Source organism: Somniosus microcephalus, chromosome 11, assembly GCF_052327205.1.
Source record: "Somniosus microcephalus isolate GS21.2 chromosome 11, FLI_Smic_1.0, whole genome shotgun sequence".
Lineage (NCBI taxonomy): Eukaryota > Metazoa > Chordata > Chondrichthyes > Squaliformes > Somniosidae > Somniosus > Somniosus microcephalus.
The window spans coordinates 52,425,374-52,569,552 of NC_140997.1; positions in this window are offsets into that span (position 1 = coordinate 52,425,374).

Below are 144,179 nucleotides of genomic sequence, written 5' to 3' on the forward strand. Positions count from 1 at the left end.
CAATTGATCTCATGCGATCTGTCACCACATTGGACGTGGCTTTTGATAGTGTCTTGTAAAAGGCTCTTTCATTCTATACAGAGATAAGATGAAAGGTTATTGAATTGTTCAAGGTATTTTCTCTCATTTTGTTTCTTGAGTCCCCCTGCCCCATGTGTATTCTCAGGCAAGAGGGTAGATGGGAACCCAGCTTCTGACCACTAGAGCTCCCAAACCTCCATCACATAGAAGAACAAGGGCAGCAGGTGCTTGGGAACACCATCGCCATCACCTCCAAGTTCTCCAAGTCATACACCATCCTGACTTGGACAATAGCAAAATACTGCTGGAAATCTGAAATAACAACAGAAAATGCTGGAAACACTCAGCATCAAGGAGAGAAACAGAGTTAACGTTTCGAGTCGGGGACCCTTCGTCAGAACTGGAAAAGGTTAGAGAAGAGAGATTTTTAAGCAGGGGCAGGGAGGAGGGGGGGAAAGAACAAAGGGAAGGTCTGTGATAGGATGGAAGGCAGGAGAGATTGACTGACAAAAGGGATGATGGTGCAAGGCAAAAGGAGAGTTAATGGGACAAGTTAAGAAACAAAAGATGACTCTAGATGAGGTGTGAATGATGACAGCAGAATCATCAACAGCTACATGTGAGAAAACAAGAGACTTTTTTTTAAAGAAATACAGGGGCTGAGGTTATAGTCTGAAATTGTTGAACTCGATGTTAAGTACAGAAGGCTGTAAAGTGACTAATAGAAAGATTGAGGTGCTGTTCCTCGAGCTTATGTTGAGCTTCGTTGGAACAGTGTAAGAGGCCGAGGATGGAGAGATCAGAGTGGGAGTGGAGAGGAGAATTAAAGTGACAGGCAACTGAAAGCTTGGGGTCACTCTTGCGGACTTAACGGAGGTGTTCCGCAAAGCGGTCACCCAATCTGCGTTTGGTCTCCCCAATGTAGAGGAGATTGCATTGTGAGCAGCGAATACAGTATACTAGATTGCAAGAAGTACAAGTAAATCGCTGTTTTACCTGGAAAGTGTTTGGGACCCTGGATGGTGGGAAGGGAGGAGGTAAAAGGGCATGTGTTGCATCTCCTGACGTAGACATTGTTGCTGGATCAAAATCCTGGAATTCCTTACCTAACAGCATTGTAGGAGCACCTTTGCTACATGGACTGCAACGGTTCAAGAAGAAGGCCCACCACCACCTTCTCAAGAGCAACTAGAGTTGGGCAATAAATGCCAGCCTTGCCACATTCCGAGAATTATTTTCTTTTAAAAAGCTGCTTGGATTGACTCTTTTTTATTTCCCTTACTCTGGAGACGTGCCTGCCTTGCACTCAGTGCCTGCTCTTTGTTTGGTGCTATTTTAAGAGTTAAAGGATATCATTAGAATATATAGCACTTGTTTGGAAACTCACTGGTCCGGATTTTGCAATCCAGATGACAGCAAACTGGCAGCGTTCACCGTCATTTTGCCTTTGAAACTGACCGCAACGCCAGGATTTAGTGCACGTGCAGCCTAACGTGGAAATCCTGAAGTTGCGGTCTGTCATTCACTGCTCTGACACTGGCTGCACTGTTGTCCCCCACACCCCGCCAAACAGAGCCAGCAATCAGTGTAATCTGTCAAATCATGGAAACTGATGAAATCTTCGGCTCTTCCATGGTAATATCGCTGTTAAATACCCCATTAAAAGTTAGACCCTTTTAGATTAGGTATAACTGGGGTTTTAACAGCGTATTGACTGCTAAACAAAGGCTATGGCCCTGAAAAACTAATTTTAATTTTGTGGTGTGCCAAATTTATCCATTTTAATAAAAATTTTAATTTTTTAAGAAACTTGCAGAAAATGCAGTGTCAGAATGTCCAGATTATCTTTCTATGAATTGCACACTTCTGATATCCGATGTCCTTTATGTATGATGAATATTCATGTATTATTGATGCATTGTGCCATGTCATGAGCCGATACTAATTAGCGCCGGAATCAGTGCCAGTCTAGGCTATGTTTCATGAGTGGTTGAGGCGAACAGCATTGATGCATTTAAGGGGAAGCTAGATAAGTACATGAGGGAGAAAGAATGGGAGGTTATGTTGATGGGGTTAGATGAAGTAAAGTGGGAGCAGGCTCGGGTGAAGCATAAACACCGACACAGACCAGTTGAGCTTGTTTCTGTGCTGTAAAATTCTATGTAATTTTTGTAACACTTCCTGCCACTCAAAAGCTTTATCTTTGAATTACAATATTTAATTGAATAATGAATACACCCTGACATCACACAGTTACATGAGCCTCACTAATGGCCTTCTTGCCTTTGGGGCCAGCTCACCCTAAAATTCCACTGGCTATTTTCTACCACAGAAACTGGCAGAATACACGCCTTGTGCATAATTCGCAGAATAGCAGATGGTCTAGTTACAATTGTAGCCCTGTGTGTGGGCCCTTCATTGATGTCGTCCTTGTGTGCGTCGACTCAAAGCCAACTCTGGACTGCACGCCTGTACGCCACGTGACCATCTGTTCTATATTATATATATATATATTTTTCCTAAGTATGCTTTTGTTGAGGCCCAGGTTTGGAAATCAGTTTGTGTTGTATTCCGCTGGCTGTTTTCTACCACAGAAACTGTCAGAATTCTGTGAATTATGCACAAAATTGATTTTAGAATGCGTTTGAAAACAGAGGTCACCATGCAGCGCCCTACATTGCACATAAATGTGCTTCTCACAGCACAGTAAAATCCTTATTTAGGTACAGTACAGGGAATCTGTGATTATTCGGGTGGTGTTCAGAATGCCCCTGGTGCTATGAAAAGCTGAATTTGTTGCTGAGCTTTTTGCAATTTATCTCCTCCAGGTCCCGTTATTAGTGGGAAGGAAGCATCAGCTGTTCAACCAAACTTGGGAGCCCTTTGAAGGTCATGTGGGGGACTTGATTCATGGAATTACAACATGGAAACAGACAGTCTGGCCCAACTAGTCTGCGTGGTGTTTATTCTCCACGCGGTCAGTATCCCAGTGCAGCAGTAAACTTCTAAACAAAGTGGCCCAAAAATGAATATATGGCTGTGGTAGTGTAGTGGTTATGTCGGAGGCCTGGACAAATAATCCAGGCACTGTGAGTGTCAAATCCCACTGCGACAGTTTGAGAATTTGAATTCAGTTTTAAAAATCTGAAAATAAAAAGGTGGTATCAGTAAAAGTCGTAAAAAAAAACAACTGGTTCACTAATGTCTTTTAGGGAATGAAACTTGCCATCCTATATGACTATCTATGTGACTCCAGTCCCACACAAATGTTGTTGACTCTTAACTCAGTTGTATCCGGGGCAACTAGGGATGTGCAATAAATGCTGGTCTCACCAGGGATGCCTACATCCTGAGAATAAATTTAAAAAAAATAATCCTGCTCTTATTACCAGTCACTATAATGTAGCAGTAATTAAAGCACAGCATTAAGTTAGCAATGACTTTATATGGAGCAACCTGTGACCAGTGGAAATGGAGATCTTGTCACAGGCCTGACATCACTTGACCGGTTATAATCTCATTTACATTGCATTGAGATGTAAGGGAGTGCCCCCCCCCCCCCCCGTAAGCAAATTGCGACCAGAAGTATGTGGGCAGCACAATCCCAGCAGAGACTCAGCACAAAGGGTGGTTGGAATCTGGAACTCACTGCCTGAAAGGGTGGTAGAGGCTTCAGGAAAATAGAGTATGAGAGTAAGCTTGCAGGGAACATAAAAACTGAATGTAAAAGCTTTTATAGGTATGTGAAGAGAAAAAGATTGGAGAAGTCAAGCGTAGGTCCCTTGCAGTCAGAATCAGGGGAATTTATAATGGGGAACAAAGAAATGGCAGACCAATTAAATACATACTTTGGTCCTGTCTTCACAAAGGAGGACACAAATAACCTCCCAAAGATGTCGGGGAACATAGGTTCTAATGACGGAGGAACAGATAGAAATCAGTATTTGTAGGGAAATGGTGTTAGGGAAATTGATGGGATTGAGGGCCGATAAATCCCCAGGGCCTGATAATCTACATCCTAGGGTACTTAAGGAAGTGGCCCTAGAAATAGTAGATGCATTGTTGGTCATCTTCCAAAATTCGATAGATTCTGTAACAGTACCCATGGATTGGCGGGTAGCTAATGTTACCTCACTGTTCAAAAAGGGTGGTAGAGAGAAAATGGGGAATTACAGACTGGTAAGCCTGACATCGGTAGTGGGGAAAATGCTAGAGTCCATTATAAAGGATGTAACAGCAGAGCACTTGGAAAAAAGTGACCGGATCGGACAAAGTCAACATGGATTTACAAAAGGTAAATTGTGCTTGGCTAATCCACTGGAATTTTTTGAGGATGTAACTGGTAAAATAGATAAGGGAGAACCAGTGGATGTGGTATATTTGGATTTTCAAAAGGCTTTCGATAAGGTCCCGCATAAGAGATTAGCGTGTAAAATTAAGGCACATGGGATTGGGGGCAAGGTATTGACTTGGATAGAGAACTGGTTGGCAGACAGAAAGCAAAGAGTTGGAATAAACAGCTCTTTTTCCGAGTGGCAGGCAGTGACTAGTGGGGTACCGCAGGGATCGGTCCTTGGATCCCAGCTATTCACAATATATATTAATGATCTAGACAAGGGAACTAGATGTAATATCTCCAAGTTTGCAGACGACACAAAGCTGGGTGGGCGTGTGTGCTGTGAGGAGGATGCTGAGAAACTCCAGTATGATTTGGACAGGTTGGGTGATTGGGCAGAAGCATGGCAGATGCAATATAACGTGGATAAATGTGAGGTTATCCACTTTGGTGTCAAAAACAGGAAGGCAGATTATTACTTGAATGGCAATAGATTGAGAGAAGGGGAAGTGCAACGAGACCTGGGTGTCCTTGTGCACCAGTCGCTGAAGGTAAGCATGCAGGTGCAGCAGGTGGTTAAGAAGGCAAATGGTATGTTGGCCTTCGTAGCGAGAGGGTTTCAGTACAGGAACAAGGATGCCTTGCTGCAGTTGTACAGGGCCTTGGGGAGACCGCACCTGGAGTATTGTGTGCAGTTTTGGTCGCCTTATCTGAGGAAGGATGTTCTTGCCATGGAGGGCGTGCAGCGAAGATTCACCAGACTGATACCTGGGATGGCAGGAATGACGTATGAGGAGAGATTGGGTCGATTGGGCTTGTACTCACTGGAGCTTAGAAGAATGAGAGGGGAATCTCATCGAAACTTATAAAATTCTAACAGGACTGGACAGAATAGATGCAGGAAGGATGTTCCCGATGGCCGGGGAGTCCAGAACCAGGGGTCACAGTCTAAGGATAAGGGATAAGCCATTTAGGACAGAGATGAGGAGGAATTTGAAACTGATACCTGCACAGAACAGGACAGAACCAGCAAGTCCAAACTGCAGTGAAGCTGAAACTCTGCACACGATTCTAGTCACAGATGCCCAGATCTCGGTTCCTCTAACTCTAAAATTTAACTAGCAGAGAAAAGCCAGTTACATTTTCGAATTAGAGAAGAAGCAAGGATAGAGTTGGTTCTCTGCTAGAACTGTATTATTGCTCAGTAAACTAATCCAGTCTCGCTGAACCAAAGAGACCAGGAATTTCCCAGCTTTGATCTCCAGTCTGCGCTGGTCATATCCATGTGTCATTGCAGGGATGCGACAATTGGCATCAACACCCTGGATTAGGGAGAAAAAAAATCAATCAAGAATCCTCTTTCTCATCACTATCAACAACAACAACTTGTATTTATATAGCGCCTTTACCATAGTAAAACGTCCCAAGGCGTTTCACAAGAGCATTATCAAACAAAATTTGACACCGAGCCACATGAGATATTAGGACAGAGGACCAAAAGCTTGGTCAAAGAGGTAGGTTTTAAGGAGCCTCTTAAAGGAGGAAAGAGAGGTAGAGAGGCGGAGAGGTTTAGGGGAGGAATTCCAAAGCTTAGGGCCGAGGCAGCTGAAGGCACGGCCATCAATGGTGGAGCGATGAAAATCGGGGATGTTCAAGAGGCCAGAATTGGAGGAGTGCTGAGACCTTGGGCGCGGGGGGTGGGGTGGCGGGGGTTGTAGGTCTGGAGGATATTACAGAGATAGGGAGGGGTGAGGCCATGGAGGGATTTGAAAACAAGGATGAGAATTTTAAATTTGAGGCATTGCCCGACCGGGAACCAATGTAAGTCAGCGAGCACAGGGGTAATGGGTGAGCGGGACTGGTGCAAGTTTTGGATGAGCTCAAGTTTACGGAGGGTGGAATTTGGGAGGCCGGCCAGGAGAGCATTGGAATAACCGAGTCTAGAGGTTACAAAGGCATGGGTGAGGGTTTCAACAGCAGATGAGCTGAGGCAGGGGCAGAGATGGGAGATATTGCAGAGGTGGAAGTTAGGCGGTCTTGCCATTAGACAAAGATATTTAGGCTAAAACAAATAAATAGATTTATTTGCAAATAGAATACATAGAAGCAGTAAAACATAAAGTACAATCCTTAAAACAATAAAGCGAGAATCAGTCCACAATGTGAAGTTATACATGGATGATGTAAACCTTCAAACCATGGTGGAACTGAAGCTGAATAATCAGATTTATTGCCATGGGATATCTTTAAAGTTACAGCAATGCCTTTGAAGTTCACAAGTTACATGTGAGCACAACAGAACCTGTGACCAGGAAGGTGTTAATATCAGGATATTGCTATCGCTCTGTAAACATTTGCTTTTACTGGTTCAGCCATCAGAGTAATTGAATTTGTGCGTCCCACAATCCATCAGTTCTCCTACGTTAATATCCCACTTAAGTTGCTCCAGCTACCAAAATCAACATTATTTTCAACTTGACTTAAGATCTAAGATAAGGACCTGGTATTCTGACTGATTTACACATTGAGTAACTTGACTTGTGCCTTGCAGGTTCCTGGGCTCCAGTCTTTATTTTCAAATTTGGCGAGGAACAGCAGCTTCCAATTTAATTCAAAACAAAACACAGGCGCAGGAAATCTGAAGCAAAAACAGAAAATGTTGAAAATGCTCAGCGGGTCAGTAAACATCTGTGAATAATAGAGAAGCAGACAAGTTAGTGTTTCAGGGTCTAAGCCTGGGGGGTTAGATTTGCCCCCGGAGTGATATTGAGGTGGGTGGTAGTTCTAGCAGCCCGCTCACGTAGCTGGAAGGCCCGATCGATTTTCACGGCGGGGCTTCATTTGAATGGCATTGGTGGGCTGCCCAGGCGGTGGGAGCACTGAAGCCTGCCCGATTGGATGGGGGGGATTTCCACCTCAGATATCCATTATATATAGGGTGCATGCACTTCTTAAAGAAAGGTGTACAGTCATCTGCAGAAAAGTTTGCAGACGACACAAAGCTGGGTGGGCGTGTGTGCTGTGAGGAGGATGCTGAGAAACTCCAGTATGATTTGGACAGGTTAGGTGATTGGGCAGATGTATGGCAGATGCAGTATAATGTGGATAAATGCGAGGTTATCCACTTTGGTGGCAAAAACAGGAAGGCAGATTATTATCTGAATGGCAATAGATTGGGAGAAGGGGAAGAGCAATGAGACCTGGGCGTCCTTGTGCACCAGTCGCTGAAGGTAAGCATGCAGGTGCAGCAGGTGGTTAAGAAGGCAAATGGTATGTTGGCCTTTGTAGCGAGAGGATTCGAGTACAGGAACAAGGATGTCTTGCTGCGGTTGTACAGGGCCTTGGTGAGACCGCACCTTGAGTATTGTGTGCAGTTTTGGTCGCCTTATCTGAGGAAGAATGTTCTTGCCATGAAGGGAGTGCAGCGAAGATTCACCAGAATGATACCTGGGATGGCAGGAATGACGTATGGGGAGAGTTTGGGTCGATTGGGCTTATACTCGCTGGAGTTTAGAAGAATGAGAGGGGATCTCATTGAAACTTATAAAATTCTAACAGGACTAGACAGACTAGATGCAGGAAGGATGTTCCCGATGGCGGGGGAGTCCAGAACCAGTGGTCACATTCTAAGGATAAGGGGTAAGCCATTTAGGACTGAGATGAGGAGGAATTTCTTTACCCAGAGAGTGGTGAACCTGTGGAATTCTCTACCACAGAAGGCAGTTGAGGCCAATTCATTAAATTCAAGAAGGAGTTGGATATATTTCTTAAGGCTAAAGGGATCAAGGGATATGGGGAGAAGGCAGGGACAGGGTACTGAGTTTGGATGATCAGCCATGATCGCATTGAATGGCGGAGCAGGCTTGAGGGGCCGAATGGCCTACTCCTGCTCCTATCTTCTATGTTTCTATGAAAACTGCCTCACTTCAGGTCATTTGTGAGGAATTGCCATTGCTTCGCTAGTCCTGAGCTGTGTAGGTTCTGCTGTTTAATTCAGCTGTTTCTGAGTCTCGGCTGTTTATTCTGTGGCCCTCAGAAGTGTAAGTTCTGCTGTGTCTTAGCCTGCTAACGTATGGCATCTTTGCAATTGCATAGGATTACATAGGATATATGGCACAGAAACAGGCCATTCGGCCCAACCAGTCCATGCCAGCGTTTATGCTCCACTCGAGCCTCCTCCCGTCTTTCCTCATCTAATTCTATCAGCATAACCCTCTATTCCCTTTTCCCTCATATGCTTGTCTAGCCTCCCCTTAAATGCATCTATACTATTCGCTTCAACCACTCCCTGTGGTAGCGAGTTCCACATTCTCACTACTCTTTGGGTAAAGAAGTTTCTTCTGAATTCCCTATTGGATTTCTTGGTGACTATCTTATATTGATGGCCTCTAGTTATGCTCTTCCCCATAAGCGGAAACAATCTCTGTACCCACTCTATCAAAACCTTTCAAAATTTTATAGACATCTATTAGGTCACCCCTCAGCCTTCTTTTTTCAAGAGAAAAGAGACCCAGCCTGTTCATCATTTCCTGATATGTATACCCTTGCATTTCTGGTATCATCCTTGTAAATCTTCTCTGCGCCCTCTCCAGTGCCTCTATATCCTTTTTATAATATGGTGACCAGAATTGTACACAGTACTCCAAAGTGTGGTCTAACCAAGGCTTGATACAGCTTTAGCATAATTCCCTACTTTTCAATTCTATCCCTCTAGAAATAAACCCCAGTGCTTGGTTTGCATTTTTAATGGCCTCGCTAACCTCTGTCGCAGCTTTTAGTGATTTGTGTATCTGTACTCCGAGATCCCTTTGTTCCTCTACCCCACCGAGACTTGCACCCTCCAAGTGATAAGTGACCTCCTTATTCTTCCTACCAAAATGTAATACCTCACATTTGTCTGTGTTGAACTTCATTTGCCAATTATTTGCCCATTCTGCAAGTTTATTAATGTCCTCCTATAATTTGTTGCCATCCTCCTCAGTATTGACTGTCCCCCCAATTTGGTGTCATCCACAAATTTAGAAATTGTGTTTTTGATTCCAAAGTCTAAATCGTTAATGTAAATTGTGAACAGCAATGGTCCCAGCACTGATCCTTGTCGAACACCACTACCCACCTTCTGCCACTGGGAATGTCGCGGGCAAGAGCTCCCTGCCTGCGAGGTTGCCGTGGAAGTATTGGTGGAGCAGGTGTGGGAGAGGAGACACGCTGTTTTCCCCAGAGATGGCACCAGGGTGCCAAAAAGCACCCAATTGAAGGATTGGAGGGAGGTTGCAGCGGTGGTCAGCGCCTACACCAGATCCCTGAGGACTTGTGTTCAGTGCAGGAGAACAATTGCATAGAATGTGCAGCACAAAAACAGGCCATTCGGCCCAACTGGTCTGTGCTGGTGTTTATGCTCCACACGAGCCTCCTCCCACCTGACTTCATCTCACACTATCAGCATATCCTTCGATTCCTTTCTCCCTCATGTGTTTATCTAGCTTCCCCTTAAATGCATCCATGTTATAAGGGTGAGATGCTAGTGTTCCTCTCTCCATTTATATGACGCACGCCTTTCCTTCGCAGTTTTGGGCCACCCCGTCTCCCGTGCATGCCTCACTTTTATCCCCCCTGCCCCGCCCACACTCTGCATGCCTCTTCTCCAATCACAGCAGTTCATGGAAGCAGCTCTCCTCCTCCTTACAACCGGACACTCGCCTGCTGTTCCTGCCCTCCCAACAATCACACGCACCAGCCTGGTGTTTGCAGAAAATGCTACAAATGCTGGAATTGTGAAACCGAACCAGGAGATGCTGGAAAACACTCGGCGGGTCAGAGGCAGCAGCTGTAGAGAGAAGCGACAAGCCCTTCCTCAGGACCCGAGTCACTGAGACTGACATATTTGCAGCTATAGACAAGTGGTCTTCAGGTCAGCTTTGGCTGGTTTATGATAACCAAAGCTAAAGTGCAGCAAGAGGGTGGAGTTAGTTATGCTGCTGCCATGAGTGTCCCCTCAACATTGAAATGAGTGGCTGAAGAATATATTTTTAATAACATTTTGAGAAATAAATAAGGAAAAGAAATCATTACATTTATATAGCACCTTATCACTTGCACTTTGCATACAATGAATTACTTTGAATTTCATTGACTGTTGTTATGTGAGCAAATGTAGTATCCATTCTGAGCATTGCAAGATCCCACAAACAACAATGAGGAGAATGACCAATTAATCTGTATTGGTGTTGGTTGAGGAAGAAATGTTCAGGTTACCAGGAGGACACCCTGCTCTTCTTCAAATAGTGCCGTGAGATCTGTAGGGGGAGAAATTCGGTATTGCCCCGTTTGGAGCGCAATTATCAGCCAGGCGCAAAGTTTAGCGCTTGGCACTAATTATTGCCTCCGACTGCAAACTTGGCTTCTATCGCCCCTGGAGGTGATTGGAGCGCTAAATCATGTGCTACACACCTGTCTTAAGGCGCTAACGCCGAGGAGTGAGATGCTAACTCAGAGCACTGGCGAAGCTCATGTGATGTCAGTCAGTAATGGAACACAGACACACTGGCGCCGGCCAATTCTTAAAGGGGAGGGTCGATCTTGCTTTCCATCCACACCCTGCTCATTGCAGGCTTGAATCTCGGCCTGGAGAGACCTGTACATCAATTCTGCTGGAAAGAACAATGGAGAGGCCCAGATAAGAGTTCAGAGTGCAGCCCCCATAGTCTCTTCTAAATCGATGCAAGGAAGGTCAAATCAAAATCAACCTGCAAAGTGCTGCTCAGTACCCAAAACTCCTTCACACAGCGTTGAATCTCTCCAGAAGTCTCTCGCTCTCTCTCTCAGAATGCTTGGTGCAAAAATGTCACCGACAAAAAAAGGCAGGAAGTGGCTGCCTTTAAATAGTGCTCCCCCAGTCCCTTCCCGACTGCAAAACGTTCCCCTCAACCTGTCGTTGCTAGCGGCAGGCAATAAAGCAGGGGGCGCCACTCAATATCTGGTCCGGGGTGCTACCGGGGCGTTGCACGCTCGACTGGCGTCACGATCTGCGGGCGCAGGAGATCATGGCGATAGTGTTTAGCACCGCCGCAACATATCAATTTTGCAAGTGGCGCAAACATCGCCGCGCCCGGGCGCTAGTTGCTTTCTGCCCCATAGGGCGCTAACGGGAGGCGCAAAGCAACCAAATTTTTCCCCCTTAGTGTCTACCTGAAACACCAGATCAGGTCGACAGGATCATGGTTTGAAGCATCATCTAAAGGATGGCACTTACGATTTTGCAGCAATACCTCAGTGTGGCATTGGAGTGCCAGCCCAGATTATGTGCTCAGGACTGGAGTGAGCCTTTAAAACCCTCCCTAAACCCGCCAGCCTCTCTGTGGTAAACCACTTTTATCGTTCACTATCGTTACACTATGGTTATCACTGTTTATATCGTTACACTATGGTTATCACTGTTTACACTGTTGTATCACTACACAAGGTCACCTCTTGTCACGCTGTTATACCTGGGCTGACCACAGCTGACTCTGCCCATGGCTCCGCCTGCTTGCCCAGGTATAAAGGTGGTCGACTGGCTGGTATTCCTCCTTGTTGGACCCGATCACCCATGAGGGTGGGCTCTGTTATTTAGCCAATAAAAACCTATAGTTACTATCTAAACTCATCGCTTTTCATTGGATGAATTGATAGGTATATCAATTTTATTGGCTAAATTTTGAAATGAGTGGATCGGAGCAGCCAAACGACCAGCCAAAACGGCCAGCTACAACAGCCACAGCAGCCGGCCTGGCTGCGAGCCCTCCGACCGCCGTACCTGGATCTAAACCCACAGGCAGCGAACTCAGCCCTCGACTTCGAACACTGGCTGAGCTGTTTCGAATCCTACCTGGGAGAATCCGGCGTGCCTCCGGGATCCAAACTAAGAGTTCTGACCGCCCAGGTGAGCCCTAAAGTATTTGCATTCATCCGGGACCTTGCTACATACGAGGACGTCCTCAACCTGCTGAAAGAGCAGTACCGGAGCCCGGTAAATTCTATGTATGCCAGACATCTCCTAAGATCCCGCTCGCAACAGCCAGGAGAGTCTGTAGATGAATTTTTACGGGCGCTACAAACACTCGGCAGGGACTGTGACTTTAAAGCTGTAACGGCTGCAGAAAATACTGAAGGGAATATCCGCGATGCCTTCGTGAAAGGCCTTCGGTCCGACTACTCACGGCAAAGACTGCTCGAATCAAAGGACCTCGAACTGAATACAACTGCAGTCCTCGCTCGCTCTCTGGAAGTGGCCCATCGGGACCTCGAGGCGTACTCCAGGTACTGTGCTGCGCGACCCTGGGACTCGGGCCCGACCCCGGCCGCAATACCCCTCGCACCGCCGCCTCTGGGACCTACCTCAGCGTCGGCGTCCCAGAACCGATCGGGACCGCCAGCCCCGGTACCGGCTGCGACATCGGAGCCCCGCGATCGGGCCGCCGGCTGCTTCTTCTGTGGCCAGGCGAAACACCCGAGGACGCGCTGCCCTGCAAGAAACGCGACTTGCTCCGACTGCCACAAGAAAGGCCACTTCGCGAAGGCCTGCAAGGGGAGAGCCACAGACGCCAGCAGTGCCTCATGCGAGTTGTGGGGGCGGCCATCTTTCATCAAGGCCACAGATGCCAGTATCCCCTCGTGTGAGTCGTGGGGGTGGCCATCTTTGATCAAGGCCACCGACGCCAGCAGTGCCTCATGTGAGTTGTGGGGGCGGCCATCTTCTCCGCCATTTTATCCAATGTCGTGGGCGCCGCCATTTTGTCCACCACACTCGACCGCTACCTTGTCTCCAGACCCGACCACCGCCTCACCCGCAGACTACAGCAGCTCGCTCAGCCATACACTAGCCTCCGTCACACTGGACCAAGCTCGCCCGCATCACCTGTCCAAGTCCATGATGGACATCAAAGTAAACGGCCACGCCACGACCTGCCTGTTCGACAGCGGAAGCACGGAGAGTTTCATCCATCCAGACACGGTGAGCCACTACTCCCTCACTGTCCGGCCAACGCGCAACCGGATCTCGATGGCGTCGAGGTCCCATTCTACAGACATCAGCGGCTACTGTGTTGTGACCCTGTCGGTTAGGGGCACGGAGTTTAAAAATTTTAAACTCCTCGTCCTGCCCCAGCTCTGCGCTGCCGTCCTACTAGGGCTGGACTTCCAATCCCACCTTCAAAGTGTCACTTTGGCATACGGTGGACCCCTCCCCCCACTCAGTCGACAACCAGCAGCCTTTAAACCGCCCACCGCGTACCACCTGCGGCCTATCCACCCTCAAGGTCCCGCCCCCCTCCCTGTTCGCTAACCTCACCCGCGACTGTAAACCCGTCGCCACCAAGAGCAGGCGGTACAGCGCCGGGGACAGAGCTTTTATTAGCTCTGAGGTGCAGCGTCTCCTGAAGGAGGGCATCATCGAGAGGAGCAACAGCCCCTGGCGTGCCCAGGTCGTAGTCGTTAAGACCGGCAATAAAAACCGCCTGGTCATCGACTACAGCCAAACCATAAACCGGTACACCCAGCTGGACGCATACCCCCTTCCCCGCATATCTGATATGGTCAATCAGATTGCACAGTACCGGGTATTCTCCACCATCGACCTTAAGTCGGCCTATCACCAACTCCCTATCCGCCCTGAGGACCGCCAGTATACCGCCTTCGAGGCGAATGGCCGCCTCTACCACTTCCTTAGGGTTCCCTTCGGCGTCACCAACGGGGTTTCGGTCTTCCAAAGGGAGATGGACCGGATGGTTGACCAGAACGGGCTGCAGGCCACGTTCCCTTATCTAGATAACGTCACCATCTGCGGCCGCGACCAGCAGGACCACGATGTTAATCTGGAGAAATTCCTCCGTACGGCCGAACGGCTGAACCTCACTTACAATAAGAAGAAATGTGTGTTTAACACCTCGCGTCTTGCCATCCTCGGCTGCGTAGTAGAGAACGGAGTCATCGGCCCCGACCCCGAAAGAATGCGCCCCCTCATGGAGCTTCCCCTCCCCCACTGTCCAAAGGCGCTGAAGAGAACCCTGGGGCTCTTCGCCTACTATGCCCAATGGGTGCCGAATTATGCGGACAAAGCCAGACCCCTCATGAAGTCCACCTCCTTCCCCCTGACGGCAGAAGCGTGCGCAGCCTTCTCCCTCATAAAGGGAGACATTGCTAAGGCCACAATGCACGCGGTGGATGAGTCTATCCCTTTCCAAGTGGAGAGCGATGCATCCGACTTCGCCCTAGCTGCAACCCTTAACCAGGCAGGGAGACCTGTGGCCTTCTTCTCAAGGACCCTCCAGGGCCCTGAGATCCGACACTCTTCGGTCGAGAAGGAGGCCCAGGCGATCGTAGAGGCAGTACGACGCTGGAGGCATTACCTGGCAGGCAAACGATTTATCCTCCTCACCGACCAGCGTTCGGTCGCTTTTATGTTTAATAACAAGCTGAGGGGCAAAATCAAGAACGACAAGATCTTGAGGTGGAGAATCGAGCTCTCCACCTATGATTATGATATCTTGTACCGGCCTGGTAAACTGAACGAACCCCCAGATGCTCTATCACGAAGTACATGCGCCAATGTGCAAATTGATAGACTGCAGACCCTCCACAACGACCTCTGCCACCCCGGGGTCACCAGACTTTACCACTTCATTAAGGCCCGCAACCTGCCCTACTCCATCGAGGAGGTCAGGACCATGACCAGGAACTGCCAAACCTGTGCCGAATGCAAACCGCATTTCTTTAGGCCGGACAGAGCAAGCCTGATCAAGGCCACCCGCCCCTTCGAGCGCTTGAGCATCGATTTTAAGGGGCCCCTCCCATCCTCTGACCGTAATGTGTACTTCCTCAACATCATTGATGAGTACTCCCGTTTCCCCTTTGCCTTCCCCTGCCCAGACATGACCAGTACCACGGTCATCAAATGCCTGAACGACCTCTTCGCCTTGTTCGGGTTCCCGAACTATATACATAGCGACCGGGGCTCATCCTTCATGAGCGAGGAACTTCACCAGTTCCTACTAGCGAGAGGTATTGCTGCAAGCAGGACCACCAGCTACAACCCCCGAGGGAACGGCCAGGTGGAAAGATAGAACGCGACTGTCTGGAAGGCCGTTCTCTTAGCCTTAAAGTCTAAGGGCCTGCCAACCTCTCGCTGGCAGGAAGTCCTCCCGGCAGCGCTGCATTCCATCTGGTCACTGCTTTGCACGGCCATTAACGCCACCCCCCATGAACGAATGTTTGTTTTCCCCAGGAAGTCGACTACGGGAACCTCGCTACCAACATGGCTGACTTCTCCGGGGCCAGTCTTGCTGCGAAAGCACGTGAGGGCCCATAAAACGGACCCCCTGGTCGAGAGGGTGGACCTCCTGCACGCCAACCCCCAGTACGCCTATGTGGCATACCCAGACGGGCGGGAGGACACAGTCTCCTTACGAGACCTTGCACCCTCGGGCACCCCTGAGACACCACCGTTACCCCCCACCACCCCCCCAAATCCAGCCCAGGTAGACGGCATGCCGGAACCCCACGAGCCTTCGCCGACCACGCAGACACCAGCATTAACATCGGATACTGCACCACCGCCGCCGCTGCTGCGCCGATCAGAAAGACTTACGAGGCCTCCGGACAGACTGACATACCCGAACTGGTAGTACACTTCACCCCGCCGGACTCAAATCTAAACAAGGGGTGAATGTGGTAAACCACTTTTATCGTTCACTATCGTTACACTATGGTTATCACTGTTTATATCGTTACACTATGGTTATCACTGTTTACACTGTTGTATCACTACACAAGGTCACCTCTTGTCACGCTGTTATACCTGGGCTGACCACAGCTGACTCCGCCCATGGCTCCGCCTGCTTGCCCAGGTATAAAGGTGGTCGACTGGCTGGCATTCCTCCTTGTTGGACCCGATCACCCACGAGGGTGGGCTCTGTTATTTAGCCAATAAAAACCTATAGTTACTATCTTAACTCGTCGCTTTTCATTGGATGAATTGATAGGTATATCACTCTCCACCTCCCCCTCCTCCTTAAAACCCCTCTTTGACCAAACTTTTGGTCACTTATCCTAATATCTCCTTCTTTGGCCCAGTGCTCATTTTCCGATTATGCCTCTCCGAAGTACGTTAGGAAGTTTTTCTATGTTAAAGGCACTATATCAGTGTAAGTTGTACTTTCAATGCTGCTGATAGTCATCCTGTGATGTGGTGATTCTGTTTGTCATGACTCATCCGCATGGGCTAAAATATTCTCCTGTCAAGTAGCCTGTATACCCACTCTTGGGGGAAGTAAGAAGTAACTGTATTTCCAGGCAATGAGGCGCAGTATCAAACTGAGAAATTATGTACTCCTCTTTACCAGAAAACTGAAGTGGATCTTCTTCTTTTGACATGAGTCCTATTGTGGAAGTGCAATGAGCCTTAGATTTAGAATTGTTTGTGTTGCCATTTACCAGAAAGTAGCTCTGCAATTATTGTGTGTTAAGGGATTTACATGAAGTGTTATAAACTAAACAAGGGATTTAAACTAATACTGTTAACAGGAAGAGGTAGCTGCATTTTGGAAATGGGCAAGAGCACAAGGGTAGTGATTGGCTGGTTGAAAAAGTTGAAAAGTAATTATTCTGTGTAAATTTAATTGAAATCTGGGCTATCACCATGGTGATTTGCCTTTGTGATTATTCTGCTACTCACACAAGGCAGGCACAAATAGTCACATGGGAATATGATGTTGTGGTAATGACTGAGACCTGGCTCAAAAAAGGGCAGGATTGGATACTAAATATTCCTGGTTATAAAGTGTTCAGGAAAGATAGGGAAGGAAATAGTAAAAGGGTAGTAAGAGGAGGGGTGGGGCCGATTAGGGACCAAAAAGGAGACCTATGCATGGAGGCAGAGGGTATGGCTGAGGTACTAAACGAGTACTTTGCATCTGTCTTCGCCAAAGGAAGAGGATGCTGCCAAAGACATAGAGGTAGTGGAGATACTTGATAGGATAAAAATTGATAAAGAGGAGGTATTAGAAAGGCTGGCTGTACTTAAAGTAGATAAATCACCAGGAGCGGATGGGATGCATCCTAGCATGCTAAGGGAATTGAGGGTGGAAATCGTGGAGGTATTGGCCATAATATTCCAATCCTCCTGTGGATTAATTAAGGAAAGCTAGCACGGATTTGTTAAAGGCAAATTGTGTTTAACTAACTTGATTGAGTTCTTTGATGAGGTAACAGAGAGGGTTGATGAGGGTAATGCGGTTGACGTAGTGTACATGGATTTCCAAAAGGCATTCGACAAAGTGCCACATAATAGGCTTTCCAGCAAAGTTGAAGCCTATGAAATAAGATGGACAGTGGCAGCATGGATATGGAATTGACTAAGTTACAGGAAACAGAGAGTAGTGGTGAACGGTTGTTTTTCGGACTGGAGGGAGGCACACAGTGGTGTTCCCCAGGGGTCGGTTCTAGGACCACTGCTTTTCTTGATATATATTAATGACTTGGACTTGGGAGTACAGGGCACAATTTCAAAATTTGCAGATGACACAAAACTTGGAAGTATAGTGAACAGTGAGGAGGAGAGTGATGTACTTCAAGAGGACATAGACAGGCTGGTGAAATGGGCGGACACGTGGCAGATGAAATTTAACACAGAAAAGTGTGAAGTGATGCATTTTGGTAGAAAGAATGCGGAGAGGACATATAAACTAAATGGTACAATCCTGAAGAGGGTGCACGAACAGAGAGACCTGGGGGTATGTGTGCACAACTCGTTGAAGGGGGCAGGGCAAGTTGAGAAAGCAGTTAAAAAGGCTTACGGGATCCTGGGCTTCATAAATAGAGGTATAAAGTACAAAAGTGTGGAAATTATGATGAACCTGTATAAAACACTGGTTCGGCCCCAACTGGAGTATTGTGTCCAATTCTGGGCACCACACTTTAGGAAGGATGTGAAGGCTTTAGCGAAGGTGCAGAAAAGATTTACAAGAATGATTCCAGGAATGAGAGACTTTAGTTATGTTGATAGACTGGAGAAACTGGGATTGTTCTCCTTGGAGCAGAGAGGATTGAGAGGAGATTTGATAGAGGTGTTAAAAATCATGAGGGATCTAGACAGAGTAGATAGAGGGAAACTGTTCCCATTGGCAGAAGGGTCGAGAACCAGAGGACACAGATTTAAGGTAATTGGCAAAAGAACCAAAGGCGATGTAAGAAAAAACTTTTTTACACAGTGAGTGGTTAAGATCTGGAATGCACTGCCTGAAAGGGTGGTGGAGGCAAATTCAATCATGGCTTTCAAAAGGGAGTTGGCTAAGTATCTGAAGGAACGAAATTTGCAGGGCTACGGGGAAAGGGTGGGGGAGTGGGACTAGCTGAAGTGCTCTTGTAGAGAGCCGGCACGGGCTCGATGGGCCGAATGGCCTCCTTCTGTGCTGTAACCATTCTATGATTTCTAGTGTAAAACGGGCGATAGCGATCGGCAACCAGTTTTAAATTTCTCTCGATTTTTATTTCCCTTAATCTCATTACATCATTAATTCCTGCTATATAAAGTTCTTTTTGCTCCCGTTTTCTTCTCTCATGGAGGCATTGCCTTTCTCACTTGACCACAATTCCATTATTCAGGTATAATCCTTGACAATGAGTGCCAGCAGGCTATCTGACCAATTGGACATCACAGCCGAGAAGAACCCTGTCCTTACCTCCTGGATGCAGAAGTCCCCGCCTTGCTGTAACTGCCAGGTTTTACGAAGGGTGTAAAACCCGTCCAGATGCAGTTAAAAACAAAATGGAGGTTAAAAAAGAGGCTCCCAGCTTCACTGCAATATTTAAATTGACGGCCCGCCTCCTGTCCTGCTTCACGTCCCGCCTCCGTTAAAACCGGAAGTGGGCGGGTTGGAGGCGGGATCAGGTCGGGAATCCGATTTTTAACAATTTAACCACCCCCACGCTCCAAACCCACCCACTTTTTTAGGTTAAAATTCCCCCCAGAATCTTCATTGTCTCGATGGTGAAGCCTCGGGGCCGAATTTTGCTCTGGAGTAGGCTTGTGCCGCCGGAGGAGGATCGGGCAGGACTTCGACCTTCTGCCCGAACCTAGTGGAGCCTCACCCCATTTTCCTGGGACGGGGATCATTAGATTTCACTGCTCCATTTGCTGCTTTTGATTCATTCACATTTAGTCAAATGGACATTTGATTGGTAACTTAGCAGTTTATTGATTCTTGCCCTCCGAATGTGCAAACTTTATAGGTGTGATCTGTGGCATTTTGAGGTGTGACGCTTTCGGATGTAATGCCTTTGAATGGCGTGATATGGTGGACATGATGGACACCTGTTAGCTGCAAGATTACATATGTGAAATTGTAAAAATTAAAAATTGTATAACAACAACAAATGTGTGGAAACTATTATATTAACAGCAACTTCACGTTAAATAAGGAACAGGAATTTCATAACACACAGACAGACGACTGAATGAAGACAGAAAGCTCAATCAAAGCAGCCACAGATGTCCCCCACCACCAACCACACACACACACACACCATAATTAAACTTTACCAGGAAAAGCAACAAAAAAGCAATGTGAAAGGTAAGAAAGTCAAATTCTGCTGTTGAGCTATTTGAGTCGGCAACTTGGCCCAGACTTGCTCTAAGCTGTCATTAACAGCATCTGGTGTTTATCAGTGCCTCACTTTACTTTGAAAGAAGCATAATAGGAACCGAGTAACAGCCCCTGGAGCCATTCAATTAGATTACGGCTGATCTGTATCTTAACTCCATTTACCCGCCTTGGTTCCGTAACCCTTAATAACCTTGCCTAACAAAAACCTGACCAATCTCAGTTTTGAAATTTTCAATTGACCCCCCAGCCTCAACAGCTTTATGCTGGAGAGAGTTCCAGATTTCCAATACCCTTTGTGTGAAGATGTGCTTCCTGACATCACCCCTGAACGGCCTGGCTCTAATTTGAAGGTTATGCCCCCTTTGTCCTGGACTGCCCCACCAGAGGAAATAGTTTCTCTCTAGCTACCCTATCAACTCCTTTCATGATCTTAAACACCTCAATTAGATCACCCCTTAATCTTCTATAATCAACGGATTGTAAACCTATTCCATGCAACTTGTCCTCATATTTTAATCCTTTCAGCCTCATAGTAACACAGCTGTATGGTTTGTAGCAAATTTTATAAGGGTGAAAAATCAGCTGAGTATGAATGCAACATTCTCAGGCTCCTTGGTGAAGCTACTTTTGTTCTGCATTCCTGATTACTCTGTGCATTTAGGTAGATTTTTCAGTCTTCACCACCTGGCCTAGCCCTGGGCAGGAAATGCAGCCTGTGAAATGGGCAATCTGCCCTGAGCCTTTTTATATGGAGTCGTGAATGCCATATCTGTCTTGTTTTGCACACTTTGTACAAAAATAATAAATTGCAGGACAATGGAGTATTACAGTTTAAACTCTTTAATGAAGCATCAGGTCTGTGATCTTAAACATACAGCACAGTGTGGACAAGATGGAGTTAGGACCCCGGGTCTTCCAAAACAATAGCAGTCCTTACTATTGTACAATCTAAATGTACACTCTTGGGAGCCGCAAGCCTACATTTCGTTGTACTACACTTGTGCACTAACAATGACAATAAGCGTTGATTTGATTTGAGATGCCTGCAGGCCAATGACAACTCAGCATGTGATCACATGTGAATATAATAGGTATTCCTTACAGGTGCCTGCGGGCCAATGATAATTCAATATGCAAATGTTACATCCCCTTTTAAAAGAAAAATGTTATGCATTACTTTTAAACCTTTCTTCTATATGATGTTCTAGGTAGCATAAACATATAAGTAAACTCAGCATTTAACTAGCACTGAGAACATCTCAACGTTTCAATAATGATGTACAGTTTTTTTTTTAGGGCAGCGATCCGCCTACACCCTTTGGCAGTTCACAAGTCAAGGATAACTCTAGGCTTGACCTCTCGTCCCGACCTTGTGTGGTATGGAACTGAGCATGCTCCTGAATCGGTCAATAAATCAGGTTCAGGTAGGTATGATGTGTTTTGTGTATTGCTCTGTTCATCACACTCTGTTGAACTGATCCTCTCGTCGGAATGACGGTGTTGTTCCTTTGTGTTCAGGAGGTGCCTGCGATTGCGGCGGTACACCTGTCCTTCTGGGATGCGGACGTGATATGATCGCTCAGTGTCAGCTGGCTGGATGACGACTGCTGGCTTCCAGTAGTCATGCCCCTGGATTCTGACGGATTCTCCATTGTGCAGCGGCAGCAGTAGTCTAGCTGACCTGTCATAGTATCTCTTTTGGTGTTGCTGTCTCTGTACACGTTTTGCATGCACGACCTGCCAGGGCCTGTCTGGGATACGGTGAGGTATCATGGGCTCTTTGACATTTGATGGGCGGCATTCTAGACAAATGGAACACTTTCCGACAATGTCCTCAATGTGTTTGCACATTCTGGGCCAAAACATAATGTCACATGCTCTTTGTTTGCATTTTTCCATTCCCATTTGTCCAGCATGAATTTTTGTCAACATCTCTTCTCTGAGACTGGTAGGAATGATGATTTTCTCCCCTTTGAAGAAGATTCCATTGATTTGTGACAGTTCGTCTCTGTGGTTCCAGAATTCAGATATGCTCTGAGGGCATTTCCTCCTTTCCTCAGGCCATCCTTCATGTATGACTTTGCTCAGCAGTGTGAGTTGTGCATCTTTCTCTGTTCCTGCTCTGATCTCCTTCAGTTTTGAGTTACTCACAGGTAAACTGTTGTACACCATGTCCACCTGCACATCCATGCCTTCACTGAGGCTGCTGTCCTGGTAGCTAAGAGACTTTCTGGAGAGCGTGTCTGCGACAGGAATGTCTTTGCCTGGACGGTGAATGATTGTGAAGTCGTACTTCTGTAGCTGAAGGTTCATTCTCTGTAGCCTTGGTGGGGCTGCGGCTAGTGGTTTCCTCATGATTGACTCAAGGGGCTTGTGGTCGGATTCCACAATGACTTGTCGGCCATAGATGTACTGGTGGAAACGCTTACATCCAAACAGGATTGCATGTAGCTCTTTCTCGATTTGAGCATAGTTGATTTCACTGCCTGAGAGAGATCTGGAAGCGTAGCCGATGGGCTTTCCTTCTTGAAGTAATACTGCGCCTAGTCCGTACTTTGACGCGTCCACTTGTAGTCTGAGCTCTTTGTTGGGGTCGAAGTAGGCAAGAACTGGTCCTGGTTCTCTGGTGATTAGGTCTTTCATTTTCTGAAATGCTGTGTCATGTTGTTTGTCCCACAGGAACTCATTGGATTGTTTGAGCAATTGACGCATGGGTGCGTTGATTTCGGAGAGGCTCGGGGCAAACTTGGCTAAGTAGTTAACCATGCCTAGTACTGTCTCTAGCTCTGCGCGGTTCTTCGGCGGCTCCATCTTCTTGATGGCGGAAATTTTCTCTGGATTCAGCTTAATGCCATCAGTTGAGAGGCGATGCCTGAAATAACTGATCTCGGTGGATCCGATTATGCTTTTCTCAGGGTTGAGCCAGATACCTTTCTCCCGTGATCTTTGTAGCATCGCACGGAGGTTCCTGTCATGTTCCTCTCTATTCCTGCCATAGATGAGGATGTCATCTACGATGCAACTACTCCGTCGAGGCCTTCATAGGTTTCGTCGATCTTCCACTGGAATTCATCCTGAGCTGAGATAAGACCAAATGGTAAATGCAGAAATCGGTAGCGTCCAAATGGTGTGTTGAATGTTGTTAGCTTAGATGACTCTTCCGTGAGCTTGATAGTCCAGTATCCTGATCATGCATCCATTACACTGAAGTAACGTGCTCCCACTAGCTTGGGTGTGATGTCATCTAGCGTTGGTAGAGGGTAGTGAGGGCGTTTGATAGCCTTGTTCAAATCCCTGGGGTCGAGACAGACTCTGAGCTTGCCTGTACGTGGTTTCTCAACTACTACTAACGCGTTGACCCACTCTGTCGGTTCTGTTTCCTGGACGATGATTTCTGTATTCTCCATGCTCTGCAGCTCCTCCTTCAGGTGACTACGTAGAGCAAGGGGTATGCTTCTCGGTGGGCAAACCACAGGGGTTGCTGCTGGGTCAAGGTGAATAGTGCATTCACCTGGGAATAGTCCGATTCCTTTGAAAAAGTCAGCAAACTCCTCCATGACTGTCTGCTGCTCAACTGGTGCTGTCAATGATAGCACTAGCTTGACGAGGTCCATGTCTAAACATGCCTTTAGACCTAGCACTGGAGGTGCTTGAGTGTCAATAATGTAAAAGTCCAACATCATGTCGCTTTCTTTGTACTTGCATTTCATCACGCATGTGCCTTTTACAATGAGCTGCTCACCCCCATAGCCGGTCAGTCTGCGTGAGGTGGGCTGTAACTCACACTCATCCTTCAAGCTGTGATACTCATTCAGAGGAATTACATTAACCTGAGATCCAGTGTCTAGTTTAAACCTAAGCTCTTTGCCCTGCTTTCCTATCTCAGTATCGGTATAGGCTTGCTCAGTCTCTGAAATCTGTTCTTTCTGTGACACAGAATCAATAAACAGTTCCTCTGCATTTGGCTCTCTATCTGGCATTTGGCTGTCACTCACTGTGTGTACTGCTTTTCCCTGAACAGTCCTGCACACTTTAGCAAAGTGGTTCCGTTTACCACATTTAGCACATTGTCTTCCTTTGGCAGGGCAGTACTCCTTTTCTCCATGCATCTGGTTTCCACAATATCCACAGTTTTTGAAGCGTTTTATGCCTGTGTCGCCCATTTTTAGAACTCTCTCTGTTCTTTCTGTTCTGAAACACGCTCTCTGGGCAGTGTTCTTTGGTGTGTGTCTATTAACTGCATGCACTGTCTGTTCACTTGAGCTGCTCATGGCGCCGGTTATGGTTTTCAACTGTGCTTGGGCTATCTCGTGCGATCTAGCTATGTCCATAGCTTTGTCCAGCATTAGCCCAGACCCAACATTCAAAAGTTTCTCTCTCACTTTAGCTGAATGTATTCCAAACACGATGCAGTCTCTGACCATCTCATCTTTATCTTCTGCATATTCACAGTCTTTTACCAGTAGTTTTAACTCAGTCACGAACTGTTCAAACGACTCATTAGCTCCTTGTACTTTCTCCTGAAACTTGTACCTAGCGAATATCGTATTTGTCTTGGGCATCACATATGATTCAAAACGGTCAAAATAACTTTTCAGTACCTTTGCTTCATCTGCAGTGAGAGACCATGTGTTAAAAATGTCTCTCCCTTTTTCTCCGATCCACAGGAGTAGGTAGCTGCATCTTTCTTCCTCCCCTTTGCTTTTCAACGGACCCGGGAACATTAACTCCACGTGTTGCTTGAACTTGCACCATTCTCTATGTAAGTTCAAAGATTCCCAATTCATTCGAAGTAAGGGAGCTCCAACGATGTCCATTTCAAATCCCTGTTCTGACACCATGTCTTGTTTTGCACACTTTGTACAAAAATAATAAATTGCAGGACAACGGAGTATTACAGTTTAAACTCTTTAATGAAGCATCAGGCCTGTGATCTTAAACATGCAGCACAGTGTGGACAAGATGGAGTTAGGACCCCGGGTCTTCCAAAACAATAGGTATTCCTTACAGATGCCTGCGGGCCAATGATAACTCAATATGCAAATTTTACAATATCCACTAGGACAAAACTGAAATCCAGGAGTTGCATACCTTGCTGGAAATGCACCTATACTTTTCTTGCCCAGGGGTAGGGTAGGACTTCTAAACATTTCCATCTCCCTGACATTTCTGGTACGGTGAGTGCCTGCTTTAGGCAGCCGTTGCTTAGTGACAATACCTTCAGTTGGTATTGGTGCCCCTTGACTAGTGAAGTAAAAAGCAGCCAGTATTTCTCTCGCTGTCTAATGACTCCTGTTGGAAGTCCACACATGTGGATGTCAGACAGGACAGGGTTGAGCTTAGCTGTGATGTTCACTTTCATTAAGTGGCCTGTTAACAAACACCCACTGTCTAGATTCACACATGCTTGGGCAAGATACTGAAGTTGTGACAGACAACCTGCTGACAAGGGTGGTGTGCTGTTGTTGTTTGGCGCACCGACCTCTACCTAGCGGAAGCTGAACGCCAACTCTCCGACACCTCCTCCTACCTCCACCTGGACCATGACCCCACTACCGAACATCAAACCACCGTTTCCAAGACTGTCACTGACCTCATCTCCTCTGGCGATTTTCCCCTGCGCCACCAACCTCATAGTTCCCCAACCCCGCACAGCCCGCTTCTACCTCCTTCCCAAGATCCACAAACAGGACTGCCCTGGTAGACCTATTGTTTCAGCCTGTTCTTGCCCCACCGAACTTATCTCTTCCTATCGCGACTCTATCTTTTCTCCCCTTGTCCAGTCTCTTCCCACCTACATCCGCGACTCTTCAGACGCCCTCCGCCACTTTAACAGTTTCCAGTTTCCTGGCCCCAACCGCCTCCTTTTCACCATGGATGTACAATCCCTCTACACCTCCATCCCCCACCAGAATGGCCTGAAGGCGCTCCGCTTCTTCCTTGAACAGAGGTCTGACCAGTCCCCATCCACTACTACCCTCCTCCGCCTGGCTGAACTTGTTCTCACATTGAACAACTTCTCCTTTGACTCCACTCATTTCCTCCAAATCAAAGGTGTTGCTATGGGTACCTGCATGGGTACTAGCTATGCCTGCCTTTTTGTGGGATATGTTGAACACTCTTTGTTCCAGTCCTACTCGGGTCCCCTCCCTCACCTCTTCTTCCGGTACATTGATGACTGTATCTGTAGTGTATGTACCCGTCTACCTTTAAGGAAACTATTGTATGTAACCGTTCACCTTTAAGAGAACTACTTTAGGTGTGGCACTACTTGTTTGGCTTCTGTATACTGTAATACCGACAGTGACCACACCAGTATATAAGTGTTGTGGCAGGATTGCTGGGGCAGATTCGCCCTGACCTTCGAATAGTAAAGACCTGTTGTTTGTTATTCCTGAAGTCTGTGTCGTTATTAACTGTACAACCCACAGACTTTACAGTGGCGACGAGTCCGATCGTACCCTGCGGCAAGACTACCAAAGCAACTAAAGAGCGTCGAAGAGAGGCAACCGCCCTCGTCGTTCTGCTGGAAGAAAACACGAGGCTGCAGCAATAGAAAGGAGGAAGACTTTAGCAACAAAAGCTTCCATCAGCAACAGGCACTGACTACCCTTCTACCACGGTGCGGAGTGAACCAATCAGCAGGAAACAAGGCGGCCGCGGAGACTGTGAGTAGGGGAAAGTGTAACGAAATCCGGAGGATAAGGGCTGTGCACTCGACCACGGTCGAGGGGGAGCAGAGCTGGTCAGGAAGGCGGGTCCAACGGCGTCGTGAGATAGCCGGACCGCGATCGGCGGGAAAAGCCGGGCAGCGACCGAAGCCACGAAGCGCTGAGACCGGGAGCAGGCGCGGGAAGAGAGAAACTCAGCCGCAGCCGGGGAGGGAAGCACCGGACTGCGTGAGGGCTGGGAGGCGAACGGGAGCCGGGCGTGTGGGAGAGGCAGAGCCGACCAAAGGAGGCTGCGCGAGAGCCAGTCCAGCGGCTGAACTGTTCTCCACCAACGGGGTACCCAGCGCCGGTAGAGCCGAACGTGTGGGAGAGAGACGGAGCCGAGCAAGGGGAGAGAGACTGCGCGAGAGCCAGTCCAGCGGCTGAACTGTTATCCGTGAACGGGGTACCCAGCACCGGTAGAGCCGTGCGAGCGGGAGAGAGAGACAGAGCCGAGCAAGGGGAGAGAGACTGCGCGAGAGCCAGTCCAGCGGCTGAACTGTTATCCGTGAACGGGGTACCCAGCGCCGGTAGAGCCGTGCGAACGGGAGAGAAAGACAGAGCCGAGTAAGGGGAGCTGTGCGGAAGCCAGCCCAGCGGCTGAACCTGTCCGCTGTGGGGAAAGCGTACCCCTCCCACCAGGGAAGAAACGCGGGAAGCCGCCATTAGGCGGAGAAGACGACAGACGCGGGAGACCGCCATTGAAGGGGCGGGGAGAGAAGGAAAGAGCGGGAAACCGCCATTTTCGCGGGAAAAACCGCCATCTTAGAAATAAATAAATAATAAATAAGAATTTAAAGAAATACTTGTGCTGCTCCCAAGGAAAGGAAGATGCCTAAGCGAGGGAATATTAACGATTTTAATTCTGAGATAGAAGACTGGGCCACGTACGTGGAACGCATCGAGATCTATTGTGAAGCCAACAAAATAGAGGAAGACGACAAAGCAATAACATTGCTAAACTCGATGGGCGCAAAGACATACGGGCTCTTGAAGCATCTACTAGCACCAGCTAAACCGGCGGATCAGACTTTCGAAGGGATTGTGGCTGTTCTGAAGGACCACTTGAACCCCACACCGTTGATGTTGGCTGAACGATTCAAATTCTATGCAAGAACGCAACGGAAAGACGAAAGCAACGCGGAATATTTGGTCGAACTGCGTAGGCTAGCGAAATGCTGCCAGTTCGGAGGGAATCTGACAGAGGCACTGCGAGACAAGTTCATATGTGGATTGTCCAAAGAAGGGACGCAAAAGCGACTACTGGAAGAGAACGACCTCACACTAGACAGGGCTGTTCTTATAGCTGCATCGCACGAAGCCGCAGCGAAAGGAACGGCAGAAATGCAGCTGAAGGCGGCGGCACTCGGGGTGGACCAAATTACCTCGAATACAACAAAATGCTATCGTTGTGGGAAGACAACGCACGACCAGAATCAATGCTGGTTTAAGAACCAAGAATGTAGGAAATGTGGCAAACTGGGTCACATCGCAAAGGTATGCCGGTCAGGGAAGAAGACCAACAACCAAAGGAAGCCACCACAAGAAAAGTACAGCAAGGTACACAAGGTGGCTGAGAAGAGTTCAGACGAACAGAATTCAGACTCAGACCCAAACAACCAGGAGCTGGGTAGTCTGAGAATTCACAATGTGGGGAGGGAAGCTGATCTACAAACTATCTGGGTCATGCTAAGAATAGCTGGAGTCCAAGTAAGAATGGAGTTGGACACTGGATCAGCTCTATCAGTCATCAATCGAAGGGACTACCACCGGCTATTCTCTCACATACCCTTAAGGAATACCAAGTTCGTATTACAGACATACATGGGGCATAAGGTATACCCCATGGGGAAGATAAGAGTCAAGGTGAGAGATAGGGGTAAAGAACACCCAAGAATGAACTTGTACGTATTATCTGAGGGAGGACCACCACTTCTAGGACGAGAGTGGATCAAGAAAATAGACATGGAATGGCACTATCTAAAAGCCATAATGAGTGAGGACTCGGTGCAAGCTATCAGCTCAGATTCTGAAACGGATGATGATAAGACCAACTCAAATATGGAAGACAAGGCTAAAATGAACTTGCCGACTATGGTGGAGAAAATGAAGACACGCATAAAGGCTTATGCTACCGAGAAGAATAAAGCTTCAGAGCAGAACTCCAGTTTGACAGAGAATTCTGAGCCTGTTCAAGTTAAGGACTTATCCACGACGGAAGAACACCGAACACGGACTCAAACTTATTTCAAAGTACGATAACAATTAGAACAGTTGAGTTACCGTCTCGTACAAGAGATGAAAACAATGGAAAAGTTCTGGGACACCGAATGGGAGAACCTGGAAAGACAGCAGAGGCAGCTAGCTCAAGCAAAGAGCGACCATAGAGCCATCGTGACCAATTACCGATCACATCTCCCTTATGATGTTCAGGAGTTAGAATATTTGCATGATCTAGAGATACAGCATAAAGGCAAACCACGCTACACTGAGGATTTTGTTCTGCAATTGGAGACGGAGCTAGTGCAAGCAAGGTTAAGAGAAGCTGAATCGCAGTGTGCACTTAAAGATATGCAGAAAAAATCTTGGACATGGAAAAGAGAAACGCTTCTTTACCTGATGTGAATAATGTGGCCATGTTGCAAGAGGAGCTTATAGGGGCGAAACTGAAAGAAGCTAAGCAAAGGATGTTGGAACTTGAAACACAGAACCAAATCAGCAGTAACCAGCTATGTCGAGCAGAGAAGGAGTGCTATGGTCTACATGAGAAGGTGCAATATCTCTCAGCCCAGAATAAGGGACTACTCACTCAGTTAAATGAAAGTAATCGGAAAATGGCTGAGATAGACTGCAAGAATAAAGAAGATTTGATGGCAGTGAGACTTCGAGAGGCAGATAGCATAGCAGCCTTGGCTGAACTCCAACAGGAAATTGCGAAAGAAGCAAATGAAGAGGAATCTTCAGGAAGCCAGGATGTTATTCCAGTTCTTCTCTACGACTCCTTACAAGCAGAGTGTGAGAAGTTGAAAGAACAGCATGAACAGGCCCAGGCTACAATTCTGGAGGGGGTTAACTCGGCAACCTCCGAAAAGCTAGTTTCAGTAGAAGCATATGAACAACTAAAGGTTGAACATGAGCAAGAAGTCCAAAGGCTGCAGGAAATTCTTGATGAGCTCAAGGCCAAGACAGACTCATCGGTAGAAGTTCCATCCATAGATGAGAAATTAGAGGTGAAAGACATGGCAGAACATGAAAGACAAGATGTCCAAGAACTCATAAAAATATTGAAGGAAACCCAAGACAAATATGAGGCGGCAATGTCCGAGGTTCAACAACTTGAAGAACAGATTCAACTGGGAATCCTTTCAGTGGAAGAAAAGGAAACTGTAAGAAACACAGAGACTGTAAGAATGGTCCCTGAACATGAGCTAGAGAGCATCAGGGCGCAACTTTTCCGAGCGCTGAAAGCCAAAGTACAAGAGGAACAGAAGGTGGAAGCATTGGAGGAAAAGGTGGATGAAATGGAGAAGACTCTGATCCACAGTGTTCCCGTGGAAGAGTTAACGGTCAGCCAACTCCTTCATATGCTGAGGGAAAAGACTCTGCAATGGGAACAATCTGAACACGAGCTTCAATCTTCAACGGGAAGGAGTTCGGAGCTCTCAAAAGTTTGGGAAATAGCTGAGGTTGCAAAACAGACTTTACTGGGATGCCAAAAGTACCCTGAATCGCGTCTATGTGAACAACAGAATGTTGAAACAGCTGCTCCAGTAGAAGGATTGAATAGCCCGATCAATCAATCCCCGAGGGAAGGGGAAGTATTGAACTCACAAATGAGGTCATTAGTGAAGGATTTGCAGGAAACCCAGGAAGAGCGGGATGAAGGTGAATGCATGAAGAAGTCTTTTCAAGAAAGATGTCTAGGGAAGGAACCACAGTCAGCTAACGTCCAGATGGGTAAGGAGGAAGTAGAAGGCCCTCTCGCTGGCCTAACTCAGGACGAACCCGAATATTACCATGACCTGTTGAGTGACACTGAATATTACGAGGATGTGGTCTGCCCAGTTTGTGATGAAAACTCCCAAAGTGCCAAAATCAGGATGAAACACTTAAGGTCTAAGGAACATAGAGAGTTGGTGGCGCTACAGCTGGCAGCCGAGAAAGGAGCCCCGAGAGTCTCAAAAAGGCAGAAAAGAAAAAGAGGCAGAAGACAATAACTATCTAAAATATTATCACTTCTACCAGCTCAGGAGGGGACCTACGAAAGGAGCTAAATTAGTTGAAAAGTGGAAAATTATCAAGACAGCCAGTTGGTTATAAAAGTCGGCACTGCCGGTTCAACAGGACGAAAGTTCAAGCTGTTACGTCAAGGAAAAGGCTATGGAGGAGTCACACTATCCATGTGAACCGGCTACACCAAAGAGATGTTGTTCGGACCAAGTCAAGATCGGAGACTGAATCTGTGAACTGTTCCCGCAGAGACTGACTTTGTGGACTGTTTCCCACCGAGATTATATCTGTAAAGTGTTTTATATGAAGTTGAAGATATGTATGTTAATGGGACTCTGTAAGTAATAAGCTAAAAAGGGAGGATTGTAGTGTATGTACCCGTCTACCTTTAAGGAAACTATTGTATGTAACCGTTCACCTTTAAGAGAACTACTTTAGGTGTGGCACTACTTGTTTGGCTTCTGTATACTGTAATACCGACAGTGACCACACCAGTATATAAGTGTTGTGGCAGGATTGCTGGGGCAGATTCGCCCTGACCTTCGAATAGTAAAGACCTGTTGTTTGTTATTCCTGAAGTCTGTGTCGTTATTAACTGTACAACCCACAGACTTTACAGTATCAGTGCCGTTTCCTGCTCTCGCCCTGAACTAGACAATTTCATTCACTTTGTCTCCAATTTCCACCCTTCCCTCACCTTCACATGGTCCATCTCCAACTCTTCCCTTCCCTTCCTCGACTTCTCCGTCTTCATCTCTGGGGATAGGTTATTGACCAACATTCACTACAAGCCCACTGACTCCCACAGCTACCTGGACTACACTTCCTCCCACCCCGCCTCCTGTAAGGACTCTCTTCCATTCTCCCAGTTTCTCTGTCTCTGCCGCATCTGCTCTGACGATGCCACCTTCCACACCAGTGCTTCCGACATGTCTTCCTTTTTCCGCAACCGAGGATTCCCCTCCACTGTGGTTGACACAGCCCTCGACCGTGTACGTTCTATCTCCCGCACTTCTGCCCTCACCCCTGACCCTCCCTCCCGGAACCACGATAGGGTTCCCCTTGTCCTCACCTTTCACCCCACCAGCCTCCACATTCAACGGATCATCCTCCGCCATTTCCGCCACCTCCAAAGTGATCCCACCACCAAACGCATCTTCCCCTCCCCTCCCCTTTCAGCATTCCGTAGGGACCGCTCCCTCGGAGACACCCTAGTCCACACCTCTATCACACCCAGCACCCCTTCCCCTTCGCCCGGCACCTTCCCGTGCAAGCGCAGGAGATGCAACACCTGCCCTTATACCTCCCCCCTTCCCACTGTCCAGGGCCCCAAACACCCCTTCCAGGTGAAACAGCGATTTACTTGTGCTTCTTGCAATTTAGTATACTGTATTCGCTGCTCACGATGTGGTCTCCTCTACATTGGGGAGACCAAACGCAGATTGGGTGACCACTTTGAGGAACACCTCCGTTCAGTCCGTAAGGGGGACCCCGAGCTTCCGGTCGCCTGTCACTTTAATTCACCGCCCAATTCCCACTCAGACCTCACTGTACTCGGGCTCTTGCATTGTTCCACGGAAACTCAACGTAAAATCGAGGAACAGCACCTCATCTTCCGATTAGGCACTTTACAGCCTTCCTGACTCAACATCGAGTTCAACAATTTCAGATCATAACCTCGGCCCCTATTACATTTTTGCTTATATTTTGTCCACATCTTTGTTTTGGCCCTTCCCCCCCCCTTTTTTTTTTCTCTCCCACATGGCAGCTGTGTCTCATTCTGCCAGAACATTTCACACCTAGTCTCCACTAGTCCTATCACCATCTCGTCTCGTTTTGAATAACTCTTAATGTCTCTTCACTTCTTTTGTTCTCTCCCAGCCCACCTTTCGATCTATTTCATTTCCTTTCCAGTTTTGAAAAAGGGTTAGACCCGAAACGTCGACTCTATTTTCTCTCCACGGATGTTGCCTGGCCTGCTGAGTTTTTCCAGCATTTTCTGTTGTTATTTCGAAGTTGTGATAGAGTTGTGTTCAGAACTGCTGGCAGAGAGCAATGGCCCACATTTGACTTTGGAAGATAAATGGGCACAAGCGTTACAATGAAACGAATGTCTTTAAAATGGAAATCTATCTGGATAAGCATATGTATGTTGTATTGTCAGCTGTGGCTCAGTGGGTATCACTCTCGCCTCGGAGTCAGAAGGTTGTGGGTTTAAGCCCCACTCCAGGGACTTGAGCACAAAAATCTAGGCTGACACTCCAGTGAAGTACTGAGGGAGCCGTCTTTCGGATAAGTTAAACCAAGGCCCTGTCTGCTCTCTCAGGTGGATGTGAAAGATCCCATGGCACTATTTTGAAGAAGAGTAGGGGAGTTATCCCTAGTATAACAACAGAAAATGTTGGAAAAACTCAGCAGGTCAGGCAACATCCGTGGACAGAAATTTGAGTTGACGTTTCGGGTCGAACCCTTCTTCAAAACTGGAAAGAAAAGATAGATCGGAGGCAGGGCTGCGATCGGACAAAAGAATAAAAGAAACAAAAGAAGTAAAAAAGAGACAATAAAAGGTGTTAGAAGCTAGACGAGATGGTAATAGGCTGAGATTGGGTGTAAAGTGTACTGGCAGGGCAAGGGATTGCTGCCAGGTGTGAGAGCAAAACAAAAGGAAAGGTGCGGGGGGGGGGGGTGGAAAGGAGTGGAAAAATTACAAGAAAAAATGAAATAGGGGCCAAGGTTATGATCTAAAATTGTTGAACTCGATATTGAGTCCAGAAGGCTGCAGAGTGCCTAATCGGAAGATGAGGTGCTGTTCCTCGAGTTTACGTTGAGCTTCCGTGGAACAATACAAGAGGCCAAGGACGGTGAGGTCCGAGTGGGAATGGAGCGGTGAATTAAAATGACAGGTGACCGGAAGCTCGGGGTCACCCTTACGGACTGAACGGAGGTGTTCCGCAAAGCGGTCACCCAATCTGCGTTTGGTCTCCCCAATGTAGAGGAGACCGCATCGTGAGCAGCGAATACAGTATACCAGATTGCGAGAAGTACAAGTAAATCGCTGTTTCACCTGGAAGGGGTGTTTGGGGTCCTGGACAGTGGGAAGGGGGGAGGTATAGGGGCAGGTGTTACATCTCCTCCGCTTGCACGGGAAGGTGCCAGGCGAAGGGGAAGGGCTGTTTGGGGTGATAGAGGAGTGGACTAGGGTGTCGCGGAGGGAGTGGTCCCTGCGGAATGCTGAAAGGGGAGGGGAGGTAGCGGAAATGCCGGAGGATGATCCGTTGAATGTGGAGGCTGGTGGGGTGAAAGGTGAGGACAACGGGAACCCTATCGTGGTTCTGTGAGGGAGCGGCAGGGGTGAGGGCAGAAGTGCGGGAGATAGCGAGGAACAGCACCTCATCTTCCGATTAGGCACTTTGCAGCCTTCCGGACTCAATATCGAGTTCAACAATTTCAGATCATAACCTCGGCCCCTATTTCATTTTTTCTTGTAATTTTTCCACTCCTTTCCCCCCCCCCCCCCCGCACCTTTCCTTTTGTTTCGCTCTCACACCTGGCAGCTATCCCTTGCCCTGCCAGTACACTTTACACCCAATCTCAGCCTATTACCATCTCGTCTAGCTTCTAACACCTTTTATTGTCTCTTTTTTACTTCTTTTGTTTCTTTTATTCTTTTGTCCGATCGCAGCCCTGCCTCCGATCTATCTTTTCTTTCCAGTTTTGAAGAAGGGTTCGACCCGAAACGTCAACTCAAATTTCTGTCCACGGATGTTGCCTGACCTGAGTTTTTCCAGCATTTTCTGTTGTTATTTCGGATTTCCAACATCCGCAGTATTTTGCTATCGAGTTATCCCTGGTGTCCTGGCCAATACTTATCCCTCAATCAACATAACAATAACAGATTATCTGGTTATTATCACATTGCTGATTGGGGAGTTTTCTGTGTGGAAATTGGCTGCCGCGTTTCCTACATTGCAACAGTGACTCCACTTCAAAAAGTACTTCATTGGCTGTAAAGCGCTTTGAGATGTCTGGTGGTCGTGAAAGGCGCTATATAAATGCAAGTCTTTCTTTCTGTAGTCCGTTCTGTGCTGAAGTTAATCCCACTCTAGAGACTTGAGCACAAAATTTAGGCTGTCACTCCCGCATTGTTGAAGGTGCCGTCTTTCAGATGAGACGTTAAACTGAGGCCCCATCTGCCCTCGCAGGCAGACGTAAAAGATCCCACGGCATTATTTCGAAGAAGAGCAGGGGTGTTTTCCCTGGTATCCTGGCTGATAATTATCCCTCAACCAACATCACTAAAAACAGATTATCTGGTCATTATCACATTGCTGTGTGTGGGAGCTTTGATGTGCACAAATTGGCTGCTGCCTTCCTACATTACAACAGTGACAACACTTCAAAAGTATTTAATTGTCTGTAAAGCGCTTTGGGACGTCGTGAGGTCGTGGAATGTGCCACTATGCTACGGGAACCGCCCTCCCTTAGCTGATGAATCAGCACTCCTCCATGTTGAACACCACTTGGAAGAAGCACTGAGTGTAACAAGGGCACAGAATGTACTCTGGGTGGGGGATTTCAATGTCCATCACCAAGAGTGGCTCGGTAGCACCACCACCGACTGAGCTGGCCGAGTCCTGAAGGACATAACTGCCAGTCTGGGCCTGCAACAGGTGGTGAGAGAACCAACACGAGGGAAAAACCTACTTCACCTCGTCCTCACCAATTTACCTGTTGCAGATGCATCTGTCCATGACAGTATTGGTAGCAGTGACCACCGCACAGTCACTGTGGAGATGAAGTCCCATCTTCACACTGAGGACACCCTCCATCATGTTGTGTGGCACTACCACCGTGCTAAATGGGATAGATTCAGAACCGATCTAGCAGCTCAAAACTGGGCATCCATGAGGCGCTGTGGGCCATCAGCAGCAGCAGAGTTGTATTCCACCATAATCTGTAACCTCATGGCCGGTATATCCATCACTCTACCATTACCATCAAGCCAGAGGACCAACACTGGTTTAATGAGGAGTGTAGAAGAGCATGCCAGGAGCAGCACCAGGCGTACCTAAAAATGAGGTGCCAACCTGGGGAAGCTGCAACACAGGACTACATGCATGCTAAAGACAGGGCTAAGCAATCCCACAATCAATGGATCAGATCAAAGCTCTGCAGTCCTGCCACATCCAGTCGTGAATGGTGGTGGACCATTAAACAACTAACGGGAGGAGGAGGCTCCATGAATATCCCCATCCTCAATGATGGTGGAGCCCAGCACGAGTGCAAAAGACAAGGCTGAAGCGTTTGCAACCATCTTCAGCCAGAAGTGCTGAGAAAATGTTCCATTTCGGCCTACTCCCAAGGTCCCAACCATCACAGAAGCCAGTCTTCAGGCAATTTGATTCACTCCACGTGATATCAAGAAACGGCTGAGCGCACTGGATACAGCAAAGGCTATGGGTCCTGACAACATCCCAGCAATCGTGCTGAAGACTTGTGCTCCAGAACTAGCTGTGCCTCTAGCCAAGCTGTTCCAGTACAGCTACAACACTGGTATCTATCCGACAAATGTGGAAAACTGCCCAGGTATGTCCTGTCCACAAAAAGCAGGACAAATCCAACCCGGCCAATTATCGCCCCATCAATCTACTCTCAATCATCATCAAAGTGATGGAAGGTGTCATCAAAAGTGCTATCAAGCAGCACTTACTCACGAATAACCTGCTCACTGATGCCCAGTTTGGGTTCCGCCAAGACCACTCCGCTCCTGACCTCATTACAGCCATGGTCCAAACATGGACAGAGGAGTTTAATTCCAGAGGTGAGGTGACTGTCCTTGACATCAAGGAGCCCTAGTAAAACTGAAGTCAATGGGAATTGGGGGGAAAACACTCCACTGGCTGGAGTCATACCTAGCACCAAGGAAGATGATTGTGGTGGTTGAAGGTCAATCATCACAGCCCCAGGACATCGCTGCAGGAGTTCCTCGGGGCAGTGTCCTAGGCCTAAACATCTTCAGCTGCTTCATCAATGACCTTCCCTCCAACATAAGGTCAGAAATGGGGATGTTCGCTGATGACTGCACAGTGTTCAGCACCATTCACAACTCCTCAGATAATTAAGCAGCCCACATGCAACGTTCAGGCTTGGGCTGATAAGTGGCTGGTAACATTCGCACCACAGAAGTGCCAGGCAATGACTATCTCCAACAAGCAAGAGTCTAACCACCGCCTCTTGACATTCAACAGCATTACCATCGCAGAATCTCCCACCATCAACGTCCTGGGGGGGTCACCATTGTCCAGAAAATTAACTGGACCAGCCACATAAATACTGTTGCAACAAGAGCAGGTCAGAGGCTGGGTATTCTGCAGCAAGTGTCTCACCTCCTGACTCCCCAAAGCCTTTCCACAATCTACAAGGCACAAGTCAGGAGTGTGATGGAATACTCTCCACTTGCCTGGATGAGTGCAGCTCCAACAACACTCAAGAAGCTCGACACCATCCTGTGAGGACTGGAACTTGGTGAACCCAACTGCAGGAAGGCAAACTGAGGCAGAGGTTAGGTTGCAAAAACAAAGATAGACTTTACTTGAAATAAACAAAATAACAACAGCACAGATGCAGGCCGGCAAGCGATATCACAAGGCAGTGAAACTCAAGACTGAGCAATGAACATAAACTAAGCACCACTTAAATAGTAGGCATATAACCATGCACAGGTGAGTACAATTAGGAATAAAGGAGGACACAATTAAGAGTTCATGGAGCCCTCTGGTGGCGAGGCGAGGCAGAATCTGGGTCATTCTTGACAGGACCCCCCCCCTAGGAACGGCCCCTGACGTTCCCCCAGAAGGTCCATGGTGACAACGAAGAAAGTTCTGCACTAAATCGCGATCCAGGATGTTCCGGTCCAGGACCCAGGAGCGTTCCTCCGGACCATATCCCTCCCAGTCCACCAGGAACTGGAGGCCCCCGCGAACCCGGCGAGAGTCCATCAGGCGACGGACCGTGTAGGCAGGCTGGCCTTCAATGATGCGGGGAGCAGGAGGAGGCCTCGTGGCGGGCGCCAGGGAACTGATGGCCACTGACCGGAGCCGGGAGACATGGAAGGTAGGATGAATCCGCATGGAGCGGGGCAGCTGGAGACGGTAGGACACCGGGTTGACCTTCCTCAACGCCGTGAAGGGACCGATGAAACGGGGCGCCAGCTTGCGGGACTCCACTCACAGCGGGAGATCCTGCGTAGAAAGCCAGACCCTCTGACCAGGACGGAATGAAGGAGCCGGTCTGCGCCGCTTGTTGGCCTGGATCTGTCGTTGCCGAGAAGCTCGTTGTAAGGCCAGCCGCGCTCTCCTCCAGGTCCGTCGACAGCGCTGGACAAACTTCTCCGCGGAGGGAACCCCCACCTCGAGCTCCTGCAACAGTGGAGGCTGAAAACCGAACTGGCACTCGAATGGCGACATTCCTGTGGGGGAGCAGCGCAAGGTGTTGTGCGCGTACTCAGCCCAGATGATGTGACGACTCCAGGTCGCAGGGTTAGCGGACACGAGACACCTCAGGGTCGTCTCCAGGTCTTGATTGATCCGTTCCGTTTGACCGTTAGACTGAGGGTGGAAACCCGAGGAAAGGTTGACAGTAGCTCCAATGAGCTTATAGAAAGCTCTCCAAAACCGGGAGGCGAATTGTGGACCACGGGCAGAGACGATGTCAAGAGGCAAACCGAACAACCTGAAAACATGCTGGACCATGAGCTCGGCTGTCTCTTGGGCTGAGGGAAGCTTGGGCAAGGGCAGAAAGCGACAGGCTTTGGAGAAGCGATCTACGATGACCAGAATGACAGTGTTGCCTTGAGATGGTGGAAGGCCAGTGATGAAATCCACAGAGAGGTGTGACCAGGGGCGGGTGGGAATGGGGAGAGGATGCAGCAAACCCTGGGGGCGCGATCGAGGGTTCTTGTTTCGTGCACAAATGGCACAAGCTGCCATGAACGCCTTTACGTCCTTCTCCATGGTGGGCCACCAGAACCTTCTGCGAAGGAACTCCAGCGTCCTGGATGTGCCTGGATGACCGGTGAGTCGAGACGAATGCCCCCACTGCAGGACTTGTGAGCGTGCCGTGTTGGGAACAAAAAGGCGACCTGGTGGGCTGGTGCCAGGGTCTGCCTCCCTCTGTTGCGCCTTTCTGACCAGCGTCTCGATCCCCCAGCGAACCGGTGCTACAATTCGAGAAGTAGGAAGAATAGGTTCTGGTTGTCTCTCCCGCTCGGGTGGATCAAATTGCCTAGAGAAAGCATCAGGCTTGAGATTCTTGGATCCTGGACGATATGACAGGACAAAGTCAAAACGATTGAAAAACAGTGCCCAGCGAGCTTGACGAGAGTTAAGCCGTTTGGCCTCCTGGATATAGGCCAGATTCTTATGGTCTGTCAAGACAATGAATGGGTGTTTAGACCCCTCCAACCAATGTCTCCACTCCTCCAGTGCCAACTTAACTGCTAGTAGTTCCCTGTTTCCAATATCGTAGTTTCGTTCTGCAGAAGTGAGTCGGCGAGAAAAGAAGGCGCAAGGGTGCAGTTTGTTGTTGTTAGACCGCTGGGACAAAACGGCGCCCACTCCTATATCCGAGGCATCCACCTCGACAATGAAGGGGAGTGAGGGATCCAGAATCACGAGGACAGGAGCAGACGTGAAGCGCCGCTTGAGATCCTCGAAAGCCTGCGCAGCCTCAGCGGACCAACTGAACCGGGTGGAAGCGGTTTTGGTGAGGGCGTTGAGAGGGGCAGCAATGGTGCCGAAGTTCCTGATGAATCTCCGATAGAAATGAGCAAACCCCAAGAAACATTGCACCTGTTTGAGAGAGGTGGGTGGTGGCCAATCTCGGACAGCTTGGGTCTTGCCAGGGTCCAGTTGGATATTGCCGCTGGAGATGATGAAGCCCAGAAATGAAACCGTGGAAACGTGAAACTCACACTTCTCAGCCTTGACAAACAAGAGGTTATTACGCAGACGTTGCAGGACTTGCCTTACATGCTGGACATGATCATGAAGAGTTTTGGAGAAAATGAGAATGTCATCCAGGTAGACAAAGACAAAGCGATTCAGCATGTCTCGGAGGACGTCGTTGATGAGCGCCTGGAACACAGCAGGGGCGTTGGTCAATCCAAAGGGCATGACCAGGTTCTCAGTGCCCAGTAGGTGTGTTGAATGCCGTCTTCCACGCGTCCCCTTCGTGGATGAGGTTGTAGGCGTTGCGGAGATCCAATTTTGTGAAGACTGTGGCTCCCTGTAGTAGCTCGAAGGCCGTCGACATGAGCGGAAGAGGATAACGGTTTTTTATAGTAATCCTGTTAAGGCCACGGTAGTCGATGCAGGGGCAGAGACCTCCATCTTTCTTACTCACGAAGAAAAAAACGGCACCAGCAGGAGAGGTGGACGGACGGATGAAGCCAGCGGCGAGGGCGTCACGGATGTAATCCTCCATGACGGCGGTCTCTGGAGCAGAAAAGGAGAAGATCCTACCCCTAGGTGGGCATGTCCCAGGCAGGAGGTCAATGGCACAGTCATATGGCCTATGAGGGGGAAGTGATGTGGCTCGAACCTTACTGAAGACCTCTTAAATCCTCATACTCGGGAGGCACTCGGGACAATTCAGAGTGCGATGGGGACTCCTGGGGCTGGGAAGGAGACTTGGAGCGAAGACAGGTGGTATGGCAGGCGGAGCCCCATTCCATAAGCCGGCCGGCGGCCCAATCCATGCGAGGATTATGGCAGGCCAACCAAGGGTAACCCAGAACTAATGGAAACACAGGAGAGTGGATAAGGGAGAATTGGATGGTCTCGAAATGTTGTCCTTCCACGCCCAAACACAGGGGGGCAGTAAGATGGTGAATAGTTCCGGAGCCATGGGGTCTTCCATCCAGGGCGACAACAGTGAGGGGGTGATCAGGATGGGTCAGGGGAATCTTGAGCTGTTTAGCTAAACCCAGATCCATGAAGTTACCATCGGACCCAGAATCCACCAGGGCCTTAAGATCATGTTGTTGATTGCCCCAGAAAAGGGAGGATACCAGCAGGACCCTAGAAACAGTGGGGCCGGGAGAGATGGCTACGCTCATCTCAGGTCCCTCCGTCCTGGATGAGCCCTGGCTTTTCCCACCAACTTTGGGCAAGAACAGCGAAAGTGGCCCGGTTCCCCACAATAGAGGTAAGATCCCTCTCTCATTCGGCGATCACGTTCAGGCTGCGAGAGATGAGTGACTCCCAACTGCATGGGCTCCTCTTGATCAGTCAAAGATGGACTCGGGATGGCTCGGAGGTTCTCGGATGGCTTCGAAGCAGGGAAGGCTCTTGTCTCCGTAAGCAGGGTGAAAAAGGAGTGGCGTTCTCTTCGCCTCTCACGGAGGCGATTATCCACTCGAATGGAGATATCAAAAAGAGACTCCAAATCACTCACCGGATCTCTGGAAGCCAGTTCGTCCTTGATTTCATCCGTGAGACCGTGGCGAAAAGTGGCGATGAGCGCCTCCGAATTCCATTGGCTCTCTGCAGCGAGAGTGCGAAACTCAATAGCGTAGTCCGCAACGCTACGAGCCCCCTGGCGAAGCCGAAGCAGTTTGCTAGATGTCTCTCTCCCACTGACAGGATGATCAAAGACCCTTCTCATTTCCTCAGAAAAGTTGGTAGTTTGAACATGCCGGAGTTTGCTGTTCCCAGACGGCCGTAGCCCAGGTAAGTGCTTTGCCAGTGAGTAGCGAAATGATGTAGGCCACTCGGGAACGGTCACTGGGAAATAATGAACCTTGCAGTTGGAAAGCCAGGGAACACTGGGTTAGAAAACCTCGACATCCTCCTCGGTTACCGTCGTAGCGCTCGGGTGCAGGTAATCGGGGTTCTTTCAGAGGGGGAGGCGAAACCGGAGGAGTGGGTAACGGTGCTGGAGTAGCTTGTATCACCTGACCCTGGCTCTGATGGAAAGCAATGACGAGGGCCTCCAGCTGTTTCTGGCTTCAGGAGAATGACGTGGCAAGGCACCGCAGTTCGTCCAAGATCAGTTGTAGCTGTTCAAAGATTTGTCGTAGCCATTGGTCCTTCTCTGCTGGTCCATGTTTTGGCTCAGTCTTGCTGTGAGGACTGGAACTTGGTGAACCCAACTGCAGGAAGGCAAACTGAGGCAGAGGTTAGGTTGCAAAAACAAAGATAGACTTTACTTGAAATAAACAAAATAACAACAGCACAGATGCAGGCCGGCAAGAGGTATCACAAGGCAGTGAAACTCAAGACTGAGCAATGAACATAAACTAAGCACCACTTAAATAGTAGGCATATAACCATGCACAGGTGAGTACAATTAGGAATAAAGAAGGATACAATTAAGAGTTCATGGTGCCCTCTGGTGGCGAGGCGAGGCAGAATCTGGGTCATTCCTGACACATCCAGGACAATGCAGCCCACTTGATTGGCATCCCATCCATCACTTTAAACATTCACTCCCTCCACCACCGGCGTACCGTGGCTGCAGTGTGTACCATCTACAAGATGCACTGTAGCAACTCGCCAAGGCTTCTTCGACAGCACCTCCCAAACCCGCGACCTCTACCACCTAGAAGGACAAGGGCAGCAGGCGCATAGGAACACCACCACCTCCAAGTTCTCCTCCAAGTCACACATCATCCTGACTTGGAAGTATATTGCCGTTCCTTCATCGTCGCTGGATCAAAATCCTGGAACTCCCTACCTAACAGCACTGTGGGAGTACCTTCACCACACGGACTGCAGCGGTTCAAGAATGCGGCTCACCACCACCTTCTCAAGAGCAACTAGGGATGGGCAATAAATGCTGGCCTTGCCAGCGACGCCCACATCCCATAAACGAATAAAGAAAAATGCAAGTTCTTTCTTTCTTTAAAGTCTTCACCAGTCATTCAGGACTCTTGCACTTGAGATTTTCAAAGTTATTGGGTACTAATTACTGTTGAAGGCACAGGAACATGGTGAGTGATTTGATATTCGTGCCATTGGATGCCCTGTTATAACTGCCTCTTAGATTAGTGTTCCTGCTATAAGTAAAGCGTTGCTAATATGAACTGGCTCCAGATCCTAAAATAGATTTTCTCAGAATCATTACATTTGAAGTGAAGATCCCTGAAGGTAGTTACACATTAATCCGATTCATAGAATCATAGAATGATACAATACAGAAGGATGCTATTTGATCCAATATGCCTGTGCCTGTCCTGGCTCTTAAAAAAGAGCGTTCCCCTGCTCTTGGCGCATAGTCCTGGAATTTTTTTTCCTTTTGTGTATTTATCCAATCACTTTTGAAAGTTATTATGAAATCTGCTTACACCACCCTTTTAGGTAGTGCATTCCCGATCATAACAGCACGCTGTGTAAAGATTACTCCTTATCCTCAAATTCCTTTTCCTCATCTCCCCCTCTGGTTCTTTTGCCAATTACCTTAAAGCTGTGTCCTCTGCCACTGGAAACAGTTTCTCCTTATTTACTCTACCAACACCCTTCAAGATTTTGAACACCTCTATTAAATCACCCCTTAACCTTCTCTGCTTTAAAGAGAAAAACCCCAGTCTCTCTAGTCTTTCCATTTAACTGAAGTCTTTCATCCCTGCTTAACTAGTGGTTACTGTAATGTATATACCTTTAAGGGGGGAACTATCTTTTACAGCTCATGTATACTGCAGTACCGGCAGTGACCACACCTGTGTATAGCACTGAGTAGTAATCTGTACAGATCAGTTCCCGTGTGAGCCACGTTGAGTAAACACCTGTTGTACCTTTCACCTGCAGTCTGTGTCTTATTATACACGGACACAACATTGGCGACAAGGCAAGTTCGAACCTACCTGCAACTCTGCATCACCTCCCGGGGATTCGTTCCTGGAGATCAGTGGATTGGAGGTCAAGGCCAGAGACTCGGGCGTCGACCACGGGCAACCGCCCAGTCATCCAGCAGAGACTCGAGAATTGCGGGGGAGGCTATCGAGAGCCAGGCTTGGCTTTCCAGTCGAGGTGGTCCAGCGAAACAGGCTGGCAACAGGTAGAGCGCAGACCCTTCCTGGACAGTGGTGGGCTAGAGCCCGACCGAGCGGCACAGCAAAGGGCCGAGCAGCGTCGACGGGGGAGAGAGAGAGAGGGCAGAGCGCACAGGGCGCAGCTGGTGTTCAGGGGCCGAGCAGTGTCGAAGAGAGGGAGAGAGACGCACAGAAACCCGCGAGGTGCCGCCATTGCCACGAGGACCGCCGAGAGCGGCGTTGGCAGCAGCGCAGGAGAAGCGCGCGAAACCTACAGGGCACCGCCATTGCCACGAGAACCGCCGGGAGCGGCGTTGGCAGCAGCGGGGGAGGAAGGAAAGCGTGGGAGATGCCATTTTAAGCCATTGGGAGACGCCATTTTAAACCACACCCAAAATGCCGAAGAGTGGCAGTATCACTGCATTTGACAATGAAGTCAAAGATTGGACTACATATGTCGAACGAATAGAGGTATACTGCAAGGCAAATGAGGTGTCAGATGATAAGAAAGCGTCGGTATTGTTAAATTTAATGGGTGCAAAGACGTATGGTTTATTACGAAATCTAGTAACCCCAACGAAGCCAATGGAAAAGAGTTTTGAAGACATAGTAACGATACTACAGGAACATTTAAACCCCACACCGCTGCTGATAGCAAAAAGATTCAAGTTTCAAAAACGGAACCAGCATAAGGATGAAAGCAGTGCTGATTATTTAACAGAACTGCGTAAACTATCGAAACACTGCCAGTTTGGAGCGGGACTGGCAGATACCTTAAGGGACAAGTTTGTGTGTGGGCTTCAAAGTGAAGGAACCCAGAAACGGCTTTTATCTGAAAAGGACCTTACGCTGGAAAAGGCTTTCAGCATTGCGGTATCATATGAAGCAGTAGCACGGGGCGCTGCAGAGATACAACAGAGACCGCAAGAATATGGCACAAACGAAATGTCATATGGAACAGAGAAGTGCTATCGCTGCGGCAGAACAACACATGACCAGAATGATTGCTGGTTCAAAGACAAAGTGTGCAGACAGTGTGGAAAAGTAGGACACATAGCACGAGTCTGCAGGTCGGGAAAGAAAACCAGCAATAAGAAACTTACCAAAGAAAAGTACAAGAAGGTACATAAGATGACGGAGAATAGTTCAGACGAACAAAAGAGTGATAACGACTCCGAAAGCAGGGAACTGAGTTGTCTGAAACTACATAATGTGATCACAACGGAGGATCACCGAACCATTTGGGTCACACTCAAGATAGCAGGAGTCCAGGTAAAGATGGAATTGGACACAGGATCAGCCCTAACAGTCATAAACCGACGGGACTACGAGCGGCTATTCTCACACATACCCTTGAGAGACGCAAAAATAATTTTGAAGACGTACACGGGGCAAAAAGTCTACCCCAAAGGAAAAATAAGGGTGACCGTTATATATAACGGTAAGGAAACACCAAAACTAGACCTGTATGTATTACAAGATGGAGGACCACTATTACTGGGACGTGAATGGATCCGGAAAATACAACTGGATTGGCATTCCATACAGGCACTGACTGTGGCTGACAAAAAGGATGACGACGTCACACCTGGGCGACTGTCAAAGATCCTAACTGACGCGAAAGAAGTGTTCCAGCAAGGACTCGGAACACTAAAAGGCATGACAGCGACGATTAAAATTGAAGAAAACGCAAGCCCAAAATTTTTTTAAGGCCAGACCGGTACCTTATGCGATCCGCCCAGCCGTCGAAGCAGAGCTGGAGAGTCTGGAACGTTCAGGTGTACTGTCCAAGGTAGACTGGAGCGAGTGGGCTACACCCATCGTCCCTGTGATGAAAAAGTCGTTGAGCAGCACGCCTGGGGAACCAAGGAAGGTTCGCATCTGTGGGGACTTTAAGGTAACAGTGAACCCGGTCCTTCACACCGTACAATATCCACTTCCGCGGATTGAAGATATTTTCGCCTCGCTATCTGGAGGGAAACACTTCACTAAGATTGATCTGGCCCAGGCGTATCTGCAAATGGAGGTAGAAGAAGCATCAAAAAATACCTCACAATCAACACCCATAAATGTCTCTACCAATACAACCGGCTGGTATTCGGGGTAGCATCAGCTCCGGCTATTTGGCAGAGGGCAATGGAACAAGTCCTGCAAGGGATCCCAGGGACCCAGTGTTATTTGGACGACATCCGGGTCACGGGCAAAAATGACAGTGATCACCTTGCCAACGTGGAGCAGGTGCTCACTAGATTGCAGGAATATGGGCTCTGAGCTAACTGTCCCAAATGCGAGTTTTTTAGAAAACAGATCTCGTATTGTGGCCACGTTATCGATAAAGAGGGGTTACATAAGTCCCCAGAGAAGATTGAGGCAGTAGTCAAGGCTCCAGCACCGGAAAATGTGTCACAACTGAGGTCGTTCCTCGGGCTGGTAAACTACTACCATAAGTTCTTGCCAAATTTGTCTACAATACTACACCCACTGAACACCCTACTGCAAACTGGGGTGCCATGGAAGTGGAGTGAAGAATGTAGACGAGCTTTCCAGAAGAGCAAAACACTAATCACATCGAAAGAGGGATTGGCCCATTACAACTCAGCATTACCAATTCGGTTGGCATGTGATGCATCACCCTATGGCATTGGAGCGGTGCTGTCGCACAAATTCTCGGACGGCTCAGAGAGGCCAATAGCCTTTGCGTCACGATCACTAACCTCAGCCGAGCGTAACTATGCCCAGATTGACAGGGAGGCCCTCAGCCTAGTGTGGGGAGTGAAAAATTCAATCACTATCTGCACGGGCAGAAATTCACCTTGCTGACTGATCACCAGCCTCTTGTCTCCATTTTTAATCCGAAGAAGGGCGTTCCGGTGGTGACTGCGCACTGACTACAAAGATGGTCACTTTTTCTAGGGGCGCACCACTATGAGATTGAATATAAGGGCATGAAACAGCATGGAAATGCTGATGGGCTATCACGCCTGCCACTGCCTACTGCGGAGGAAGCACCAGCAGTGGATCCTGTCGAAATATTCCATTCGACTATAGTTGAATACCTACCGGTAACTAACGCTTGTATCGAAAAGGAAACCCGAAATGACCTGACACACTCTCGGGTATATGATTTGACAGTGAAGGGATGGCCAGCACATGGCGACTCACTGTTGCCAGTATTCTCGACAAGGAGAGAACAGCTGTCAGTGTGCCGGGGGACCGTGATGTGTGGATCCCGAGTGGTAATTCCACCCAAGTTAAGGGATAGAGTGCTCAATGAGCTTCATGAGGGTCATCTGGGAGGGGTAAAAATGAAAAGCCTAGCCAGGGCTTATGTGTGGTGGCCGGGAATCGATAAACAAATCGAGGACCTGACCAAGAGTTGCTCAGGATGCCAGAAAGTCCAAAATGCACCACCACAGGCCCCTCTACACCCATGGGAGTGGCCCTCATCTCCATGGCAACGGGTGCATATTGATTTTGCTGGTCCACTCATGGACTCAATGTTTTTAATAGCCGTGGATGCGCACTCGAAATGGCCTGAGGTCATCAAAATGTCCTCCACCACCACGGAGAAAACTATTGCAGTCCTACGGACCATTTTTGCCAGGAATGGCTTGCCAGAACAGATTTGCTCCGACAACGGACCACAGTTTGTGTCCGAAGAGTTCCGGAGGTTCTTGAAAAAGAATGGGGTAAGGCATTACACATCCGCCCCGTATCATCCAGCCACAAATGGATTGGCTGAGAGGTTCGTACAAACCTTTAAGAAGGCAATAAAGGCTATGTACAATGACAACATTCCGCTGCAGCACAAGGTGGACAATTTCCTGTTCGCCTACTGGAATGCGACACATGCAGTCACCAACCAGGGCCCAGCCATGATGTTCTTTAACCAAAGGTTAAGATCTCACCTGGATTTGCTCAGACCAAACGTATGAAGAGATGTTGAGAGTAAGCAATTCCAGCACATCCATGAGAAGCCAACAAGGAGCTTCAATGTAGGGCAACCAGTCTTGGCCCGCGACTACCGAACAGAAAAATGGCAGCCAGGAACGATATGCACATGGCAGGGCCCACTAATGTACACAGTGGACGTTGGGGAGAGCATCGTGAGACGCCATGCTGACCAGATCCTAGAGTCATAGGAACAAGTCAACCCCATGCCTCGTCCATACGTACCTGGTGATGAACCCGACGTACAGGTCGCATCTACCCCGGAAACAGTAGCATCGGAAGCTGATGAACCAACCGACGACAGGGGGCCAGAATCGCCTCCGCACCAAGAGCAAGACACTCGGGAAAGGCGCTATCCAGAAAGGATCAGGAAGCCTCCCCAAAGACTGAATATATAAATAGACTATTTTCAGCTAATGTTGCATGTTAAAAGTGTTAATTGTAATTAGTTTGATATTTAATTGTTAAATGAGTGTTATGGTACTGTTAATCTAAAAGGGGAGGAATTGTAATGTATATACCTTTAAGGGGGGAACTATCTTTTACAGCTCATGTATACTGCAGTACCAGCAGTGACCACACCTGTATATATCACTGAGTAGTAATCTGTACAGACCAGTTCCAGTGTGAGCCACGTTGAGTAAACACCTGTTGTACCGTTCTCCTGCAGTCTGTGTCTTATACATGGACACAACAGTTACACCAATAGCTTTTTTCACTGGAAGACCATGCTTGCAGGTAATATTTGTTTGGAAGTGCAGAGAAAGCAACAAAAGCAATTGAAGTATGTTCAGCGACTCCCTGCTCGCAGCTGGGAGCTGTACTTGAAGAGAGTGTATCAGAGAATCAGGATGGAGGTGTTGTAGCCCATTTTCAGATCCTCCAGAACCCTCAGATCACGGAACGAAACCTCAGTTTATTGAATAAAGATAAAGTCAGTGAACAGAATGAATTGCAAAACAGTGTACATTACAGTAACTACAACTCTTGCTATCTTCCTTTATGTATCAAAATAATAAAGACGCTTCTCTGCGCATCTTTATTTACAAGCATTGAACCTTGAAAATGGATGTTCACTTCTTACGTGGTGAACCACTGCCATCAAGTCAAATTAGTCCCGTTTCTCTGCTGGTTGCAAACTGTAGACTGCTGATCTGGAGTCCCTTAGCCACAGATAGCACCCACGCTAGAAACTTACAGCCACAAGAGAGGTCAAGCCAAAGGGTTACGACTGATCAGTAACCCCACTCTATCTTAAAGGTCACAGACACAGCTCTCAATCAAAACAACCACCCTAGGCACATCTGATTCTTTGATCTGTGCCAGATGGCTTGAACCTGTGAAGACATGTTCGAACAAAAGAAATGAATGCAGAGCATAGCTTCTTTTATTTCCATACAATTGGCTGCCATTTCACAATTTTCAAATGCAATGTTTGAGAAACAAGCCTGGATCCCCCTGTGTTTCAGGCATTTTAAACAATTTATTGCCTGTCAAACCAAGATGTATATTCCTATATTTTACAGAAAGAAACTAAAATTCATTCTGTGTGGGTGATAGGGTGCAGAGCTGCAAGAATGATTCCCAGCTTAAAGAACCTTAGTTACTCAGATAGGCTTAAAGAGCTGTGTCTATTCACTTTAAAGCAGCGTAGACGTAGAGGTGAAATATAAACAGAAAATGCTGGAGATACTCAGCGGGCCAGGCAGCATCGATGGAGAGAGAAACAGAGTTACCGTTTCAGGCCTTTGACTTGACGTCAGGACTCGAAAATGTTACAGATATTATGGTCTGGAACTTGCGGTGGGTAATGACGGCGAATTAACAGCGCTCTCCGTCATTACCCCTCTGAAACTGACCGCAACTTCAGGACTTAGCGCATGTGCATCTAAACATGGAAATCCTGAAGTTACGGTCAGTCATTCTCTGCTCCAACACTGACTGCACTGTGGCCCCACCCCACCCCGCCGCCCATAGCCAGCAATCAGTGGAATCAGGGAAACTGACGAAAACTTGGGCTTTTCCACAGTAATATCGCTGTTAAATATCCCTTTAAATGTTAGGCCTTGTTGAAATAGGTGTAACTGGGGTTTTAACAGTGTATTGACTAGTAAACAAACGTTATGGCCCTGAAAAACTAAGTTTTATATTTGTGGAGTGTCAAATTTGTCCCTTATGATAAAAATAACAATGTTTTAAAAACTTTTTTTAAAAAATCAGCTTCTTCCTTGACCCCATGTCCCATTCTTTGTTTTGCTCTCTGTAACATTTTTAAAAAGTTCGGATAAAAGCAGCTTCTCGTTTCCTGGTTTGTGAGAATTCTGCAATGTGATTGGCTGCGTAGACAGCTTATAGCTGTCACAGCAGATTGCACTAGGGATTCCCATTACAGAGCACCAATTGAACGTCAAACTTCTCGCCACAGAGATCATGACATCTCTGTGGGCAGCTTCGGGGCCATCGGCGAGCGCCTTATCTTTTCCACTGACTGCAAATTACGGGCCAATAGGTTTTAAGCAAGCACAGAGGCAGAGAAGACGGGGGAGAGGGGAGGGGAGGGGAGGAAAGACCAAAAGGGTAGGTCTGTGATAAGGTGGAAGGCAGGAGAGATTAAATGAACAGCAGAATCATTACCAGCACTTGCTGTCTGAAAAAATGGGAGCAGTGGTTATGATCTGAAATTGTTGAACTTGATGTTGAGTCCGGAGGGCTGTAAAGTGCCTAATCGAAAGATGAGGTTTTGTTCCTCGAGCTTCTGCTGAGCTTCATTGAAACGGTGGAGGAGGCCGAGGTCAGAGTGAGAATGGGACGGAGAATTAAAATGGCAAACAACCGTAAACTCAGGGTCACGCTTGCGGACTGAATGGAGGTGTTCAGCAAACCAATCACCCAATCTGCGGTCTCCTCTACATGTTTCCCAATGTACAGGAGACCGCATCATGAGCAGCGAATACTGTATATTAAATTGAAAGAAGTACAGGTAAATCACTGTTTCACCTGGAAGGCATGTTTTGGGCCTGGATGGTGGGAAGGGAAGAGGTAAAAGGGCAGGTGTTGCATCTCCTGCACTTGCATAGGAAGGTGCCATGGGAAGGGAAGTGGATGTTGGGGGTGAAAGAGTGGAGCAGGATGTCACGGAGGGAACTGCCCCTTCGGAATGCTGAAAGCAGAGGGGAGGGGAAGATGCGTTTGGTGGTGGCATCACGCTGGAGGTGGCGGAAATGGTGGAGGATGATCATTGAATGTAGAAGTTGGTGGGGTGGAAGGTGAGGACAAGGGGAACCCTATCGTGGTTCTGGGAGGAAGGGGAAGGGGTGAGAGCAGAAGTGTAGGAAATAGAACGGACACGGTCAAGGACCCTGTCAACCACGGTGAAGGATTCCCATTGACTTCAGCTTTCCCAGGGCTCCTTGATGCCACACTCGGTCAAACACTGCCTTGATGTTGAGGGCAGTCACTCTCACCTCACCTCTGGAATTCAGCTCCTTTGTCCATGTTTGGACCAAGGCTGTAATGAGGTCGGGAGCCAAGTGGTCTTGGCGGAACCCAAACTGGGCATCAGTAAGCAGGTTATTGGTGAGTAAGTGCCACTTGATAGCTCTTTCGATGACACCTTCCATCACTTTGCTGATGATTGAGAGTAGACTGATGGGGGGGTAATTGGCCGGTTTGGATTTGTCCTGCTTTTTGTGGACAGGACATACCTGGGCAGTTTTCCACATTGTTGGATAGATGCCAGTGTTGTAGCTGTACTGGAACAGCTTGGCTAGAGGCGCGGCTAGTTCTGGAGCGCAAGCCTTCAGCACGATAGCCAGGATGTTATTGGGGCTCATAGCCTTTGCTGTATCCAGTGCGCTCAGCCGTTTCTTGATATCACGTGGAGTGAATCGAATTGGCTGAAGACTGGCTTCTGTGATGGTGGGGACCTCAGGAGTAGGCCAATATGAAGTGTCTTCCTTGTCCACTCCTGTGCACCTCCTGTTGGTTCAATTCAGAATGCTACGACTAGCAGTCTCTGATGTGGTTGCCAGCTTAAACTCTTGAGTCATAGGTGAGGCCTTTTAGAGGGAGACCGAATAAAAAAGGAAGGCAGTGAAAAGAGGGAATTTCATCGTCAAGAAGTAAACTAAACTAAATTTGGATAATGACAGTAGAAATCTGCTGGAGCCTTTTTTTGAGGAGGTGTGGCGGATCTGGGTTGGAGTGGGGCGGGGTACGGTGGAACATCGACCAGCTCCTATGATACACCCTTATTCCGTTGGCAAACACCTGCAGTATTTACATTATAACAGGAGCTCCCACTTCAAGTTTGGTGGGTGGAAACGTGCTTGGTGCCTTGCTGCATATAAGTGTTCAAGCTGTGCTGGTGCAAAATGAACAAAAAAATCTCCTTCTTTAAATGGGTTGTTTTGCGTACAGCAACTAAACGCACTGTAACACATCACATTACGGGGTAATCGCCTAATTAAAAATAGTAGGGAAATTGGCCATTAAAATTTTCAGTGCCCCCTTCAGAGCCCTTGTTATATTTCCCTCATTTGTGTGGCATCATAATATGCCCAGTCATTTGTCCATCCACTCCCAAATGCAATGCAAATTCTGAAGGGGGCAAAAAGATCCTGTCCCGAGTTCTGCTGCCCGCCTGACCAGATATTATAGGCCCGTATTTTCCGATCGGAGGCTTCCTGCGTGTGGAGGCCTCCGATCTACGCCCTTACCTGAGGGCTCCAGACCAGACATTTCCGCTCCTGGGCCTCTCCACGACGGAATGCGCAGGGCCCAGGTATCCCAGGGGTGCATGCAGTTCGCAAGCGCCCCTGGGATCACGTGGACCATGGGAACCAATGGAAGAAGGGAATCCCCCTTCATACTAAAAAAACACACTAAAACATTAAATATATTTTTTTAAACATCACATTTTTAAAATTAGTTAAAATTACATTAAATTAAATATTTTAAACAAAAATTTAATTTTTTGAAAAAAATAATTAAAGTTTTTTACAGGGCTAAAAATAAACTAACCTTTTTAAAAAGTATTTTTAAATTATAAGTGAGTGGGAATTTAAAAAAAAAAAAACTTTTTAAATCTCTTATGCTGGCAACCAGGCGTAAGATTTTTTTTCTTCTCTCCCACCTGGCAGCTGTCTTTCATTTTGCCAGCGCAATTTACACTTCATCTAGAGCCATCCTTTAATATGATATGGCAGGATCTGGCCAAAGTGGACTGGGATCAGCTACTTGTAGGAAAATCCACATCAGAGCAGTGGGAGTCTTTCAGAAAGGAAATAGAGAGACTACAATGCCAACATGTTCCCGTAAATGTCAAGGGTGGGACCAACAAGCCCAGGGAACCCTGGATGTCAAGGGATATACAAGAATGGATTAGGAAAAAAAGGGAGGCTTTTGGCAGATACAAAGGACTAAAAACAGTGGAAGCCCTAGAGGAGTATAGAAAGTGCAGGGAGGTACTTAAAAAAGAAATTAGGAGAGCGAAGAGGGGTCATGAAAAAATACTGGCGGGCAAAATAAAGGAAAATCTTAAGGTGATTTATAAGTATATTAAGGGCAAGAGGATAACCAGTGAAAGAGTAGGGCCCATTAGGGACCAAAGTGGCAATCTGTGTGTAGAGCCGGAAGATGTAGGTGAGGTTTTAAATAAATATTTTGCATCTGTGTTCACTATGGAGAAGGACAATGTAGGCATAGAAATCAGGCAGGGGGATTGTGATATACTTGAACAAATTAGTATTGAGAGGGAGGAGGTACTAACGGTTTTAGCGGGCTTAAAAGTGGATAAATCCCCAGGCCCAGACGAGTTGTATCCCAGGCTGCTGTGTGAGGCAAGGGAGGAAATTGCAGGGGCTCTGACACAAATTTTCAGAACCTCTCTGGCCACAGGGGAGGTGCCTGAGGACTGGAGAACAGCTAACAAAGTACCATTATTCAAGAAAGGTAGTAGGGATAAACCAGGGAATTACAGACCAGTGAGCCTAACATCAGCGGTAGGGAAGTAATTGGAAAAAATTCTGAGGGACAGAATTAGTCTCCACCTGGAGAGGCAAGGATTAATCAAGGATAGTCAGCATGGCTTTGTCAGGGGGAGATCATGTCTAACCAATTTAATTGAATTTTTCGAGGGGGTGACTAGGTGTGTGGATGAGGATAGTGCAGTTGATGTAGTCTACATGGACTTCAGTAAGGCTTTTGACAAAATCCCGCATGGGAGACTGGTCAAGAAGGTAAGAGCCCATGGGATCCAGGGCAATTTGGCACATTGGATCCAAAATTGGCTTAGTGGCAGGAGGCAGAGGGTGATGGTCAAAGGTTGTTTTTGTGACTGGAAGCCTGTGTCCAGTGGTGTACCGCAGGGATCGGTGCTGGGTCCTTTGCTGTTTGTAGTGTACATTAATGATTTAGATATGAATGTAGGAGGTATGAGGAGTAAGTTCGCAGATGTCACGAAAATTGGTGGAGTGGTAAATAGTGAGTAGGGAAGCCTCAGGCTGCAGGACGATATAGACGGGATGGTTAGATGGGCAGAACAGTGGCAAATTGAATTTAACCCTGAAAAGTGTGAGGTGATGCATTTTGGGAGGACTAACAAGACAAGGGAATACACAATGAATGGTAGGACCCTAGGAAGGACATAGGATCAGAGGGACTTTGGTGTGCATGTACTTAGATCCCTGAAGGCAGCAGGACAGGTAGATAAGGTGGTTAAAAGGGATACTTGCCTTCATTAGCCAAGGCATAGAATATAAGAGCAGGGAGGTTATGATGGAGCTGTACAAAATGCTAGTTAGGCCACAGCTGGAATAGTGTGTGCAGTTCTGGTCGCCACACTATAGGAAGGATGTGATTGCATTGGAGAGGGTGCAGAGGAGATTCACCAGGTTGTTACCTGGACTAGAGCGCTTCAGCTATGAAGAGAGACTGGACAGGCTGGGGTTGTTTTCCTTAGAGCAGAGGAGGCTGAGGGGGGACCTGATTGAGGTGTACAAAATTATGAGGGGCATAGATAGGGTAGATAGAAAGGAACATTTCCCCTTAGTAGAGGGGTCAATAACCAGGGGGAATAGAAACATAGAAACATAGAAGATAGGAGCAAGAGTAGGCCATTCGGCCCCTCGAGCCTGCTCCGCCGTTCAATGCAATCATGGCTGATCATCCAAATTCAGTACCCTGTCCCTGCTTTCTCCCCATATCCCTTGATCCCCTTAGCCTTAAGAAATATATCCAACTCCTTCTTGAATATATTTAATGAATTGGCCTCTACCGCCTTCTGTGGTAGAGAATTCCACAGGTTCACCACTCTCTGGGTAAAGAAATTCCTCCTCATTTCTGTTCTAAATGGCTTACCCATTATCCTTAGACTGTGACCCCTGGTTTTGGACTCCCGACCATCGGGAACATCCTCCCTGCATCTAGTCTGTCCAGTCCTGTCAGAATTTTATACGTTTCAATGAGCCCCTCTCATTCTTCTAAACTCCAGCAAGTATAAGCCCAATCGATCCACTCTCTCCTCATACGTCATTCCTGCCATCCCAGGTATCAGCCTGGTGAATCTTCGCTGAACTCCCTCCATGGCAAGAACATCCTTCCTCAGATAAGGCGACCAAAACTGCACACAATACTCAAGATACGGTCTCACCAAGGCCCTGTACAACTGCAGCAAGACATCCTTGCTCCTGTACTCGAATCCTCTCACCTCGAAGGCCAACAAATCTTTTGCCTTCTTAACCGCCTGCTGCACCTGCATGCTTACCTTCAGCGACTGGTGCACAAGGACACCCAGGTCTCGTTGCACTTCCCCTTCTCCCAATCTATTGCCATTCACATAACAATCTGTCTTCCTGTTTTTGACACCAAAGTGGATAACCTCGCATTTATCCACGTTATATTGCATCTGCCATGCTTCTGCCCAATCACCCAACCTGTCCAAATCATCCTGGAGTTTCTCAGCATCCTCCTCACAGCACACACGCCCACCCAGCTTCGTGTCGTCTGCAAACTTGGAGATATTACATCTAGTTCCCTTGTCTAGATCATTAATATATATTGTGAATAGCTGGGGTCCAAGGACCGATCCCTTCGGTACCCCACTAGTCACTGCCTGCCACTCGGAAAAAGAGCCGTTTATTCCAACTCTTTGCTTTCTGTCTGCCAACCAGTTCTCTATCCAAGTCAATACCTTGCCCCCAATCCCATGTGCCTTAACTTTACACGCTAATCTCTTATGCGGGACCTTATCGAAAGTCTTTTGAAAGTCCAAATACACCACATCCCTGGTTCTCCCTTATCTATTTTAGCAGTTACATCCTCAAAAAATTCCAGTCAAGCACGATTTACCTTTTGTAAATCCATGTTGACTTTGTCCGACCCTGTCACTGTTTTCCAAGTGCTCTGCTATTACATCTTTCATAATGGACTCTAGCATTTTCCCCACTACCGATGTCAGGCTTACCGGTCTGTAATTCCCCGTTTTCTCTCTACCACCTTTTTTGAATAGTGGGGTAACATTAGCTACCCTCCAATCCATGGGTACTGTTCCAGATTCCATCGAATGTTGGAAGATGATCGACAATGCATCTACTATTTCTAGGGCCACTTCCTTAAGTACCCTAGGATGTAGATTATCAGGCCCTGGGGATTTATCGGCCTTCAATCCCGTCAATTTCCCTAACACCATTTCCCTACAAATATTGATTTATTTCAGTTCCTCCCTTTCATCAGACCCTATGTTCCCTGACATCTCTGGGAGGTTATTTGTGTCCTCCTTTGTGAAGACAGAACCAAAATATGTATTTAATTGGCCTGCCATTTCTTTGTTCCCCATTATAAATTCCTCTGATTCTGACTGCAAGGGACCTACGCTTGACTTCACCTATCTTTTTCTCTTCACATATCTATAAAAGCTTTTACAGTCAGTTTTTATGTTCCCTGCAAGCTTACTCTCATATTCTATTTTCCCCTTCTTAATTAATCCCTTTGTCCTCCTTTGTTGAATCCTAAACTGCTCCCAATCCTCAGGTTTACTGCTTTTTCTGGCCAATTTATATGTCCTCTCCTTGGATCTTATGCTATCCCTAATTTCCCTTGTTAGCCACGGTTCAGTCACCTTTTTTGTTTTATTTTTATGCCAAACTGGGATGAACAAATTCTGTAGTTCATCCATGCGGTCTTTGAATGTTTGCCATTGCCTATCCACCATCAACCCTTTGAGTAACATTCCCCAATCAATCCTACCCAACTCGCGCCTCATACCATTGTAGTTTCCTTTATTTAAATTCAGGACCCTAGTCTCCGAGTCAACTACTTCACTCTCCATCTTAATGAAGAATTCTATCATATTATGATCGCTCCAACCCAAGGGACTTCATACAACAAGATTGCTAATTAATCCTTTCTCATTACATAATACCCAGTCTAAGATGACTTGATCTCTAGTTGGTTCCTCGACATATTGGTCCAGGAAACCATCCCATAAACACTCCAGGAATTCCTCCTCCACAGTATTGTTCCTAATTTGGTTAGCCCAATCTATATGTAGATTAAAGTCACCCATGATGACTGCTGTGCCCATATTGCACGCTTCTCTAATTTCCCTTTTAATGCTATCCCCAACCTCCACATTACTGTTTGGAGGTCTATATACCACTCCCACTAACGTTTTCTGCCCCTTGGTATTTCTCAGTTCTACCCATACAGATTCCGCATCATCAGAGCTAATGTCCTTCCTTACAATTGTGTTAATCCCCTCTTTAACCAGCAATGCTACCCCACCTCCCTTTCCTTTTTGCCTATCTTTCCTGAATATTGAATACCCCTGGATGTTGAGTTCCCAGCCTTGGCCACTCTGGAGCCATGTTTCCGTAATCCCAATCAAATCATATTCGTTTACCTCTATTTGCGCAGCTAATTCATTCACCTTATTACGAATGCTCCTCGCATTAAGACACAAAGCCTTCAGGCTTGTTTTTTAATGCTCTTAGACCTATTAGAATTATTATTTACATAGCTTCAAGGTAAGGGGCAGGAGCTTTAGAGGGGATTTGAGGAAACATCTTTTCACCCAGAGGGTGGTTGGAATCTGGAACTCACTGCCTGAAAGGGTGGTAGAGGCAGGAACCCTCACAACATTCAAGGAGCATTTAGATGAGCACTTGAAACGCCATAGCATACAAGGTTACGGACCAAGTGCTGGAAAATAGGATTAGAATAGACAGGGCTTGATGGCCGGCGTAGACACGATGGGCCGAAGCGCCTCTTTCTGTGCTGTATAACTCTATCTATGACTAATTTGTTTCTTAACCTGTCCCATTACCTTCTCCTTTTGCCTTGAATTATCTCTAAATGTCTCTTAACCTCTCCTGCCTTCTATCCTATCACAGACCTTCCCTTTTGCTCTTTCATCCCCTCCCCTCTTTCCCAGCTCCCACACTTGCTTAAAAATTTGTTCCATTTCCTGCTTTTTTCCAGTTCTGACGAAAGGTCATCGACCTGAAACGTTGACTCTGTTTCTCTCTTCACAGATGCTGCCTGACCTGCTGAGTATCTCCAGCATTTTCTGTTGTTATTGTAAGATTTTTAAGTATTTTCTCGTATACACCCATGTGGGTCAGAAAATACGGGCCCATGTTGTATCAGGGCAGAAGTTCAGACCTCTACTGTGTATTTTGTCACTTTTGCTAAACCATTAAAATTGTTTTCAAAGAAGAACAAAGTCCAACATTTATGAGCCTCAAACTTTACTTGTACTTTCCATCCACATGAAATGCAGGAAAATGACGAGCACAAAAGAAACAAAACTGACACTATCTTTGCGACTTTTCCCCAGAGCTGTACAATGACAGAACTTTTCTGTAACCTGCAAAACAAAATCATCAACAACACAGCAAACAGAATCCTTACCTAACAGATATTCCCAGTGATGACGGTTTATAATCATATGAAAAAATAGCCTGAACCGTTTGTATTGTTCAATAATTAGTCACCGCAACACATTCAACCCTCACACAGATACTTCTAACAATACACTAGAAGCTCCAATTGTAACACTAGGCCTCACGTTCCAGGAAGCCAAGGCCAACTTCAGAGTCAGCAAAGAGAAAGTGTGGCTGGGTGGGAACAGTGCAGACCCAGACTGAATAGTGGACGGAGACTGGTTAGTGGGCTCAGATTGAGTAGAGGACTCAGACTGAGTAGTGGAATCAGCCTGATTAGAGGACTCAGATTGAGTAGTGGACTCAGACTGATTAGAGGACTCAGACTGATTAGAGGACTCAGACTGATTAGTGGACTCAGACTGATTAGAGGACTCAGACTGATTCGTGGACTCAGATTGATTAGAGGACTCAGACTGATTAGAGGACTCAGACTGATTAGTGGACTCAGACTGATTAGAGGACTCAGATTGATTCGTGGACTCAGACTGATTAGAGGACTCAGACTGATTAGAGGACTCGGACTGATTAGAGGACTCAGACTGATTAGAGGACTCAGACTGATTAGAGACTCAGACTGATTAGAGGACTCAGACTGATTAGAGACTCAGACTGATTAGTGTCTCAGACTGATTAGAGGACTCAGACTGATTAGAGGACTCAGACTGATTAGAGGACTCAGACTGATTTGAGGACTTGGACTGATTAGAGGACTCAGACTGATTAGAGGACTCAGATTGAGTAGTGGACAGACTGATTAGAGGACTCAGACTGATTAGTGGACTCAGACTGATTAGAGGACTCAGACTGATTAGAGGACTCAGACTGATTAGAGACTCAGACTGATTAGAGGACTCAGACTGATTAGAGACTCAGACTGATTAGAGGACTCGTACTGATTAGAGGACTCAGACTGATTAGTGGACTCAGACTGATTAGAGGACTCAGACTGATTAGAGGACTCAGATTGAGTAGTGGACTCAGACTGATTAGAGGACTCAGACTGATTAGTGGACTCAGACTGATTAGAGACTCGGACTGATTAGAGGACTCAGACTGATTAGAGACTCAGACTGATTAGAGGACTCAGACTGATTAGAGACTCAGACTGATTAGAGGACTCGTACTGATTAGAGGACTCAGACTGATTAGTGGACTCAGACTGATTAGAGGACTCAGACTGATTAGAGGACTCAGACTGATTTGAGGACTCGGACTGATTAGAGGACTCAGACTGATTAGTGGACTCAGACTGATTAGAGGACTCAGACTGATTAGAGGACTCAGACTGATTTGAGGACTCGGACTGATTAGAGGACTCAGACTGATTAGTGGACTCAGACTGATTAGAGGACTCAGACTGATTAGAGGACTCAGACTGATTAGAGGACTCAGACTGATTAGAGACTCAGACTGATTAGTGGACTCAGACTGATTAGAGACTCAGACTGATTAATGGACCCAGACTGATTAGAGGACTCAGACTGATTAGAGACTCAGACTGATTAGAGGACTCAGACTGATTAATGGATACAGACTGATTAGTGGACTCAGACTGATTAGAGTACTCAGACTGATTAGAGACTCAGACTGATTAGACGACTCAGACTGATTAGAGGAGTCAGACTGATTAGAGGACTGATTGATTAGCGGGCTCAGACTAATTAGAGTACTCAGACTGATTAGTGGACTCAGACTGATTAGTTTCTCGGACTGATTAGAGGACTCAGACTGATTAAAGGACTCAGACTGATTAGAGTACTCTAGACTGATTAGAGACTCAGACTGATTAATGGACACAGACTGATTAGTGGACTCAGACTGATTAGAGGACTCAGACTGATTAGAGGACTCGGACTGGTTAGAGGAGTCAGACTGATTAGATGACTCAGACTGATTAGAGGACTCAGACTGATTAGAGGAGACAGACTGATTAGAGGACTAAGATTGATTAGCGGGCTCAGACTGATTAGAGGACTCAGACTGATTAGAGGACTCAGACTGATTAGAGTACTCAGACGGATTAGAGGACTCGGACTGATTAGAGGAGTCAGACTGATTAGAGGACAGACTGATTAGAGGAGTCAGACTGATTAGAGGACTAAGATTGATTAGCGGACTCAGACTGATTAGAGGACTCGGACAAATTAGAGGAGTCAGAATGATTAGAGGACTGATTGATTAGCAGGCTCAGACTGATTAGAGGAGTCAGATTGATTAGAGGAGTCAGACTGATTAATGGACCCAGACTGATTAGAGGACTCGGACTGATTAGAGGACTCAGACTGATTTGTGGACTCGGACTGATTAATGGACCCAGACTGATTAGAGGACTCAGACTGATTAGAGACTCAGACTGATTAGAGGACTCAGACTGATTAGAGGACTCAGACTGATTAATGGACTCAGACTGATTAGTGTCTCAGACTGATTAGTGGACTCAGACTGATTAGTTTCTCGGACTGATTAGAGGACTCAGACTGATTAAAGGGCTCAGACTGATTAGAGTACTCTAGACTGATTAGAGACTCAGACTGATTAATGGACACAGACTGATTAGTGGACTCAGACTGATTAGAGGACTCAGACTGATTAGAGGACTCGGACTGGTTAGAGGAGTCAGACTGATTAGAGGACTCAGACTGATTAGAGACTCAGACTGATTAGTGGACTAGTACTGATTAGAGGACTCAGACTGATTTGTGGACTCGGACTGATTAATGGACCCAGACTGATTAGAGGACTCAGACTGATTTGTGGACTCAGACTGATTAGAGACTCAGACTGATTAGAGGACTCAGACTGATTAGAGGACTCAGACTGATTAATGGACTCAGACTGATTAGTGTCTCAGACTGATTAGTGGACTCAGACTGATTAGAGGACTCAGACTGATTAGAGTACTCAGACGGATTAGAGGACTCGGACTGATTAGAGGAGTCAGACTGATTAGAGGACAGACTGATTAGAGGAGTCAGACTGATTAGAGGACTAAGATTGATTAGCGGGCTCAGACTGATTAGAGGACTCGGACAAATTAGAGGAGTCAGACTGATTAGAGGAGTCAGACTGATTAGAGGAGTCAGACTGATTAGAGAACTGATTGATTAGCGGGCTCAGACTGATTAGAGGAGTCAGATTGATTAGAGGAGTCAGACTGATTAGAGGACTGAGACTGATTAGAGGACTCAGAGTGATTAGTGGACTCAGACTGATTAGAGACTCAGACTGATTAGAGGACTCGGACTGATTAGAGGACTCAGACTGATTTGACGACTCAGACTGATTAGAGACTCAGACTGATTAGAGGACAGACTGATTAGAGACTCAGACTGATTAGAGTACTCAGTCTAATTAGAGTACTCGGACTGATTAGAGGACTCAGACTGATTAGAGGACTCGGACTGATTAGAGGAGTCAGACTGATTAGAGGAATCAGACTGATTAGAGGAGTCAGACTGATTAGAGGACTCGGACTGATTTGAGGAGTCAGACTGATTAGAAGACAGACTGATTAGAGGAGTCAGACTGATTAGTGGACTCAGACTGATTAGAGGACTCGGACTGATTAGAGGAGTCAGACTGATTAGAGGACTCAGACTGATTAGAGGAGTCAGACTGATTAGTGGACTCAGACTGATTAGAGGAGTCAGACTGATTAGAGGACTTGGACTGATTAGAGGAGTCAGACTGATTAGAGGACTCGGATTGATTAGAGGACTCAGACTGATTAGAGGAGTCAGACTGATTAGTGGACTCAGACTGATTTGAGGACTCAGACTGATTAGAGGACTCGGACTGATTAGAGGACTCGGACTGATTAAAGGACTCGGAATGGTTAGCGGACTCGGACTGATTCGAGGAGTCAGACTGATTAGAGGAATCAGACTGATTAGAGGACTCGGACTGATTAGGGGACTCAGACTGATTAGTTGACTCAGACTGATTAGAGACTCAGACTGATTAGAGGACTCGGACTGATTAGAGGACTCAGACTGATTAGAGGACTCAGACTGATTAATGGACTCAGACTGATTCGAGGACTCAGACTGATTAGAGACTCAGACTGATTAATGGACACAGACTGATTAGTGGACTCAGACTGATTAGAGACTCAGACTGATTAGAGGACTCGGACTGATTAGAGGACTCAGACTGATTAGAGGATTCAGACTGGTTTGAGGACTCAGACTGATTAATGGACTCGGACTGATTAGAGGACTCAGACTGATCAGAGGACTCGGACTGATTAGAGGACTCAGACTGATTAGAGGACTCAGACTGATTAGTAGGTTCAGACTGATTAGAGTACGGACTGATTAGAGGACTCGGACTGATTAGAGGACTCGGACTGATTAAAGGACTCGGAATGGTTAGAGGACTCGGACTGATTAGAGGATCAGACTGATTAGTGGACTCAGACTGATTAGAGCACTCCGACTGATTCGTGGACTCAGACTGATTCGAGGAGCCAGACTGATTTGAGGAGTCAGACTGATTAGAGAACTGATTGATTAGCGGGCTCAGACTGATTAGAGGAGTCAGATTGATTAGAGGAGTCAGACTGATTAGTGGACTCAGACTGATTAGAGGACTCAGACTGATTAGTGGACTCAGACTGATTAGTGTCTCAGACTGATTAGAGGACTCAGACTGATTGGTGGACTCAGACTGATTAGTGTCTCGGACTGATTAGAGGATCAGATTGATTAGTGGACTCAGACTGATTAGAGCACTCAGACTGATTCGTGGACTCAGACTGATTAGAGGAGCCAGACTGATTTGAGGAGTCAGACTGATTAGAGAACTGATTGATTAGCGGGCTCAGACTGATTAGAGGAGTCAGATTGATTAGAGGAGTCAGACTGATTATTGGACTCAGACTGATTTGATGACTCAGACTGATTAGAGACTCAGACTGATTTGACGACACAGACTGATTAGAGACTCAGACTGATTAGAGGACTCAGACTGATTAGAGGAATAAGACTGATTAATGGACTCAGACTGATTAGAGTACTCAGTCTAATTAGAGTACTCAGACTGATTAGAGACTAAGACTGATTAGAGTACTCAGTCTAATTAGAGTACTCAGACTGATTTGTGTCTCAGACATTAGTGGACTGAGACTGATTGGAGATTAAGTGATTCGAGTACTCGGACTGATTAGAGGACTCAGACTGATTAGAGGACAGACTGATTAATGGACTCAGACTGATTAGAGCACACAGACGGATTAGAGGACTCGAACTGATTAGAGGACTCAGACTGATTAGTGGACTCAGACTGATTAGAGGAGTCAGACTGATTAGAGGACTCAGACTGATTAGAGGACTCAGACTGATTAGTGGACGCAGACTGATTAGTGGACGCAGACTGATTAGAGTACTCAGACTAATTAGAGTACACAGACGGATTAGAGGACTCGAACTGATTTGAGGAGTCAGACTGATTAGAGGACAGACTGATTAGAGGAGTCAGACTGACTGGAGGACTCAGACTGATTAGAGGACTCAGACTGATTCGTGGACCCAGACTGATTCGTGGACTCAGACTAATTCGTGGACTCAGACTGATTAGAGGACCCGGACTGATTAGAGGATTCAGACTGATTAGAGGACTCAGACTGATTAGAGGACTCAGACTGATTAGAGGACTCAGAGTGATTAGTGGACTCAGACTGATTAGAGACTCAGCCTGATTAGAGGACTCAGACTGATTCGTGGACTCAGACTGATTCATGGACTCAGACTGATTAGAGGACTCAGACCGATTAGACGACTCGGACTGATTTGAGGAGTCAGACTGATTAGAGGACAGACTGATTAGAGGAGTCAGACTGATTAGTGGACTCAGACTGATTAGAGGACTCGGACTGATTAGAGGAGTCAGACTGATTAGAGGACTCAGACTGATTAGAGGAGTCAGACTGATTAGTGGACTCAGACTGATTAGAGGAGTCAGACTGATTAGAGGACTTGGACTGATTAGAGGAGTCAGACTGATTAGAGGACTCGGATTGATTAGAGGACTCAGACTGATTAGAGGAGTCAGACTGATTAGTGGACTCGGACTGATTTGAGGACTCAGACTGATTAGAGGACTCGGACTGATTAGAGGACTCGGACTGATTAGAGGCTCAGACTGATTAGTGGACTCAGACTGATTAGAGCACTCAAACTGATTAGAGGACTCAGACTGATTAGTGGACAGACTGATTAGAGGACTCAGACTGGTTAGAGGACTCAGACTGATTAGTGGACTCAGACTGATTAGAGACTCAGACTGATTAGCGAATCAGACTGATTAGAGGACTCGGACTGATTAGAGGACTCAGACTGATTAGTGGACTCAGACTGATTGGAGACTCAGACTGATTAGAGGACTCGGACTGATTAGAGGACTCAGACTGATTAGAGGACTCAGACTGATTAATGGACTCGGAATGGTTAGAGGACTCGGACTGATTGGAGGATCAGACTGATTAGTGGACTCAGACTGATTAGAGCACTCAGACTGATTTGTGGACTCAGACTGATTAGAGGAGCCAGACTGATTTGAGGAGTCAGACTGATTAGAGAACTGATTGATTAGCGGGCTCAGACTGATTAGAGGAGTCAGATTGATTAGAGGAGTCAGACTGATTAGTGGACTCAGACTGATTAGAGGACTCAGTCTGATTCGTGGACTCAGACTGATTAGTGTCTCAGACTGATTAGAGGACTCAGACCGATTCGTGGACTCAGACTGATTCGTGGACTCAGACTGATTAGAGGACTCAGACCGATTAGACGACTCGGACTGATTTGAGGAGTCAGACTGATTAGAGGACAGACTGATTAGAGGAGTCAGACTGATTAGTGGACTCAGACTGATTAGAGGACTCAGACTGATTAGAGGACTCAGACTGATTAGAGGACTCAGAGTGATTAGTGGACTCAGACTGATTAGAGACTCAGCCTGATTAGAGGACTCAGACTGATTCGTGGACTCAGACTGATTCGTGGACTCAGACTGATTAGAGGACTCAGACCGATTAGACGACTCGGACTGATTTGAGGAGTCAGACTGATTAGAGGACAGACTGATTAGAGGAGTCAGACTGATTAGTGGACTCAGACTGATTAGAGGACTCGGACTGATTAGAGGAGTCAGACTGATTAGAGGACTCAGACTGATTAGAGGAGTCAGACTGATTAGTGGACTCAGACTGATTAGAGGAGTCAGACTGATTAGAGGACTTGGACTGATTAGAGGAGTCAGACTGATTAGAGGACTCGGATTGATTAGAGGACTCAGACTGATTAGAGGAGTCAGACTGATTAGTGGACTCGGACTGATTTGAGGACTCAGACTGATTAGAGGACTCGGACTGATTAGAGGACTCGGACTGATTAGAGGCTCAGACTGATTAGTGGACTCAGACTGATTAGAGCACTCAAACTGATTAGAGGACTCAGACTGATTAGTGGACAGACTGATTAGAGGACTCAGACTGGTTAGAGGACTCAGACTGATTAGTGGACTCAGACTGATTAGAGACTCAGACTGATTAGAGAATCAGACTGATTAGAGGACTCGGACTGATTAGAGGACTCAGACTGATTAGTGGACTCAGACTGATTGGAGACTCAGACTGATTAGAGGACTCGGACTGATTAGAGGACTCAGACTGATTAGAGGACTCAGACTGATTAATGGACTCAGACTGATTCGAGGACTCAGACTGATTAGAGACTCAGACTGATTAATGGACACAGACTGATTAGTGGACTCAGACTGATTAGAGTGCACAGACTAATTAGAGTACTCAGACTGATTAGAGACTCAGACTGATTAGAGGACTCGGACTGATTAGAGGACTCAGACTGATTCGAGGATTCAGACTGGTTTGAGGACTCAGATTGATTAATGGACTCGGACTGATTAGAGGACTCAGACTGATTAGTAGGGTCAGACTGATTAGAGTACGGACTGATTAGAGGACTCGGACTGATTCGAGGACTCGGACTGATTAAAGGACTCGGAATGGTTAGAGGACTCGGACTGATTGGAGGATCAGACTGATTAGTGGACTCAGACTGATTAGAGCACTCAGACTGATTCGTGGACTCAGACTGATTAGAGGAGCCAGACTGATTTGAGGAGTCAGACTGATTAGAGAACTGATTGATTAGCGGGCTCAGACTGATTAGAGGAGTCAGATTGATTAGAGGAGTCAGACTGATTAGTGGACTCAGACTGATTAGAGGACTCAGTCTGATTCGTGGACTCAGACTGATTAGTGTCTCAGACTGATTAGAGGACTCAGACTGATTGGTGGACTCAGACTGATTAGTGTCTCGGACTGATTAGAGGACTCAGACTGATTGGAGCACTCAGACTGATTCGTGGACTCAGACTGATTAGAGGAGCCAGAATGATTTGAAGAGTCAGACTGATTAGAGAACTGATTGATTAGCGGGCTCAGACTGATTAGAGGAGTCAGACTGATTATTGGACTCAGACTGATTTGACGACTCAGACTGATTCGAGACTCAGACTGATTTGACGACTCAGACTGATTAGAGACTCAGACTGATTTGACGACTCAGACTGATTAGAGACTCAGACTGATTTGACGACACAGACTGATTAGAGTTCTCAGACTAATTAGAGTACTCAGACTGATTAGAGACTCAGACATTAGAGGACTCGGACTGATTAGAGGACTCAGACTGATTAGAGAAATCAGACTGATTAATGGACTCAGACTGATTAGAGTACTCAGTCTAATTAGAGTACTCAGACTGATTAGAGACTAAGACTGATTAGAGTACTCGGACTGATTAGAGGACTCAGAATGATTAGAGGACTCAGACTGATTAGAGGACTCAGACTGATTAGTAGGTCCAGACTGATTAGAGTACGGACTGATTAGAGGAATCAGACTGATTAGTGGACTCAGACTGATTGGAGACTCAGCCTGATTAGAGGACTCAGACTGATTAGAGGACTCAGAGTGATTAGTGGACTCAGACTGATTAGAGACTCAGCCTGATTAGAGGACTCAGACTGATTAGAGGACTCAGACTGATTAGTGGACTCAGACTGATTAGCGGCTCAGACTGATTAGTGGAGTCAGACTGATTAGAGACTGAGACTGATTAGAGGACTCGGACTGATTAAAGGACTCGGAATGGTTAGAGGACGCGGACTGATTAGCGGCTCAGACTGATTAGTGGAGTCAGACTGATTAGAGACTGAGACTGATTAGAGGACTCGGAGTGATTAAAGGACTCGGAATGGTTAGAGGACGCGGACTGATTAGAGGCTCAGACTGATTAGTGGACTCAGACTGATTAGAGGACTCGGATTGATTAGAGGACTCAGACTGATTAGAGGACTCGGAGTGATTAAAGGACTCGGAATGGTTAGAGGACGCGGACTGATTAGAGGCTCAGACTGATTAGTGGACTCAGACTGATTAGAGCACTCAAACTGATTAGTGGACAGACTGATTAGAGGACTCAGACTGATTAGTGGACTCAGACTGATTAGCGGCTCAGACTGATTAGTGGAGTCAGACTGATTAGAGACTGAGACTGATTAGAGGACTCGGACTGATTAGAGAACTCAGACTGATTAGTGGACTCAGACTGATTAGAGGACTCGGACTGATTAGAGGACGCAGACTGATTAGAGGACTCAGACTGATTAGAGACTCAGACTGATTAGAGGACTCGGACTGATTAGAGAACTCAGTCTGATTAGTGGACTCAGACTGATTAATGGACTCAGACTGATTAGAGGACTCAGACTGATTAGAGACTCAGACTGATTAATGGACACAGACTGATTAGTGGACTCAGACTGATTAGAGTACTCAGACTAATTAGAGTACTCAGACTGATTAGAGACTCAGACTGATTAGAGACTCGGACTGATTAGAGGACTCAGACTGATCAGAGGACTCGGACTGATTAGAGGACTCAGACTTATTAGAGGACTCAGACTGATTAGTAGGTTCAGACTGATTAGAGTACGGACTGATTAGAGTACGGACTGATTAGAGGACTCGGACTGATTAGAGGACTCGGACTGATTGGAGGACTCGGACTGATTGAAGGACTCGGAATGGTTAGAGGACTCGGACTGATTAGAGGATCAGACTGATTAGTGGACTCAGACTGATTAGAGCACTCAGACTGATTAGAGGACTCAGACTGATTAGAGGACTCAGACTGATTAGTGGACAGACTGATGAGAGGACTCAGACTGATTAGAGGAGTCAGACTGATTTGAGGAGTCAGACTGATTAGAGAACTGATTGATTAGCGGGCTCAGACTGATTAGAGGAGTCAGATTGATTAGAGGAGTCAGACTGATTAGTGGACTCAGACTGATTGGTGGACTCAGACTGATTAGTGCCTCAGACTGATTAGAGGACTCAGACTGATTAGAGGACTCAGACTAATTAGAGTACACAGACGGGTTAGAGGACTCGAACTGATTAGAGGAGTCAGACTGATTAGAGGACAGACTGATTAGAGGAGTCAGACTGATTAGAGGACTCAGACTGATTAGAGGACTCAGACTGATTCGTGGACTCAGACTGATTAGAGGACTCGGACTGATTAGAGGAGTCAGACTGATTAGAGGACTCAGACTGATTAGAGGACTCAGACTGATTCGTGGACTCAGACTGATTCGTGGACTCAGACAGATTAGAGGACTCGGACTGATTAGAGGAGTCAGACTGATTAGAGGACTCAGACTGATTAGAGGAGTCAGACTGATTCGTGGACTCAGACTGATTAGAGGACTCAGACTGATTAGAGGACTGAGACTGATTCGAGGACTCAGAGTGATTAGTACACTCAGACTGATTAGAGACTCAGACTGATTAGAGGACTCAGACTGATTAGAGACAGACTGATTAGAGACTCAGACATTAGAGGACTCGGACTGATTAGAGGACTCAGACTGATTAGAGAAATCAGACTGATTAATGGACTCAGACTGATTAGAGTACTCAGTCTAATTAGAGTACTCAGACTGATTAGAGACTCAGACATTAGAGGACTCGGACTGATTAGAGGACTCAGACTGATTAGAGGAGTCAGACTGATTAGTGGACTCAGACTGATTAGAGGACTCGGACTGATTAGAGGAGTCAGACTGATTAGAGGACTCAGACTGATTAGAGGAGTCAGACTGATTAGTGGACTCAGGCTGATTCGTGGACTCAGACTGATTAGAGGACTCGGACTGATTAGAGGAGTCAGACTGATTAGAGGACTCGGACTGATTAGAGAACTCAGTCTGATTAGTGGACTCAGACTGATTAGAGACTCAGACTGATTAGAGGACTCGGACTGATTAGAGGACTCAGACTGATTAGAGGACTCAGATTGATTAATTGACTCAGACTGATTAGTGGACTCAGACTGATTAATGGACACAGACTGATTAGTGGACTCAGACTGATTAGAGTACTCAGACTAATTAGAGTACTCAGACTGATTATAGACTCGGACTGATTAGAGGACTCAGAATGATTAGAGGACTCAGACTGATTAGAGGACTCAGACTGATTAGAGGACTCAGACTGATTAATGGACACAGACTGATTCGTGGACTCAGACTGATTAGAGTACTCAGACTGATAAGAGACTCGGACTGATTAGAGGACTCAGACTGATCAGAGGACTCGGACTGATTAGAGGACTCAGACTTATTAGAGGACTCAGACTGATTAGTAGGTTCAGACTGATTAGAGTACGGACTGATTAGAGTACGGACTGATTAGAGGACTCGGACTGATTAGAGGACTCGGACTGAATGGAGGACTCGGACTGATTGAAGGACTCAGAATGGTTAGAGGACTCGGACTGATTAGAGGATCAGACTGATTAGTGGACTCAGACTGATTAGAGCACTCAGACTGATTAGAGGACTCAGACTGATTAGTGGACAGACTGATGAGAGGACTCAGACTGATTAGAGGAGTCAGACTGATTTGAGGAGTCAGACTGATTAGAGAACTGATTGATTAGCGGGCTCAGACTGATTAGAGGAGTCAGATTGATTAGAGGAGTCAGACTGATTAGTGGACTCAGAATGATTAGAGGACTCAGACTGATTAGAGGACTCAGACTGATTAGTAGGTTCAGACTGATTAGAGTACGGACTGATTAGAGGAATCAGACTGATTAGTGGACTCAGACTGATTAGAGACTCAGCCTGATTAGAGGACTCAGACTGATTAGAGGACTCAGAGTGATTAGTGGACTCAGACTGATTAGAGACTCAGCCTGATTAGAGGACTCAGACGGATTCGTAGGTTCAGACTGATTAGAGTACGGACTGATTAGAGTACGGACTGATTAGAGGACTCGGACTGATTAGAGGACTCGGACTGATTGGAGGACTCGGACTGATTGAAGGACTCGGAATGGTTAGAGGACTCGGACTGATTAGAGGATCAGACTGATTAGTGGACTCAGACTGATTAGAGGACTCAGACTGATTAGAGGACTCAGACTGATTAGTGGACAGACTGATGAGAGGACTCAGACTGATTAGAGGAGTCAGACTGATTTGAGGAGTCAGACTGATTAGAGAACTGATTGATTAGCGGGCTCAGACTGATTAGAGGAGTCAGATTGATTAGAGGAGTCAGACTGATTAGTGGACTCAGACTGATTGGTGGACTCAGACTGATTAGTGCCTCAGACTGATTAGAGGACTCAGACTGATTAGAGGACTCAGACTAATTAGAGTACACAGACGGGTTAGAGGACTCGAACTGATTAGAGGAGTCAGACTGATTAGAGGACAGACTGATTAGAGGAGTCAGACTGATTAGAGGACTCAGACTGATTAGAGGACTCAGACTGATTCGTGGACTCAGACTGATTAGAGGACTCGGACTGATTAGAGGAGTCAGACTGATTAGAGGACTCAGACTGATTAGAGGACTCAGACTGATTCGTGGACTCAGACTGATTCGTGGACTCAGACAGATTAGAGGACTCGGACTGATTAGAGGAGTCAGACTGATTAGAGGACTCAGACTGATTAGAGGAGTCAGACTGATTCGTGGACTCAGACTGATTAGAGGACTCAGACTGATTAGAGGACTGAGACTGATTCGAGGACTCAGAGTGATTAGTACACTCAGACTGATTAGAGACTCAGACTGATTAGAGGACTCAGACTGATTAGAGACAGACTGATTAGAGACTCAGACATTAGAGGACTCGGACTGATTAGAGGACTCAGACTGATTAGAGAAATCAGACTGATTAATGGACTCAGACTGATTAGAGTACTCAGTCTAATTAGAGTACTCAGACTGATTAGAGACTCAGACATTAGAGGACTCGGACTGATTAGAGGACTCAGACTGATTAGAGGAGTCAGACTGATTAGTGGACTCAGACTGATTAGAGGACTCGGACTGATTAGAGGAGTCAGACTGATTAGAGGACTCAGACTGATTAGAGGAGTCAGACTGATTAGTGGACTCAGGCTGATTCGTGGACTCAGACTGATTAGAGGACTCGGACTGATTAGAGGAGTCAGACTGATTAGAGGACTCGGACTGATTAGAGAACTCAGTCTGATTAGTGGACTCAGACTGATTAGAGACTCAGACTGATTAGAGGACTCGGACTGATTAGAGGACTCAGACTGATTAGAGGACTCAGATTGATTAATTGACTCAGACTGATTAGTGGACTCAGACTGATTAATGGACACAGACTGATTAGTGGACTCAGACTGATTAGAGTACTCAGACTAATTAGAGTACTCAGACTGATTATAGACTCAGACTGATTAGAGGACTCGGACTGATTAGAGGACTCAGAATGATTAGAGGACTCAGACTGATTAGAGGACTCAGACTGATTAGAGGACTCAGACTGATTAATGGACACAGACTGATTCGTGGACTCAGACTGATTAGAGTACTCAGACTGATAAGAGACTCGGACTGATTAGAGGACTCAGACTGATCAGAGGACTCGGACTGATTAGAGGACTCAGACTTATTAGAGGACTCAGACTGATTAGTAGGTTCAGACTGATTAGAGTACGGACTGATTAGAGTACGGACTGATTAGAGGACTCGGACTGATTAGAGGACTCGGACTGAATGGAGGACTCGGACTGATTGAAGGACTCAGAATGGTTAGAGGACTCGGACTGATTAGAGGATCAGACTGATTAGTGGACTCAGACTGATTAGAGCACTCAGACTGATTAGAGGACTCAGACTGATTAGTGGACAGACTGATGAGAGGACTCAGACTGATTAGAGGAGTCAGACTGATTTGAGGAGTCAGACTGATTAGAGAACTGATTGATTAGCGGGCTCAGACTGATTAGAGGAGTCAGATTGATTAGAGGAGTCAGACTGATTAGTGGACTCAGAATGATTAGAGGACTCAGACTGATTAGAGGACTCAGACTGATTAGTAGGTTCAGACTGATTAGAGTACGGACTGATTAGAGGAATCAGACTGATTAGTGGACTCAGACTGATTAGAGACTCAGCCTGATTAGAGGACTCAGACTGATTAGAGGACTCAGAGTGATTAGTGGACTCAGACTGATTAGAGACTCAGCCTGATTAGAGGACTCAGACGGATTCGTGGACTCAGACTGATTAGAGGACTCGGACTGATTAGAGGACAGACTGATTAGAGGACTCAGACTGATTAGAGGACTCAGACTGATTAGAGGACTCAGACTGATTAGTGGACTCAGACTGATTAGCGGCTCAGACTGATTAGTGGAGTCAGACTGATTAGAGACTGAGACTGATTAGAGGACTCGGACTGATTAGAGAACTCAAACTGATTAGAGGACTCAGACTGATTAGAGGACTCGGACTGATTAGAGGCTCAGACTGATTAGTGGACTCAGACTGATTAGAGCACTCAAACTGATTAGTGGACAGACTGATTAGAGGACTCAGACTGATTAGAGGACTCAGACTGATTAGTGGACTCAGACTGATTAGCGGCTCAGACTGATTAGTGGAGTCAGACTGATTAGAGACTGAGACTGATTAGAGGACTCGGACTGATTAGAGAACTCAGACTGATTAGTGGACTCAGACTGATTAGAGACTCAGACTGATTAGAGGACTCGGACTGATTAGAGGACGCAGACTGATTAGAGGACTCAGACTGATTAGAGACTCAGACTGATTAGAGGACTCGGACTGATTAGAGAACTCAGTCTGATTAGTGGACTCAGACTGATTAATGGACTCAGACTGATTAGAGGACTCAGACTGATTAGAGACTCAGACTGATTAATGGACACAGACTGATTAGTGGACTCAGACTGATTAGAGTACTCAGACTAATTAGAGTACTCAGACTGATTAGAGACTCAGACTGATTAGAGACTCGGACTGATTAGAGGACTCAGACTGATCAGAGGACTCGGACTGATTAGAGGACTCAGACTTATTAGAGGACTCAGACTGATTAGTAGGTTCAGACTGATTAGAGTACGGACTGATTAGAGTACGGACTGATTAGAGGACTCGGACTGATTAGAGGACTCGGACTGATTGGAGGACTCGGACTGATTGAAGGACTCGGAATGGTTAGAGGACTCGGACTGATTAGAGGATCAGACTGATTAGTGGACTCAGACTGATTAGAGCACTCAGACTGATTAGAGGACTCAGACTGATTAGTGGACAGACTGATGAGAGGACTCAGACTGATTAGAGGAGTCAGACTGATTTGAGGAGTCAGACTGATTAGAGCACTCAGACTGATTAGAGGACTCAGACTGATTAGTGGACAGACTGATGAGAGGACTCAGACTGATTAGAGGAGTCAGACTGATTTGAGGAGTCAGACTGATTAGAGAACTGATTGATTAGCGGGCTCAGACTGATTAGAGGAGTCAGATTGATTAGAGGAGTCAGACTGATTAGTGGTTCAGACTGATTAGAGGACTCAGACTGATTGGTGGACTCAGACTGATTAGTGCCTCAGACTGATTAGAGGACTCAGACTGATTAGAGGACTCAGACTGATTGGTGGACTCAGACTGATTAGTGTCTCGGACTGATTAGAGGACTCAGACTGATTAGAGGACTCAGACTGATTAGAGTACTCAGACTAATTAGAGTACACAGACGGGTTAGAGGACTCGAACTGATTAGAGGAGTCAGACTGATTAGAGGACAGACTGATTAGAGGAGTCAGACTGATTAGAGGACTCAGACTGATTAGAGGACTCAGACTGATTCGTGGACTCAGACTGATTAGAGGACTCGGACTGATTAGAGGAGTCAGACTGATTAGAGGACTCAGACTGATTAGAGGACTCAGACTGATTCGTGGACTCAGACTGATTCGTGGACTCAGACAGATTAGAGGACTCGGACTGATTAGAGGAGTCAGACTGATTAGAGGACTCAGACTGATTAGAGGAGTCAGACTGATTCGTGGACTCAGACTGATTAGAGGACTCAGACTGATTAGAGGACTGAGACTGATTCGAGGACTCAGAGTGATTAGTACACTCAGACTGATTAGAGACTCAGACTGATTCGAGGACTCAGACTGATTAGAGACTCAGACTGATTAATGCATACAGACTGATTGGTGGACTCAGACTGATTAGAGTACTCAGACTAATTAGAGTACTCAGACTGATTAGAGACTCAGACTGATTAGAGGACTCAGGCTGATTAGAGGACTCAGGCTGATTAGAGACTCAGACTGAGTAGAGGACTCGGACTGATTAGAGGACAGACTGATTTGACGACTCAGACTGATTAGAGACTCAGACTGATTAGAGGACTCAGACTGATTAGAGTACTCAGTCTAATTAGAGTACTCAGACTGATTTGTGTCTCAGACATTAGTGGACTGAGACTGATTGGAGATTAAGTGATTCGAGTACTCGGACTGATTAGAGGACAGACTGATTAATGGACTCAGACTGATTAGAGCACACAGACGGATTAGAGGACTCGAACTGATTCGAGGACTCAGACTGATTAGTGGACTCAGACTGATTAGAGGAGTCAGACTGATTAGAGGACTCAGACTGATTAGAGGACTCAGACTGATTAATGGGTCAGACTAATTAGAGTACACAGACGGATTAGAGGACTCGAACTGATTTGAGGAGTCAGACTGATTAGAGGACAGACTGATTAGAGGAGTCAGACTGACTGGAGGACTCAGACTGATTAGAGGACTCAGACTGATTCGTGGACCCAGACTGATTCGTGGATTCAGACTAATTCGTGGACTCAGACTGATTAGAGGACCCGGACTGATTAGAGGATTCAGACTGATTAGAGGACTCAGACTGATTAGAGGCCTCAGACTGATTAGAGGACTCAGAGTGATTAGTGGACTCAGACTGATTAGAGACTCAGCCTGATTAGAGGACTCAGACTGATTCGTGGACTCAGACTGATTCGTGGACTCAGACTGATTAGAGGACTCAGACTGATTCGTGGACTCAGACTGATTAGAGGACTCGGACTGATTAGAGGAGTCAGAGTGATTAGAGGACTCAGACTGATTAGAGGACTCAGACTGATTAGAGGACTCAGACTGATTAGAGACTCAGACATTAGAGGACTCAGACTGATTAGAGGACTCAGACTGATTAGAGAAATCAGACTGATTAATGGACTCAGACTGATTAGAGTACTCAGTCTAATTAGAGTACTCAGACTGATTAGAGGAGTCAGACTGATTAGAGGAGTCAGACTGATTAGTGGACTCAGACTGATTAGTGGACTCAGACTGATTAGAGGACTCGGACTGATTAGAGGACTCAGACTGATTAGAGGAGTCAGACTGATTAGTGGACTCAGACTGATTAGAGGACTCGGACTGATTAGAGGAGTCAGACTGATTAGAGGACTCAGACTGATTAGAGGAGTCAGACTGATTAGTGGACTCAGGCTGATTCGTGGACTCAGACTGATTAGAGGACTCGGACTGATTAGAGGAGTCAGACTGATTAGAGGACTCGGACTGATTAGAGAACTCAGTCTGATTAGTGGACTCAGACTGATTAGAGACTCAGACTGATTAGAGGACTCGGACTGATTAGAGGACTCAGACTGATTAGAGGACTCAGACTGATTAATGGACTCAGACTGATTAGTGGACTCAGACTGATTAATGGACACAGACTGATTAGTGGACTCAGACTGATTAGAGTACTCAGACTAATTAGAGTACTCAGACTGATTATAGACTCAGACTGATTAGAGGACTCGGACTGATTAGAGGACTTAGACTGATTAGAGGATTCAGACAGGTTTGAGGACTCAGACTGATTAATGGACTCGGACTGATTAGAGGACTCAGACTTATTAGAGGACTCAGACTGATTAGTAGGTTCAGACTGATTAGAGTACGGACTGATTAGAGTACGGACTGATTAGAGGACTCGGACTGATTAGAGGACTCGGACTGATTGGAGGACTCGGACTGATTGAAGGACTCGGAATGGTTAGAGGACTCGGACTGATTAGAGGATCAGACTGATTAGTGGACTCAGACTGATTAGAGCACTCAGACTGATTAGAGGACTCAGACTGATTAGTGGACAGACTGATGAGAGGACTCAGACTGATTAGAGGAGTCAGACTGATTTGAGGAGTCAGACTGATTAGAGCACTCAGACTGATTAGAGGACTCAGACTGATTAGTGGACAGACTGATGAGAGGACTCAGACTGATTAGAGGAGTCAGACTGATTTGAGGAGTCAGACTGATTAGAGAACTGATTGATTAGCGGGCTCAGACTGATTAGAGGAGTCAGATTGATTAGAGGAGTCAGACTGATTAGTGGTTCAGACTGATTAGAGGACTCAGACTGATTGGTGGACTCAGACTGATTAGTGCCTCAGACTGATTAGAGGACTCAGACTGATTAGAGGACTCAGACTGATTGGTGGACTCAGACTGATTAGTGTCTCGGACTGATTAGAGGACTCAGACTGATTAGAGGACTCAGACTGATTAGAGTACTCAGACTAATTAGAGTACACAGACGGGTTAGAGGACTCGAACTGATTAGAGGAGTCAGACTGATTAGAGGACAGACTGATTAGAGGAGTCAGACTGATTAGAGGACTCAGACTGATTAGAGGACTCAGACTGATTCGTGGACTCAGACTGATTAGAGGACTCGGACTGATTAGAGGAGTCAGACTGATTAGAGGACTCAGACTGATTAGAGGACTCAGACTGATTCGTGGACTCAGACTGATTCGTGGACTCAGACAGATTAGAGGACTCGGACTGATTAGAGGAGTCAGACTGATTAGAGGACTCAGACTGATTAGAGGAGTCAGACTGATTCGTGGACTCAGACTGATTAGAGGACTCAGACTGATTAGAGGACTGAGACTGATTCGAGGACTCAGAGTGATTAGTACACTCAGACTGATTAGAGACTCAGACTGATTCGAGGACTCAGACTGATTAGAGACTCAGACTGATTAATGCATACAGACTGATTGGTGGACTCAGACTGATTAGAGTACTCAGACTAATTAGAGTACTCAGACTGATTAGAGACTCAGACTGATTAGAGGACTCAGGCTGATTAGAGGACTCAGGCTGATTAGAGACTCAGACTGAGTAGAGGACTCGGACTGATTAGAGGACAGACTGATTTGACGACTCAGACTGATTAGAGACTCAGACTGATTAGAGGACTCAGACTGATTAGAGTACTCAGTCTAATTAGAGTACTCAGACTGATTTGTGTCTCAGACATTAGTGGACTGAGACTGATTGGAGATTAAGTGATTCGAGTACTCGGACTGATTAGAGGACAGACTGATTAATGGACTCAGACTGATTAGAGCACACAGACGGATTAGAGGACTCGAACTGATTCGAGGACTCAGACTGATTAGTGGACTCAGACTGATTAGAGGAGTCAGACTGATTAGAGGACTCAGACTGATTAGAGGACTCAGACTGATTAATGGGTCAGACTAATTAGAGTACACAGACGGATTAGAGGACTCGAACTGATTTGAGGAGTCAGACTGATTAGAGGACAGACTGATTAGAGGAGTCAGACTGACTGGAGGACTCAGACTGATTAGAGGACTCAGACTGATTCGTGGACCCAGACTGATTCGTGGATTCAGACTAATTCGTGGACTCAGACTGATTAGAGGACCCGGACTGATTAGAGGATTCAGACTGATTAGAGGACTCAGACTGATTAGAGGCCTCAGACTGATTAGAGGACTCAGAGTGATTAGTGGACTCAGACTGATTAGAGACTCAGCCTGATTAGAGGACTCAGACTGATTCGTGGACTCAGACTGATTCGTGGACTCAGACTGATTAGAGGACTCAGACTGATTCGTGGACTCAGACTGATTAGAGGACTCGGACTGATTAGAGGAGTCAGAGTGATTAGAGGACTCAGACTGATTAGAGGACTCAGACTGATTAGAGGACTCAGACTGATTAGAGACTCAGACATTAGAGGACTCGGACTGATTAGAGGACTCAGACTGATTAGAGAAATCAGACTGATTAATGGACTCAGACTGATTAGAGTACTCAGTCTAATTAGAGTACTCAGACTGATTAGAGGAGTCAGACTGATTAGAGGAGTCAGACTGATTAGTGGACTCAGACTGATTAGTGGACTCAGACTGATTAGAGGACTCGGACTGATTAGAGGACTCAGACTGATTAGAGGAGTCAGACTGATTAGTGGACTCAGACTGATTAGAGGACTCGGACTGATTAGAGGAGTCAGACTGATTAGAGGACTCAGACTGATTAGAGGAGTCAGACTGATTAGTGGACTCAGGCTGATTCGTGGACTCAGACTGATTAGAGGACTCGGACTGATTAGAGGAGTCAGACTGATTAGAGGACTCGGACTGATTAGAGAACTCAGTCTGATTAGTGGACTCAGACTGATTAGAGACTCAGACTGATTAGAGGACTCGGACTGATTAGAGGACTCAGACTGATTAGAGGACTCAGACTGATTAATGGACTCAGACTGATTAGTGGACTCAGACTGATTAATGGACACAGACTGATTAGTGGACTCAGACTGATTAGAGTACTCAGACTAATTAGAGTACTCAGACTGATTATAGACTCAGACTGATTAGAGGACTCGGACTGATTAGAGGACTTAGACTGATTAGAGGATTCAGACAGGTTTGAGGACTCAGACTGATTAATGGACTCGGACTGATTAGAGGACTCAGACTGATCAGAGGACTCAGACTGATTAGAGGACTCAGACTGATTAGTAGGTTCAGACTGATTAGAGTACGGACTGATTAGAGGAATCAGACTGATTAGTGGACTCAGACTGATTAGAGACTCAGCCTGATTAGAGGACTCAGACTGATTAGAGGACTCAGACTGATTAGTAGGTTCAGACTGATTAGAGTACGGACTGATTAGAGGAATCAGACTGATTAGTGGACTCAGACTGATTAGAGACTCAGCCTGATTAGAGGACTCAGAGTGATTAGTGGACTCAGACTGATTAGAGACTCAGCCTGATTAGAGGACTCAGACTGATTAGAGGACTCAGACTGATTAGTAGGTTCAGACTGATTAGAGTACGGACTGATTAGAGGAATCAGACTGATTAGTGGACTCAGACTGATTAGAGACTCAGCCTGATTAGAGGACTCAGACTGATTAGAGGACTCAGAGTGATTAGTGGACTCAGACTGATTAGAGACTCAGCCTGATTAGAGGACTCAGACGGATTCGTGGACTCAGACTGATTAGAGGACTCGGACTGATTAGAGGAGTCAGAGTGATTAGAGGACTCAGACTGATTAGAGGAGTCAGACTGATTCGTGGACTCAGACTGATTAGAGGACTCAGACTGATTAGAGACTCAGACTGATTCATGGATACAGACTGATTGGTCGACTCAGACTGATTAGAGTTCTCAGACTAATTAGAGTACTCAGACTGATTAGAGAATCAGACTGATTAGAGGACTCGGACTGATTCGAGGACTCAGACTGATTAGAGGAATCAGACTGATTAATGGATTCAGACTGATTAGAGTACTCAGTCTAATTAGAGTACTCAGACTGATTAGAGACTAAGACTGATTAGAGTACTCGGACTGATTAGAGGACTCAGACTGATTAGAGGACTCAGACTGATTAATGGACTCAGACTGATTAATGGACTCAGACTGATTAGAGACTCAGACTGATTAGAGGACTCGGACTGATTAGAGGACTCAGACTGATTAGAGGACTCAGACTGATAAATGGACTCAGACTGATTAGTGGACTCAGACTGATTAATGGACACAGACTGATTAGTGGACTCAGACTGATTAGAGTACTCAGACTAATTAGAGTACTCAGACTGATTATAGACTCAGACTGATTAGAGGACTCGGACTGATTAGAGGACTTAGACTGATTAGAGGATTCAGACAGGTTTGAGGACTCAGACTGATTAATGGACTCGGACTGATTAGAGGACTCAGACTGATCAGAGGACTCAGACTGATTAGAGGACTCAGACTGATTAGTAGGTTCAGACTGATTAGAGTACGGACTGATTAGAGGAATCAGACTGATTAGTGGACTCAGACTGATTAGAGACTCAGCCTGATTAGAGGACTCAGACTGATTAGAGGACTCAGACTGATTAGTAGGTTCAGACTGATTAGAGTACGGACTGATTAGAGGAATCAGACTGATTAGTGGACTCAGACTGATTAGAGACTCAGCCTGATTAGAGGACTCAGACTGATTAGAGGACTCAGACTGATTAGTAGGTTCAGACTGATTAGAGTACGGACTGATTAGAGGAATCAGACTGATTAGTGGACTCAGACTGATTAGAGGACTCAGACTGATTAGTAGGTTCAGACTGATTAGAGTACGGACTGATTAGAGGAATCAGACTGATTAGTGGACTCAGACTGATTAGAGACTCAGCCTGATTAGAGGACTCAGACTGATTAGAGGACTCAGAGTGATTAGTGGACTCAGACTGATTAGAGACTCAGCCTGATTAGAGGACTCAGACGGATTCGTGGACTCAGACTGATTAGAGGACTCGGACTGATTAGAGGAGTCAGAGTGATTAGAGGACTCAGACTGATTAGAGGAGTCAGACTGATTAGTAGGTTCAGACTGATTAGAGGACTCAGACTGATTAGAGACTCAGACTGATTCATGGATACAGACTGATTGGTCGACTCAGACTGATTAGAGTTCTCAGACTAATTAGAGTACTCAGACTGATTAGAGAATCAGACTGATTAGAGGACTCGGACTGATTCGAGGACTCAGACTGATTAGAGGAATCAGACTGATTAATGGATTCAGACTGATTAGAGTACTCAGTCTAATTAGAGTACTCAGACTGATTAGAGACTAAGACTGATTAGAGTACTCGGACTGATTAGAGGACTCAGACTGATTAGAGGACTCAGACTGATTAATGGACTCAGACTGATTAATGGACTCAGACTGATTAGAGTACTCAGTCTAATTAGAGTACTCAGACTGATTAGAGACTAAGACTGATTAGAGTACTCGGACTGATTAGAGGACTCAGACTGATTAGAGGACGGACTGATGAGAGGAGTCAGACTGATTAGAGGAGTCAGACTGATTAGAGGACTCGGACTGATTTGAGGAGTCAGACTGATTAGTGGACTCAGACTGATTAGAGGACTCGGACTGATTAGAGGAGTCAGACTGATTAGAGGACTCAGACTGATTCGTGGACTCAGACTGATTAGAGGACTCGGACTGATTAGAGGAGTCAGACTGATTAGAGGACTCGGACTGATTAGAGTACTCAGACTAATTAGAGTACTCAGACTGATTATAGACTCAGACTGATTAGAGGACTCGGACTGATTAGAGGACTTAGACTGATTAGAGGATTCAGACTGGTTTGAGGACTCAGACTGATTAATGGACTCGGACTGATTAGAGGACTCAGACTGATCAGAGGACTCAGACTGATCAGAGGACTCAGACTGATTAGAGGACTCAGACTGATTAGTAGGTTCAGACTGATTAGAGTACGGACTGATTAGAGGACTCAGACTGGTTTGAGGACTCAGACTGATTGGTGGACTCAGACTGATTAGAGTTCTCAGACTAATTAGAGGACTCAGACTGATTAGAGGACTCAGAGTGATTAGTGGACTCAGACTGATTAGAGACTCAGCCTGATTAGAGGACTCAGACGGATTCGTGGACTCAGACTGATTAGAGGACTCGGACTGATTAGAGGAGTCAGAGTGATTAGAGGACTCAGACTGATTAGAGGAGTCAGACTGATTCGTGGACTCAGACTGATTAGAGGACTCAGACTGATTAGAGACTCAGACTGATTCATGGATACAGACTGATTGGTGGACTCAGACTGATTAGAGTTCTCAGACTAATTAGAGTACTCAGACTGATTAGAGACTCAGACTGATTAGAGGACTCGGACTGATTCGAGGACTCAGACTGATTAAAGGACTCAGACTGATTAATGGACTCAGACTGATTAGAGTACTCAGTCTAATTAGAGTACTCAGACTGATTAGAGTACTCGGACTGATTAGAGGACTCAGACTGAGTAGAGGACTCAGACTGATTAATGGACTCAGACTGATTAGAGGACGGACTGATTAGAGGAGTCAGACTGATTAGAGGAGTCAGACTGATTAGAGGACTCGGACTGATTAATGGACACAGACTGATTAGTGGACTCAGACTGATTAGAGTACTCAGACTAATTAGAGTACTCAGACTGATTATAGACTCAGACTGATTAGAGGACTCGGACTGATTAGAGGACTCAGAATGATTAGAGGACTCAGACTGATTAGAGGACTCAGACTGATTAGAGGACTCAGACTGATTAGAGACTCAGACTGATTAATGGACACAGACTGATTAGTGGACTCAGACTGATTAGAGTACTCAGACTAATTAGAGTACTCAGACTGATTAGAGACTCAGACTGATAAGAGACTCGGACTGATTAGAGGACTCAGACTGATCAGAGGACTCGGACTGATTAGAGGACTCATACTTATTAGAGGACTCAGACTGATTAGTAGGTTCAGACTGATTAGAGTACGGACTGATTAGAGTACGGACTGATTAGAGGACTCGGACTGATTAGAGGACTCGGACTGAATGGAGGACTCGGACTGATTGAAGGACTCTGAATGGTTAGAGGACGCGGACTGATTAGAGGATCAGACTGATTAGTGGACTCAGACTGATTAGAGCACTCAGACTGATTAGAGGACTCAGACTGATTAGTGGACAGACTGATGAGAGGACTCAGACTGATTAGAGGAGTCAGACTGATTTGAGGAGTCAGACTGATTAGAGAACTGATTGATTAGCGGGCTCAGACTGATTAGAGGAGTCAGATTGATTAGAGGAGTCAGACTGATTAGTGGACTCAGAATGATTAGAGGACTCAGACTGATTAGAGGACTCAGACTGATTAGTAGGTTCAGACTGATTAGAGTACGGACTGATTAGAGGAATCAGACTGATTAGTGGACTCAGACTGATTAGAGACTCAGCCTGATTAGAGGACTCAGACGGATTCGTGGACTCAGACTGATTAGCGGCTCAGACTGATTAGTGGAGTCAGACTGATTAGAGACTGAGACTGATTAGAGGACTCGGACTGATTAGAGAACTCAGACTGATTAGAGGACTCAGACTGATTAGAGGACTCAGACTGATTAGTGGACTCAGACTGATTAGCGGCTCAGACTGATTAGTGGAGTCAGACTGATTAGAGACTGAGACTGATTAGAGGACTCGGACTGATTAGAGAACTCAGACTGATTAGAGGACTCGGATTGATTAGAGGACTCAGACTGATTAGAGGACTCGGAGTGATTAAAGGACTCGGAATGGTTAGAGGACGCGGACTGATTAGAGGCTCAGACTGATTAGTGGACTCAGACTGATTAGAGCACTCAAACTGATTAGTGGACAGACTGATTAGAGGACTCAGACTGATTAGAGGACTCAGACTGATTAGTGGACTCAGACTGATTAGCGGCTCAGACTGATTAGTGGAGTCAGACTGATTAGAGACTGAGACTGATTAGAGGACTCGGACTGATTAGAGAACTCAGACTGATTAGTGGACTCAGACTGATTAGAGACTCAGACTGATTAGAGGACTCGGACTGATTAGAGGACGCAGACTGATTAGAGGACTCAGACTGATTAGAGACTCAGACTGATTAGAGGACTCGGACTGATTAGAGAACTCAGTCTGATTAGTGGACTCAGACTGATTAATGGACTCAGACTGATTAGAGGACTCAGACTGATTAGAGACTCAGACTGATTAATGGACACAGACTGATTAGTGGACTCAGACTGATTAGAGTACTCAGACTAATTAGAGTACTCAGACTGATTAGAGACTCAGACTGATTAGAGACTCGGACTGATTAGAGGACTCAGACTGATCAGAGGACTCGGACTGATTAGAGGACTCAGACTTATTAGAGGACTCAGACTGATTAGTAGGTTCAGACTGATTAGAGTACGGACTGATTAGAGTACGGACTGATTAGAGGACTCGGACTGATTAGAGGACTCGGACTGATTGGAGGACTCGGACTGATTGAAGGACTCGGAATGGTTAGAGGACTCGGACTGATTAGAGGATCAGACTGATTAGTGGACTCAGACTGATTAGAGCACTCAGACTGATTAGAGGACTCAGACTGATTAGTGGACAGACTGATGAGAGGACTCAGACTGATTAGAGGAGTCAGACTGATTTGAGGAGTCAGACTGATTAGAGAACTGATTGATTAGCGGGCTCAGACTGATTAGAGGAGTCAGATTGATTAGAGGAGTCAGACTGATTAGTGGTTCAGACTGATTAGAGGACTCAGACTGATTGGTGGACTCAGACTGATTAGTGCCTCAGACTGATTAGAGGACTCAGACTGATTAGAGGACTCAGACTGATTGGTGGACTCAGACTGATTAGTGTCTCGGACTGATTAGAGGACTCAGACTGATTAGAGGACTCAGACTGATTAGAGTACTCAGACTAATTAGAGTACACAGACGGGTTAGAGGACTCGAACTGATTAGAGGAGTCAGACTGATTAGAGGACAGACTGATTAGAGGAGTCAGACTGATTAGAGGACTCAGACTGATTAGAGGACACAGACTGATTCGTGGACTCAGACTGATTAGAGGACTCGGACTGATTAGAGGAGTCAGACTGATTAGAGGACTCAGACTGATTCGTGGACTCAGACTGATTCGTGGACTCAGACAGATTAGAGGACTCGGACTGATTAGAGGAGTCAGACTGATTAGAGGACTCAGACTGATTAGAGGAGTCAGACTGATTCGTGGACTCAGACTGATTAGAGGACTCAGACTGATTAGAGGACTGAGACTGATTCGAGGACTCAGAGTGATTAGTACACTCAGACTGATTAGAGACTCAGACTGATTCGAGGACTCAGACTGATTAGAGACTCAGACTGATTAATGCATACAGACTGATTGGTGGACTCAGACTGATTAGAGTACTCAGACTAATTAGAGTACTCAGACTGATTAGAGACTCAGACTGATTAGAGGACTCAGGCTGATTAGAGGACTCAGGCTGATTAGAGACTCAGACTGAGTAGAGGACTCGGACTGATTAGAGGACAGACTGATTTGACGACTCAGACTGATTAGAGACTCAGACTGATTAGAGGACTCAGACTGATTAGAGTACTCAGTCTAATTCGAGTACTCAGACTGATTTGTGTCTCAGACATTAGTGGACTGAGACTGATTGGAGATTAAGTGATTCGAGTACTCGGACTGATTAGAGGACAGACTGATTAATGGACTCAGACTGATTAGAGCACACAGACGGATTAGAGGACTCGAACTGATTCGAGGACTCAGACTGATTAGTGGACTCAGACTGATTAGAGGAGTCAGACTGATTAGAGGACTCAGACTGATTAGAGGACTCAGACTGATTAATGGGTCAGACTAATTAGAGTACACAGACGGATTAGAGGACTCGAACTGATTTGAGGAGTCAGACTGATTAGAGGACAGACTGATTAGAGGAGTCAGACTGACTGGAGGACTCAGACTGATTAGAGGACTCAGACTGATTCGTGGACCCAGACTGATTCGTGGATTCAGACTAATTCGTGGACTCAGACTGATTAGAGGACCCGGACTGATTAGAGGATTCAGACTGATTAGAGGACTCAGACTGATTAGAGGACTCAGAGTGATTAGTGGACTCAGACTGATTAGAGACTCAGCCTGATTAGAGGACTCAGACTGATTCGTGGACTCAGACTGATTCGTGGACTCAGACTGATTAGAGGACTCAGACTGATTCGTGGACTCAGACTGATTAGAGGACTCGGACTGATTAGAGGAGTCAGAGTGATTAGAGGACTCAGACTGATTAGAGGACTCAGACTGATTAGAGGACTCAGACTGATTAGAGACTCAGACATTAGAGGACTCGGACTGATTAGAGGACTCAGACTGATTAGAGAAATCAGACTGATTAATGGACTCAGACTGATTAGAGTACTCAGTCTAATTAGAGTACTCAGACTGATTAGAGGAGTCAGACTGATTAGAGGAGTCAGACTGATTAGTGGACTAAGACTGATTAGAGGACTCGGACTGATTAGAGGACTCAGACTGATTAGAGGAGTCAGACTGATTAGTGGACTCAGACTGATTAGAGGACTCGGACTGATTAGAGGAGTCAGACTGATTAGAGGACTCAGACTGATTAGAGGAGTCAGACTGATTAGTGGACTCAGGCTGATTCGTGGACTCAGACTGATTAGAGGACTCGGACTGATTAGAGGAGTCAGACTGATTAGAGGACTCGGACTGATTAGAGAACTCAGTGTGATTAGTGGACTCAGACTGATTAGAGACTCAGACTGATTAGAGGACTCGGACTGATTAGAGGACTCAGACTGATTAGAGGACTCAGACTGATTAATGGACTCAGACTGATTAGTGGACTCAGACTGATTAATGGACACAGACTGATTAGTGGACTCAGACTGATTAGAGTACTCAGACTAATTAGAGTACTCAGACTGATTATAGACTCAGACTGATTAGAGGACTCGGACTGATTAGAGGACTTAGACTGATTAGAGGATTCAGACAGGTTTGAGGACTCAGACTGATTAATGGACTCGGACTGATTAGAGGACTCAGACTGATCAGAGGACTCAGACTGATTAGAGGACTCAGACTGATTAGTAGGTTCAGACTGATTAGAGTACGGACTGATTAGAGGAATCAGACTGATTAGTGGACTCAGACTGATTAGAGACTCAGCCTGATTAGAGGACTCAGACTGATTAGAGGACTCAGACTGATTAGTAGGTTCAGACTGATTAGAGTACGGACTGATTAGAGGAATCAGACTGATTAGTGGACTCAGACTGATTAGAGACTCAGCCTGATTAGAGGACTCAGAGTGATTAGTGGACTCAGACTGATTAGAGACTCAGCCTGATTAGAGGACTCAGACTGATTAGAGGACTCAGACTGATTAGTAGGTTCAGACTGATTAGAGTACGGACTGATTAGAGGAATCAGACTGATTAGTGGACTCAGACTGATTAGAGACTCAGCCTGATTAGAGGACTCAGACTGATTAGAGGACTCAGAGTGATTAGTGGACTCAGACTGATTAGAGACTCAGCCTGATTAGAGGACTCAGACGGATTCGTGGACTCAGACTGATTAGAGGACTCAGACTGATTAGAGACTCAGACTGATTCATGGATACAGACTGATTGGTCGACTCAGACTGATTAGAGTTCTCAGACTAATTAGAGTACTCAGACTGATTAGAGAATCAGACTGATTAGAGGACTCGGACTGATTCGAGGACTCAGACTGATTAGAGGAATCAGACTGATTAATGGATTCAGACTGATTAGAGTACTCAGTCTAATTAGAGTACTCAGACTGATTAGAGACTAAGACTGATTAGAGTACTCGGACTGATTAGAGGACTCAGACTGATTAGAGGACTCAGACTGATTAATGGACTCAGACTGATTAATGGACTCAGACTGATTAGAGTACTCAGTCTAATTAGAGTACTCAGACTGATTAGAGACTAAGACTGATTAGAGTACTCGGACTGATTAGAGGACTCAGACTGATTAGAGGACGGACTGATGAGAGGAGTCAGACTGATTAGAGGAGTCAGACTGATTAGAGGACTCGGACTGATTTGAGGAGTCAGACTGATTAGTGGACTCAGACTGATTAGAGGACTCGGACTGATTAGAGGAGTCAGACTGATTAGAGGACTCAGACTGATTAGAGGAGTCAGACTGATTAGTGGACTCAGGCTGATTCGTGGACTCAGACTGATTAGAGGACTCGGACTGATTAGAGGAGTCAGACTGATTAGAGGACTCGGACTGATTAGAGAACTCAGTCTGATTAGTGGACTCAGACTGATTAGAGGACTCAGACTGATTAGAGACTCAGACTGATTAATGGACACAGACTGATTAGTGGACTCAGACTGATTAGAGTACTCAGACTAATTAGAGTACTCAGACTGATTATAGACTCAGACTGATTAGAGGACTCGGACTGATTAGAGGACTTAGACTGATTAGAGGATTCAGACTGGTTTGAGGACTCAGACTGATTAATGGACTCGGACTGATTAGAGGACTCAGACTGATCAGAGGACTCAGACTGATCAGAGGACTCAGACTGATTAGAGGACTCAGACTGATTAGTAGGTTCAGACTGATTAGAGTACGGACTGATTAGAGGACTCAGACTGGTTTGAGGACTCAGACTGATTGGTGGACTCAGACTGATTAGAGTTCTCAGACTAATTAGAGGACTCAGACTGATTAGAGGACTCAGAGTGATTAGTGGACTCAGACTGATTAGAGACTCAGCCTGATTAGAGGACTCAGACGGATTCGTGGACTCAGACTGATTAGAGGACTCGGACTGATTAGAGGAGTCAGAGTGATTAGAGGACTCAGACTGATTAGAGGAGTCAGACTGATTCGTGGACTCAGACTGATTAGAGGACTCAGACTGATTAGAGACTCAGACTGATTCATGGATACAGACTGATTGGTGGACTCAGACTGATTAGAGTTCTCAGACTAATTAGAGTACTCAGACTGATTAGAGACTCAGACTGATTAGAGGACTCGGACTGATTCGAGGACTCAGACTGATTAGAGGACTCAGACTGATTAATGGACTCAGACTGATTAGAGTTCTCAGACTAATTAGAGTACTCAGACTGATTAGAGACTCAGACTGATTAGAGGACTCGGACTGATTCGAGGACTCAGACTGATTAGAGGACTCAGACTGATTAATGGACTCAGACTGATTAGAGTACTCAGTCTAATTAGAGTACTCAGACTGATTAGAGACTAAGACTGATTAGAGTACTCGGACTGATTAGAGGACTCAGACTGAGTAGAGGACTCAGACTGATTAATGGACTCAGACTGATTAGAGGACGGACTGATTAGAGGAGTCAGACTGATTAGAGGAGTCAGACTGATTAGAGGACTCGGACTGATTAATGGACACAGACTGATTAGTGGACTCAGACTGATTAGAGTACTCAGACTAATTAGAGTACTCAGACTGATTATAGACTCAGACTGATTAGAGGACTCGGACTGATTAGAGGACTCAGAATGATTAGAGGACTCAGACTGATTAGAGGACTCAGACTGATTAGAGGACTCAGACTGATTAGAGACTCAGACTGATTAATGGACACAGACTGATTAGTGGACTCAGACTGATTAGAGTACTCAGACTAATTAGAGTACTCAGACTGATTAGAGACTCAGACTGATAAGAGACTCGGACTGATTAGAGGACTCAGACTGATCAGAGGACTCGGACTGATTAGAGGACTCATACTTATTAGAGGACTCAGACTGATTAGTAGGTTCAGACTGATTAGAGTACGGACTGATTAGAGTACGGACTGATTAGAGGACTCGGACTGATTAGAGGACTCGGACTGAATGGAGGACTCGGACTGATTGAAGGACTCGGAATGGTTAGAGGACTCGGACTGATTAGAGGATCAGACTGATTAGTGGACTCAGACTGATTAGAGCACTCAGACTGATTAGAGGACTCAGACTGATTAGTGGACAGACTGATGAGAGGACTCAGACTGATTAGAGGAGTCAGACTGATTTGAGGAGTCAGACTGATTAGAGAACTGATTGATTAGCGGGCTCAGACAGATTAGAGGAGTCAGATTGATTAGAGGAGTCAGACTGATTAGTGGACTCAGAATGATTAGAGGACTCAGACTGATTAGAGGACTCAGACTGATTAGTAGGTTCAGACTGATTAGAGTACGGACTGATTGGAGGAATCAGACTGATTAGTGGACTCAGACTTATTAGAGACTCAGCCTGATTAGAGGACTCAGACTGATTAGAGGACTCAGAGTGATTAGTGGACTCAGACTGATTAGAGACTCAGCCTGATTAGAGGACTCAGACGGATTCGTGGACTCAGACTGATTAGAGGACTCGGACTGATTAGAGGACAGACTGATTAGAGGACTCAGACTGATTAGAGGACTCAGACTGATTAGTGGACTCAGACTGATTAGCGGCTCAGACTGATTAGTGGAGTCAGACTGATTAGAGACTGAGACTGATTAGAGGACTCGGACTGATTAGAGAACTCAGACTGATTAGAGGACTCGGATTGATTAGAGGACTCAGACTGATTAGAGGACTCGGAGTGATTAAAGGACTCGGAATGGTTAGAGGACGCGGACTGATTAGAGGCTCAGACTGATTAGTGGACTCAGACTGATTAGAGCACTCAAACTGATTAGTGGACAGACTGATTAGAGGACTCAGACTGATTAGAGGACTCAGACTGATTAGTGGACTCAGACTGATTAGCGGCTCAGACTGATTAGTGGAGTCAGACTGATTAGAGACTGAGACTGATTAGAGGACTCGGACTGATTAGAGAACTCAGACTGATTAGTGGACTCAGACTGATTAGAGACTCAGACTGATTAGAGGACTCGGACTGATTAGAGGACGCAGACTGATTAGAGGACTCAGACTGATTAGAGACTCAGACTGATTAGAGGACTCGGACTGATTAGAGAACTCAGTCTGATTAGTGGACTCAGACTGATTAATGGACTCAGACTGATTAGAGGACTCAGACTGATTAGAGACTCAGACTGATTAATGGACACAGACTGATTAGTGGACTCAGACTGATTAGAGTACTCAGACTAATTAGAGTACTCAGACTGATTAGAGACTCAGACTGATTAGAGACTCGGACTGATTAGAGGACTCAGACTGATCAGAGGACTCGGACTGATTAGAGGACTCAGACTTATTAGAGGACTCAGACTGATTAGTAGGTTCAGACTGATTAGAGTACGGACTGATTAGAGTACGGACTGATTAGAGGACTCGGACTGATTAGAGGACTCGGACTGATTGGAGGACTCGGACTGATTGAAGGACTCGGAATCGTTAGAGGACTCGGACTGATTAGAGGATCAGACTGATTAGTGGACTCAGACTGATTAGAGCACTCAGACTGATTAGAGGACTCAGACTGATTAGTGGACAGACTGATGAGAGGACTCAGACTGATTAGAGGAGTCAGACTGATTTGAGGAGTCAGACTGATTAGAGAACTGATTGATTAGCGGGCTCAGACTGATTAGAGGAGTCAGATTGATTAGAGGAGTCAGACTGATTAGTGGTTCAGACTGATTAGAGGACTCAGACTGATTGGTGGACTCAGACTGATTAGTGCCTCAGACTGATTAGAGGACTCAGACTGATTAGAGGACTCAGACTGATTGGTGGACTCAGACTGATTAGTGTCTCGGACTGATTAGAGGACTCAGACTGATTAGAGGACTCAGACTGATTAGAGTACTCAGACTAATTAGAGTACACAGACGGGTTAGAGGACTCGAACTGATTAGAGGAGTCAGACTGATTAGAGGACAGACTGATTAGAGGAGTCAGACTGATTAGAGGACTCAGACTGATTAGAGGACACAGACTGATTCGTGGACTCAGACTGATTAGAGGACTCGGACTGATTAGAGGAGTCAGACTGATTAGAGGACTCAGACTGATTAGAGGACTCAGACTGATTCGTGGACTCAGACTGATTCGTGGACTCAGACAGATTAGAGGACTCGGACTGATTAGAGGAGTCAGACTGATTAGAGGACTCAGACTGATTAGAGGAGTCAGACTGATTCGTGGACTCAGACTGATTAGAGGACTCAGACTGATTAGAGGACTGAGACTGATTCGAGGACTCAGAGTGATTAGTACACTCAGACTGATTAGAGACTCAGACTGATTCGAGGACTCAGACTGATTAGAGACTCAGACTGATTAATGCATACAGACTGATTGGTGGACTCAGACTGATTAGAGTACTCAGACTAATTAGAGTACTCAGACTGATTAGAGACTCAGACTGATTAGAGGACTCAGGCTGATTAGAGGACTCAGGCTGATTAGAGACTCAGACTGAGTAGAGGACTCGGACTGATTAGAGGACAGACTGATTTGACGACTCAGACTGATTAGAGACTCAGACTGATTAGAGGACTCAGACTGATTAGAGTACTCAGTCTAATTAGAGTACTCAGACTGATTTGTGTCTCAGACATTAGTGGACTGAGACTGATTGGAGATTAAGTGATTCGAGTACTCGGACTGATTAGAGGACAGACTGATTAATGGACTCAGACTGATTAGAGCACACAGACGGATTAGAGGACTCGAACTGATTCGAGGACTCAGACTGATTAGTGGACTCAGACTGATTAGAGGAGTCAGACTGATTAGAGGAGTCAGACTGATTAGAGGACTCAGACTGATTAATGGGTCAGACTAATTAGAGTACACAGACGGATTAGAGGACTCGAACTGATTTGAGGAGTCAGACTGATTAGAGGACAGACTGATTAGAGGAGTCAGACTGACTGGAGGACTCAGACTGATTAGAGGACTCAGACTGATTCGTGGACCCAGACTGATTCGTGGATTCAGACTAATTCGTGGACTCAGACTGATTAGAGGACCCGGACTGATTAGAGGATTCAGACTGATTAGAGGACTCAGACTGATTAGAGGACTCAGACTGATTAGAGGACTCAGAGTGATTAGTGGACTCAGACTGATTAGAGACTCAGCCTGATTAGAGGACTCAGACTGATTCGTGGACTCAGACTGATTCGTGGACTCAGACTGATTAGAGGACTCAGACTGATTCGTGGACTCAGACTGATTAGAGGACTCGGACTGATTAGAGGAGTCAGAGTGATTAGAGGACTCAGACTGATTAGAGGACTCAGACTGATTAGAGGACTCAGACTGATTAGAGACTCAGACATTAGAGGACTCGGACTGATTAGAGGACTCAGACTGATTAGAGAAATCAGACTGATTAATGGACTCAGACTGATTAGAGTACTCAGTCTAATTAGAGTACTCAGACTGATTAGAGGAGTCAGACTGATTAGAGGAGTCAGACTGATTAGTGGACTCAGACTGATTAGTGGACTCAGACTGATTAGAGGACTCGGACTGATTAGAGGACTCAGACTGATTAGAGGAGTCAGACTGATTAGTGGACTCAGACTGATTAGAGGACTCGGACTGATTAGAGGAGTCAGACTGATTAGAGGACTCAGACTGATTAGAGGAGTCAGACTGATTAGTGGACTCAGGCTGATTCGTGGACTCAGACTGATTAGAGGACTCGGACTGATTAGAGGAGTCAGACTGATTAGAGGACTCGGACTGATTAGAGAACTCAGTCTGATTAGTGGACTCAGACTGATTAGAGACTCAGACTGATTAGAGGACTCGGACTGATTAGAGGACTCAGACTGATTAGAGGACTCAGACTGATTAATGGACTCAGACTGATTAGTGGACTCAGACTGATTAATGGACACAGACTGATTAGTGGACTCAGACTGATTAGAGTACTCAGACTAATTAGAGTACTCAGACTGATTATAGACTCAGACTGATTAGAGGACTCGGACTGATTAGAGGACTTAGACTGATTAGAGGATTCAGACAGGTTTGAGGACTCAGACTGATTAATGGACTCGGACTGATTAGAGGACTCAGACTGATCAGAGGACTCAGACTGATTAGAGGACTCAGACTGATTAGAGGACTCAGACTGATTAGTAGGTTCAGACTGATTAGAGTACGGACTGATTAGAGGAATCAGACTGATTAGTGGACTCAGACTGATTAGAGACTCAGCCTGATTAGAGGACTCAGACTGATTAGAGGACTCAGAGTGATTAGTGGACTCAGACTGATTAGAGACTCAGCCTGATTAGAGGACTCAGACGGATTCGTGGACTCAGACTGATTAGAGGACTCGGACTGATTAGAGGAGTCAGAGTGATTAGAGGACTCAGACTGATTAGAGGAGTCAGACTGATTCGTGGACTCAGACTGATTAGAGGACTCAGACTGATTAGAGGACTCAGACTGATTAGAGACTCAGACTGATTCATGGATACAGACTGATTGGTGGACTCAGACTGATTAGAGTTCTCAGACTAATTAGAGTACTCAGACTGATTAGAGACTCAGACTGATTAGAGGACTCGGACTGATTAGAGGACTCAGACTGATGTGATGACTCAGACTAGAGACACAGACTGATTAGAGGAATCAGACTGATTAATGGACTCAGACTGATTAGAGTACTCAGTCTAATTAGAGTACTCAGACTGATTAGAGACTAAGACTGATTAGAGTACTCGGACTGATTAGAGGACTCAGACTGATTAGAGGACGGACTGATGAGAGGAGTCAGACTGATTAGAGGAGTCAGACTGATTAGAGGACTCGGACTGATTTGAGGAGTCAGACTGATTAGTGGACTCAGACTGATTAGAGGACGGACTGATTAGAGGAGTCAGACTGATTAGAGGAGTCAGACTGATTAGAGGACTCGGACTGATTAGAGGAGTCAGACTGATTAGTGGACTCAGGCTGATTCGTGGACTCAGACTGATTAGAGGACTCGGACTGATTAGAGGAGTCAGACTGATTAGAGGACTCGGACTGATTAGAGAACTCAGTCTGATTAATGGACACAGACTGATTAGTGGACTCAGACTGATTAGAGTACTCAGACTAATTAGAGTACTCAGACTGATTATAGACTCAGACTGATTAGATGACTCGGACTGATTAGAGGACTTAGACTGATTAGAGGATTCAGACAGGTTTGAGGACTCAGACTGATTAATGGACTCGGACTGATTAGAGGACTCAGACTGATCAGAGGACTCAGACTGATTAGAGGACTCAGACTGATTAGAGGACTGAGACTGATTAGTAGGTTCAGACTGATTAGAGTACGGACTGATTAGAGGAATCAGACTGATTAGAGACTCAGACTGATTCATGGATACAGACTGATTGGTGGACTCAGACTGATTAGAGTTCTCAGACTAATTAGAGTACTCAGACTGATTAGAGACTCAGACTGATTAGAGGACTCGGACTGATTAGAGGACTCAGACTGATTAGAGACTCAGACTGATTCATGGATACAGACTGATTGGTGGACTCAGACTGATTAGAGTTCTCAGACTAATTAGAGTACTCAGACTGATTAGAGACTCAGACTGATTAGAGGACTCGGACTGATTAGAGGACTCAGACTGATGTGATGACTCAGACTAGAGACACAGACTGATTAGAGGAATCAGACTGATTAATGGACTCAGACTGATTAGAGTACTCAGTCTAATTAGAGTACTCAGACTGATTAGAGACTAAGACTGATTAGAGTACTCGGACTGATTAGAGGACTCAGACTGATTAGAGGACGGACTGATGAGAGGAGTCAGACTGATTAGAGGAGTCAGACTGATTAGAGGACTCGGACTGATTTGAGGAGTCAGACTGATTAGTGGACTCAGACTGATTAGAGGACGGACTGATTAGAGGAGTCAGACTGATTAGAGGAGTCAGACTGATTAGAGGACTCGGACTGATTAGAGGAGTCAGACTGATTAGTGGACTCAGACTGATTAGAGGACTCGGACTGATTAGAGGAGTCAGACTGATTAGTGGACTCAGGCTGATTCGTGGACTCAGACTGATTAGAGGACTCGGACTGATTAGAGGAGTCAGACTGATTAGAGGACTCGGACTGATTAGAGAACTCAGTCTGATTAGTGGACTCAGACAAATTAGAGGACTCAGACTGATTAATGGACTCGGACTGATTAGAGGACTCAGACTGATCAGAGGACTCGGACTGATTAGAGGACTCGGACTGATTAGAGGACTCAGACTGATTAGAGGACTCGGACTGATTAAAGGACTCGGAATGGTTAGAGGACTCGGACTGATTAGAGGATCAGACTGATTAGAGGACTCAGACTGATTAGTGGACAGACTGATGAGAGGACTCAGACTGATTTGTGGACTCAGACTGATTAGAGGAGTCAGACTGATTTGAGGAGTCAGACTGATTAGAGAACTGATTGATTAGCGGGCTCAGACTGATTAGAGGAGTCAGATTGATTCGAGGAGTCAGACTGATTAGTGGACTCAGACTGATTAGAGGTCTCAGACTGATTGGTGGACTCAGACTGATTAGTGTCTCGGACTGATTAGAGGAGTCAGACTGATTAGAGGACTCAGACTGATTATTGGACTCAGACTGATTAGAGACTCAGACTGATTAGAGGACTCGGACTGATTAGAGGACTCAGACTGATTTGACGACTCAGACTGATTAGAGACTCAGACTGATTAGTGGACTGAGACTGATTGGAGACTAAGTGATTCGAGTACTCGGACTGATCAGAGGACTCAGACTGATTTGTGGACTCAGACTGATTAGAGTACTCAGACTAATAGAGTACACAGATGGATTAGAGGACTCGAACTGATTTGAGGAGTCAGACTGATTAGAGGACAGACTGATTAGAGGATTCAGACTGATTAGAGGACAGACTGATTAGAGGACTCAGACTGATTAATGGACTCAGACTGATTAGAGGACTCAGACTGATTAGAGGAGTCAGACTGATTAGTGGACTCAGACTGATTAGAGACTCAGACTGATTAGAGGACTCAGACTGATTAGAGACTCAGACTGATTAATGCATACAGACTGATTGGTGGACTCAGACTGATTAGAGACTCAGACTGATTAGAGGACTCGGACTGATTAGAGGATTCAGACTAATTAGAGGACTCAGACTGATTAGAGGAGTCAGACTGATTTGTGGACTCAGACTGATTAGTGTCTCAGACTGATTAGAGGACTCAGACTGATTAGAGGACAGACTGATTAGTGTCTCGGACTGATTAGAGGAGTCAGGCTGATTACTGGACTCAGACTGATTAGTGTCTCAGACTGATTAGAGGACTCAGACTGATTAGAGGACTCAGACTGATTGGTGGACTCAGACTGATTAGTGTCTCAGACTGATTAGAGGACTCAGACTGATTGGTGGACTCAGACTGATTAGTGTCTCGGACTGATTAGAGGAGTCAGACTGATTAGAGGACTCAGACTGATTAGAGGACTCAGACTGATTAGAGGACTCAGACTGATTTGACGACTCAGACTGATTAGAGACTCAGACTGATTAGAGACTCAGACTGATTAGAGACTCAGACTAATTAGAGTACTCAGACTGATTTGTGTCTCAGACTGATTAGTGGACTGAGACTGATTGGAGATTAAGTGATTCGAGTACTCGGACTGATTAGAGGACTCAGACTGATTAGAGGACTCAGACTGATTAGAGGACAGACTGATTAATGGACTCAGACTGATTGGAGTACTCAGACTAATTAGAGTACACAGACGGATTAGAGGACTCGAACTGATTAGAGGAGTCAGACTGATTAGAGGACAGACTGATTAGAGGAGTCAGACTGATTAGAGGACTCAGACTGATTAGAGGACTCAGACTGATTAATGGACTCAGACTGATTGGAGTACACAGACGGATTAGAGGACTCGAACTGATTAGAGGACTCAGATTGATTAGTGGACTCAGACTGATTAGAGTACTCAGACTAGTTAGAGTACACAGACGGATTAGAGGACTCGAACTGATTAGATGAGTCAGACTCATTAGAGGACAGACTGATTAGAGGACTCAGACTGATTAGAGGACTCGGACAAATTCGTGGACAGACTGATTAGAGGACTCGGACTGATTAGAGGACTCAGACTGATTAGAGGACTCAGACTGATTAGAGGACTCAGACTGATTAGAGGAGTCAGACTGATTAGTGGACTCAGACTGATTAGAGGAGTCAGACTGATTCGTGGACTCAGACTGATTCGTGGACTCAGACTGATTCGCGGACTCAGACTGATTCGTGGACTCAGACTGATTAGAGGACTCGGACTGATTAGAGGAGTCAGAGTGATTAGAGGACTCAGACTGATTAGAGGAGTCAGACTGATTCGTGGACTCAGACTGATTAGAGGACTCAGACTGATTAGAGACTCAGACTGATTCATGGATACAGACTGATTGGTGGACTCAGACTGATTAGAGTTCTCAGAGTAATTAGAGTACTCAGACTGATTAGAGACTCAGACTGATTAGAGGACTCGGACTGATTAGAGGACTCAGACTGATGTGACGACTCAGACTAGAGACTCAGACTGATTAGTGGAATCAGACTGATTAGAGACTCAGACTGATTAGTGGACTCAGACTGATTAGAGCACTCAGATTGATTAGAGGAGTCAGACTGATTCGTGGACTCAGACTGATTAGTGTCTCAGACTGATTAGTGGACTCAGACTGATTAGAGGACAGACTGATTAGTGTCTCGGACTGATTAGAGGACTCAGACTGATTAGAGGAGTCAGGCTGATTACTGGACTCAGACTGATTAGTGTCTCAGACTGATTAGAGGACAGACTGATTAGAGGAGTCAGACTGATTAGAGGACTCAGACTGATTAGTGGACTCAGACTGATTAGAGCACTCAGATTGATTAGAGGAGTCAGACTGATTCGTGGACTCAGACTGATTAGTGTCTCAGACTGATTAGTGGACTCAGACTGATTAGAGGACAGACTGATTAGTGTCTCGGACTGATTAGAGGACTCAGACTGATTAGAGGAGTCAGGCTGATTACTGGACTCAGACTGATTAGTGTCTCAGACTGATTAGAGGACTCAGACTGATTAGAGGACTCAGACTGATTAGAGGACTCAGACTGATTGGTGGACTCAGACTGATTAGTGTCTCGGACTGATTAGAGGACTCAGACTGATTAGAGGACTCAGACTGATTAGAGACTCAGACTGATTCATGGATACAGACTGATTGGTGGACTCAGACTGATTAGAGTTCTCAGACTAATTAGAGTACTCAGACTGATTAGAGACTCAGACTGATTAGAGGACTCGGACTGATTAGAGGACTCAGACTGATGTGATGACTCAGACTAGAGACACAGACTGATTAGAGGAATCAGACTGATTAATGGACTCAGACTGATTAGAGTACTCAGTCTAATTAGAGTACTCAGACTGATTAGAGACTAAGACTGATTAGAGTACTCGGACTGATTAGAGGACTCAGACTGATTAGAGGAGTCAGACTGATTAGTGGACTCAGACTGATTAGAGGACTCGGACTGATTAGAGGAGTCAGACTGATTAGAGGACTCAGACTGATTAGAGGAGTCAGACTGATTAGTGGACTCAGACTGATTAGAGTTCTCAGACTAATTAGAGTACTCAGACTGATTAGAGACTCAGACTGATTAGAGGACTCGGACTGATTAGAGGATTCAGACTGATGTGATGACTCAGACTAGAGACACAGACTGATTAGAGGAATCAGACTGATGAATGGACTCAGACTGATTAGAGTACTCAGTCTAATTAGAGTACTCAGACTGATTAGAGACTAAGACTGATTAGAGTACTCGGACTGATTAGAGGACTCAGACTGATTAGAGGACTCAGACTGATTAGAGGACTCAGACTGATTAGAGGAGTCAGACTGATTAGTGGACTCAGACTGATTAGAGGACTCGGACTGATTAGAGGAGTCAGACTGATTAGAGGACTCAGACTGATTAGAGGAGTCAGACTGATTAGTGGACTCAGACTGATTAGAGGACTCAGACTGATTAGAGGAGTCAGACTGATTAGAGGACTCAGACTGATTAGAGGACTCAGACTGATTCGTGGACTCAGACTGATTCGTGGACTCGGACTGATTAGAGGACTCGGACTGATTAGAGGAGTCAGACTGATTAGAGGACTCTGACTGATTAGAGGACTCAGACTGATTAGAGGACTCGGATTGATTGGAGGACTCAGACTGATTAGAGGATTCAGACTGATTAGTGGACTCGGACTGATTTGAGGACTCAGACTGATTAGAGGACTCAGACTGATTAGTGGACTCAGACTGATTAGAGTTCTCAGACTAATTAGAGTACTCAGACTGATTAGAGACTCAGACTGATTAGAGGACTCGGACTGATTAGAGGACTCAGACTGATGTGATGACTCAGACTAGAGACACAGACTGATTAGAGGAATCAGACTGATTAATGGACTCAGACTGATTAGAGTACTCAGTCTAATTAGAGTACTCAGACTGATTAGAGACTAAGACTGATTAGAGTACTCGGACTGATTAGAGGACTCAGACTGATTAGAGGACTCAGACTGATTAGAGAACTGATTGATTAGCGGGCTCAGACTGATTAGAGGAGTCAGATTGATTAGAGGAGTCAGACTGATTAGTGGACTCAGACTGATTAGAGGACTCAGACTGATTCGTGGACTCAGACTGATGAGTGTCTCAGACTGATTAGTGCACTCAGACTGATTAGAGGACAGACTGATTAGTGTCTCGGACTGATTAGAGGACTCAGACTGATTAGAGGAGACAGGCTGATTACTGGACTCAGACTGATTAGTGTCTCAGACTGATTAGAGGACTCAGACTGATTAGAGGACTCAGACTGATTGGTGGACTCAGACTGATTAGTGTCTCGGACTGATTAGAGGACTCAGACTGATTAGAGGACTCAGACTGATTAGAGACTCAGACTGATTCATGGATACAGACTGATTGGTCGACTCAGACTGATTAGAGTTCTCAGACTAATTAGAGTACTCAGACTGATTAGAGACTCAGACTGATTAGAGGACTCGGACTGATTAGAGGACTCAGACTGATGTGATGACTCAGACTAGAGACACAGACTGATTAGAGGAATCAGACTGATTAATGGACTCAGACTGATTAGAGTACTCAGTCTAATTAGAGTACTCAGACTGATTAGAGACTAAGACTGATTAGAGTACTCGGACTGATTAGAGGACTCAGACTGATTAGAGGACTCAGACTGATTAGTGGACTCAGACTGATTAGAGGACGGACTGATTAGAGGAGTCAGACTCATTAGAGGAGTCAGACTGATTAGAGGACTCAGACTGATTAGAGGAGTCAGACTGATTAGTGGACTCAGACTGATTAGAGGACTCGGACTGATTAGAGGAGTCAGACTGATTAGAGGACTCAGACTGATTAGAGGAGTCAGACTGATTAGTGGACTCAGACTGATTAGAGGACTCAGACTGATTAGAGGAGTCAGACTGATTAGAGGACTCAGACTGATTAGAGGACTCAGACTGATTCGTGGACTCAGACTGATTCGTGGACTCAGACTGATTAGAGGACTCGGACTGATTAGAGGACTCAGACTGATTAGAGGACTCGGACTGATTAAAGGACTCGGAATGGTTAGAGGACTCGGACTGATTAGAGGATCAGACTGATTAGAGGACTCAGACTGATTAGTGGACAGGCTGATGAGAGGACTCAGACTGATTTGTGGACTCAGACTGATTAGAGGAGTCAGACTGATTTGAGGAGTCAGACTGATTAGAGAACTGATTGATTAGCGGGCTCAGACTGATTTGAGGAGTCAGATTGATTAGAGGAGTCAGACTGATTAGTGGACTCAGACTGATTAGAGGTCTCAGACTGATTGGTGGACTCAGACTGATTAGTGTCTCGGACTGATTAGAGGAGTCAGACTGATTAGAGGACTCAGACTGATTAGAGGACTCAGACTGATTATTGGACTCAGACTGATTAGAGACTCAGACTGAATAGAGGACTCGGTCTGATTAGAGGACTCAGACTGATTTGACGACTCAGACTGATTAGAGACTCAGACTGATTAGTGGACTGAGACTGATTGGAGACTAAGTGATTCGAGTACTCGGACTGATCAGAGGACTCAGACTGATTAGTGGACTCAGACTGATTAGAGTACTCAGACTAATAGAGTACACAGACGGATTAGAGGACTCGAACTGATTTGAGGAGTCAGACTGATTAGAGGACAGACTGATTAGAGGAGTCAGACTGATTAGAGGACAGACTGATTAGAGGACTCAGACTGATTAATGGACTCAGACTGATTAGAGGACTCGGACTGATTAGAGGAGTCAGACTGATTAGAGGACTCAGACTGATTAGAGGAGTCAGACTGATTAGTGGACTCAGACTGATTAGAGACTCAGACTGATTAGAGGACTCAGACTGATTAGAGACTCAGACTGATTAATGCATACAGACTGATTGGTGGACTCAGACTGATTAGAGACTCAGACTGATTAGAGGACTCGGACTGATTAGAGGATTCAGACTAATTAGAGGACTCAGACTGATTAGAGGAGTCAGACTGATTTGTGGACTCAGACTGATTAGTGTCTCAGACTGATTAGAGGACTCAGACTGATTAGAGGACAGACTGATTAGTGTCTCGGACTGATTAGAGGAGTCAGGCTGATTACTGGACTCAGACTGATTAGTGTCTCAGACTGATTAGAGGACTCAGACTGATTAGAGGACTCAGACTGATTGGTGGACTCAGACTGATTAGTGTCTCAGACTGATTAGAGGACTCAGACTGATTGGTGGACTCAGACTGATTAGTGTCTCGGACTGATTAGAGGAGTCAGACTGATTAGAGGACTCAGACTGATTAGAGGACTCAGACTGATTAGAGGACTCGGACTGATTAGAGGACTCAGACTGATTTGACGACTCAGACTGATTAGAGACTCAGACTGATTAGAGACTCAGACTGATTAGAGACTCAGACTAATTAGAGTACTCAGACTGATTTGTGTCTCAGACTGATTAGTGGACTGAGACTGATTGGAGATTAAGTGATTCGAGTACTCGGACTGATTAGAGGACTCAGACTGATTAGAGGACAGACTGATTAATGGACTCAGACTGATTAGAGCATACAGACGGATTAGAGGACTCGAACTGATTAGGGGACTCAGACTGATTAGTGGACTCAGACTGATTAGAGTACTCAGACTAATTAGAGTACACAGACGGATTAGAGGACTCGAACTGATTAGAGGAGTCAGACTGATTAGAGGACAGACTGATTAGAGGAGTCAGACTGATTAGAGGACTCAGACTGATTAGAGGACTCAGACTGATTAATGGACTCAGACTGATTGGAGTACACAGACGGATTAGAGGACTCGAACTGATTAGAGGACTCAGATTGATTAGTGGACTCAGACTGATTAGAGGAGTCAGACTGATTAGTGGACTCAGACTGATTAGAGACTCAGACTGATTAGAGGACTCAGACTGATTAGAGACTCAGACTGATTAATGCATACAGACTGATTGGTGGACTCAGACTGATTAGAGACTCAGACTGATTAGAGGACTCGGACTGATTAGAGGATTCAGACTAATTAGAGGACTCAGACTGATTAGAGGAGTCAGACTGATTTGTGGACTCAGACTGATTAGTGTCTCAGACTGATTAGAGGACTCAGACTGATTAGAGGACAGACTGATTAGTGTCTCGGACTGATTAGAGGAGTCAGGCTGATTACTGGACTCAGACTGATTAGTGTCTCAGACTGATTAGAGGACTCAGACTGATTAGAGGACTCAGACTGATTGGTGGACTCAGACTGATTAGTGTCTCAGACTGATTAGAGGACTCAGACTGATTGGTGGACTCAGACTGATTAGTGTCTCGGACTGATTAGAGGAGTCAGACTGATTAGAGGACTCAGACTGATTAGAGGACTCAGACTGATTAGAGGACTCGGACTGATTAGAGGACTCAGACTGATTTGACGACTCAGACTGATTAGAGACTCAGACTGATTAGAGACTCAGACTGATTAGAGACTCAGACTAATTAGAGTACTCAGACTGATTTGTGTCTCAGACTGATTAGTGGACTGAGACTGATTGGAGATTAAGTGATTCGAGTACTCGGACTGATTAGAGGACTCAGACTGATTAGAGGACAGACTGATTAATGGACTCAGACTGATTAGAGCATACAGACGGATTAGAGGACTCGAACTGATTAGGGGACTCAGACTGATTAGTGGACTCAGACTGATTAGAATACTCAGACTAATTAGAGTACACAGACGGATTAGAGGACTCGAACTGATTAGAGGAGTCAGACTGATTAGAGGACAGACTGATTAGAGGAGTCAGACTGATTAGAGGACTCAGACTGATTAGAGGACTCAGACTGATTAATGGACTCAGACTGATTGGAGTACACAGACGGATTAGAGGACTCGAACTGATTAGAGGACTCAGATTGATTAGTGGACTCAGACTGATTAGAGTACTCAGACTAATTAGAGTACACAGACGGATTAGAGGACTCGAACTGATTAGAGGAGTCAGACTCATTAGAGGACAGACTGATTAGAGGACTCGGACTGATTAGAGGACTCAGACTGATTAGAGGACTCAGACTGATTAGAGGAGTCAGACTGATTAGTGGACTCAGACTGATTAGAGGAGTCAGACTGATTCGTGGACTCAGACTGATTCGTGGACTCAGACTGATTCGCGGACTCAGACTGATTCGTGGACTCAGACTGATTAGAGGACTCGGACTGATTAGAGGAGTCAGAGTGATTAGAGGACTCAGACTGATTAGAGGAGTCAGACTGATTCGTGGACTCAGACTGATTAGAGGACTCAGACTGATTAGAGGACTCAGACTGATTAGAGACTCAGACTGATTCATGGATACAGACTGATTGGTGGACTCAGACTGATTAGAGACTCAGACTGATTAGAGGACTCGGACTGATTAGAGGACTCAGACTGATTGGTGGACTCAGACTGATTAGTGTCTCGGACTGATTAGTGGACTCAGACTGATTAGAGGACAGACTGATTAGTGTCTCGGACTGATTAGAGGACTCAGATTGATTAGAGGAGTCAGACTGATTCGTGGACTCAGACTGATTAGTGTCTCAGACTGATTCGTGGACTCAGACTGATTAGAGGACAGACTGATTAGTGTCTCGGACTGATTAGAGGACTCAGACTGATTAGAGGAGTCAGGCTGATTACTGGACTCAGACTGATTAGTGTCTCAGACTGATTAGAGGACTCAGACTGATTAGAGGACTCAGACTGATTGGTGGACTCAGACTGATTAGTGTCTCAGACTGATTAGAGGACTCAGACTGATTAGAGGACTCAGACTGATTGGTGGACTCAGACTGATTAGTGTCTCGGACTGATTAGAGGACTCAGACTGATTAGAGGACTCAGACTGATTAGAGACTCAGACTGATTCATGGATACAGACTGATTGGTGGACTCAGACTGATTAGAGTTCTCAGACTAATTAGAGTACTCAGACTGATTAGAGACTCAGACTGATTAGAGGACTCGGACTGATTAGAGGACTCAGACTGATGTGATGACTCAGACTAGAGACACAGACTGATTAGAGGAATCAGACTGATTAATGGACTCAGACTGATTAGAGTACTCAGTCTAATTAGAGTACTCAGACTGATTAGAGACTAAGACTGATTAGAGGACTCAGACTGATTAGAGGACTCAGACTGATTAGTGGACTCAGACTGATTAGAGGACTCAGACTGATTAGAGGAGTCAGACTGATTAGTGGACTCAGACTGATTAGAGGACTCGGACTGATTAGAGGAGTCAGACTGATTAGAGGACTCAGACTGATTAGAGGAGTCAGACTGATTAGTGGACTCAGACTGATTAGAGTTCTCAGACTAATTAGAGTACTCAGACTGATTAGAGACTCAGACTGATTAGAGGACTCGGACTGATTAGAGGACTCGGACTGATGTGATGACTCAGACTAGAGACACAGACTGATTAGAGGAATCAGACTGATGAATGGACTCAGACTGATTAGAGTACTCAGTCTAATTAGAGTACTCAGACTGATTAGAGACTAAGACTGATTAGAGGACTCAGACTGATTAGAGGACTCAGACTGATTAGAGGAGTCAGACTGATTAGTGGACTCAGACTGATTAGAGGACTCGGACTGATTAGAGGAGTCAGACTGATTAGAGGACTCAGACTGATTAGAGGAGTCAGACTGATTAGTGGACTCAGACTGATTAGAGGACTCAGACTGATTAGAGGAGTCAGACTGATTAGAGGACTCAGACTGATTAGAGGATTCAGACTGATTCGTGGACTCAGACTGATTCGTGGACTCAGACTGATTAGAGGACTCGGACTGATTAGAGGAGTCAGACTGATTAGAGGACTCTGACTGATTAGAGGACTCAGACTGATTAGAGGACTCGGATTGATTGGAGGACTCAGACTGATTAGAGGATTCAGACTGATTAGTGGACTCGGACTGATTCGTGGACTCAGACTGATTAGAGGACTCGGACTGATTAGTGGACTCGGACTGATTAGAGGACTCAGACTGATTAGAGGACTCGGACTGATTAGAGGACTCAGACTGATTAGAGGACTCGGACTGATTAAAGGACTCGGAATGGTTAGAGGACTCGGACTGATTAGAGGATCAGACTGATTAGAGGACTCAGACTGATTAGTGGACAGACTGATGAGAGGACTCAGACTGATTTGTGGACTCAGACTGATTAGAGGAGTCAGACTGATTAGAGAACTGATTGATTAGCGGGCTCAGACTGATTAGAGGAGTCAGATTGATTAGAGGAGTCAGACTGATTAGTGGACTCAGACTGATTAGAGGTCTCAGACTGATTGGTGGACTCAGACTGATTAGTGTCTCGGACTGATTAGAGGAGTCAGACTGATTAGAGGATTCAGACTGATTAGAGGACTCAGACTGATTATTGGACTCAGACTGATTAGAGACTCAGACTGATTAGAGGACTCGGACTGATTAGAGGACTCAGACTGATTTGATGACTCAGACTGATTAGAGACTCAGACTGATTAGTGGACTGAGACTGATTGGAGACTAAGTGATTCGAGTACTCGGACTGATCAGAGGACTCAGACTGATTAGTGGACTCAGACTGATTAGAGTACTCAGACTAATAGAGTACACAGACGGATTAGAGGACTCGAACTGATTTGAGGAGTCAGACTGATTAGAGGACAGACTGATTAGAGGAGTCAGACTGATTAGAGGACAGACTGATTAGAGGACTCAGACTGATTAATGGACTCAGACTGATTAGAGGACTCGGACTGATTAGAGGAGTCAGACTGATTAGAGGACTCAGACTGATTAGAGGAGTCAGACTGATTAGTGGACTCAGACTGATTAGAGACTCAGACTGATTAGAGGACTCAGACTGATTAGAGACTCAGACTGATTAATGCATACAGACTGATTGGTGGACTCAGACTGATTAGAGACTCAGACTGATTAGAGGACTCGGACTGATTAGAGGATTCAGACTAATTAGAGGACTCAGACTGATTAGAGGAGTCAGACTGATTTGTGGACTCAGACTGATTAGTGTCTCAGACTGATTAGAGGACTCAGACTGATTAGAGGACAGACTGATTAGTGTCTCGGACTGATTAGAGGAGTCAGGCTGATTACTGGACTCAGACTGATTAGTGTCTCAGACTGATTAGAGGACTCAGACTGATTAGAGGACTCAGACTGATTGGTGGACTCAGACTGATTAGTGTCTCAGACTGATTAGAGGACTCAGACTGATTGGTGGACTCAGACTGATTAGTGTCTCGGACTGATTAGAGGAGTCAGACTGATTAGAGGACTCAGACTGATTAGAGGACTCGGACTGATTAGAGGACTCAGACTGATTTGACGACTCAGACTGATTAGAGACTCAGACTGATTAGAGACTCAGACTGATTAGAGACTCAGACTAATTAGAGTACTCAGACTGATTTGTGTCTCAGACTGATTAGTGGACTGAGACTGATTGGAGATAAAGTGATTCGAGTACTCGGACTGATTAGAGGACTCAGACTGATTAGAGGACTCAGACTGATTAGAGGACAGACTGATTAATGGACTCAGACTGATTAGAGCACACAGACGGATTAGAGGACTCGAACTGATTAGGGGACTCAGACTGATTAGTGGACTCAGACTGATTAGAGTACTCAGACTAATTAGAGTACACAGACGGATTAGAGGACTCGAACTGATTAGAGGAGTCAGACTGATTAGAGGACAGACTGATTAGAGGAGTCAGACTGATTAGAGGACTCAGACTGATTAGAGGACTCAGACTGATTAATGGACTCAGACTGATTGGAGTACACAGACGGATTAGAGGACTCGAACTGATTAGAGGACTCAGATTGATTAGTGGACTCAGACTGATTAGAGTACTCAGACTAATTAGAGTACACAGACGGATTAGAGGACTCGAACTGATTAGAGGAGTCAGACTCATTAGAGGACAGACTGATTAGAGACTCAGACTGATTAGTGGACTCAGACTGATTAGAGCACTCAGATTGATTAGAGGAGTCAGACTGATTCGTGGACTCAGACTGATTAGTGTCTCAGACTGATTAGTGGACTCAGACTGATTAGAGGACAGACTGATTAGTGTCTCGGACTGATTAGAGGACTCAGACTGATTAGAGGAGTCAGGCTGATTACTGGACTCAGACTGATTAGTGTCTCAGACTGATTAGAGGATTCAGACTGATTAGAGGACTCAGACTGATTGGTGGACTCAGACTGATTAGTGTCTCAGACTGATTAGAGGACTCAGACTGATTAGAGGACTCAGACTGATTGGTGGACTCAGACTGATTAGTGTCTCGGACTGATTAGAGGACTCAGACTGATTAGAGGACTCAGACTGATTAGAGACTCAGACTGATTCATGGATACAGACTGATTGGTGGACTCAGACTGATTAGAGTTCTCAGACTAATTAGAGTACTCAGACTGATTAGAGACTCAGACTGATTAGAGGACTCGGACTGATTAGAGGACTCAGACTGATGTGATGACTCAGACTAGAGACACAGACTGATTCGAGGAATCAGACTGATTAATGGACTCAGACTGATTAGAGTACTCAGTCTAATTAGAGTACTCAGACTGATTAGAGACTAAGACTGATTAGAGTACTCGGACTGATTAGAGGACTCAGACTGATTAGAGGACGGACTGATGAGAGGAGTCAGACTGATTAGAGGAGTCAGACTGATTAGAGGACTCGGACTGATTTGAGGAGTCAGACTGATTAGTGGACTCAGACTGATTAGAGGACTCGGACTGATTAGAGGAGTCAGACTGATTAGAGGACTCAGACTGATTAGAGGAGTCAGACTGATTAGTGGACTCAGGCTGATTCGTGGACTCAGACTGATTAGAGGACTCGGACTGATTAGAGGAGTCAGACTGATTAGAGGACTCTGACTGATTAGAGAACTCAGTCTGATTAGTGGACTCAGACTGATTAGAGGACTCAGACTGATTAGAGACTCAGACTGATTAATGGACACAGACTGATTAGTGGACTCAGACTGATTAGAGTACTCAGACTAATTAGAGTACTCAGACTGTTTATAGACTCAGACTGATTAGAGGACTCGGACTGATTAGAGGACTTAGACTGATTAGAGGATTCAGACTGGTTTGAGGACTCAGACTGATTAATGGACTCGGACTGATTAGAGGACTCAGACTGATCAGAGGACTCAGACTGATCAGAGGACTCAGACTGATTAGAGGACTCAGACTGATTAGTAGGTTCAGACTGATTAGAGTACGGACTGATTAGAGGACTCAGACTGATTAGAGGACTCGGACTGATTAGAGACTCAGACTGATTCATGGATACAGACTGATTGGTGGACTCAGACTGATTAGAGTTCTCAGACTAATTAGAGGACTCAGACTGATTAGAGGACTCAGAGTGATTAGTGGACTCAGACTGATTAGAGACTCAGCCTGATTAGAGGACTCAGACGGATTCGTGGACTCAGACTGATTAGAGGACTCGGACTGATTAGAGGAGTCAGAGTGATTAGAGGACTCAGACTGATTAGAGGAGTCAGACTGATTCGTGGACTCAGACTGATTAGAGGACTCAGACTGATTAGAGACTCAGACTGATTCATGGATACAGACTGATTGGTGGACTCAGACTGATTAGAGTTCTCAGACTAATTAGAGTACTCAGACTGATTAGAGACTCAGACTGATTAGAGGACTCGGACTGATTCGAGGACTCAGACTGATTAGAGGACTCAGACTGATTAATGGACTCAGACTGATTAGAGGACGGACTGATTAGAGGAGTCAGACTGATTAGAGGAGTCAGACTGATTAGAGGACTCGGACTGATTAGAGGAGTCAGACTGATTAGTGGACTCAGACTGATTAGAGGACTCGGACTGATTAGAGGAGTCAGACTGATTAGTGGACTCAGGCTGATTCGTGGACTCAGACTGATTAGAGGACTCGGACTGATTAGAGGAGTCAGACTGATTAGAGGACTCGGACTGATTAGAGAACTCAGTCTGATTAGTGGACTCAGACTAATTAGAGGACTCAGACTGATTAATGGACTCGGACTGATTAGAGGACTCAGACTGATCAGAGGACTCGGACTGATTAGAGGACTCGGACTGATTAGAGGACTCAGACTGATTAGAGGACTCGGACTGATTAAAGGACTCGGAATGGTTAGAGGACTCGGACTGATTAGAGGATCAGACTGATTAGAGGACTCAGACTGATTAGTGGACAGACTGATGAGAGGACTCAGACTGATTTGTGGACTCAGACTGATTAGAGGAGTCAGACTGATTTGAGGAGTCAGACTGATTAGAGAACTGATTGATTAGCGGGCTCAGACTGATTAGAGGAGTCAGATTGATTAGAGGAGTCAGACTGATTAGTGGACTCAGACTGATTAGAGGTCTCAGACTGATTGGTGGACTCAGACTGATTAGTGTCTCGGACTGATTAGAGGAGTCAGACTGATTAGAGGACTCAGACTGATTATTGGACTCAGACTGATTAGAGACTCAGACTGATTAGAGGACTCGGACTGATTAGAGGACTCAGACTGATTTGACGACTCAGACTGATTAGAGACTCAGACTGATTAGTGGACTGAGACTGATTGGAGACTAAGTGATTCGAGTACTCGGACTGATCAGAGGACTCAGACTGATTAGTGGACTCAGACTGATTAGAGTACTCAGACTAATAGAGTACACAGACGGATTAGAGGACTCGAACTGATTTGAGGAGTCAGACTGATTAGAGGACAGACTGATTAGAGGAGTCAGACTGATTAGAGGACAGACTGATTAGAGGACTCAGACTGATTAATGGACTCAGACTGATTAGAGGACTCGGACTGATTAGAGGAGTCAGACTGATTAGAGGACTCAGACTGATTAGAGGAGTCAGACTGATTAGTGGACTCAGACTGATTAGAGACTCAGACTGATTAGAGGACTCAGACTGATTAGAGACTCAGACTGATTAATGCATACAGACTGATTGGTGGACTCAGACTGATTAGAGACTCAGACTGATTAGAGGACTCGGACTGATTAGAGGATTCAGACTAATTAGAGGACTCAGACTGATTAGAGGAGTCAGACTGATTTGTGGACTCAGACTGATTAGTGTCTCAGACTGATTAGAGGACTCAGACTGATTAGAGGACAGACTGATTAGTGTCTCGGACTGATTAGAGGAGTCAGGCTGATTACTGGACTCAGACTGATTAGTGTCTCAGACTGATTAGAGGACTCAGACTGATTAGAGGACTCAGACTGATTGGTGGACTCAGACTGATTAGTGTCTCAGACTGATTAGAGGACTCAGACTGATTGGTGGACTCAGACTGATTAGTGTCTCGGACTGATTAGAGGAGTCAGACTGATTAGAGGACTCAGACTAATTAGAGGACTCAGACTGATTAGAGGAGTCAGACTGATTACTGGACTCAGACTGATTAGTGTCTCAGACTGATTAGAGGACTCAGACTGATTGGTGGACTCAGACTGATTAGTGTCTCAGACTGATTAGAGGACTCAGACTGATTGGTGGACTCAGACTGATTAGTGTCTCGGACTGATTAGAGGAGTCAGACTGATTAGAGGACTCAGACTGATTAGAGGACTCAGACTGATTAGAGGACTCGGACTGATTAGAGGACTCAGACTGATTTGACGACTCAGACTGATTAGAGACTCAGACTGATTAGAGACTCAGACTGATTAGAGACTCAGACTAATTAGAGTACTCAGACTGATTTGTGTCTCAGACTGATTAGTGGACTGAGACTGATTGGAGATTAAGTGATTCGAGTACTCGGACTGATTAGAGGACTCAGACTGATTAGAGGACTCAGACTGATTAGAGGACAGACTGATTAATGGACTCAGACTGATTAGAGCACACAGACGGATTAGAGGACTCGAACTGATTAGGGGACTCAGACTGATTAGTGGACTCCGACTGATTAGAGTACTCAGACTAATTAGAGTACACAGACGGATTAGAGGACTCGAACTGATTAGAGGAGTCAGACTGATTAGAGGACAGACTGATTAGAGGAGTCAGACTGATTAGAGGACTCAGACTGATTAGTGGACTCAGACTGATTAGAGCACTCAGATTGATTAGAGGAGTCAGACTGATTCGTGGACTCAGACTGATTATTGTCTCAGACTGATTAGTGGACTCAGACTGATTAGAGGACAGACTGATTAGTGTCTCGGACTGATTAGAGGACTCGGACTGATTAGAGGAGTCAGGCTGATTACTGGACTCAGACTGATTAGTGTCTCAGACTGATTAGAGGACTCAGACTGATTAGAGGACTCAGACTGATTGGTGGACTCAGACTGATTAGTGTCTCAGACTGATTAGAGGACTCAGACTGATTAGAGGACTCAGACTGATTGGTGGACTCAGACTGATTAGTGTCTCGGACTGATTAGAGGACTCAGACTGATTAGAGGACTCAGACTGATTAGAGACTCAGACTGATTCATGGATACAGACTGATTGGTGGACTCAGACTGATTAGAGTTCTCAGACTAATTAGAGTACTCAGACTGATTAGAGACTCAGACTGATTAGAGGACTCGGACTGATTAGAGGACTCAGACTGATGTGATGACTCAGACTAGAGACACAGACTGATTAGAGGAATCAGACTGATTAATGGACTCAGACTGATTAGAGTACTCAGTCTAATTAGAGTACTCAGACTGATTAGAGACTAAGACTGATTAGAGTACTCGGACTGATTAGAGGACTCAGACTGATTAGAGGACGGACTGATGAGAGGAGTCAGACTGATTAGAGGAGTCAGACTGATTAGAGGACTCGGACTGATTTGAGGAGTCAGACTGATTAGTGGACTCAGACTGATTAGAGGACTCGGAATGATTAGAGGAGTCAGACTGATTAGAGGACTCAGACTGATTAGAGGAGTCAGACTGATTAGTGGACTCAGGCTGATTCGTGGACTCAGACTGATTAGAGGACTCGGACTGATTAGAGGAGTCAGACTGATTAGAGGACTCTGACTGATTAGAGAACTCAGTCTGATTAGTGGACTCAGACTGATTAGAGGACTCAGACTGATTAGAGACTCAGACTGATTAATGGACACAGACTGATTAGTGGACTCAGACTGATTAGAGTACTCAGACTAATTAGAGTACTCAGACTGATTATAGACTCAGACTGATTAGAGGACTCGGACTGATTAGAGGACTTAGACTGATTAGAGGATTCAGACTGGTTTGAGGACTCAGACTGATTAATGGACTCGGACTGATTAGAGGACTCAGACTGATCAGAGGACTCAGACTGATCAGAGGACTCAGACTGATTAGAGGACTCAGACTGATTAGTAGGTTCAGACTGATTAGAGTACGGACTGATTAGAGGACTCAGACTGATTAGAGGACTCGGACTGATTAGAGACTCAGACTGATTCATGGATACAGACTGATTGGTGGACTCAGACTGATTAGAGTTCTCAGACTAATTAGAGGACTCAGACTGATTAGAGGACTCAGAGTGATTAGTGGACTCAGACTGATTAGAGACTCAGCCTGATTAGAGGACTCAGACGGATTCGTGGACTCAGACTGATTAGAGGACTCGGACTGATTAGAGGAGTCAGAGTGATTAGAGGACTCAGACTGATTAGAGGAGTCAGACTGATTCGTGGACTCAGACTGATTAGAGGACTCAGACTGATTAGAGACTCAGACTGATTCATGGATACAGACTGATTGGTGGACTCAGACTGATTAGAGTTCTCAGACTAATTAGAGTACTCAGACTGATTAGAGACTCAGACTGATTAGAGGACTCGGACTGATTCGAGGACTCAGACTGATTAGAGGACTCAGACTGATTAATGGACTCAGACTGATTAGAGGACGGACTGATTAGAGGAGTCAGACTGATTAGAGGAGTCAGACTGATTAGAGGACTCGGACTGATTAGAGGAGTCAGACTGATTAGTGGACTCAGACTGATTAGAGGACTCGGACTGATTAGAGGAGTCAGACTGATTAGTGGACTCAGGCTGATTCGTGGACTCAGACTGATTAGAGGACTCGGACTGATTAGAGGAGTCAGACTGATTAGAGGACTCGGACTGATTAGAGAACTCAGTCTGATTAGTGGACTCAGACTAATTAGAGGACTCAGACTGATTAATGGACTCGGACTGATTAGAGGACTCAGACTGATCAGAGGACTCGGACTGATTAGAGGACTCGGACTGATTAGAGGACTCAGACTGATTAGAGGACTCGGACTGATTAAAGGACTCGGAATGGTTAGAGGACTCGGACTGATTAGAGGATCAGACTGATTAGAGGACTCAGACTGATTGGTGGACAGACTGATGAGAGGACTCAGACTGATTTGTGGACTCAGACTGATTAGAGGAGTCAGACTGATTTGAGGAGTCAGACTGATTAGAGAACTGATTGATTAGCGGGCTCAGACTGATTAGAGGAGTCAGATTGATTCGAGGAGTCAGACTGATTAGTGGACTCAGACTGATTAGAGGTCTCAGACTGATTGGTGGACTCAGACTGATTAGTGTCTCGGACTGATTAGAGGAGTCAGACTGATTAGAGGACTCAGACTGATTATTGGACTCAGACTGATTAGAGACTCAGACTGATTAGAGGACTCGGACTGATTAGAGGACTCAGACTGATTTGACGACTCAGACTGATTAGAGACTCAGACTGATTAGTGGACTGAGACTGATTGGAGACTAAGTGATTCGAGTACTCGGACTGATCAGAGGACTCAGACTGATTAGTGGACTCAGACTGATTAGAGTACTCAGACTAATAGAGTACACAGACGGATTAGAGGACTCGAACTGATTTGAGGAGTCAGACTGATTAGAGGACAGACTGATTAGAGGAGTCAGACTGATTAGAGGACAGACTGATTAGAGGACTCAGACTGATTAATGGACTCAGACTGATTAGAGGACTCGGACTGATTAGAGGAGTCAGACTGATTAGAGGACTCAGACTGATTAGAGGAGTCAGACTGATTAGTGGACTCAGACTGATTAGAGACTCAGACTGATTAGAGGACTCAGACTGATTAGAGACTCAGACTGATTAATGCATACAGACTGATTGGTGGACTCAGACTGATTAGAGACTCAGACTGATTAGAGGACTCGGACTGATTAGAGGATTCAGACTAATTAGAGGACTCAGACTGATTAGAGGAGTCAGACTGATTTGTGGACTCAGACTGATTAGTGTCTCAGACTGATTAGAGGACTCAGACTGATTAGAGGACAGACTGATTAGTGTCTCGGACTGATTAGAGGAGTCAGGCTGATTACTGGACTCAGACTGATTAGTGTCTCAGACTGATTAGAGGACTCAGACTGATTAGAGGACTCAGACTGATTGGTGGACTCAGACTGATTAGTGTCTCAGACTGATTAGAGGACTCAGACTGATTGGTGGACTCAGACTGATTAGTGTCTCGGACTAATTAGAGGAGTCAGACTGATTAGAGGACTCAGACTAATTAGAGGACTCAGACTGATTAGAGGAGTCAGACTGATTACTGGACTCAGACTGATTAGTGTCTCAGACTGATTAGAGGACTCAGACTGATTGGTGGACTCAGACTGATTTGTGGACTCAGACTGATTAGTGTCTCAGACTGATTAGAGGACTCAGACTGATTAGAGGACAGACTGATTAGTGTCTCGGACTGATTAGAGGAGTCAGGCTGATTACTGGACTCAGACTGATTAGTGTCTCAGACTGATTAGAGGACTCAGACTGATTAGAGGACTCAGACTGATTGGTGGACTCAGACTGATTAGTGTCTCAGACTGATTAGAGGACTCAGACTGATTGGTGGACTCAGACTGATTAGTGTCTCGGACTGATTAGAGGAGTCAGACTGATTAGAGGACTCAGACTAATTAGAGGACTCAGACTGATTAGAGGAGTCAGACTGATTACTGGACTCAGACTGATTAGTGTCTCAGACTGATTAGAGGACTCAGACTGATTGGTGGACTCAGACTGATTAGTGTCTCAGACTGATTAGAGGACTCAGACTGATTGGTGGACTCAGACTGATTAGTGTCTCGGACTGATTAGAGGAGTCAGACTGATTAGAGGACTCAGACTGATTAGAGGACTCAGACTGATTAGAGGACTCGGACTGATTAGAGGACTCAGACTGATTTGACGACTCAGACTGATTAGAGACTCAGACTGATTAGAGACTCAGACTGATTAGAGACTCAGACTAATTAGAGTACTCAGACTGATTTGTGTCTCAGACTGATTAGTGGACTGAGACTGATTGGAGATTAAGTGATTCGAGTACTCGGACTGATTAGAGGACTCAGACTGATTAGAGGACTCAGACTGATTAGAGGACAGACTGATTAATGGACTCAGACTGATTAGAGCACACAGACGGATTAGAGGACTCGAACTGATTAGGGGACTCAGACTGATTAGTGGACTCCGACTGATTAGAGTACTCAGACTAATTAGAGTACACAGACGGATTAGAGGACTCGAACTGATTAGAGGAGTCAGACTGATTAGAGGACAGACTGATTAGAGGAGTCAGACTGATTAGAGGACTCAGACTGATTAGTGGACTCAGACTGATTAGAGCACTCAGATTGATTAGAGGAGTCAGACTGATTCGTGGACTCAGACTGATTATTGTCTCAGACTGATTAGTGGACTCAGACTGATTAGAGGACAGACTGATTAGTGTCTCGGACTGATTAGAGGACTCGGACTGATTAGAGGAGTCAGGCTGATTACTGGACTCAGACTGATTAGTGTCTCAGACTGATTAGAGGACTCAGACTGATTAGAGGACTCAGACTGATTGGTGGACTCAGACTGATTAGTGTCTCAGACTGATTAGAGGACTCAGACTGATTAGAGGACTCAGACTGATTGGTGGACTCAGACTGATTAGTGTCTCGGACTGATTAGAGGACTCAGACTGATTAGAGGACTCAGACTGATTAGAGACTCAGACTGATTCATGGATACAGACTGATTGGTGGACTCAGACTGATTAGAGTTCTCAGACTAATTAGAGTACTCAGACTGATTAGAGACTCAGACTGATTAGAGGACTCGGACTGATTAGAGGACTCAGACTGATGTGATGACTCAGACTAGAGACACAGACTGATTAGAGGAATCAGACTGATTAATGGACTCAGACTGATTAGAGTACTCAGTCTAATTAGAGTACTCAGACTGATTAGAGACTAAGACTGATTAGAGTACTCGGACTGATTAGAGGACTCAGACTGATTAGAGACTCAGACTGATTCATGGATACAGACTGATTGGTGGACTCAGACTGATTAGAGTTCTCAGACTAATTAGAGTACTCAGACTGATTAGAGACTCAGACTGATTAGAGGACTCGGACTGATTCGAGGACTCAGACTGATTAGAGGACTCAGACTGATTAATGGACTCAGACTGATTAGAGGACGGACTGATTAGAGGAGTCAGACTGATTAGAGGAGTCAGACTGATTAGAGGACTCGGACTGATTAGAGGAGTCAGACTGATTAGTGGACTCAGACTGATTAGAGGACTCGGACTGATTAGAGGAGTCAGACTGATTAGTGGACTCAGGCTGATTCGTGGACTCAGACTGATTAGAGGACTCGGACTGATTAGAGGAGTCAGACTGATTAGAGGACTCGGACTGATTAGAGAACTCAGTCTGATTAGTGGACTCAGACTAATTAGAGGACTCAGACTGATTAATGGACTCGGACTGATTAGAGGACTCAGACTGATCAGAGGACTCGGACTGATTAGAGGACTCGGACTGATTAGAGGACTCAGACTGATTAGAGGACTCGGACTGATTAAAGGACTCGGAATGGTTAGAGGACTCGGACTGATTAGAGGATCAGACTGATTAGAGGACTCAGACTGATTGGTGGACAGACTGATGAGAGGACTCAGACTGATTTGTGGACTCAGACTGATTAGAGGAGTCAGACTGATTTGAGGAGTCAGACTGATTAGAGAACTGATTGATTAGCGGGCTCAGACTGATTAGAGGAGTCAGATTGATTCGAGGAGTCAGACTGATTAGTGGACTCAGACTGATTAGAGGTCTCAGACTGATTGGTGGACTCAGACTGATTAGTGTCTCGGACTGATTAGAGGAGTCAGACTGATTAGAGGACTCAGACTGATTATTGGACTCAGACTGATTAGAGACTCAGACTGATTAGAGGACTCGGACTGATTAGAGGACTCAGACTGATTTGACGACTCAGACTGATTAGAGACTCAGACTGATTAGTGGACTGAGACTGATTGGAGACTAAGTGATTCGAGTACTCGGACTGATCAGAGGACTCAGACTGATTAGTGGACTCAGACTGATTAGAGTACTCAGACTAATAGAGTACACAGACGGATTAGAGGACTCGAACTGATTTGAGGAGTCAGACTGATTAGAGGACAGACTGATTAGAGGAGTCAGACTGATTAGAGGACAGACTGATTAGAGGACTCAGACTGATTAATGGACTCAGACTGATTAGAGGACTCGGACTGATTAGAGGAGTCAGACTGATTAGAGGACTCAGACTGATTAGAGGAGTCAGACTGATTAGTGGACTCAGACTGATTAGAGACTCAGACTGATTAGAGGACTCAGACTGATTAGAGACTCAGACTGATTAATGCATACAGACTGATTGGTGGACTCAGACTGATTAGAGACTCAGACTGATTAGAGGACTCGGACTGATTAGAGGATTCAGACTAATTAGAGGACTCAGACTGATTAGAGGAGTCAGACTGATTTGTGGACTCAGACTGATTAGTGTCTCAGACTGATTAGAGGACTCAGACTGATTAGAGGACAGACTGATTAGTGTCTCGGACTGATTAGAGGAGTCAGGCTGATTACTGGACTCAGACTGATTAGTGTCTCAGACTGATTAGAGGACTCAGACTGATTAGAGGACTCAGACTGATTGGTGGACTCAGACTGATTAGTGTCTCAGACTGATTAGAGGACTCAGACTGATTGGTGGACTCAGACTGATTAGTGTCTCGGACTAATTAGAGGAGTCAGACTGATTAGAGGACTCAGACTAATTAGAGGACTCAGACTGATTAGAGGAGTCAGACTGATTACTGGACTCAGACTGATTAGTGTCTCAGACTGATTAGAGGACTCAGACTGATTGGTGGACTCAGACTGATTTGTGGACTCAGACTGATTAGTGTCTCAGACTGATTAGAGGACTCAGACTGATTAGAGGACAGACTGATTAGTGTCTCGGACTGATTAGAGGAGTCAGGCTGATTACTGGACTCAGACTGATTAGTGTCTCAGACTGATTAGAGGACTCAGACTGATTAGAGGACTCAGACTGATTGGTGGACTCAGACTGATTAGTGTCTCAGACTGATTAGAGGACTCAGACTGATTGGTGGACTCAGACTGATTAGTGTCTCGGACTGATTAGAGGAGTCAGACTGATTAGAGGACTCAGACTAATTAGAGGACTCAGACTGATTAGAGGAGTCAGACTGATTACTGGACTCAGACTGATTAGTGTCTCAGACTGATTAGAGGACTCAGACTGATTGGTGGACTCAGACTGATTAGTGTCTCAGACTGATTAGAGGACTCAGACTGATTGGTGGACTCAGACTGATTAGTGTCTCGGACTGATTAGAGGAGTCAGACTGATTAGAGGACTCAGACTGATTAGAGGACTCAGACTGATTAGAGGACTCGGACTGATTAGAGGACTCAGACTGATTTGACGACTCAGACTGATTAGAGACTCAGACTGATTAGAGACTCAGACTGATTAGAGACTCAGACTGATTAGTGGACTGAGACTGATTGGAGATTAAGTGATTCGAGTACTCGGACTGATTAGAGGACTCAGACTGATTAGAGGACTCAGACTGATTAGAGGACAGACTGATTAATGGACTCAGACTGATTAGAGCACACAGACGGATTAGAGGACTCGAACTGATTAGGGGACTCAGACTGATTAGTGGACTCCGACTGATTAGAGTACTCAGACTAATTAGAGTACACAGACGGATTAGAGGACTCGAACTGATTAGAGGAGTCAGACTGATTAGAGGACAGACTGATTAGAGGAGTCAGACTGATTAGAGGACTCAGACTGATTAGTGGACTCAGACTGATTAGAGCACTCAGATTGATTAGAGGAGTCAGACTGATTCGTGGACTCAGACTGATTATTGTCTCAGACTGATTAGTGGACTCAGACTGATTAGAGGACAGACTGATTAGTGTCTCGGACTGATTAGAGGACTCGGACTGATTAGAGGAGTCAGGCTGATTACTGGACTCAGACTGATTAGTGTCTCAGACTGATTAGAGGACTCAGACTGATTAGAGGACTCAGACTGATTGGTGGACTCAGACTGATTAGTGTCTCAGACTGATTAGAGGACTCAGACTGATTAGAGGACTCAGACTGATTGGTGGACTCAGACTGATTAGTGTCTCGGACTGATTAGAGGACTCAGACTGATTAGAGGACTCAGACTGATTAGAGACTCAGACTGATTCATGGATACAGACTGATTGGTGGACTCAGACTGATTAGAGTTCTCAGACTAATTAGAGTACTCAGACTGATTAGAGACTCAGACTGATTAGAGGACTCGGACTGATTAGAGGACTCAGACTGATGTGATGACTCAGACTAGAGACACAGACTGATTAGAGGAATCAGACTGATTAATGGACTCAGACTGATTAGAGTACTCAGTCTAATTAGAGTACTCAGACTGATTAGAGACTAAGACTGATTAGAGTACTCGGACTGATTAGAGGACTCAGACTGATTAGAGGACTCAGACTGATTAGAGGAGTCAGACTGATTAGTGGACTCAGACTGATTAGAGGACTCGGACTGATTAGAGGAGTCAGACTGATTAGAGGACTCAGACTGATTAGAGGAGTCAGACTGATTGGTGGACTCAGACTGATTAGTGTCTCGGACTGATTAGAGGACTCAGACTGATTAGAGGACTCAGACTGATTAGAGACTCAGACTGATTCATGGATACAGACTGATTGGTGGACTCAGACTGATTAGAGTTCTCAGACTAATTAGAGTACTCAGACTGATTAGAGACTCAGACTGATTAGAGGACTCGGACTGATTAGAGGACTCAGACTGATTAGAGGACTCAGTCTAATTAGAGTACTCAGACTGATTAGAGACTAAGACTGATTAGAGTACTCGGACTGATTAGAGGACTCAGACTGATTAGAGGACTCAGACTGATTAGAGGAGTCAGACTGATTAGTGGACTCAGACTGATTAGAGGACTCGGACTGATTAGAGGAGTCAGACTGATTAGAGGACTCAGACTGATTAGAGGAGTCAGACTGATTAGTGGACTCAGACTGATTAGAGTTCTCAGACTAATTAGAGTACTCAGACTGATTAGAGACTCAGACTGATTAGAGGACTCGGACTGATTAGAGGACTCAGACTGATGTGATGACTCAGACTAGAGACAAAGACTGATGAGAGGAATCAGACTGATGAATGGACTCAGACTGATTAGAGTACTCAGTCTAATTAGAGTACTCAGACTGATTAGAGACTAAGACTGATTAGAGTACTCGGACTGATTAGAGGACTCAGACTGATTAGAGGACTCAGACTGATTAGAGGAGTCAGACTGATTAGTGGACTCAGACTGATTAGAGGACTCAGACTGATTAGAGGAGTCAGACTGATTAGAGGACTCAGACTGATTAGAGGACTCAGACTGATTCGTGGACTCGGACTGATTCGTGGACTCGGACTGATTAGAGGACTCGGACTGATTAGAGGAGTCAGACTGATTAGAGGACTCTGACTGATTAGAGGACTCAGACTGATTAGAGGACTCGGATTGATTGGAGGACTCAGACTGATTAGAGGATTCAGACTGATTAGTGGACTCGGACTGATTTGAGGACTCAGACTGATTAGAGGACTCAGACTGATTAGTGGACTCAGACTGATTAGAGTTCTCAGACTAATTAGAGTACTCAGACTGATTAGAGACTCAGACTGATTAGAGGACTCGGACTGATTAGAGGACTCAGACTGATGTGATGACTCAGACTAGAGACACAGACTGATTAGAGGAATCAGACTGATTAATGGACTCAGACTGATTAGAGTACTCAGTCTAATTAGAGTACTCAGACTGATTAGAGACTAAGACTGATTAGAGTACTCGGAATGATTAGAGGACTCAGACTGATTAGAGGACTCAGACTGATTAGAGAACTGATTGATTAGCGGGCTCAGACTGATTAGAGGAGTCAGATTGATTAGAGGAGTCAGACTGATTAGTGGACTCAGACTGATTAGAGGACTCAGACTGATTCGTGGACTCAGACTGATGAGTGTCTCAGACTGATTAGAGGACTCAGACTGATTAGAGGAGACAGGCTGATTACTGGACTCAGACTGATTAGTGTCTCAGACTGATTAGAGGACTCAGACTGATTAGAGGACTCAGACTGATTGGTGGACTCAGACTGATTAGTGTCTCGGACTGATTAGAGGACTCAGACTGATTAGAGACTCAGACTAGAGACACAGACTGATTAGAGGAATCAGACTGATTAATGGACTCAGATTGATTAGAGTACTCAGTCTAATTAGAGTACTCAGACTGATTAGAGACTAAGACTGATTAGAGTACTCGGACTGATTAGAGGACTCAGACTGATTAGAGGACTCAGACTGATTAGTGGACTCAGACTGATTAGAGGACGGACTGATTAGAGGAGTCAGACTCATTAGAGGAGTCAGACTGATTAGAGGACTCAGACTGATTAGAGGAGTCAGACTGATTAGTGGACTCAGACTGATTAGAGGACTCGGACTGATTGGAGGACTCAGACTGATTAGAGGATTCAGACTGATTAGTGGACTCGGACTGATTTGAGGACTCAGACTGATTAGAGGACTCAGACTGATTAGTGGACTCAGACTGATTAGAGTTCTCAGACTAATTAGAGTACTCAGACTGATTAGAGACTCAGACTGATTAGAGGACTCGGACTGATTAGAGGACTCAGACTGATTAGAGGACTCAGACTGATTAGAGGACTCAGACTGATTCGTGGACTCAGACTGATTCGTGGACTCGGACTGATTAGAGGACTCGGACTGATTAGAGGAGTCAGACTGATTAGAGGACTCTGACTGATTAGAGGACTCAGACTGATTAGAGGACTCGGATTGATTGGAGGACTCAGACTGATTAGAGGATTCAGACTGATTAGTGGACTCGGACTGATTTGAGGACTCAGACTGATTAGAGGACTCCGACTAATTAGAGTACTCAGACTGATTAGAGACTCAGACTGATTAGAGGACTCGGACTGATTAGAGGACTCAGACTGATGTGATGACTCAGACTAGAGACACAGACTGATTAGAGGAATCAGACTGATTAATGGACTCAGACTGATTAGAGTACTCAGTCTAATTAGAGTACTCAGACTGATTAGAGACTAAGACTGATTAGAGTACTCGGACTGATTAGAGGACTCAGACTGATTAGAGGACTCAGACTGATTAGAGAACTGATTGATTAGCGGGCTCAGACTGATTAGAGGAGTCAGATTGATTAGAGGAGTCAGACTGATTAGTGGACTCAGACTGATTAGAGGACTCAGACTGATTCGTGGACTCAGACTGATGAGTGTCTCAGACTGATTAGAGGACTCAGACTGATTAGAGGAGACAGGCTGATTACTGGACTCAGACTGATTAGTGTCTCAGACTGATTAGAGGACTCAGACTGATTAGAGGACTCAGACTGATTGGTGGACTCAGACTGATTAGTGTCTCGGACTGATTAGAGGACTCAGACTGATTAGAGACTCAGACTGATTCATGGATACAGACTGATTGGTGGACTCAGACTGATTAGAGTTCTCAGACTAATTAGAGTACTCAGACTGATTAGAGACTCAGACTGATTAGAGGACTCGGACTGATTAGAGGACTCAGACTGATGTGATGACTCAGACTAGAGACACAGACTGATTAGAGGAATCAGACTGATTAATGGACTCAGACTGATTAGAGTACTCAGTCTAATTAGAGTACTCAGACTGATTAGAGACTAAGACTGATTAGAGTACTCGGACTGATTAGAGGACTCAGACTGATTAGAGGACTCAGACTGATTAGTGGACTCAGACTGATTAGAGGACGGACTGATTAGAGGAGTCAGACTCATTAGAGGAGTCAGACTGATTAGAGGACTCAGACTGATTAGAGGAGTCAGACTGATTAGTGGACTCAGACTGATTAGAGGACTCGGACTGATTAGAGGAGTCAGACTGATTAGAGGACTCAGACTGATTAGAGGAGTCAGACTGATTAGTGGACTCAGACTGATTAGAGGACTCAGACTGATTAGAGGAGTCAGACTGATTAGAGGACTCAGACTGATTAGAGGACTCAGACTGATTCGTGGACTCAGACTGATTCGTGGACTCGGACTGATTAGAGGACTCGGACTGATTAGAGGAGTCAGACTGATTAGAGGACTCTGACTGATTAGAGGACTCAGACTGATTAGAGGACTCGGATTGATTGGAGGACTCAGACTGATTAGAGGATTCAGACTGATTAGTGGACTCGGACTGATTCGTGGACTCAGACTGATTAGAGGACTCGGACTGATTAGAGGACTCAGACTGATTAGAGGACTCGGACTGATTAAAGGACTCGGAATGGTTAGAGGACTCGGACTGATTAGAGGATCAGACTGATTAGAGGACTCAGACTGATTAGTGGACAGACTGATTAGAGGAGTCAGACTGATTAGAGAACTGATTGATTAGCGGGCTCAGACTGATTAGAGGAGTCAGATTGATTAGAGGAGTCAGACTGATTAGTGGACTCAGACTGATTAGAGGTCTCAGACTGATTGGTGGACTCAGACTGATTAGTGTCTCGGACTGATTAGAGGAGTCAGACTGATTAGAGGACTCAGACTGATTAGAGGACTCAGACTGATTATTGGACTCAGACTGATTAGAGACTCAGACTGATTAGAGGACTCGGACTGATTAGAGGACTCAGACTGATTTGACGACTCAGACTGATTAGAGACTCAGACTGATTAGTGGACTGAGACTGATTGGAGACTAAGTGATTCGAGTACTCGGACTGATCAGAGGACTCAGACTGATTAGTGGACTCAGACTGATTAGAGTACTCAGACTAATAGAGTACACAGACGGATTAGAGGACTCGAACTGATTTGAGGAGTCAGACTGATTAGAGGACAGACTGATTAGAGGAGTCAGACTGATTATTGGACTCAGACTGATTAGAGGACTCGGACTGATTAGAGGACTCAGACTGATTTGACGACTCAGACTGATTAGAGACTCAGACTGATTAGTGGACTGAGACTGATTGGAGACTAAGTGATTCGAGTACTCGGACTGATCAGAGGACTCAGACTGATTAGTGGACTCAGACTGATTAGAGTACTCAGACTAATAGAGTACACAGACGGATTAGAGGACTCGAACTGATTTGAGGAGTCAGACTGATTAGAGGACAGACTGATTAGAGGAGTCAGACTGATTAGAGGACAGACTGATTAGAGGACTCAGACTGATTAATGGACTCAGACTGATTAGTGGACTCAGACTGATTAGAGACTCAGACTGATTAGAGGACTCAGACTGATTAGAGACTCAGACTGATTAATGCATACAGACTGATTGGTGGACTCAGACTGATTAGAGACTCAGACTGATTAGAGGACTCGGACTGATTAGAGGATTCAGACTAATTAGAGGACTCAGACTGATTAGAGGAGTCAGACTGATTTGTGGACTCAGACTGATTAGTGTCTCAGACTGATTAGAGGACTCAGACTGATTAGAGGACAGACTGATTAGTGTCTCGGACTGATTAGAGGAGTCAGGCTGATTACTGGACTCAGACTGATTAGTGTCTCAGACTGATTAGAGGACTCAGACTGATTAGAGGACTCAGACTGATTGGTGGACTCAGACTGATTAGTGTCTCAGACTGATTAGAGGACTCAGACTGATTGGTGGACTCAGACTGATTAGTGTCTCGGACTGATTAGAGGAGTCAGACTGATTAGAGGACTCAGACTGATTAGAGGACTCAGACTGATTAGAGGACTCGGACTGATTAGAGGACTCAGACTGATTTGACGACTCAGACTGATTAGAGACTCAGACTGATTAGAGACTCAGACTGATTAGAGACTCAGACTAATTAGAGTACTCAGACTGATTTGTGTCTCAGACTGATTAGTGGACTGAGACTGATTGGAGATTAAGTGATTCGAGTACTCGGACTGATTAGAGGACTCAGACTGATTAGAGGACTCAGACTGATTAGAGGACAGACTGATTAATGGACTCAGACTGATTAGAGCATACAGACGGATTAGAGGACTCGAACTGATTAGGGGACTCAGACTGATTAGTGGACTCAGACTGATTAGAGTACTCAGACTAATTAGAGTACACAGACGGATTAGAGGACTCGAACTGATTAGAGGAGTCAGACTGATTAGAGGACAGACTGATTAGAGGAGTCAGACTGATTAGAGGACTCAGACTGATTAGAGGACTCAGACTGATTAGAGAACTGATTGATTAGCGGGCTCAGACTGATTAGAGGAGTCAGACTGATTAGTGGACTCAGATTGATTAGAGGAGTCAGACTGATTAGTGGACTCGGACTGATTAGAGGACTCAGACTGATTCGTGGACACAGACTGATGAGTGTCTCAGACTGATTAGAGGACTCAGACTGATTAGAGGAGACAGGCTGATTACTGGACTCAGACTGATTAGTGTCTCAGACTGATTAGAGGACTCAGACTGATTAGAGGACTCAGACTGATTGGTGGACTCAGACTGATTAGTGTCTCAGACTGATTAGAGGACTCAGACTGATTAGAGGACTCAGACTGATTGGTGGACTCAGACTGATTAGTGTCTCGGACTGATTAGAGGACTCAGACTGATTAGAGGACTCAGACTGATTAGAGACTCAGACTGATTCATGGATACAGACTGATTGGTCGACTCAGACTGATTAGAGTTCTCAGACTAATTAGAGTACTCAGACTGATTAGAGACTCAGACTGATTAGAGGACTCGGACTGATTAGAGGACTCAGACTGATGTGATGACTCAGACTAGAGACACAGACTGATTAGAGGAATCAGACTGATTAATGGACTCAGACTGATTAGAGTACTCAGTCTAATTAGAGTACTCAGACTGATTAGAGACTAAGACTGATTAGAGTACTCGGACTGATTAGAGGACTCAGACTGATTAGAGGACTCAGACTGATTAGTGGACTCAGACTGATTAGAGGACGGACTGATTAGAGGAGTCAGACTCATTAGAGGAGTCAGACTGATTAGAGGACTCAGACTGATTAGAGGAGTCAGACTGATTAGTGGACTCAGACTGATTAGAGGACTCGGACTGATTAGAGGAGTCAGACTGATTAGAGGACTCAGACTGATTAGAGGAGTCAGACTGATTAGTGGACTCAGACTGATTAGAGGACTCAGACTGATTAGAGGAGTCAGACTGATTCGTGGACTCAGACTGATTAGAGGACTCGGACTGATTAGAGGACTCAGACTGATTAGAGGACTCGGACTGATTAAAGGACTCGGAATGGTTAGAGGACTCGGACTGATTAGAGGATCAGACTGATTAGAGGACTCAGACTGATTAGTGGACAGGCTGATGAGAGGACTCAGACTGATTTGTGGACTCAGACTGATTAGAGGAGTCAGACTGATTTGAGGAGTCAGACTGATTAGAGAACTGATTGATTAGCGGGCTCAGACTGATTTGAGGAGTCAGATTGATTAGAGGAGTCAGACTGATTAGTGGACTCAGACTGATTAGAGGTCTCAGACTGATTGGTGGACTCAGACTGATTAGTGTCTCGGACTGATTAGAGGAGTCAGACTGATTAGAGGACTCAGACTGATTAGAGGACTCAGACTGATTATTGGACTCAGACTGATTAGAGACTCAGACTGATTAGAGGACTCGGACTGATTAGAGGACTCAGACTGATTTGACGACTCAGACTGATTAGAGACTCAGACTGATTAGTGGACTGAGACTGATTGGAGACTAAGTGATTCGAGTACTCGGACTGATCAGAGGACTCAGACTGATTAGTGGACTCAGACTGATTAGAGTACTCAGACTAATAGAGTACACAGACGGATTACAGGACTCGAACTGATTTGAGGAGTCAGACTGATTAGAGGACAGACTGATTAGAGGAGTCAGACTGATTAGAGGACAGACTGATTAGAGGACTCAGACTGATTAATGGACTCAGACTGATTAGAGGACTCGGACTGATTAGAGGAGTCAGACTGATTAGAGGACTCAGACTGATTAGAGGAGTCAGACTGATTAGTGGACTCAGACTGATTAGAGACTCAGACTGATTAGAGGACTCAGACTGATTAGAGACTCAGACTGATTAATGCATACAGACTGATTGGTGGACTCAGACTGATTAGAGACTCAGACTGATTAGAGGACTCGGACTGATTAGAGGATTCAGACTAATTAGAGGACTCAGACTGATTAGAGGAGTCAGACTGATTTGTGGACTCAGACTGATTAGTGTCTCAGACTGATTAGAGGACTCAGACTGATTAGAGGACAGACTGATTAGTGTCTCGGACTGATTAGAGGAGTCAGGCTGATTACTGGACTCAGACTGATTAGTGTCTCAGACTGATTAGAGGACTCAGACTGATTAGAGGACTCAGACTGATTGGTGGACTCAGACTGATTAGTGTCTCAGACTGATTAGAGGACTCAGACTGATTGGTGGACTCAGACTGATTAGTGTCTCGGACTGATTAGAGGAGTCAGACTGATTAGAGGACTCAGACTAATTAGAGGACTCAGACTGATTAGAGGAGTCAGACTGATTACTGGACTCAGACTGATTAGTGTCTCAGACTGATTAGAGGACTCAGACTGATTAGTGGACTCAGACTGATTAGAGGAGTCAGACTGATTACTGGACTCAGACTGATTAGTGTCTCAGACTGATCAGAGGACTCAGACTGATTAGTGGACTCAGACTGATTAGAGTACTCAGACTAATAGAGTACACAGACGGATTAGAGGACTCGAACTGATTTGAGGAGTCAGACTGATTAGAGGACAGACTGATTAGAGGAGTCAGACTGATTAGAGGACAGACTGATTAGAGGACTCAGACTGATTAATGGACTCAGACTGATTAGAGGACTCGGACTGATTAGAGGAGTCAGACTGATTAGAGGACTCAGACTGATTAGAGGAGTCAGACTGATTAGTGGACTCAGACTGATTAGAGACTCAGACTGATTAGAGGACTCAGACTGATTAGAGACTCAGACTGATTAATGCATACAGACTGATTGGTGGACTCAGACTGATTAGAGACTCAGACTGATTAGAGGACTCGGACTGATTAGAGGATTCAGACTAATTAGAGGACTCAGACTGATTAGAGGAGTCAGACTGATTTGTGGACTCAGACTGATTAGTGTCTCAGACTGATTAGAGGACTCAGACTGATTAGAGGACAGACTGATTAGTGTCTCGGACTGATTAGAGGAGTCAGGCTGATTACTGGACTCAGACTGATTAGTGTCTCAGACTGATTAGAGGACTCAGACTGATTAGAGGACTCAGACTGATTGGTGGACTCAGACTGATTAGTGTCTCAGACTGATTAGAGGACTCAGACTGATTGGTGGACTCAGACTGATTAGTGTCTCGGACTGATTAGAGGAGTCAGACTGATTAGAGGACTCAGACTGATTAGAGGACTCAGACTGATTAGAGGACTCGGACTGAATAGAGGACTCAGACTGATTTGACGACTCAGACTGATTAGAGACTCAGACTGATTAGAGACTCAGACTGATTAGAGACTCAGACTAATTAGAGTACTCAGACTGATTTGTGTCTCAGACTGATTAGTGGACTGAGACTGATTGGAGATTAAGTGATTCGAGTACTCGGACTGATTAGAGGACTCAGACTGATTAGAGGACTCAGACTGATTAGAGGACAGACTGATTAATGGACTCAGACTGATTAGAGCATACAGACGGATTAGAGGACTCGAACTGATTAGGGGACTCAGACTGATTAGTGGACTCAGACTGATTAGAGTACTCAGACTAATTAGAGTACACAGACGGATTAGAGGACTCGAACTGATTAGAGGAGTCAGACTGATTAGAGGACAGACTGATTAGAGGAGTCAGACTGATTAGAGGACTCAGACTGATTAGAGGACTCAGACTGATTAATGGACTCAGACTGATTGGAGTACACAGACGGATTAGAGGACTCGAACTGATTAGAGGACTCAGATTGATTAGTGGACTCAGACTGATTAGAGTACTCAGACTAATTAGAGTACACAGACGGATTAGAGGACTCGAACTGATTAGAGGAGTCAGACTCATTAGAGGACAGACTGATTAGAGGACTCGGACTGATTAGAGGACTCAGACTGATTAGAGGACTCAGACTGATTAGAGGAGTCAGACTGATTAGTGGACTCAGACTGATTAGAGGAGTCAGACTGATTCGTGGACTCAGACTGATTCGTGGACTCAGACTGATTCGCGGACTCAGACTGATTCGTGGACTCAGACTGATTAGAGGACTCGGACTGATTAGAGGAGTCAGAGTGATTAGAGGACTCAGACTGATTAGAGGAGTCAGACTGATTCGTGGACTCAGACTGATTAGAGGACTCAGACTGATTAGAGGACTCAGACTGATTAGAGACTCAGACTGATTCATGGATACAGACTGATTGGTGGACTCAGACTGATTAGAGTTCTCAGAGTAATTAGAGTACTCAGACTGATTAGAGACTCAGACTGATTAGAGGACTCGGACTGATTAGAGGACTCAGACTGATGTGACGACTCAGACTAGAGACTCAGACTGATTAGTGGAATCAGACTGATTAGAGACTCAGACTGATTAGTGGACTCAGACTGATTAGAGCACTCAGATTGATTAGAGGAGTCAGACTGATTCGTCGACTCAGACTGATTAGTGTCTCAGACTGATTAGTGGACTCAGACTGATTAGAGGACAGACTGATTAGTGTCTCGGACTGATTAGAGGACTCAGACTGATTAGAGGAGTCAGACTGATTAGAGAACTGATTGATTAGCGGGCTCAGACTGATTAGAGGAGTCAGATTGATTAGAGGAGTCAGACTGATTAGTGGACTCAGACTGATTAGAGGTCTCAGACTGATTGGTGGACTCAGACTGATTAGTGTCTCGGACTGATTAGAGGAGTCAGACTGATTAGAGGACTCAGACTGATTAGAGGACTCAGACTGATTATTGGACTCAGACTGATTAGAGACTCAGACTGATTAGAGGACTCGGACTGATTAGAGGACTCAGACTGATTTGACGACTCAGACTGATTAGAGACTCAGACTGATTAGTGGACTGAGACTGATTGGAGACTAAGTGATTCGAGTACTCGGACTGATCAGAGGACTCAGACTGATTAGTGGACTCAGACTGATTAGAGTACTCAGACTAATAGAGTACACAGACGGATTAGAGGACTCGAACTGATTTGAGGAGTCAGACTGATTAGAGGACAGACTGATTAGAGGAGTCAGACTGATTATTGGACTCAGACTGATTAGAGGACTCGGACTGATTAGAGGACTCAGACTGATTTGACGACTCAGACTGATTAGAGACTCAGACTGATTAGTGGACTGAGACTGATTGGAGACTAAGTGATTCGAGTACTCGGACTGATCAGAGGACTCAGACTGATTAGTGGACTCAGACTGATTAGAGTACTCAGACTAATAGAGTACACAGACGGATTAGAGGACTCGAACTGATTTGAGGAGTCAGACTGATTAGAGGACAGACTGATTAGAGGAGTCAGACTGATTAGAGGACAGACTGATTAGAGGACTCAGACTGATTAATGGACTCAGACTGATTAGAGGACTCGGACTGATTAGAGGAGTCAGACTGATTAGAGGACTCAGACTGATTAGAGGAGTCAGACTGATTAGAGGACTCAGACTGATTAGAGACTCAGACTGATTAATGCATACAGACTGATTGGTGGACTCAGACTGATTAGAGACTCAGACTGATTAGAGGACTCGGACTGATTAGAGGATTCAGACTAATTAGAGGACTCAGACTGATTACAGGAGTCAGACTGATTTGTGGACTCAGACTGATTAGTGTCTCAGACTGATTAGAGGACTCAGACTGATTAGAGGACAGACTGATTAGTGTCTCGGACTGATTAGAGGAGTCAGGCTGATTACTGGACTCAGACTGATTAGTGTCTCAGACTGATTAGAGGACTCAGACTGATTAGAGGACTCAGACTGATTGGTGGACTCAGACTGATTAGTGTCTCAGACTGATTAGAGGACTCAGACTGATTGGTGGACTCAGACTGATTAGTGTCTCGGACTGATTAGAGGAGTCAGACTGATTAGAGGACTCAGACTGATTAGAGGACTCAGACTGATTAGAGGACTCGGACTGATTAGAGGACTCAGACTGATTTGACGACTCAGACTGATTAGAGACTCAGACTGATTAGAGACTCAGACTGATTAGAGACTCAGACTAATTAGAGTACTCAGACTGATTTGTGTCTCAGACTGATTAGTGGACTGAGACTGATTGGAGATTAAGTGATTCGAGTACTCGGACTGATTAGAGGACTCAGACTGATTAGAGGACTCAGACTGATTAGAGGACAGACTGATTAATGGACTCAGACTGATTAGAGCATACAGACGGATTAGAGGACTCGAACTGATTAGGGGACTCAGACTGATTAGTGGACTCAGACTGATTAGAGTACTCAGACTAATTAGAGTACACAGACGGATTAGAGGACTCGAACTGATTAGAGGAGTCAGACTGATTAGAGGACAGACTGATTAGAGGAGTCAGACTGATTAGAGGACTCAGACTGATTAGAGGACTCAGACTGATTAATGGACTCAGACTGATTGGAGTACACAGACGGATTAGAGGACTCGAACTGATTAGAGGACTCAGATTGATTAGTGGACTCAGACTGATTAGAGTACTCAGACTAATTAGAGTACACAGACGGATTAGAGGACTCGAACTGATTAGAGGAGTCAGACTCATTAGAGGACAGACTGATTAGAGGACTCGGACTGATTAGAGGACTCAGACTGATTAGAGGACTCAGACTGATTAGAGGAGTCAGACTGATTAGTGGACTCAGACTGATTAGAGGAGTCAGACTGATTCGTGGACTCAGACTGATTCGTGGACTCAGACTGATTCGCGGACTCAGACTGATTCGTGGACTCAGACTGATTAGAGGACTCGGACTGATTAGAGGAGTCAGAGTGATTAGAGGACTCAGACTGATTAGAGGAGTCAGACTGATTCGTGGACTCAGACTGATTAGAGGACTCAGACTGATTAGAGGACTCAGACTGATTAGAGACTCAGACTGATTCATGGATACAGACTGATTGGTGGACTCAGACTGATTAGAGTTCTCAGAGTAATTAGAGTACTCAGACTGATTAGAGACTCAGACTGATTAGAGGACTCGGACTGATTAGAGGACTCAGACTGATGTGACGACTCAGACTAGAGACTCAGACTGATTAGTGGAATCAGACTGATTAGAGACTCAGACTGATTAGTGGACTCAGACTGATTAGAGCACTCAGATTGATTAGAGGAGTCAGACTGATTCGTGGACTCAGACTGATTAGTGTCTCAGACTGATTAGTGGACTCAGACTGATTAGAGGACAGACTGATTAGTGTCTCGGACTGATTAGAGGACTCAGACTGATTAGAGGAGTCAGGCTGATTACTGGACTTAGACTGATTAGTGTCTCAGACTGATTAGAGGACTCAGACTGATTAGAGGACTCAGACTGATTGGTGGACTCAGACTGATTAGTGTCTCAGACTGATTAGAGGACTCAGACTGATTAGAGGACTCAGACTGATTGGTGGACTCAGACTGATTAGTGTCTCGGACTGATTAGAGGACTCAGACTGATGTGATGACTCAGACTAGAGACACAGACTGATTAGAGGAATCAGACTGATTAATGGACTCAGACTGATTAGAGTACTCAGTCTAATTAGAGTACTCAGACTGATTAGAGACTAAGACTGATTAGAGTACTCGGACTGATTAGAGGACTCAGACTGATTAGAGGACTCAGACTGATTAGTGGACTCAGACTGATTAGAGGACTCAGACTGATTAGAGGAGTCAGACTGATTAGTGGACTCAGACTGATTAGAGGACTCGGACTGATTAGAGGAGTCAGACTGATTAGAGGACTCAGACTGATTAGAGGAGTCAGACTGATTAGTGGACTCAGACTGATTAGAGTTCTCAGACTAATTAGAGTACTCAGACTGATTAGAGACTCAGACTGATTAGAGGACTCGGACTGATTAGAGGACTCAGACTGATGTGATGACTCAGACTAGAGACACAGACTGATTAGAGGAATCAGACTGATGAATGGACTCAGACTGATTAGAGTACTCAGTCTAATTAGAGTACTCAGACTGATTAGAGACTAAGACTGATTAGAGTACTCGGACTGATTAGAGGACTCAGACTGATTAGAGGACAGACTGATTAGAGGACTCAGACTGATTAGAGGAGTCAGACTGATTAGTGGACTCAGACTGATTAGAGGACTCGGACTGATTAGAGGAGTCAGACTGATTAGAGGACTCAGACTGATTAGAGGAGTCAGACTGATTAGTGGACTCAGACTGATTAGAGGACTCAGACTGATTAGAGGAGTCAGACTGATTAGAGGACTCAGACTGATTAGAGGACTCAGACTGATTCGTGGACTCAGACTGATTCGTGGACTCAGACTGATTAGAGGACTCGGACTGATTAGAGGAGTCAGACTGATTAGAGGACTCTGACTGATTAGAGGACTCAGACTGATTAGAGGACTCGGATTGATTGGAGGACTCAGACTGATTAGAGGATTCAGACTGATTAGTGGACTCGGACTGATTCGTGGACTCAGACTGATTAGAGGACTCGGACTGATTAGAGGACTCAGACTGATTAGAGGACTCGGACTGATTAAAGGACTCGGAATGGTTAGAGGACTCGGACTGATTAGAGGATCAGACTGATTAGAGGACTCAGACTGATTAGTGGACAGACTGATGAGAGGACTCAGACTGATTTGTGGACTCAGACTAATTAGAGGAGTCAGACTGATTTGAGGAGTCAGACTGATTAGAGAACTGATTGATTAGCGGGCTCAGACTGATTAGAGGAGTCAGATTGATTAGAGGAGTCAGACTGATTAGTGGACTCAGACTGATTAGAGGTCTCAGACTGATTGGTGGACTCAGACTGATTAGTGTCTCGGACTGATTAGAGGAGTCAGACTGATTAGAGGACTCAGACTGATTAGAGGACTCAGACTGATTATTGGACTCAGACTGATTAGAGACTCAGACTGATTAGAGGACTCGGACTGATTAGAGGACTCAGACTGATTTGACGACTCAGACTGATTAGAGACTCAGACTGATTAGTGGACTGAGACTGATTGGAGACTAAGTGATTCGAGTACTCGGACTGATCAGAGGACTCAGACTGATTAGTGGACTCAGACTGATTAGAGTACTCAGACTAATAGAGTACACAGACGGATTAGAGGACTCGAACTGATTTGAGGAGTCAGACTGATTAGAGGACAGACTGATTAGAGGAGTCAGACTGATTAGAGGACAGACTGATTAGAGGACTCAGACTGATTAATGGACTCAGACTGATTAGAGGACTCGGACTGATTAGAGGAGTCAGACTGATTAGAGGACTCAGACTGATTAGAGGAGTCAGACTGATTAGTGGACTCAGACTGATTAGAGACTCAGACTGATTAGAGGACTCAGACTGATTAGAGGACTCAGACTGATTGGTGGACTCAGACTGATTAGTGTCTCAGACTGATTAGAGACTCAGACTGATTAATGCATACAGACTGATTGGTGGACTCAGACTGATTAGAGACTCAGACTGATTAGAGGACTCGGACTGATTAGAGGATTCAGACTAATTAGAGGACTCAGACTGATTAGAGGAGTCAGACTGATTTGTGGACTCAGACTGATTAGTGTCTCAGACTGATTAGAGGACTCAGACTGATTAGAGGACAGACTGATTAGTGTCTCGGACTGATTAGAGGAGTCAGGCTGATTACTGGACTCAGACTGATTAGTGTCTCAGACTGATTAGAGGACTCAGACTGATTAGAGGACTCAGACTGATTGGTGGACTCAGACTGATTAGTGTCTCAGACTGATTAGAGGACTCAGACTGATTGGTGGACTCAGACTGATTAGTGTCTCGGACTGATTAGAGGAGTCAGACTGATTAGAGGACTCAGACTGATTAGAGGACTCAGACTGATTAGAGGACTCGGACTGATTAGAGGACTCAGACTGATTTGACGACTCAGACTGATTAGAGACTCAGACTGATTAGAGACTCAGACTGATTAGAGACTCAGACTAATTAGAGTACTCAGACTGATTTGTGTCTCAGACTGATTAGTGGACTGAGACTGATTGGAGATTAAGTGATTCGAGTACTCGGACTGATTAGAGGACTCAGACTGATTAGAGGACTCAGACTGATTAGAGGACAGACTGATTAATGGACTCAGACTGATTAGAGCACACAGACGGATTAGAGGACTCGAACTGATTAGGGGACTCAGACTGATTAGTGGACTCAGACTGATTAGAGTACTCAGACTAATTAGAGTACACAGACGGATTAGAGGACTCGAACTGATTAGAGGAGTCAGACTGATTAGAGGACAGACTGATTAGAGGACAGACTGATTAGTGTCTCGGACTGATTAGAGGACTCAGACTGATTAGAGGAGTCAGGCTGATTACTGGACTCAGACTGATTAGTGTCTCAGACTGATTAGAGGACTCAGACTGATTAGAGGACTCAGACTGATTGGTGGACTCAGACTGATTAGTGTCTCAGACTGATTAGAGGACTCAGACTGATTAGAGGACTCAGACTGATTGGTGGACTCAGACTGATTAGTGTCTCGGACTGATTAGAGGACTCAGACTGATTAGAGGACTCAGACTGATTAGAGACTCAGACTGATTCATGGATACAGACTGATTGGTGGACTCAGACTGATTAGAGTTCTCAGACTAATTAGAGTACTCAGACTGATTAGAGACTCAGACTGATTAGAGGACTCGGACTGATTAGAGGACTCAGACTGATGTGATGACTCAGACTAGAGACACAGACTGATTAGAGGAATCAGACTGATTAATGGACTCAGACTGATTAGAGTACTCAGTCTAATTAGAGTACTCAGACTGATTAGAGACTAAGACTGATTAGAGTACTCGGACTGATTAGAGGACTCAGACTGATTAGAGGACTCAGACTGATTAGAGGAGTCAGACTGATTAGTGGACTCAGACTGATTAGAGGACTCGGACTGATTAGAGGAGTCAGACTGATTAGAGGACTCAGACTGATTAGAGGAGTCAGACTGATTAGTGGACTCAGACTGATTAGAGTTCTCAGACTAATTAGAGTACTCAGACTGATTAGAGACTCAGACTGATTAGAGGACTCGGACTGATTAGAGGACTCAGACTGATGTGATGACTCAGACTAGAGACAAAGACTGATTAGAGGAATCAGACTGATGAATGGACTCAGACTGATTAGAGTACTCAGTCTAATTAGAGTACTCAGACTGATTAGAGACTAAGACTGATTAGAGTACTCAGACTGATTAGAGGACTCAGACTGATTAGAGGACTCAGACTGATTAGAGGAGTCAGACTGATTAGTGGACTCAGACTGATTAGAGGACTCGGACTGATTAGAGGAGTCAGACTGATTAGAGGACTCAGACTGATTAGAGGAGTCAGACTGATTAGTGGACTCAGACTGATTAGAGACTAAGACTGATTAGAGTACTCAGACTGATTAGAGGACTCAGACTGATTAGAGGACTCAGACTGATTAGAGGAGTCAGACTGATTAGTGGACTCAGACTGATTAGAGGACTCGGACTGATTAGAGGAGTCAGACTGATTAGAGGACTCAGACTGATTAGAGGACTCAGACTGATTCGTGGACTCAGACTGATTCGTGGACTCGGACTGATTAGAGGACTCGGACTGATTAGAGGAGTCAGACTGATTAGAGGACTCGGATTGATTGGAGGACTCAGACTGATTAGAGGATTCAGACTGATTAGTGGACTCGGACTGATTTGAGGACTCAGACTGATTAGAGGACTCAGACTGATTAGTGGACTCAGACTGATTAGAGTTCTCAGACTAATTAGAGTACTCAGACTGATTAGAGACTCAGACTGATTAGAGGACCCGGACTGATTAGAGGACTCAGACTGATGTGATGACTCAGACTAGAGACACAGACTGATTAGAGGAATCAGACTGATTAATGGACTCAGACTGATTAGAGTACTCAGTCTAATTAGAGTACTCAGACTGATTAGAGACTAAGACTGATTAGAGTACTCGGACTGATTAGAGGACTCAGACTGATTAGAGGACTCAGACTGATTAGAGAACTGATTGATTAGCGGGCTCAGACTGATTAGAGGAGTCAGACTGATTAGTGGACTCAGATTGATTAGAGGAGTCAGACTGATTAGTGGACTCAGACTGATTAGAGGACTCAGACTGATTCGTGGACTCAGACTGATGAGTGTCTCAGACTGATTAGAGGACTCAGACTGATTAGAGGAGACAGGCTGATTACTGGACTCAGACTGATTAGTGTCTCAGACTGATTAGAGGACTCAGACTGATTAGAGGACTCAGACTGATTGGTGGACTCAGACTGATTAGTGTCTCGGACTGATTAGAGGACTCAGACTGATTAGAGGACTCAGACTGATTAGAGACTCAGACTGATTCATGGATACAGACTGATTGGTCGACTCAGACTGATTAGAGTTCTCAGACTAATTAGAGTACTCAGACTGATTAGAGACTCAGACTGATTAGAGGACTCGGACTGATTAGAGGACTCAGACTGATGTGATGACTCAGACTAGAGACACAGACTGATTAGAGGAATCAGACTGATTAATGGACTCAGACTGATTAGAGTACTCAGTCTAATTAGAGTACTCAGACTGATTAGAGACTAAGACTGATTAGAGTACTCGGACTGATTAGAGGACTCAGACTGATTAGTGGACTCAGACTGATTAGAGGACGGACTGATTAGAGGAGTCAGACTCATTAGAGGAGTCAGACTGATTAGAGGACTCAGACTGATTAGAGGAGTCAGACTGATTAGTGGACTCAGACTGATTAGAGGACTCGGACTGATTAGAGGAGTCAGACTGATTAGAGGACTCAGACTGATTAGAGGAGTCAGACTGATTAGTGGACTCAGACTGATTAGAGGACTCAGACTGATTAGAGGAGTCAGACTGATTAGAGGACTCAGACTGATTAGAGGACTCAGACTGATTCGTGGACTCAGACTGATTCGTGGACTCAGACTGATTAGAGGACTCGGACTGATTAGAGGAGTCAGACTGATTAGAGGACTCTGACTGATTAGAGGACTCAGACTGATTAGAGGACTCGGATTGATTGGAGGACTCAGACTGATTAGAGGATTCAGACTGATTAGTGGACTCGGACTGATTCGTGGACTCAGACTGATTAGAGGACTCGGACTGATTAGAGGACTCAGACTGATTAGAGGACTCGGACTGATTAAAGGACTCGGAATGGTTAGAGGACTCGGACTGATTAGAGGATCAGACTGATTAGAGGACTCAGACTGATTAGTGGACAGACTGATGAGAGGACTCAGACTGATTTGTGGACTCAGACTAATTAGAGGAGTCAGACTGATTTGAGGAGTCAGACTGATTAGAGAACTGATTGATTAGCGGGCTCAGACTGATTAGAGGAGTCAGATTGATTAGAGGAGTCAGACTGATTAGTGGACTCAGACTGATTAGAGGTCTCAGACTGATTGGTGGACTCAGACTGATTAGTGTCTCGGACTGATTAGAGGAGTCAGACTGATTAGAGGACTCAGACTGATTAGAGGACTCAGACTGATTATTGGACTCAGACTGATTAGAGACTCAGACTGATTAGAGGACTCGGACTGATTAGAGGACTCAGACTGATTTGACGACTCAGACTGATTAGAGACTCAGACTGATTAGTGGACTGAGACTGATTGGAGACTAAGTGATTCGAGTACTCGGACTGATCAGAGGACTCAGACTGATTAGTGGACTCAGACTGATTAGAGTACTCAGACTAATAGAGTACACAGACGGATTAGAGGACTCGAACTGATTTGAGGAGTCAGACTGATTAGAGGACAGACTGATTAGAGGAGTCAGACTGATTAGAGGACAGACTGATTAGAGGACTCAGACTGATTAATGGACTCAGACTGATTAGAGGACTCGGACTGATTAGAGGAGTCAGACTGATTAGAGGACTCAGACTGATTAGAGGAGTCAGACTGATTAGTGGACTCAGACTGATTAGAGACTCAGACTGATTAGAGGACTCAGACTGATTAGAGACTCAGACTGATTAATGCATACAGACTGATTGGTGGACTCAGACTGATTAGAGACTCAGACTGATTAGAGGACTCGGACTGATTAGAGGATTCAGACTAATTAGAGGACTCAGACTGATTAGAGGAGTCAGACTGATTTGTGGACTCAGACTGATTAGTGTCTCAGACTGATTAGAGGACTCAGACTGATTAGAGGACAGACTGATTAGTGTCTCGGACTGATTAGAGGAGTCAGGCTGATTACTGGACTCAGACTGATTAGTGTCTCAGACTGATTAGAGGACTCAGACTGATTAGAGGACTCAGACTGATTGGTGGACTCAGACTGATTAGTGTCTCAGACTGATTAGAGTACTCAGACTAATAGAGTACACAGACGGATTAGAGGACTCGAACTGATTTGAGGAGTCAGACTGATTAGAGGACAGACTGATTAGAGGAGTCAGACTGATTAGAGGACAGACTGATTAGAGGACTCAGACTGATTAATGGACTCAGACTGATTAGAGGACTCGGACTGATTAGAGGAGTCAGACTGATTAGAGGACTCAGACTGATTAGAGGAGTCAGACTGATTAGTGGACTCAGACTGATTAGAGACTCAGACTGATTAGAGGACTCAGACTGATTAGAGACTCAGACTGATTAATGCATACAGACTGATTGGTGGACTCAGACTGATTAGAGACTCAGACTGATTAGAGGACTCGGACTGATTAGAGGATTCAGACTAATTAGAGGACTCAGACTGATTAGAGGACTCAGACTGATTAGAGGACAGACTGATTAGTGTCTCGGACTGATTAGAGGAGTCAGGCTGATTACTGGACTCAGACTGATTAGAGGACTCAGACTGATTAGAGGACTCAGACTGATTGGTGGACTCAGACTGATTAGTGTCTCAGACTGATTAGAGGACTCAGACTGATTGGTGGACTCAGACTGATTAGTGTCTCGGACTGATTAGAGGAGTCAGACTGATTAGAGGACTCAGACTGATTAGAGGACTCAGACTGATTAGAGGACTCGGACTGATTAGAGGACTCAGACTGATTTGACGACTCAGACTGATTAGAGACTCAGACTGATTAGAGACTCAGACTGATTAGAGACTCAGACTAATTAGAGTACTCAGACTGATTTGTGTCTCAGACTGATTAGTGGACTGAGACTGATTGGAGATTAAGTGATTCGAGTACTCGGACTGATTAGAGGACTCAGACTGATTAGAGGACTCAGACTGATTAGAGGACAGACTGATTAATGGACTCAGACTGATTAGAGCATACAGACGGATTAGAGGACTCGAACTGATTAGGGGACTCAGACTGATTAGTGGACTCAGACTGATTAGAGTACTCAGACTAATTAGAGTACACAGACGGATTAGAGGACTCGAACTGATTAGAGGAGTCAGACTGATTAGAGGACAGACTGATTAGAGGAGTCAGACTGATTAGAGGACTCAGACTGATTAGAGGACTCAGACTGATTAATGGACTCAGACTGATTGGAGTACACAGACGGATTAGAGGACTCGAACTGATTAGAGGACTCAGATTG